The following is a 144,179-nucleotide window of genomic DNA, read 5'->3' as shown; positions in this document are numbered from 1 at the left end:
TACCTCAATGCAGAGAGCTTTCAACAGTTTGCCCCCACCACAGGGATGCAGGGAGTCCCCAGTGACAAGATCATGAGTGAATAGAAATTGGGTAATTGTATAAACATTTAGAATGGGAATTAAAATTGCAAGTATTAACATGGATTAACATGTATGTCATGGTTGTGGCCAGGTTGGGATGGCCTGAATGTTGTTTGGGAGTCCATTGGGGATGACCTGGCTGCATAGGCAGGTGCTCAGAAAGAAGATGTGGCCATAGTACTGGGTTTGTTTAAGTGTATGGTCGAAGAGTTCCAGGGCAGAGGAGATTACCAAAGGGTTGCAGTGGGAGACAGATCCACTGAGGTCTTTTGGGAGGGAGGAGGACAACTTCTTTAAGGTAGGCATCCTTGGAATGGGCTTCGCAGTGGGGTTTAAAATCACTCAGAGATAGTAAGAACTGCAGATGCTGGAGTCAGAGTCAACACAGTGTGGAGCTGGAGGAACTCAGCAGGCCACGCAGCATCAGAGGAGCAAGAACGGTGCTGTTTCAGGTCAGACCCTTCTTCAGTGTTAGTGCTAATGTTCAGTGTTCAATCTACTACGCGATGTGTTTCCATTTTGGCTTACCTGGTCAATGTCAAAACAGACCTCCTGTTTCTGTAGGAGTGTGGGATACCATATCTCAGCAAGCCTCAGGAGATGGTCAAACTTATGAGCCCACGAGTCTTCAATTTGCTCAGGGGGAAACAACAGCTATTGCCCCAGCCTGGGTATTCTGCTGCGAGGAGACAACTTCACCATCACTGATAATTAGCTTTTATTAATAGAGGGATCGAGTTCCGGAACCAAGAGGTTATGGTGAAGCTGTACAAGACTCTGGTGCGGCCACATTTGGAGTATTGTGTACAGTTCTGGTCACCGCATTATAAGAAGGACGTGGAAACTTTGGAAAGGGTGCGGAGGAGATTTACTAGGATGTTGCCTGGTCTGGAGGGAAGGTCTTACGAGGAAAGGCTGAGGGACTTGAGGCTGTTTTTGTGAGAGAGAAGAAGGTTGAGAGGTGACTTAATTGAAACATATAAAATAATCAGAGGGTTAGATAGGGTGGAGAGGAAGATCCTTTTTCCTAGGATGGTGACGGCGAGCACGAAGGGGCATAGCTTTAAATTGAGGGGTGAAAGATATAGGACAGATGTCAGAGGTAGTTTCTTTACTCAGAGAGTAGTAAGGGAATGGAATGCTTTGCCTGCAACGGTAGTAGATTCGCCAACTTTAGGTACATTTAAGTCGTCATTGGATAAGCATATGGACGTACGTGGAATAGTGTAGGTTAGATGGGCTTGAGATCGGTATGACAGGTCAGCACATCGAGGGCCGAAGGGCCTGTACTGTAATGTTCTATGACGTTAAAGAGGTGGTGGGCGGCACCTCCTTGTAGCAGAAGTTATGTACGGAAAAGCTATCCTGACACTAATTAATGTGTATGCCCCAGTGGTACAGAGTGAGCGGCTGGCTGTCCTGTAGCAGCTTCCACTGCTGCTGGCGACATCCAAGCTGGTCATTTTGGCTGGACACTTCAACTGCATCATCGATGCAGATGGATTCCACATCCAGATTCCTGATAGAAACAGTTAAAGTCACCAAGCTGCATGACGTCTTCAGCATCTCTGCATATGAACTGCAGCATAGGTGCATTTGAGCATGGTCAGATGGGTCTATCTGTTCACTGACAGATTTCCTGTTTGTGTCCCTCACGTTCTCAGTCAGATCCACCGGTCAAGTAGTGTTCATCTCTGACTCCTGCCTCCTACTGGCTGACTGTCACATAGAGGGTGACCAGCATCTGGCAAGGGAACATGGAAGCTAAACATTAAATTGTTGATTCCAGAAAACATTGAGGAGGTCAAAAGGGATTATATAGGTTGGAGAGCTGTGAAGCTCCTCTTTGAGCCTCCAGCAGACTGGTGGGAAATTGTCAAGGGGAACATCAGGTTCTTTATCTTGAAAGGTGTTCAGAATGCGAGAAAGGGGCAGGGAAAACTGTCCAAACTGTCTCTCTCCCACACACGCACATTCTCTCTTTCTCCCACACATATGCGAGCACATATACACACTCTCCGCCCTTGCATTCACACACAAACTCTTTCTCTCCTTCCCCTCACATACACAGCCTCTCTCCAAACCCCCTCACACTTTCTCTACCTCCCACACAACACACACACACACTCTCACCCACCCTTCACATACACATACTCTCTCCTCTCACCTCACACACATGCAAAGTCTCTCTTCTGCCCGCCATTCACACACACTCTGTCCCCTCACTCTCTCTTTCTCTCTCTCACACACATACACACATGAATGTAATGGATGGATTTGTATTTGCAGATATATTTTATTTTGTTCAAAAGGCACACAATTTATAGACAATCAGTTAATACGGCATTTTATAAATTCCTACTTTACAAATAAAACCAGTCTGACTCCAAACTAAAACACAGATTCTAAACAAGGTCTCACACCAACATGCATTGTCTGACCTAAAATGACACCTCTTTTTTACACTGATAAAACGTTTAGTTCTCTCAGGACCATGACTTGAAAGGAATTTGGAGATTCAGATATACATATTAATCAATTAAAATCTTTTAACTGATTAAAGATTTAACAGCACCTTAGGTTTGTTTAGTACATCCATTGACCCTTTGATCAATTACTTATGTTCTGTGTCTGATACTACCTCTCTTGCTAACACCTGAAAAAGGACTGAGGCTCTGAAAGCTTGTGTTTTCAAATAAACCTGTTGGACTGCAACCTGGTGTCATGTGATTTCTGACCTTGTCCACCTCAGTCCAACACTGGCGCCTTCACATCATACCTCTACGAAGTATATGCTAATTTGTCTCAGGAGCATTTCTGTACGTAGCATCAGCTGTGGGGAGATTTCTGCCTCCCAGCTCCTTAATTTCAGATTGTGAATTTCCCTTCTTGCAGTGAAATTTCCAGATGGGAGCAACAGCAAACATTTCTTTTTAATTTCAAGAATGTATTTTATTCATAAAGTATCTTTATATACATACTTGATCACGAAAGCAACTTGGTTCTGTAGAGTAGCACTTGAAGAAACAAACAAATATTGGAGTTTGACTCTACCCGGCAAACAAACCCAAGGCATTTCTTACTTTAACAAGAACTATATTTATGTGTATTTGAGGTAACAGGAGGGGCCGATAATTGAAATTGCCCCTGGCCTGCTTTTTTGATTTCAAAAATATACTTTATTCCTTAAACAAAAATCTTTGTCACAAATGCAGTTTGGGCCTGTTCAATTGCATATCAAGTAAACAAACAAAACATTGGACTTTGAGTCTATCCAAAAGCCAAAAACCCCTCGTATACATACAATACTAATATTTACATATATTTGAGATACTGGAAGGGACGGATATCTAAACAGAGCCCCATCTACCTTCATCACAAAGACCTTAGACAACGGTCTTTCCCCAGGGTCCCAGCTGCTACCCCCCCAGGCTTTTGTGCATCCCTTAGCACCAAGTCCTGGACTTGGAATGCATCAGTCTGCAACACTCGGTTGGTTCAAATACTTGTTCTGGAAGACAAACAGGGTTTGGGCAGAACAAAGAGCATCTTTCACCCGATTTGTTGGTCCTCCAGATGCAATTGATGTTTGTCACAGCGTGCGTCTCGGGGAACAGGCCGGATAGCAGAGTCCCTTGTCACGGAGATGCTCGGGACAAACCTTGACAAAACCCACAGCATCTTCCTCCGGACTTTCTTTGCAAAGGCCATTCTAGAAGAGACGTGTAACAGTCTCAATTTCACAGCAGCTACTTCAAGGGCAGGGTGTGGTGACACATATAAAACATGCGAAGATGTTTTCTTCTCACCAATAGTCAAGTGATGTCTTGGTGCTTGTTGGAAAGTTCTGGTGATGACGCATTCTGCCAAATGACTTTGACAGTCTGCTCAGGGAACCACTGACGGGATCCACCCTCTCCTTTCCCCACAGTATCTTAAGGATACTACGTGCTGACCATTGTTTGATGGACTTGTGGTCAAAGGTGTTTTATTTGCAAATTTCTCCTCAAAGACCCATTGATACAGAATGGTCCAACTATTTGGAGCGTTCCAAGGCAGCAAGGCCAGTCCCATCCTTCGCGACACCGGGGTTAGGTAGAATCTCAGCATGTAGTGACTCTTGGTATTTGTGTACTGAGAGACTACGCACAGCTTGATGCAGCTGCACACAAATGTGGCCATCAGGATGACGGCAATTTGGGTACATTCTTCCCCCACTTATCCAGAGTTTTGTACTTGCGAGTCCCTGCAGACCCGGTCTATCTTAGGCTACCAGATGAAACAGAAGATGGCTCAGATGACTGAAATATCACAGTGGAAATGGGCCGGAGCTGTACTAAGTACAACAGAGAGCCTTACAGCTGATGACCTGGTTTTTACCTGCAATGGAGAGGGAGTGGTGCTCCCAAAAGAACCAGTTTCTGCTTCAATTTGGCAATGCGCTCCACCCAAGATTTTGTGCATGCCCCAGTCCCCCAGAACCATATTCCCAGCACCTTCAGGTAGTCTGACCTGATGGTGAAGGGAATGAAGGATCGGTCAGCCCAATTCCCAAAGAACGTGGTCTTGCTGTTGCCTCGATTTACCTTGACTCCCGAGGCGATGTTCGAACTGGTTGCATATGCTCATGAGTCTGTGCATTGACAGCGAACCCGAGCAGAAAATGGTGACATCATCCATCTACAGGGGGGCTTCAACCGCCACTGTCTAGAATAGCCAAGTCTCTTGGGCTCATGTGCTCCTTGATGAACTCAGCATAGGGCTCAACACAACACACAAACTAGGCAGGAAAGAGTGGGCAGTCCTGCTTGACTCGGGTTTGATCGGGAAGCTTTCTGATTCCCACCCATTAATTGAGACTGCACTAACGATGTTGTTGTAGAGCAGTCAGATCCAATTACAGGTTCCCTCCCCAAAGTCCATTTTGGAGAGCATGTCCTACATATATGAGTGCAATATCCTGTTGAAGGCCTTCTGGTTCAAGCTGATGAGGCAGGTGTCCACCTCCCTGTCCTGCACGTAGGCAATCATATCCTTGAGGAACGTGAGTCTCTCAGAAATCGTCCTGCCTGGTACAATACAGGTTTGGTCAGGGCAAATCACTGATCCCAGAGCAGACCTGACCCAATTGCCAATGACCTTGGACAGGATTTTATCGTCTGCATTCAGCAATGATATTGGCTGCCACTTTCTAATTTCCTCCCCCACCCGCTTCTGCTTGTAGATGAGGGTGATTAGATTAGATTAGATACCCTACAGTGTGGAAACAGGCCCTTCGGCCCAACAAGACCACACCACCCCTTGGAACATCCCACCCAGACCCATCACCCCCATAATCCACACATCCCTGAACACTATGGTCAATTTAGCATCAAGCTGATCCATCTAGCCTGCACATCTTTGGACTGATGATGCCTTTCCTGATGGATTCACTCATGCCAGAAGCATACTGTCATGCATCTTCATCAGGTCCTGGCCAATCAAATCCCACAGAGCTGAATACAAGTCAGCCAATAAGTGGAGACTTCTGGGAGTTTTATTGTTTTCTGAGGACCTGAGGGTCTTGGTCAGCTCATCCTGAGATAACAACTGGTCCAGCCTGTCCTGCGAGCTGTAGACTAAGATTTCTGTGATAGAGAACAGGAACAACTGGGAGGCAATGCTTTCTGTGGGCGTCATGTTATATAGTCTGGCATAAAAGGGTTTGCTGGTCCTCAGAATGTCAAACTGAGATGACGTTACCAAACCATCTTGTCCTTTCAGGCTGCTGAGCACAGAGCTCTCCTTGTGCACCTTCCGGAAGAAGAAATGCCAGCACGTCTCATCCTGCTCCACAGCATGGATCCTGGACCAGCAGATTATCTTGTAGGGAAAGGCTCTTCACCTCCTTGAGATTGTCAGTGACATCGACCCCATCGTCCACAGCTGGAGTAGGTTCTGCATGGTTTCCTAGAGACTTTGCATGTGTGTGAGGTGGGGGGTGGGGGGGGGAGAGTGTGTATGTGTGAGGGGAGGGAGACAGCATGTGTGTGTGAAGGGAGGGTGAGAGTGTGTGTGTGTGTGTGTGTGCTGTGGGGAGGTAGAAAGAAAGTATGTGAGGAGGATTGGAGACAGACTGTGTATGTGAGGGTAAGGAGAGAAAGAGTTTGTGTGTGTATGTGAGGGGAGAGAGTGTGTATATGTTCTTGCATATGTGTGGGAGACAGAGAGAGTGTGTGTGTGTGTGTTTGGGTATAGTGTGGTGGGGTCACCTGTAGTGCGACATGAACCTAAGATTCCAGTTGAGGCTGTCCTCATGGGGTGAATCTGTATTTGCAGATACATTTTATTTTGTTCAAAAAGCACACAATTTATAGACGGTCAGTTAATATGGCATTTTACAAATTCCTACTTCAGAAATAAAACCAGTCTGACTCCAAACTAAAACACAGATTCTAAACAAGGTCTCACATCTAATATGCATTGTCTAACCTAAAATGACACTTCTTTAAACTGATAAAACCTTTACTTCTATGGGCCATGACTTGAAAGGAATTCAGGGATTTACATATACATATTAATCAAATACAACCTTCTAACTAATTAAAGATTTATTAGCATCTTGGATTTGTTTAGTGCATCCTCATCAATGGTGTGAACATTTGATCTTTTACTTATAGATTCTGTGTCTGATATTACCTCACTCACTAACACCTGAAGAAGGATTGAGGTTCTGAAAGCTTGTTTGACTATAGCCTGGTGTTGTGTGATTTCTGCCCTGGAGGTAAACAGTGAGCCTTTAGCCGTCTTTCAGCAACTCTCATTATTTCTGGCAGTGTCCATGTCTGTTGTTCCAGCTGGTGACTTAAACTGAGCCTCAATGTGGGTGGACAATCTGGAAGGGCTGACACGACGTCTGGATTTCTGATGGAAATGGTAATAGATACCAAGCTGCACAATATGCTCAGCACCTCTGCACCTGTTATCTGCATCTGTTGGGACTATCCACTTGAGGATACATTTCCTGTTTGTGTTCTGAGTATTCTCGCTCAGGTGCACAAATGTTAAGCCAGTAAATAAAAACCAAAAGAACTGCGGATGCTGTAAATCAGGAACAAACACAAAGTTTCTGGAAAAGCTCAGCAGGTCTGGCAGCATCTGTGGAGGAGAAAACAGAGTTAACATTTTGGGTCTGGTGACCCTTCCTCACAAATGTTAAGCCAGTATTCTTTTTTGACATCTGTCTCCTGCTGGTCAACTGTCACCCACAGGGCGACCATAGTAGCAGCAAGCGAGGCTGACTGTGAAACTGTTGACCCCATAACAAATTGAGGAACTCGAAAGGGGTTACACATGTCAGAGAACCATGAAACCCCTCTCTGAATCTCCAGCAGGCTGGTGGGAAACAGTCAAAGGGAACATCAAGAGATTCTTCAACCTCAAAAGTATTTGGAAGGCAAGAGGAAGACTGGTAAAATTGTCTCAACTCCAGAAAAGTGTGCAGAACCTACTCATGCTGCAGACAGTGGGGTTGATGTTAAGGAGGATCTCCACAAGGTGAACAGCCAACAAGCCTTGCTCTTCACCTCAAAGGCCTCCAAGATAACTTTCTGGTCCAGTGTCTGCTCCTTTGAGCAGGATGAGTTGTTGTCACATTTCTTCTCTCGAACCGCACAGAGGGTGAACACTGTGATCAACAGCCTGAAGGAAAAGAAGAGCTCAGTAACATCTCTCAATATGACACTTTGAGAACCAGCATATCTTTTAATGCCAGATTGTATGATGCATAGGACAAGAACAGCATGGTCTCCCAGTCTTTCAATTACAGAGGTCTTAGACCACAGCATGCATGAAACTGGCCAGCTGGCATCTCTGGATGAGCTGACCAAGAACCTTGCATCAGAATCATTTAGCACAGATACGGTTCAACTTGTCTGCACCAACTAGACATCCCAATCCGACTAGTTCTATTTGACAGCATTTGGCCCTCCAACCCTTCCTATTCATTTACCCATCCAGACGCCTTTTAAATGTTGTAACTGTAGCACTTCCTCTGGCAGCTCGTTCCAAACAGGCACCACCCTCTGCATGTAAAGGTTAGCCCTCAGGTCCTTTTAAACTTTTTCCCATCTCACCTTAAACCTATGCGCTCTAGTTTAAGACTCCCCCATCCTAGGAAAAATGCCTTGACTATTCACCCAATCCATGCCTCTCATGATCTTATAAACCTCTAAAAGGTCATCCCCTCAGCGTCTGACGCTCCAGGAAACAAAGCCCCAGCATATTCAGCCTCGGCCTACAGTTCAAACCCTCCAGTCCCAGCAACATCCTTGTAATCTTTTCTGCCCCCTTTTAAGTTTAGCAACATCTTCCTTTGAAGAGCAACAAGAATTGAGTCATTTCAGAAAGTTAAAGATTCTGGAAGCAATGGCTTATTGGTTGAGTTGTATCAGCTCTGTGGGACTTTACAGGCTGGATCCTATTAGAAATGTACAAGAGTATGCTTCTGGCTGGTAGCATGTTTGAGTTCACGAGGAAAGACATCATCACCGTCATTTACAAGTGAAGGGGGGGGGGAGGAAATTAGAAACGGGCTACTGATCTGACTGCTGAATGTGGATTACAGAATACCGTGCAAGGTCATCGCTAACCAGGTCAGGTCTGTTCTGGGATTGCTGTTTCACTCTGACCAAACATGTGCTTTACTAAACAGAAAGATCTCTGCGATTCTTATGTTCCTCAAGGATACAATTGCCTATGTACAGGACAGGGGCTGCACACCTTACTCATCATGCTGGATGGGGAAAAGACCTGTGACAGGATACTGCACAGCTACATGAAGGATGTACTCTCCAAAATATGGCTGGTGAGGTATTCTGCAATTGGATCCAACTAGCCAAAACCAAAATCAGTAGTGCAGTCTCAATCAATGGAGTGGTGGGGAGCATGGGGGAATCAGAAACCTTCCCCATTAGATCTGGAGTCAGGCAGGGCTAATTCTTCTCTCTGGCCTCGTCTGTGTGTTGTACAGAAAATTAGGGGTAACTATTCAAGGGAGCAGAGGTCTGCAGGTTAAACCTCCCTGTAAATGGAATATGTTGCTGTTTTCTGCTTGGATCTGCTGTCAATGCACAAACTCATGAATATCTGTGGCCAATTTGAATTGGCCTAGGGAACGAAGGTAATTTGAGGCAAGAGCACAGCCATTTTTTTGGCAACTGGGCTGACCAATTATAGCATCATACAGCATGGAAACAGCCCCTTCGGTCCAATTCTTTCATGCTAACCAGGCTTCCAAAACGAGTCCTATTTGCCCGCTGTTTTGTCCAGAACCCTCTAAATCTTTCCTACTCATGAACCTGTCCAAATGTCTTTTAAATTTTGTAACTGTGCCTGCATCTACCACTTGCTCTGGCAGTTCATACCATGAGTGCACCACGCTCTGTGTGAAAACGTTGCCCTTCAGGTCTCTTCTAAATCTTTCACCTCTCACCTTAAAACCATACCGCCTAGTTCTAAGCTCCATAATGGGCTGCGCACTAAAATAAGGTGGTCTGATCATGGAAATTAGGGATAATATAAGATACAATAAGTAACAAGCCTCAGTTGTTTAGCATTCAGCAAAGAAGGCCTATGGGATTTAGTAAGGAGTACAAGAGTAAGATTGCAGGTCGCATACAAACTGACTGTAAAGCTTCGATATGTATGCGGTGAAAAAATCAGTGTTGACAAATCCAAATCTCTTACAGTCAGAAACAGGGCAAGTTTAAATGGCAAAGCAGGCCAACTAAAAACATGTTCTGTGTTCACAAAGGAGGACACAAATAACCCCATAACTTAAACAAGAAGGTGGAGAGATAACAGAGAATTGTAGGCAGTTGGCCTGATATCGGAAAGAGGGAAAATGTTACTGTACACAGCAAAGCACTTAGAAGGCAGTGATAGAGTCAACATGGATTTACAAAAGAGAAATCATGCTTAATAAATCTACCAGAATTTTTTGACGAAGTGACGAGTAGAGTTGATGAAGGGGAACCAGTGGACGTGCATTATTTGAACTTTCAGAAGGCTTTCCATAATGTTCCACATAAAAAATTAGAATGTTGAAATAAAATCCATAGATTTGGGAGAAGTGTATCAACATGGATAGAGATAACAAAGTGTGGAGCTGGATGAACACAGCAGGCCAAGTAGTATCTTAGGAGCACAAAAGCTGATGTTTCGGGCCGAGACCCTTCAGAGAACTGGTTGGCAGACAAGAATCAAAGATAGGAATAAACGGTCTTTTTCCAAATGACAAGCAGTGCCTGGTGGGGTACCACAGGGATCAGCGCTTGGATCCCAGATACACTTGATATGCATTACTGATTTACATGAGGGAACTGAATATAACATTTCCAGATGACACATAGCTGGGTGGAAAGGTGAGGAGACACAGTGATGCTTCAGTGTGATTTGGACAAGGTGAGTGAGTGTGCAAATGCATGGGCAGATGAAGTATAATGTGGATAAATGCGAGGTTAGCCACTTTGGTAGCAAAACCAGGAAGGCAGTTTATTATCTGAATGACAAAAGATTGGGAAAGGGGGAGGTGCAATGAAATATGAATGTCCTTGTGCAACAGTCATTCAAAGTAAGCATGCAGGTACAGCAGGCTAAGAAGAAGGTCTTCATAGCCAGAGAGTTCAATTAGAGGAGCAGGGATGTCTGGCTAAAGAGGAAATGCAATAAAGATATACAAACTGATTCCTGGCAGGACTGACTTTTGAAGACAGGCTGGATCACTTAGGAATTTATTTACTGGAGTTTAATTTACTGGGGGAGTCTTGTAGAAACCTACAAAATTTTGACAGGACTAGACAGGTGGGTGCAGAAAGGATGTCTCCGATGTCCAGGGAGAATTCTCTATCACAGAACTTGGTTTAGCCTAAAACATTGAATGCTTTCAAGGAGTCAGATATAGGGATCTAAAGAGATCAAAAAGTCGAGGTAGGAAGCAGGAACAGGATATTGATTTGGATGATCAGTCATGATCAAACTGAATGGCTAAGGAGGCTGAAAGTGAAAATGGCCTACTTCTGTTGGCTACGTTCATCCCAAATTTCCGTTGAGAAGCTGTTGGCTCCTGTCTTAATGCATTGCAGAATGTGTGGTCTGAGGATAACAATAGTTTTGGGACAGAGTTCCAGAATTTTGGCCCAGTAATGATGAAGAAATAGATAAAGTCACTTCCAAGGAATGACAGTATGGGATTTAGAGGGAAACCTCCAGTAATGGTATTCCCAGGTGCCTCCTTCCTTTGTGCTTCTATATGATTGAGATCCTGGATTTGGAAGGAGCTCACTGTTCATGTTCTAGATGGTACACACTGTAAACATGCACTATCTCTGGTGGAGGCAATGAATGTTTAAGACAGAGTACCCTAAACTGTCTTCTAATGTGGCCCCATTTTCATACTTGAAAACTAATTTCGATGCATATGCCAGCAAAAACAGAACACAGGTAAATCAGCCTAATAAAATGTACTACAGAGTTATTAACATTCATGGATTATAGATCAGCATGTATCATACAGATATTGAAATTTTTGTCTTTAAGGAATCTTGCCAAAAATGTTACTCTATGTACTCCTGAGTCCAATATTTCATTTGAACCATTCCAATTTGTGGACCTCGGCCAGAGGCAGTGGGTATTTCCGACTTTCGTATTTGCTTTTAGCATTCTTGAGCAATAACAACATCACACCATGGTTCATTACAGGCCAGCCCGACATGACTGATTTTAAAGTGGAATGGGTCAAATTTTCTACTTGGGGTTTCAAATGACAAAATGAAATAAATAGGGCTGAGCCTTACCAGAAATCAGTGAAGTATTTTTCTTTGGTTTCATAGGAAGATTTCTCTCCATGAGGCCTAGTGAGTTTTCTAATGCTACTGTTCCAAACTTGCCTCATTAATGATGTACTATGTATCTACGGTCTCTTACTTGTCCGGTGCTAGCCTAATTCTCCCACCTGCTATTAGAAGAAGGTCTTGCCACTGCCAGCACTTCCCAGGATTCCTGGCATAGTGCCATATTTAAAAAAGAGTTCTGTATCTGATCAAGTGTTGGAATTATATTTGCACAGTTTGTGAGAAAGCAGATAAGGGGAAACAGGTGGGCCACTTTATGGAAAGGGACTTAGAGGTCCTGGCGGATGAGCTGGCGCAGAGTGGGACTGTCCTCATCCCCAAGACTGGCAGCGGAGACCATGAAACCAGACCAAGCCAGGCTCGTTCCAGGCTGACATGTGGGTCAGTGGGATCTGCACAGGAGTAATATCCAGCAATACCATAGACAGGTCAATGTATTTCTCTGGTGTGCCAGAGTACATGCCACCATCTTCGCTCTGCAGTCACACAATCATTCTGTCTCTGCTACTGTCTCCAATCCCACCAAGGCTCAGATTCTACCTTTTTCTCCATTGCATATAAAATCTTCCCTCACTTGCTCTCCTTCTGGACTACAAAAACCTGCTTGGCCTCTGCAGCACCTACTCACTCGCTAGATACACCTCACCATCTATCCCTGACTTGTATCAGTACTAATGACTGTGCCAATCACTTTCATTTTACTTAATCCCTCCCTTTGACTGATTTCAGAAAAGAATGTCCCATAATAGGGCAGAAATAGCTAAAATGTGGTGGAATGCCCAAAAGTTGGATTATCAACCCCCGCATGGAGAGGATCCACACAAATTTCATCCTAACTCCATCTACAAGTTCGCTGACAAAACCACTACTGTAGGCTGGAAGTCAAACAATGAAGAAACAGAATATAGAAAGAAATAGGGGCTTTTTGGTGATTGAAAAAGATAACAACCTCTCCCTCAAAGTTAGCAAAACGAGCTGGACATTGACTTCATGAAGTAGAGTGGAGGGCACACCACTATCTATATCATTGGTGCTGAAGTGGCGATGGTCAAGAGAGTCAAGTTCCTAGAAATGATGATCACCAGCAATCTGTCCTGGTCCACGACAGTGAAGAAAGCATAACAATGCCTCTACATTCTCAAAAGGGTAAGGAAATTTGGCATGTCTGCAAAGACTCTTACCAATTTTTATAGGTGCACCTTAGAAAGTACTCTATCCAATTGCATCATGGCTTGGTATGGCAACTGCTTGGCCCAGCACTATATTTAACTATAGAGAGTTATGAACACAGCTCAGTTCGTCATGCAAGCTAACCTTCCATCCATTGATTTCATCTGTACTTCTCACTGCCTTCGAAAGGCAGCCAACATCATCAAAGACCGCTCTATCCTGGTTATAATCTCTTCCCACCTTTTCTGTCAAGCAGAAGATACAAAAGCTTGAACACATAACAGATTCAAGAACAGCTTCTTCTCTGTTATTAGACTTCTAAATAGACAGCTCAAACTTTTAATGTTGATCTCACCCTTTGTGCACTCTCTGCAGCTGTAACATTGCATTCCTCGCTCTGTTCTAATATCCTCATGCATTTTTATGGCATGATCTGCCTGTAATGCATATAAAACAATCCTTTTCACTGGCCTAAGTACATGTGACAGTAATAAATTGCATCAAAAAAATGTCCAACTGACTATACCCAAGTCTCTGGACTGATATTGGTGTCTGCCTTTAGTGTACTGTGATCTCATGACTGATGGCAGCCTTCTTGGACTTTGAGAACTACTTGTCATAGACTTTAAAGCAGTGAAAAGTGGCCAGTGGAGAAGTATGACAGCAATGACAGCCCAATTCTAGTGTGGCCACTTCTAAATGATCTTGAAATGAAAAAAAAAAGCAATCCTGAGAAATGCGCAGGGTAGTGCTGGATATCCCCAGAGCCTTGGAGCTGGTGTGGTCTGCCTTCAAGAAGGAAGATACTCTCATAGCGTCCTTTGATCTTTCTTCCACAGGGGTCTACTGATTAAAAGGTGTTTTATGCAGGTTACTTTCTGCTGCATGGTACTGAGCTTCTTAAGTATTTTTGGAGTTGCATTCATTCAGCAACTGAACAATATCCCACCCCATTCTTGAACTGTGGCTTGTAGATAGTGGAAAAGACACTGGGAAGCCAGGAAGTGAGTTAATCAGAATTCCTAGCCTCTGACCAGCTCTTGCTGTCATGGTATATCACCACCTGGTACAAATAAGTTTCTGTTCAAGTGTGACTCCCCAGGAAGGGTTTCTTTCCTTTCCTTTATGCAATGTGAAAATCACTGGGCAAAGCTTGCACTTTGTTGCCCATCTCTAGTTGAACTGTGTGATCTCCAGGCTATTTCAGAACAGCATTAAAAATCAACCACATTAACGCGGATTTAGAATCACACGTCAGCAAGACCAGGCAGGTTGGCAGAACTACTTCCTTAAAAGGCATGTGTGTGCTAGAAGGTGTGGAGCTGGAGGAACACAACAGGCCAGACAGCTCAGAGAAGCAGTTACGTTGATGTTTTGGATCGGGACCCATCTTCAGAAATGGGGAAGGGGAAAGGAGCTGGGGAATAAATAGAGAGAGGAGGGGCCAGCCCCACCCATCAATTTATTCCCCATTTCCGTTGCCCCTCTCCATTTCTGAAGATGGGTCCCGACCTGAAACATCAACTTTCCAGCTTCTCTGATGCTGCCTGGCCTGCTGTGTTCCTCCAGCTCCACACTGTTGTCTCTGACTCCAGCATCTGCAGTTCTTGCTATCTGTGAGCTAGATGGGTTATTTTACAACAGCTACCATGGTAATCACTGATTACTGACTCGTTTAATTCCTGTTTTTAAGATTTGAATTTAAATTCCACTGGCTGTAATCATGAGATTTGAATCTATGACTCTACAGCATCAGATTTTGCCCTCTGGACTACTAGTCCGGTGGTATTATCATGATACCATCTCCCCAAGCTAAGGTATTCAGTGAAAGTATGCAATATCATGCAGACGTGATAAAATTCTCTCTTGTTGTAAATGGTCATTACTTGGCACTTGTGTGATACAAATATTACCTGTCACTTAATAGATCAAGTTTGAATGTTGTCCAAGTCTTGCAGCAAATGGATACAGATTGTTTCAGTCTCTCATGAATGGTGAATCTGAAGAGAACTGAACAGAGTGCAATCATCAGCAAACAAGTCACTCTGACCTTAAGATGACTGGCCTCCAATTTTACAACTTCTGTGCTAAATGCATCTCCAAACAAGGATGGCTTTTCTTCTTCTAAAGATCATTTAAAGGTGGTCACATTAGAATTGGGCTGTCAGTGCAGTTGTACTTTTGCCTCATGGACTTTAAATGCTTGACTTGAATCTGGAAGTAGCTGTTTGGAAGATTTCTCACCAGCTGGCCACAGATGTCCAATTTACCAGCACAGTGATGGGCCCCTAGTTTTCCTACCAGTTCAGCAGCCTGCTTCTCAAATGCATGAGCATCCTAAAGTATGTTATGCTGCACTTGCTGGTTGTGCAAGTCCTTGGCCCACAGAAGGGCTAAGGCATTAAGAGATATTAGCATGGGCACATGAACATTTTATTGGAATTGATAGAACCAGATAGAGCTGTGAATTCCCAGAGCTGAGATTATTCATGCAAATGTTGCCTAGGGACAACGTGCATGGGAGTTTTTGAGCATGAAGGTTCTGAATCAAAGGTGTCGAGCATAGTAAAAAGGCTGGAGACAATGAAAATCAATCAGGCTTTAGGTGAGTGCCTGATGTTATTGTGAATTGCTCAGCCCTAAGTCAGACTTTGTAGTATTGCCCTTGGTGAGAAACTGTCATGTGTAGGTTCTCCAAGTTATCATGAAAGGTCAGTGAACTATTGGTGTATAAGGTCAGAAATCACATGAAACCAGGTTATAGTCCAATTGGTTTATTTGAAAACATAAGTTTTTGGGGCCTCAGTCCTCGTTTAGGTGTTAGTGCCAATTCCACCTGTTCGACTATAACCTGGTGTCGTATGATTTCTGACCTTATCCACCCCAGCCCTACACTGACACCTCCACATTATAGCGGTACATGAGCTGCTGAATGTTATAGCTCCTTTTCTGTTTGAAATGTAAATCTGATAGATGGAAGAGAGCTTTGGCTCTGTGGTGTTAGTAGTATGAGTACGTGCAACAAAGTGATTTTGATTTCACATGATTGGGGTATGAGGTATGCAATCTTCTTTGTGAAGTTTCTATGCAGTGGCAAGCTTACAATACTAACTCAAACTCATAGATACATGAGGCACTGAGTAGACAGTGGCACACATCATGGCAGTACGCAACAGTTCATTTGCTCTCTTGTCAGCATGCATCTGGTCAAGCCTCTGGGTGCCATGCCATGGGTACTGAGCACCATAGCATTCTCCACTCAGGCTACCCTGGTAGCGAGTTGTCTGATGTTCCCGTCCCTAGAAAAGAGAGTCTCCTCTCATTCATGAGCTCCCTTTGGCAGTACCTCTATGGAGACATCACTGAACCATACTGTTTCTTTTTGCTGGCTTTGTCACGTGCCAAGGAATGGCTGGGGCTGATGAGCAAAAATGGTTTGTGATTCTGGCTTTTTGAAAGTACTGTCTGGATGCCTTTTAAAACAGGTGCCCAAAAATTGAAACTCAGAAGATGTCAGGGGCAGTCCTTACAGCTGGTGAGCTGTCTCATGCAAGTCTCCGCAACTGGCTTGAAAATTGCTGGAAAAGTTAAGCAGGTCTGGCAGCATCTGTGGAGAGAAATCAGAGTTAATGTTTCGGGTCAAGTGACCCTTCCTCAGAATTAGCCTCATTATACACCACATCTCATGCTATCATGTTCTTAGCAAAGGCCGGACTATTCGCCACTTCCTGGAGCTTCTGGGATTCCTTGCATCAATGAGTGAACAGACCCTGATGAATACATGTGCAGCTTCCATACTAACTTACCATGGATTCCCAGACTGGCTGCACTGGATTTGCATGGGAAGTTGGGATGGACTGGGGTGGCTTTCAACAGCCATTCCTACAATCCCAGCCCTGTCTCTAATTACCTTCATTCTGAGGTCACTGGTGAGCCTCACCAACCCATCATGCAGATCAGCCTAGTTACCCAGTTAAGAAATCAGCCACCTTTCTCATCCACTGACTTAAGGGCCCTAGTTGGTGGCACGTCAAGAAAGTCCATGAATAATCCTGCCCAGAACTTAATTGGTGAGGTAGCAAGACGAAAAGTGTAACGGGAACAACTTGCTCAATTATTTCCCTTTCGCTCCACTTGTCTTGCCAGTTGTTGTCTATCTAGGACTCTTGTGTAATTGCAAAGAGAGAAATGGTTGCCCAGGACAGGTTTGACAAGGGGAATGCAATCAACAGTGGAAAACATGAAATAAAAGCTGCAGAGTTCTTCCTCTGCCATGGTGTTCGCAAACTGCCCTCTCTGGAAGTTGGTTGAAAGCTCACAATTTCATCCCTGTCAGCAGCATGCTTGCCGGTTTCCTTGTACTCCAGGCCTTAGTTGATTTTGGAACTGTCCAAGGAATCCAAGCTTTGTGGCATTCACACACTCTATTTGATCCCATCTTGGTCACATGGCAGCTCACACTTCAGCAGCATATCCGAAAATGCCATGTAGTCAGGTAATCATGGAATGGCAAACTACACAGGCTCTCCCCACTTACTGCCAGAAACAGTTAAAGACTTTTCCCTTTCTATTGCCACATTCAGAAGTTTTGTGTTACTTCATTGTGGAATGCATGTTTGCATTGTGGACATCTTTAACCAACCTGTTCAGAAATGTTGTTACACTCTTCTAAGGGAGGTCAATTTTGAACTCTAGGAGTCTGGATTTTTGCATTGTGTTCCTTTCAAAATTTTTAAAGCATAGTGTGTTTCAAACATAATTCTGAAGATGTGGGGGTTGGGGGAGAAAAATTAAAACCGTAGAATTCCAAGATCCTGGAATCAAAATTTTGCTAAATGGCAGAAATTTTTCATTCTTGATTACCCCTTCACACCACTGGTTTTGTAAAATTTTTGCTGTAAACCCTATTTATCTTTCTATAGATGCTGCCTAACTTTCTGAATATCTTCTGCATTTTCTGTTACAATATCAGATTTTCAACAGTCCAGTATTTTGCTTCTGCAGTAGTATCAATTATGATTTGCAATTTTCCCACAAATGTTCTGCTTTACTTCCTTTTTGATGTGGTTCATGTTTTTCCTTTATTCATCCACTCGTGCAAATCATCATCCATGCATACCTGTTTCAGAGATAGTAGGAACTGCTGATGCTGGAGAATCTGAGATAATAAGGTGTAGAGCTGGATGAATACAGCAGGGCAAGCAGCATCAGAGCAGCAGAAAGGCTGACGTTTCAGGCCTATTTCTGAAGAAGGGTCTAGACCCGAAACGTCAGCCTTCCTGCTCCTCTGATGCTGCTTGCCCTGCTATGTTCATCCAGCTCTACACCTTGTTATCCATGCATACCCGGACTATTTTTACCATTCTGAATGCCTTATCAATCCTTCTGCCGTCTTAATTCAAGAAGTTTGGGTTGTTGTTGCTCTTCTTTACAAGTGTAATCTCCTCACTTTTCATACTGTGCTGTATTCATGATTTTCTGTAGTCTACAAACAACTACAGGCATTACTCTCCATTACAGACAATTGATTATATAGTTTGAGAGGTGTAACTCCACATGAAGCAAGAAGGCTGACTTCCAGGAAACAGTGAAGTCCGTACAGGATCATACCCATGTCGCTGGTGTCATTTTATACTACACTTGAACCATCTAGCTATCTTATTAACTATCACTCACCTCCCTTTCGAGAACAATATTAATATCTACTGTTAACAAGTAACTTGTATCCTACATATGAGTTAACCACCAATTAATTAAGAAAAATCTTGTTGTCACAAACCTCAATAATTCATTCCCTTTTACTTTTGTTGAAAAAGAAGTCTACTCATTTTGGAGAATTTAGCTGTCTACGCCTAGAACACATTTCTTCAACTTCTGAACTGTACTTCCATTCCTGAGTTTTGGTCACAAAATTTAATCTAGGACATTTTTCGGCATTAAGTTCTACCAATTACATATCTATAAATATATCTGTTCAGGAAGTCACATCACAAATGATTTGCTCCAAAGACAATGCACATGACTCAGTTAAACACAGGAAATTTTAACCATAATAGTGAACTGTTTTATTTACAATGGGACTTACATAGACAAGGCTACTTTAAAACAATACAATCATTTTTGAGCTGTTAGTCATGTCTATAACTTGTAAGCCTTACATTTTGCTGCACCATAACAAAATATTCTACTGGTCAAGTTTTTTTATACTTTAACAAATTGTTGTCTTACTCTAATACTTGAATACTATAAAGCTACACTTTGGCTATAGTTCAGTACCAAACAAAACTCAAATCCGCATCACATCAATAACGTGTCAATCCTCATTCAGAATTTACTTATCAAAAATCTGGTTATGTTAGAACCATTAAACCATACTACAATACCAATTTTGCAAAATCCTTGGCCAGACTTAGTTTTTACAGATATGTGACTTTAAATTATTCACATAGCAGTCATGTGGACATAATTTTTTTAGTTTTGCATGAGAATGACAAAAGTTGTATACAGTAGTACAATAAGGATATATGATAATAACAATTTTCCTTGCAGTTGTTCTAAATTAAACACAATGACTAAAACTTAAAAAATGTTGTGTAAAATCTGTCACCTCATTCTACTATTTCCACGTAAAATGTTCTCTATTGTTAAAGAGATATATATGGCAATGAGAATACAATCAGTAAACAGTGAATTGAAAGATGCTGGTTGTGATGCGCTGAACTGAGTTTAGTTTGTTCACAATTAGTCAGTTTCATATGTAATATTTGTAGCAAGTTACCTTCTAGAACAATGTACATCTTCAGAAGTTACACTTTATTTGTGCTTAATGCTTTTAGTGAACAGGAAACTCTGCAAATGCATGCATTTCATCACTAATAATTTTAATATGCCATTATGGGACAGTTTTAATGCTGCATTTTGAGCAGTATGGTACTTCTTAACAATTAACCAACATAGAATTTATCAGGCGGCAGACAAAAAAATTAAGTTTTCTTTTCTTTTAAACTATAATGTAACAGGAAGTCACACTATCGAAGTTCCAAGATCTGAAATCCCCAACTGCTTGGTTCTGTTTTGGAAGATACTTTTAATCAATTGTTGCTGGAAAATCGAAAAGACAACACGATCCTTTGAATGGATGAAATAAAAGCTGAAAATGCTGGAAGCATTCAACAGATCTGGCCGAGCTTTTGACAAAACATCATCGGCGGAAATATTAACTCTTGTTCCTCTCTCCATTGATGTAGCCTGATCTGCAGAGTATTACAGGACCAACATTTTCAATTTTTATTTCATATTTCTGATATTTTCTGTGCAAGAATGTCTCTTTGAAAACTTTGTATATTGTAATACACACACACACACAATCTTGTTTCAAACAAAAAGATTTTAGGTATGATGAAGGCAGCTGTGTCCCCAAACGTGTGCCTAGTATTTGACTTGCAAGGTTGTTAACTTTATACTAGCATTCTGTATCGTTATTTAGTTTTATAATGAATTTAATTAATCTATTAGTGCTTCATTCTTAACAGTATGTCTGAAATTCTATATTTTCATCCGTTAATAATCTTAAACGTGGAGATTAAAGAGGAACTTGACTTTAAAATTGCAAGGTTTATTGTTTGATTCAGCTCACCTGAATGACTTGGTGGTTTCATTATATTGTGCCTTTCACTTCTTCAGGATGTCCCAAAGTACTTCACCTTTTGATATGTCGTTATTGTTGTTTTGAGAGAAAACAGTACTGTAACGGCTGTTACTAATGCCTAGGCTAACAATCCAGAGGACATGTTTAAATTACTCTAAGGCAGTTTTAGAATTTAATGGCCTGCTTACAATTTAAATCTCCTGTGCAAAATATTGGATCTCACACCATGTAGGACCAGGACTATTGAGGATGTTCATTGTACTTTTCAGTAGGTGCCAATCTTGCTTTCTCATTTGTGCATTCTTTTATCTCCAAATACAACAGTAATTTTAGCTATTAAATGTTTTGGTTTGAGTTGAATTGTAATATATTTTCTACCCCACAACTAAACATGTAGATTGTACATTGCATGAAATATTTTAGATGATGCAGCCTATGTGAGGAATAATAGTACAAGGCATGGCAAATATTGAGTTGCGACCCAGCAGGGGAGCAATACCAATGATTTTGGGGTTACAGGCATCAAAAGCAGCAATTTGGACCAACTTATGGCAGCAATAAGGTCACTTTAGAAATTCAATTTTTTTTGTCAGTTGGTGTTGTTTATTAGACTCTGATATCCAATTGCAGTCACTCCAAAAAAACTTTGAATTATCCCCCAAAGGGAAATGGGGTAAGGAAGTAATGGTGACAATGGTTGGGGGGGTGGGTGGGGTGGAATGGGGTATTTGCTGAAGGAGTGGAGAAGAAAAACTACAGCTTTCTCCTCCGGTCAACAAATCTCCCAAAATTTCAATCCAGGGTCACACAACATTGAAAACATTGAACTGAGGGTCACAGCAGAAAAAAATATTGGCAAGTGCCAGTGTACAATTTCCTGGGCACGAGAAGCAAAATTACTCACAGAATTATCATGTATCCAAAGCGTAAAATTGTACTTCTAAACTCCAAATTATTATAAACTATGAATTTTAAGGATAATACACCAAAAAATTAACTTGTTAGTTTATAGAAAATAAAATGTTACTTACATTTGGATACTTGCTCAGAACTCAGTAACCACATAGTATTGTTGCAGTTAAGTGACAAATCTGACATTTTGACTGTGAAGTGTTAGGAAAATAATCTAGAGGGCTAGGATTAGGCTTCTGGTAGTTTTTTTGGGTTGGAACAGTTCAATAGCCGAAACTATGTGGGGAAACCTGGCAAACAAACTTTCACAATTTCTTATTAACAAATATGCTATTGTTAAATTTGATAATTTCAAAGCTACAACCTACTTATGCACATCATAATTATCATCTGTTACTCTGAAAGATGTAAGAACAAAATTGTTTTATAAAACCACAGTTCTTGCTATGTAATACAAACACACAGGGAATCATTTTAAGGCATAACAGTACATAGCACTGGCTCAGGTTCAGGTAAGAAAGAAACCTTCAAAGTTCTCAACATTTTGTACCGTCATGGTTAGTGTGAATACTATCATTAGAAAATGATTTACAAACCAAAAGCTAGATTTGACACATGTATATGACAACTTACTCCTGCTATATGAGTAATGATAAATTTACAAACAACTTTAGTCCACAGAAACTACGGCTTAAGGACTGCACATTTCTGAACATGGGCACAACTGAGGAGTTGCTGGTTGGCTACTGTATATAGATGGCCTTTAATACTATTTCAGTAAAAGTATGATGAAGTGTTATGACATCACAAACGATATCTGATTTTTGTACATGTTAATATATATATTTAAATATTGAAAATTAGTGATTGTTCATTTAACATTGATATTATTTAAATAGAAAATGCAATTCTAAATTATTGTATATATTAGTTGTGATTATTAAAATAATGGATTTTGATGTCATTTTTAACATACTGGCTTAGAATTTATCAGCTCACGACAGGAGAGGTAACAGGATGTAACTAGAGTTAGCAAAACAAGAGACAGGTGGCAAAGCACACTGTCTGGATAGCAGTAGTAGATAAAGTATAGAGGAGGAGAGGCCATAACAGAGAGTAACAAAAGGGAATATTCTGACTTGCAATTAATCTATTAAATGTAAGCTATTGCTTTTTGTATATTTTTCTCTACATTTCTTATAATATGCTTCTTCTTCATCATTTTCCAATTTGTCTTTCTCCTTCTCCTATTTTAAGGATTTTTGGATACAGTACATAAGCGGCAGGTGCCATCTGGTAACTCACCCACTGGTCATTTTTCATGTTTGAACACTGAAACAGATTGCTGATAGGTTTTTAATTGTGAAAGATATCAGAATTGAACCCAATGCTGAATTTATCTAATAGCCACATATTTACCACTCAGAATTGATTGCTATGGGAGTAATTTTGGCTGACATTTTAGTTCCCTAATCCAAGCACTGCAACCACTACTTTCCCACTGATGGATTAGCTAACACAAAACCAACAGAGAAATAAACCTGAGACTTTCCTCTCCTCCTTTCTGCCTAGGTGCCAACTAGGTAAGGTGCAGAAAAAGTATGCTCCACTTGACAAAACCTCCTGTATTTCTAAGTTCAGTTTATTAGTATAGCCTGATCTGGCCAGACACAGGCTCAGCCTATATCAAAGTCTGTGCCTAGAATTAAATGCCACAAATCAAGAAATTGCTACAGGATTTCAATGCCTACAAGCACAGTTGGATTTTCCCAACTCATTTTCATTGGTTTACATTTCTTAGGGTTCTAAGATGCACATGCTGGGTTGGAAAGGAATCTGTGGAAAGGAGCACTGGAAATCTTGCAACAGTTGGGTTGGGGTAGCGGAAGTGGGGAAAGAGGAAGGTGAGAATAGGATCGTGCCCGGTGTTACAGGTTTTGTCCTTTTGCCTCTGCTTGGCTATCCATGTTCTTTGTGAAAAAGGAGAAGACCAATCTCACTGTTCAATTGTTAGGGTGGCCAACTGCAATGGCAACAGCACATCTCTTTCTATAGCTAGCTTCAAATGTGCTTGGTTACCTAACATCAGAAATAGTCTCAACCAGTCATTTGTAACAAAAGCCAGTGAATTACTCTGAATGGGCTTCACTGCTGGGTGTGTATGAAAAGTTTAAATTCATTCACATACAGCAAGAAAGCCATCCAGAGGACAGCAAGATACCATAGCCAGCCATCTGTATGTATAAATCAATCTACTGTAGCATCCAGAATGCAGCCAAGACCTGAATTAGAACGTTCCTCCCTCTTAAATGTCTGGGTGAAAGAATTAAAACTTCTAAATACAAGAACCACCAAGTCAGATAAAGATAATTTAAAATTTCCCAAAGTACAAGTAAAATGTTGAGAATGTAGATGATGAAAGAGAAGAAAACAACAAAGACTTGTCCAATGCAAGATGAACTGTGTAAGTTGAAGAAATCAGATAATGATAAAAAGGTGAAGTAGGGAACTGATTTTCTGAAGATCAGAATTTCTTATGATGGTGAAAGTGAAATACTTCAGAATACAGAACAGGCCACTTTTGTTGCAGTGGGAAAATAACTAATTTAGTGGAAAGTCAAATTTGATCAGATACCGTGGGCAAGTACACTTACCACTAAAAGAGATAAAAAGGTGAGACTAACCAAATGTTCATTTCCAGAATAATTGAACTGGGGAGGTGGACATTATTTTTGTATGAACTAGGCTTACCTTAAAAGGAAATATCATTTTTTAAAATCAGATAATGAACATACATGTTCCAAAAGATATTTGGTATGCAAAAAGGTTAATTTGCTCTGCTTCTTTTCGGTGATAAATGCCAGTGGCAAACACCTACTTAACGGCTTTTTAAAATTGCAGTTCATTGCTGTTATGACTAGCTTACTTCAAACAGTATTGTAGGAGAAGTAGCTACAAGCTCCTTTCCAGCTACAAAGTTTCCAGATATCAGTATTACAGAGCTTCCATCCTTCTGAAAGGTACTTATGCAACAGCACAAAAGGAAACATGTGATATTAGAAATTGAATATCTAAAGTACTGAATAAAACTGGAACACAACTAATATTATTTGTGAAGAATGAACTGCAATGCTAACTTACGAAGTTGTAATGAGTTCTCTGGTGAAATGCAGCCAATATTAATTCAAAACTACAGGTATTACTTCTAAAATACAGATTCCTTTGTGATGTGAACTTATCAACTTTCATCTGTGGATGCAAAATTATTCACAGTATTTACCACTGGGAAATAAGCTGCAGTACGCAGAATGTGATTTACAAAATCTCTTACACAACAAGATTGGGATCAGGCAGTGATGATCATGTTGGGCAGGAAATGTATATCAGTGACAGCTGTGAAATTTACAGCTTACTCAATTTTCTTCTTCATCAATTTGAATGAGCAAGGAAAACAGGGTGGTGTGTGAATTGGGCAAACGAAAACACTGTTATTTCTTGCTTAGTGGAAACAGTTAAATTGCCCCATTGTTTCAGAATTAACACTGAAAAGTCCTGCTTGTGCCATTTTTAAAAAAAAGTCTGATATAAACATTCATACTATATTGAGCAAGTGGAACTGAAACTTATTTTAATAGAACACATGCACTCACAGATACTGCTGTCTTATGGCAAAACAATAAATGCACTTAAATGTTACGATGCCAGCTGAGTATTCAGGATGCACCAATCTGCCTTACATCTAGAACGCTATTAATTAGTTAACTATACCTAAGCTACAACTAACAAACTAAACTACACATAAACAGTAATACTTTAACATTATACTATATTAATTGTTTATCCTACTTATGTAAAAACAGGTCATTTTAGAAAGATATGTATAAAGAGGCAACACAATAAAAAGATACTGTGTGCAAAAATAAGTGGTCCAAACATTAGGGCTTTTACTCAAGCCTTACACACTAAGTAACCCAACATATCAAGTGAGAAAGGGTAAAAAGAACCCCATCTAAATTAATTTACTATAATATTACAAAACATATAAATAAAAGATACACAAATGATAGAAAATTTACGTGTATGAATCTATGTGGAAAATACAAATAATAAAAAGGAAAAGATGTAAAAACATGTAAACATTAAAGTTTTTAAAAATCAGAGGTGCGATAGTCAAGCTCAAAGCTGAGGCTTGCTTCCTTCTTCCTGTTAAATAAATTTCCATTTTTAACCTCCTGCTATTTCTCAAAATCAGCATAACTATTGCTCTGTATTCAACAGCCACATATTATGCCTGGTCTGGATTATTTGCAACTTCTAAGAATTCACATTGTTGCCATGATTCTTAAAAATACTCTCGTTCTAACTTACACTGCAAGATCTCTTCAGTTTGAAGTATAAAATGCAGACATGCTCAGACATATTAACTGTGGCATGTTTGATAACAATAACAATTTTCCAATTTACAAACCAAGATGCCTTAGTTATATACTTAAGCTTATGACACTATTTAACCAATTAAATTTGTAAATCTTTAAGAATTACTTCTTACATGTACTTTCAAAGATTAAGACTTATCAATAATGTCTCCTTTCATACATACGTGTTTCAATATAACAATGGTATTACAATTCTTTTACTTAACAGATTCAGTTGAAGAAGGTGGAGTAAGAATAGAATCTTCTGCTCTATACTCCTTCCTTAAATGATAATGTGGACTGCGTGTGTAACGAGGTTTTATCCCGACTGGTGGAGGTTGGGAAAAGTTTCTTCTGACAGGATGCAATCTAGATTCCTGGAGGCAAAACATATAATACGGATCAATGTTTATTATCACTTTCAGTAAAGCTGACATTATTAAACTAAACTGATTATAACACCAAACCAAATTAAACTTTATTCTCAAAATAAGGACTTGCGCAATCAAACATGGCAATGCTTTCATTTCTAAAATTGTTAAAATGATCTCTGAATGAATTTAAATGAAATGACATAAAAACAAAACTAATCAATAATCACTTTCAGCGTAAATTGTGAGTAATTCCAAAACGATTTTATAGCATTTTAGCTTCCATATTTTCCTTATGCTTACAAAACTTTCCTCAAGCTTACAACACTCAAAACCTATAAAAGTCACCACCACAACAAGTTATTTAAAGTACAGATTATGAAATGGGATTTCAGCACATATTATGGAAAAGTTGACAAATTCAGAATTTTTGTTTATACATTATATTCAGCTGAATTTCTTATTTTCTTACCTCAAGCGAAGTTACTTACAGTATTGCAAACGCATTCAGCAACAAAACCTGCTTAAAATATTTACATATCAGAGATAATGGGAACTGCAGATGCTGGAGAATCCAAGATAATAAAGTGTGAAGCTGGATGAACACAGCAGGCCAAGCAGCTGACCCGAAACGTCAGCTTTTGTGCTCCTAAGATGCTGCTTGGCCTGCTGTGTTCATCCAGCTTCACACTTTATTATCTAAAGTATTTACATATTGTGGCTATGTATTGGATGGACTCAGCAACTGGTCTTGGGTGCAGAGCAATGAACTGTATGTGCTGCTGCAAACCTTTCAGTTGTAAACATTTTTTAGCTGCATCATTTAAAAATGTTTCTCTTCTGAAAGTTGTTTGTCTGGCTGCAGTAGTGGATTTAAAAAAAGCCTCTATTTTGATGTAAGATGCCATTGGAAGGTTGTTGCAGGAGTTGCAGCTCAGGAGGCGGACTTTGTTTTCCCACAGTTGGGAACAGGATGTCCAAAAACAAAGGGGCAAAAAAATCATAACCAGGGTGGGGATTAGTAGTTCAGTGCACATTCACCATATATGGAGCTCTACCTGCATTGCCAGAGCGTTCCAACATGCTTAACAATAGGGATTTTTAAAAAACTTATGCATGAACACTTTTAATCAAACTTTTATTTCATGATGCTGTATAATGAACTTTCCAGCCGTCATTTGTCTTGATTTAGCACTTTTATTATAACGACAAAACGAGAACACAGTGGCAAAGTGGTAATGTCACTGGACTAATAACGCAGTCTGGGTTAATGCTCTGGAGGTTCAAGTTCAACTAGCACATGGATGGAATTTAAAATTCAATACATAAAAGCCAGTCTCAGTGATGACCATGAAACTATCATAGAACCATGGGAAGCAAAACTGCCACCCACATCTTGTCTGTCTTACATGTGATTCCAGGCCCACAACTATATAGTGTATTCTTAACTCTCTGAAATGGCTGATGAAGCCCACTCAGTTTAAAGGTAATAGACATAGTTAACAAATATTGTTTGGCCTATCCAATAAGGCTTACATCCTTTGGAAGACTAAAAAAAATTTGCTTGACGCATGTTTCCGTCTTAACGATACACAAGTTTTAACGCATTATCAAGATTGCGGATACACAGGAATTCACTTCAGTATGATGGTTATATATCACTGGGATAATGATTCAGAAGAGCAGCCAAAGCTCTGGGCATGCAGATTCAAATGCCTTCATGGCAACTGGTGAACTTTAGATTCAATTAATTTACAATAATAAAGATTGTCTCAGTAACGGTGATGAAGAAAATTATCACTAATTGTTGCAGAAGCTCCTCTAGTTCACTAATATTGGTTAATGTTAGAAACTTTTAATTGGTCTGATCCACATATAACTCAGGACCTACAGCAATGTGGTTGATACCTAACTGACCTCCCAAATGGACTAGCAAATCATGCAGATCAAAACACTTTGGGATGGTTAACATATGGAGCTTTGCTAGTGGTGCTCACGTCTCAGGAAAAACTGACGGAATTAGTACTGTGAACACATATGAGGAAAAACTGAAACAAACACAGAGAAAATGTGATCAGAGATAATGGGAACTGCAGATGCTGGAGAATCCAAGATAACAAAGTGTGAAGCTGGATGAACACAGCAGGCCAAGCAGCACCTAGACCCTTATGTGCGCAAACTTTCTCAATGTTTGTTTCATATCACCAGCATCTGCAGTACACATGGGCCAGCTCAAGAATGTCCAATTAACAAACACTCACATTTACAAATGCGATCCCAAACATGGTTATAAGTTTAAAGACCCACCATACAAACATTTTCTGCACTGAGGAACAGTTGCTTCCCACTGTCCTACTTTGTGTTCTGACTTGCAAGCTGACTCTAGAACTAGAGATAATAGGAACTGCAGATGCTGAAGAATCCGAGATAACGAAGTGTAGAGCTAGACGAACACAGCAGGCCAAGCAGCATCTTAGGAGCACAAAAGCTGACATTTCAGGCCTTGACTCACATCATTTCTGATGAAGGGTCTAGGCCCAAAACGTCAGCTTTTGAGCTCCTAAGGAGCCGCTTGGCCTGCTGTGATCATCCAACTCTACACTTTGTTGACGCTGGAACCAAACTTGTTTGTAACCTGGGACTACTTGTACTTTGCTTTTGTATGGAAAAAGACTACTGGACACTTGGTGTTGGAATGCAAAGAGGTAGACATGTAATGTTGCACTCTTTAAATATATCCAGTAAAAGAACTGCCATCTGCTTTCTTGTTTGCAGTGATTGGCAGATCAGCAGAGAATAGCTGCCTAAATACAAAGACTGGAAACTGAAGGCAGATGTTTGCCTAAAAATGGCTAAGTGCCCATTTTGGGGGATTCACTGGCCTACACATGTCATGCTACGTCCATGGACATGGTAGCAACTGCAATGGAGACCCAGGTTCAGCATACTCAGTGTCAACCCGAAAGCAAAGAACTACCAAAAGATTAATAAGGAGGGAAAAATCAGAGACAAAATTAGTCATAAATATATAAAAACAGATGAAAGCAGTTTCTTCAATTATTAAAAAGAGTTAACAAAGTAAGTGTTGGACCTGTAGAAAATGCATCCTGGGAATTAGTAGAGGAAGATAAAGAGATGGTAAACAAGCCGAACAGATATTTTGTATTGGAGTCGGTAGAAAAGGTACAGGTAGCATCGTGGAAGTAGCTGTAAATCAGGAATTCAAGAGAAGGAGCAATTCAAGAAAATTAAAAATACCAAGGGTATAGTAGTACCAAAGAAGTACAGCAAAACCTACTTTTGACCAGCACCTCATGAATCAGCACTCTTGATAAATCGACAGAAGTTATGTACCTAAAATAGCGCAAGTTTGTTGTACTATTGTGATGTTGATGCAGTCAGTTCAGGATGTGAATAAGAAGGCTCTCTGCCAATAATTTTTATTTAAGGTAAAGTTGCATTTTTATTTAAGTGATTTACGCTGTAAGTGTAACAGTGATGTGTATACCCCTTACATTATGTTTCTATTACTTAGTGTGTGTTATTACATTGATTACGTGGACCTTTCGATCAATCAGTACACTCCTGGACCCATAGGTGATGGTTAATAAACGTTTGGTGTTGTTTGCGAGATGGTTGCTGTGATGGTTTGAATTTTCCAAAACTCATTAGATTCGGGGAAAGCCCCCTTTGGATTGGAAAATAGCTAATGTAACTCCTTTGTTTAAAAAGGGAGGGAGACAGACAGCAACAAAACAAACACCAGTTAACTTAATGTTAGTCATAGGAAAATGTTAGCAGCTATCATTAAAGACATTATAATAAGACACTTAGAAATAATGGGAACGGCAGATGCTGGAGAATCTGAGATAACAAAATGTGGAGCTAGATGAACACAGCAGGCCAAGCAGCATCTTAGGAGCACAAAAGCTGACGTTTCGGGCCTAGACCCTTCATCAGAAAAAAATGATGTTTCTTATAATAAGACACTTAGATATGCACAAGGTGATCAGGCAGAGCCAGCAGGGTTTGTAATGGAGAATCGAGTTTGACTAACTTATTAGAGTTCTTTGAGGAATAACTTGTACTGTAGACAAAGGAGAACTAGTGGACGCACTAAACTTAGGCTTTCAGAAGGTATCTGATAAGGTGCCACATGAAAGATTACTGTGGAAAATAAAAGCTCATGGTATAGGAGGTAACATATTGGCACAGGCACAAGATTAACAGGCTGACGGGAAGCAGAGACTAGGTTTTTTTTTCAGACTGCTGTAATATCAGGAATGGTGTGTCAAAGGATTCAATACTGGGACTGCAACACTTTATAATTGGTATAAATGATTTGGATGAAGGGGCTAACTTCGCTGATAATACAAGGTTAGTTAGGAAAGGGATCTGTAAGAAAACATTAAGTGCCTACAAAGGAATATTGACAAGTTGATGACTGGGAAAAGATCTGACAAATGGAGTACAATTTGGGGAAGTGTGAAATTGTCCACTTTGGCAGAAAGAATAAAAAAAGCGAATTATTGAAACATAGAAAGTAAGAGCAAGGCTAGACCATTTGGCCTTTCAAGTCTGCTCTGCCTTTTATGATGATCATGGCTAATCAACCAACTTAATTGCCTGTTCTAAGTTTCCCCCGTAGCCTTTGATCCCTTAAGTCCCGAATTCTATATTCTTGAAATCATGTAATACTTTGGCCTTAACTTCTTACTGAGGGAGCACATCCTGCCAACGAGTTTTCTATCCATCTCACCACACTACCCATTTGCTTTAATTTTACACACTAATCTCTTATGTGGGACATTGTCAAAAGCTTTCTGAAAACTCAAATAAACCACATCCATTGCCTTGCTTTGTGGGAGAATCTAGAATTAGTTTAGAACTAAAGGGTGGTCCACTTAAGATAGAGATGAGGAATTTTTTTTCTCTCTCAGCGGGTTATGAATCTTTGGAATTCTCTTCCTCAAAAGGCAGAATCTTTAAATATTTTTGAGGCAAAGGTAGATTGATTCCTGATTAGCACACAGGTCAAAAGGTCTATTTTTGTTCCCTATTCGTACAACTGCACTCTATCATTCCTTCCACAGGTGTGCAGCATGAATGGTAAAGTGATGGAGGGATGACAGACTCTGAACTCACTCCATGTGCCTGCTCTTCATAAAAAGAGTGTAGTGCAGGAGGCACTCAGCTGGAGAAGGAGCCCGTGTACAAGTCCCTCAGAAGTCTTGTCTCAGTACACTTAAAAGGCGTCCAGCTCCGCTACCTCCACTGTTCATGCATGCACAATCCTGTGGGAGTTCAAACAGAGGAGGGTGAACTTGCATCCAGATAAGACACACACAGTATGTCTGGGTCCTCTAGCCACAAACGTCCCTAGGGTTAATTGCCCATGCTCCAACGCCAAAAGGTTCTTTCCACCCCAGCTGCAAATCCTGGAACAGCACTTTTACTTGAGCAGGAGGAAAAGGAAAACCAAACCATCTGATGGTACACAGAAGGCATGGGAGAAAATTACTTGTAAACATGGTATATTTTAAAATATACATTTACTTCTCATTATAAGCTCTATGAGTGACAGTCATAGTAGCCATAGCTACAAGAATGAAGGTTGAGAGGGTCAGTGCCATATGATGTTCTAATGTTGTACAAACGACAGCTAAGCTTTCCATTGTGCCCATACTAGCATGAAACTTAGTCATAATTGAATGAGTGGACATCAAATGTTATGAAGGCTTCCACCAGTTTGTTACTTTACCTTTTATTAAACAGGAAAAAAATAAAAACATGAACTGGTAGGTTGCATTTACACTCAGTTTTCACGGATGCTAGCCTCTACAGTATCAAAACATCAATAGGTGACCTCATGTAACTTAATTCCATTGAAATTAGGTTCATAGAGTAATCCTGCCTGCACTGCTTCAACTGATGCTGCAATGCTTGAGGATGCTGCAAATGCTGCTCCTTTTGAAGAATGTCTTAATTTTCTTACTCTGTGCATAGGAGTAGTGCTGACAGGTCTCATTACACACCACATAGTCTCAATGCATCCTCTATTTGTCTGACGCAAAGAATCTCCTGTCTCTTTGCTGTAACTCTGAACATTGTTTCTATTCATTTAATGCCCTTGTAATTTTCATGAGTAAACCTACCTCCGCTACACTTCCAGGCAGTGCCTTCCAGACTCGGTGTCTGTAAAAGTTTTTGGAAGTCCCATTTTAATCTGTGACCTCTTGTTCTCAAACGTTTTAAGAGTGGGGAATGTTTCTCCATTTCTGCTCTGATCAGACCTTTCATCATTTGAAACGGTTTATCAAATATCCTCCTAGCATTTTCCTCCAACTTCTCTAGTTTATCTTCATAACTGAGGTTCTCGTTCCTGGAACCATTCTTTCAAATTTCAACCATACTCTGTCCAATTTGTTCACATATTCCAAAAGTGTGGCACCCAGAACTGTAAAGAATATTCCAATTGAGTTCTAACAAGTGTCCATTACAAGTTCAACATAACCTTATACATATATTAGGAGCAAGAATGTAGCTGGGGAAAGAGTAGGCCCACTCAGGAATAGAGGAGGGAGGCTCTGTGTGGAGCCAGAGTAAAGGGGTGAGATCCTTGATGAGTATTGTACATTGTTATCTACCAAAGAGAGAGGTTAGGGATATTGAGGTTAGGGAAAGGTGTGTGAATACTTTCGAGGGTGTCTTGAAATATATTAAGGCAAGTTCCCAGAGCAAGGTGGGATCTATCACAGAATACTGTGGAAGGAAAGGGAGGAAATAGCTGGGGCCTTAACAGATATCTTTGCATTCTCTTTAGCCTCAGGCAAGGTTCCAGAAGACTGGAGAATGGTCGATGTTGCTCCTTTGTTTAAAAAGGGAAACAGATAATGCAGGTAATTACAGGCCATTAAGTCTGAGGTCAGTGGTGGAGAAGCTGTTGGAGAAGATATGGAGAGATAGGATTTATTCACATGTGGAAGTGAAGGGACCTGTAGGTATTAGGCAGCATGGGTTTGTGCAGGGAAGGTCACGTCTCACCAATATGATTGAGTTTTTTGAAGAGGTGACAAGAACGATTAGTGAAGGAAGGGCAAAAGATATTGTCTACATGGACTTTAGTAAGGCATTTGATAAGGTACTCATGGCAGACTGGTATGAAAGGTAGAGTGTCATGGGACCTGGGGTATGCTGGCTGAATGGATAAAGAACTGGCTTGGCCGTAGAATACAGAGAGCAGTGGTAGAAGGGTACTTTGTGGAATGGAGGTCAGTAAATAGTGGTGAGACTGGGACCACTGTTGTTTGTAATATATATAAATGATCTGGAGGAAAATGTAGGTGATCTGATTAGTAAGTTTGTGGATGACACCAAAATTGGGGGAGCTGTAGACAGTGAGGAGGATAGTCAAAGGGTACAGTGGGATACAGATAGACTGCAGATCTGGGCTGTGAAATGGCAGATGGAGTTTAACACGGACAAATATGAGGTGATGCATTTGGCAGATCAAATTTGAGTGTGAATTGTACAGTAAAGGGCAGATCTCTTAGGAGTATTGATATACAGAGAGATCTGGGCATAGAGGTCCGTAAATTCCTGAAAGCGGCAACACATGTGGATAAGGTGGTCAAGAAGGCAAACAACGTGCTTGCTTTCATGAGTCAGGGCTGAATAAGGAAGTTGGCAAATGATGTTACAGCTGTATAAAACTTTAGTTAGGCCACATTTGGAATTTTATGTGCAGTTCTGGTTGCCGGGCTACCAGGAGGACATGGATGCTTTGAAGGGTGCAGAAAAGGTTTACCAGAATGTTGCCTGGTCTGGAGGATTTATTTATGAGGTTAGGTTGGATAAACTCAGGTAGTTTTCACAGTAAAGACAGAGGCCAAGAGGCGACCTGATAGAGGTTTACAAAATTATGAGAGGCGTGGATAGGGTAGATAGTCTGAGAGGGGCAAAGTTTAAGGCAGAAATGTGGGGCAAATTTTTCTCACAGAGGGTGGTAGGTGCCTGGAATGCACTGCCAGTGAAGGTAGTGGAAGCAGGAACATTAGCAGCATTCAAGGTGCATCTTGATTGGCACAAGAATTGGAGGGAAACAGAGAAGCACGTATGGGCAATAAGTAGGAGGTCTAAATAAGAACTAGAAATCGGTGCAGGTTTGGTGGGCCTAAGAGCCTGTTGCTGCGCTGTTTTGTATTTATTGTATTCTTGCTCTTGTACGTTATGTCTGTACTAATAAATCCTAGAATACTGTATGCTTCATTGACTTTCCAACTCATTTGCCATGTTTTAATGATTTTGGCAATTACATCCAGATCTTTCTGCTCTTGAACACCACTTAAAGGAGTACTCTTTATTTTGGGATAGTAGGAGCTGCCGATGCTGAAGATTCTGAGATAACAAGGTAAAGAGCTGGGTGAACACAGCAGGCCAAGCAGCATCAGTGGAGCAGGAAGGCTGACGTTTCAGGTCTGGACCCTCCATCAGAAATGGGGAGGGGAAGGGAATTCTGAAATGAAAAGAAAGAGGGGGGGAGGCAGATAGAAGATGGATAAAGGAGCAGATAGATGGAGAGGAGACAGGCAGGTCAAGGAGGCGGGGATGGAGCCAGTAAAGATGAGTGTAGATGGGGAGTTAGGATGGGGGTTGGTCAGTCAAGGGTAGGCCGACAGGTCAAGGAGGCGGGGATCAGGCTGGTAGGTAGGAAGTTGGGGTTGCAGTGGGAGGAGCAGATAGGTGGGAGAAAAGATGGACAGGTTAGGGAGACAGGGATGAGCTGGGCTGGCTTTGGGATGCAGTCAGGATGGGCGGGGAGATACTGAAACTTGTGAAGTCCACGTTGATACCATTGGGCTACAGGGTTCCCAAACGAAGTATGTGGTGATGTTCCTGCAACCTTCGGGTAGCACTGTTGTGGCACCGGAGGAGGCCCAGGATAGACATGTCCTCCAAGGAGTGGGAGGGGGAGCTGAAGTGGTTTGCGACTGGGAGGTGCAGTTGTTTGTCGCAAACTGAGCGTTCATGTTCCACAAAGCAGTCTCCAAGCCTCCACTTGGTTTTCCTAATGTAGAGGAGGCCACATCGGGAACAGCAGATACAGTATACTACATTAGCAGATCTGCAGGTGAACATCTGATTAACGTGCAAGGTTTTCGTGAGGCCTGAGCTGGGGGGTGAGGTGCAGGGGCAGGTGAAGCACTTCCTGCGGTTTCAGGGAAAAGTGCCAGGGGTGGTGGGTCTATTGGGCAGGTAAGGGAGTCACGGAGAGAGCAGTACCTCCAGAAGGCAAATAAGAGTGGGGAAGGAAACATGTCTCTGGTAGTGGGATCAGATTGCAGGTGGCGGAAGATGATGCGTTGGATCCGGAGGTTGGTGGGGTGGTTCATGAGGATAAGGGGGATTCTGTTTTTGCTGTTACTGCAGGGAGTGGGTGTGAGGGATGAGCTGCGGGAAACGCAATAGATGCAGTCGAGGACGTTTTCAAGCACTGTGGAGGGGAAGTTGTGGTCCTTGATAAACGAGGACAGTAGGGATGTCAGGGAGCAGAATGTCTCATTTCGGGAGCAGATGCAGTGGAGGTAATGGAATTGGGAATAGGGGATGGCATTTTTGCAGGTGGGTGAGAGGCGGTGTATTAGATTCCCTACAGTGTGGAAACAGGCCCTTCGGCCCAACAAGTCCACACTGCTCCTTGGAACATCCCACTCAGACCCATCCTCCTGTAACCCACATGACCCTGAACACTACAGGCAATTTAGCATAGCCAATCATCCTAGCCTGCACATCTTTGGACTGTGGGAGGAAACCGGAGCACCCGGAGGAAACCCATGCAGACACTAGATAGCTGTGGGAGTCGTTAGGCTTGAAATGGATATTGGTTTCCAGGTGGTTGCCAGACATGGAAACAGAGAGGTCCAGGAAGGAGAGATAGTTATCGGAGATGGTCCAGATGAACTTAAGGTTGGCGTGGAAGGTGTTAGTGAAGTCGATGAGTTGTTCGAGCTCCCCGTGGGAGCATGAGGTGGTGCCGATAGAGTCATCAATATGATGGAGGAAGAAATGGGGCATACGGCCAGTGTAGTTTCAGAAGAGGATTGTTCCACGTATCCTACAAAGAGGCAGGTAGAGTTTGGGCCGATGCGGGTACCCATGGCCACCCCTTTTTTCTGTAGGAAGTGGGGAGGAATTGAAGGAGAAGTTAAGGGTAAGGATGACTTCAGCTAAGCGGACAAGGGTGTCAGTGGAGGGGGACTGGTTGGGTCTCTGCTTCTTCCTGTCCCTGCCTCCTTGATCTGTCCGTCTTCCCTTGACTAACCTAATTCTCCACCCACACCCACCTTTACTGGCTCCATCCCCACCTCCCTGATCCGTCCGTCTTTCCTTGGACCTCAACCACCACCGCGTTCTCATGCCTACCAGCCTCATTTTCGCCTCCTTGACATGTCCGCCTTCCCGTGAGTGACCAACCCCCATCCTAACTACCCACCTCCACTGGCTTCATCTCCGCCTCCTTGACCTGTCTGTCTCCTCTCCACCTATCTACTCCTTGTCCATCTTCCATCCGCCTTCCCCCTCTCTATTTATTTCAGAATCCCCTCCCCCATTTCTGAAGGGTCCAGACCCGAAACATCAGAATTCCTGCTGCTCTGACGCTGCTTGGACTGCTGTTGTTCATCCAGCTCTGCACCTTAATTCCCCTTTATTTTGTACTGTATCTCATGTTCCTTATACTGAAATATCTCACTTCACATTTTCTTGGACGTACCATCAACTTGTCAATGTCAGTTTGACCACTGGTCTCCTCACAATTTACAATTAGTTTTCTATCATCCACAAACTTTGAAACTGTCCTCTGTACAGCAATTTCTACATTATTTGTATCAGGAAAAGCAAGAATTCAGCTACTGACTCCTTAGAAACTCTACATCAGATTTTTCCCTAGCCAAAAAAAAAAATCGATGAACCATTACTCTCTGTTTTCTGCCCCTCAGTTCATTTCTTTTGTGTGTGTGTGCATACGTAGAAAGGCAATGGCTTAGTGGTCCTGGCTATTCCTGCAGGAAAACTCTGAGAACTGTGTCCTAGGTCCAAATACCTACAGCTGTTTCATCAACAACCCTCCCTCCATCATAAGATGGGGCCGTATGATGATTGTACAATGTTCACTGTCACTTGCGACTCCTCAAACAGGGAAGCAGTCTCTGTCCAATGTTCAGGCCTGGGCTGAAAAGTTGCAAGTAACATCTGCGCCACACAAATGCCAGGCAATGACCATTTCCTATAAGAGACAATCTAACCATTGCCCATTACATTCAATGCTGTTACTATCACTGAAACTCCCAATATCAACATTTTGGGGCTTACCATTAACCATAAATTGAACTGAACTCACCTCCTGACTCCCCAGTGCTTGTCCATCATCTACAAGGCACAATACCTGCCGCCTGCCTGGATGTGCGTAGTTCTAACAACACTCAAAGGGCCTGACTTCACCCAGGGCAAAGAAGTCTGCTTGATTGGCACCACATCTACAAGCATCAACTCTCTCCATCATTGATGCTCAACTGCAGGGTGTACCATTTACAAGAAATTGCAGAAATTCACCAAACATCCTCAGACGGCACCTTCTAATCCCACAACCACTACCATCTGGAAAGACAATAACAGCAGATAAATGGGGACACCACTACCTATAAGTTCTCTCCAAGCTACTCACCGTTCTGACATGGAAACATATTGCTGGACCTTCAGTTTCTCAGGGTCAAAATCCTAGAACTTCTTCCCAACTGAACTGTGGGTCTATCTATGGCATATGAATTGTGGTAGTTCAAGAAGGCAGTTCACCACCATGTTCTCAAGAGCAACTAGAGATATGTCAGTCTTGCTCATGTTCCTTGAGTGAATAAAACAATATGTATACAACATCAACAGCATTACCCTCATCAACCTCCTCTGTTAATTATTCAAAGAATTCGAGCACGTTAGATAAACATTATTTTCCCTTGAGAAATCCAGCTGGTTCTCTTTAATTAATGCAAATTTATCCATGCGATTATTAATTCTACGCCAAATTATTGTGCCTAGAGGTTTCTCCACTCCTGAAGCTAAATGACTAATTTGTAATTTCTGGGCTTATGCATATACCCATTTTCTTTGAACAAGAGCACAATGTTTCCAATTCTCCAGTTCTCTGGCAGAATCTTTGACAAGACTAAGAAATTATGGGCTTCAGCATTCTTGGAAGCATCTGATACAGTCCCAGTATTTGTCAATATTTAAGTGCTGACAGCTTATCCAATGCCTCCTCTTTCAATTTTGAACCCTTCTAGTGACTGAATTTCCTCCCCAATCTAGCTAACTTCTGCTCCCTTGGTAAAGACAGATGCCAAATGTTAATATCATACTCATCCATATTCTCCGCTTTCATATAAATCTCCTTATGGTCTTTAACAAATTCAGTTCCTCATTTTTACCACGCTGTTACTATTTTTGTGTCCCGAGAAGATTTTGGGATTCTGTTTTAGCTACCAAGTTCTTTTTATAGCACTTTTATTTTCTCTTATTTGCTTTTTCATCCCCCATTTGAACCTTCGCTATTCAACCTGCACTTCGAATGTCATTTCTTTCTTCTTTAACCTAATTTTTTAATCTCCTTTTTCATCCAGGAGCTCTGGATTCATTTGCCATACCTTTTCTTTTTGATGGAATATACTTTTGACTGTTCCAAACCACTTCTTCTTTGAAAATAGCTCATTGTTCAGCTATAGATTTGTCTACCAATCTTCTGGCTATCCAGCCCAGCTCCATTCTGTCCACAGTAAAGTCAGATCTCTGCCTGTTCACTGTTTTTCTTGACCAATAGCTGAAACATTTTGAGTCAAAGATCTCTGTCCCTCAATGATCCCCCACTGACACTGATCTACTTGGCCAACCTCATTCACATAAACCAAGTCTGGCATTGCCTCCTGCTTTCATTGAGACTAGGCATGTAAAGATGCAGAAAATTCTCCTGGAGCACAATCTAGGAATGTTTGCCCTCTCTGCCCTTTACTCCATCACTATCCCATGTTTACATTCAGTTAATTAACGCTCCTCATTATAATAACTATTTTTTTTCTCTGTATGTAATTTCCTGGAAGATTTATTCCCCTGTAACGTTCCTACTAATTGGTACTACTAATACAGCTGTAAGTAAATCAGTTCTCTACTTAAGCCCTCCAGAACATTTCCTTTCTTCAATAATAAAATGCTCTTCAATTAAAACCACCAGCCCATCTCCTTTAAAAACCCAAAGAATTGTGGATGCTTCATATCAGAGACAAAAACAGAAATTTCTGGAAAAACACAGGTCTGGCAGCATCTGTGGAGGGAAATCAGAGTAAACGTTTTGAGTGCAGTGACCCTTCCACAGAACTGGACCCAAAATATTAACTCTGATTTCTCTTCACAGATGCTGTCACACCTGCTGAGCTTTTCCAGCAACTTGTGTTTTTGTTTAACTATTCCTGTCCTTCCTTTCTAGCTTTCCTGGGCACCTTGTATCCGGAACTATTTACACCCAGTCTTACTTTTCTTTGAACAAGATATCTGATGCAGTCATAACATAATTCCACACGGTAATCTGCACCTATAACTCATCAATCTCGTTCACAATACTTCTTCATAAAACTCTTCAGAATTGAGGAAGAGCCACTGGACCTGAAATGATAACTCTGATTTCTCTCCACAGATGCTGCCAAATCTGCCAAGCTTTTCTAGCAATTTCTGTTTTTGTTCACAATACTACTGTGTATTCACAGACAGATACTGTAACACTAGTTTGCAATATTTCAACTTCTCCCTTACTCCACCTCTAACAATTAATTTACTATTCTTTATTCAAGAGATATTTTTAAGTGCGATTTTGTGCACCCTGATATATTTTCTCCTAGTTCTCACTCTCCTGATGATTTAGTTTAAACGTTCTTCAACAGCACAGGCGAAACACTTCATTGGAGGGAGCTCAGTCCTACTCTGGTCAGATGCAGCCCAATTGGCTTTTACATGTATCAACTCCTGCAGAGCCTGTCCTAATGTCACAGGAATCCAAAGCCCTTCTTCATGCAACAGCTTTTTACTAAGGAACTCAGCTGTCCCATGGTCCTATTTCTGTACTCACATCCACATTTTTAAGGTCCAGTTCTGAGGAAGGGTCACTGCTCCTGAAACATTAACTCTGATTTTTTTTTCAGAGATGCTGCCAGACCTACTCAGCTTTCCCAGCAACTTCTATTTTTGCTGCTAATTTTCTACCTTACTGTCTAACCTCTGACTGTGCCATCTACTGGATGGTGACCAAATATAGTAAGAAAAAGTACCATCCTTCTTACTGTATGATTAATCCAGTAAAACATGCCTTCTGGCTGATCATCCTTCCCCAGATGAATGTTTTGATGCTGCTTTGTGATATCTTAGTCTTGGTACAGGGAGGCAAATGCAATCCTGGAGTTGTCTACAATTCAAAGAAATTCCAGTCTGTTCCTCTAACTAATGAATCCCCGACCAGTTTTGCTCTTTTGCACTTCTTCCTTTCCTCCTGTGTAGCTTAGCCAGTTACAGTGTCAGGGGATTGGCTCTTGTGGTACTCTAATGAGAAAGTGAATAGCAAACATTGTACTATCTGCGTGTTTCTATGGATTGCCTAGTGTTCACTCATTCCCCACTTGTCTGTATGTTCCTACTGGTGGTGCTACCACCTTCCTAAATATGCTATCCACTTAGCCATCTGCCGAGCAGATGCACCACAGTGACTCCAACACTTGAGTTCGAAAACTCAGAGCTCAAGATTCTGCAGACAGTGACACTAGCTGCACATGTGCTCATCTTGGTTATGTTAAGTGTCCAGCACTCCCACATGATAGGATGGGCACTCTGCACTGGTGAGTTTTCCTGCATTACCTTAAGTTTACTATAGGACTATTGGAGACCAAAACGTGTCACTGTTTGCCTATTACTTTTTTTCCGTATTTAAGGGCAAGTTAGAACCAGTTCCTATAAAGTGAAACAGTTTAAGTAAAAGGCAAAGGAGCACCTCCTCATCTAAACCCCTCAACTCAAACTCCCAGCACTTTGCTCAATCAATACAATATTGAGTATTAAATTACCAAACTGACACTGTCCTTATTGCTAGAACATTTAAAATTGAGATGCAGACAATGTTCAGGGGATACACATTCAAACACTGGTTTGCCCTCAACTGGGTTAGCTTTATGGTGCCACACTTTAGAAAGGAAATGGAGGTATTAAAGGACCTGTAGAAAACGGAGTGGCTTCTGGGATGAAGGACTCTCCTTTTGTTGACAGATTGGAGAAGCTCGGGCTATTATTGTTGTGGAGATGGTTGAGAGGAGATTTGATACAGACAGTCTTCTGTGCAGTAACCATACAATTCTAGTTACCATTCTACATGCTAGAGTTGGCCTCATTAGGGGCATTTAGCGGCCATTAGATAGGCATATAGATGATAGTATAAGGTAATGGTGGAGGTTAGAAAGACCTTTCGGTTTCGGGTAAAAGTTCGGCACATCGTGGGGCGAAGGGCCTGTACTGTGCCGTACTGTTCTATGTATTTAGCTCATGTTTTGATAGGGAGCATGTTTTGATTTTCTGAAGAAGGGTCTCGACCTGAAACATCAACTTCCCTGCTCCTCTGATGCTGCTTGGCCTGCTGTGTTCATCCAGCTTCACACCGTGTTATCCCTGGCTTATTACCCGGGTCTCTAGATTAATGGTCTAGTGATAATACCACTAGGTATTTGCTACCATTGCCTTCCACTTCTACATAAAAACGTATAAAGGTTCATTGTTACAGTCGCCCTCACAGCTACTGGCAATGTGGTTCTTGACCCGATCTGACATTTCAGTTGTGGCTAAATTAGTCTGAGACTGGATGCATTTACTAAATCAGAGCACATCAGATCTTGTTCTTTCCCAGTTCATGTGAGATAGCTAGGCAGCAAGAAAAGATTAGTAAAGGTGTTTGTCTTAACTGGCATTAGTTCACATACTTTCTTGGTGGTATCAAAATTCTCTACTTTCAGTCACAACTTAATCAAGGGAAAGTGTAAATACATGCACAGCTAAAAAACCTTTCTCATGTTTCACAGAATTGCACGACTAGGAAGTTCACTCCAATTAGGTCATGAAAGCTTTCTTCACAGTGTAGCAATTCTTGGGGATTTTGAAAGTTGGTTCGACTGTTTGAGCTACTTCCCTCCATAAGCTCTGAATCACTCTCTTAATTGACTTCATCTTCTTAGTAGCAAATAGTTAGTTCTTTTTTGTGCTTGTTTCAGCCATCCATATCTCTGCAGATGTGTCTAAGAGTTCTTCCTGCTGAAGCTGGCCGAAGCTAATACTCTTCTTTGAATTATTAAACTCATACTTCATGCTGCTCAAAATATCAGAACCTTAAAAAAAAAGCCACAAAAATTTTAAGTAAGAAATGTTTCTTCTTTACCTGGGTGGTAGGCATTCATCCATAGAGGATTGGCAATACTGCTCCTAAACAATGAACAGTGAGATCCTCAGGCGGAAAATACAGTAGTTTGGGAGTAAAAGTCGAGTTGCGCTAACATGATTAGGTTGAACAGCACTCAGAATTTCTTTAACTACCAAATCAAATGTTTATCCTAATTGTTCGATAGCAAAAAATGAAGTTGTGTAGTTGGAAGTGAAAACTCTCACCAGTCCACCTGATCTTGGGGAATATCACTTGAGTTCTGTCAACTGCATTGCCTCACTCAGGAAATATCATGAGAGGGATAGCTCTACGTCAACGCACAGCAAACCCCAAAACAAAGTCAAGCATCGGCCAAATAGTTACAATTTCAGGATCCTGTCCTTTAAGACCGCGCAATTGTTGCTGATGTGCAGATTTGGGACAGCATCAGTCTGATTTTGAAGCTCAATGTGTCAGCTCACCTTTGTGGGGAATTTAATTAAACAGTAAATTGCTTTTGCAGGGGGATAAATATCAATCCCTTGGATAGAGGGTTTGTAAGTAAAGCTAGACTTCATGAAGCCTGACATGAGCCACACCTACTTGCAATCGTGTTGTGACCAGGATTCTCAGAAGTATTTTACAATTAATACCCATAAAGGCTTGTACCATTATATGAGACTGCCATTTGGGTTATCATCAGCCTGTTCAGTTTTTCAGCAGATGATGGAGAATATTCTGCTAGGTCTACTTCAGGTCGCAATTTACCTAGATGATGTCCTGAACAGGGAAAACTAATAAGGAACACTTAAGAAATCTTGGGTATAGTCCTAAAATGATCTTCCAAGGCAGGTGAATGCCTACTAAGGGAAGAAAATGTGTGTTCCAGGCCACCCAAGTGACCTACTCAGGCTACAGAATCAACAAAGCTGGGTTACACCTGTTGGAAGACAAAGCAAGGGTGATCAAAGGTGCCCGAGCTCCCGCGAGTCCATAAGCTTAAGTCATTTCTTGGTCTGGTAAATTATTATGTAAAGTTTATATACAACCGAGTTGGAAGAACCTGTCCTGGTGTTAAAACACTCAGGAGGCTCTGAACAAATTCAGACCGCTCTGTGTATATGGACTCAGAGAGGGAGGAATGTAGTTATTGTAATGAGGTCAGCCAGCTGAACGCCAAGAATGAGTTCCCCAACTGGGGCTGTTAAACTGGTCCAATCAGGGAGATCTGGCTGATACAACAGGGTGATTGGCAGGATTATTGGGTCCCTGAATGCCTGACTCAGGAACAGCAGTGCTTTTGTCAAGGGCTATGTATTTGTGAATAAAGCCCTGAGGAGTTATTCAGAATAAGCAGCAGGATTAGCTGGATCTATTTTACTCTCTTTAGGTCTGAGTAGAATTTAATGCAGCAGAGAACAGTACTCATTGCATCAAAAGGTTACACATGCTCTTTTACAAATCCCCATTAATATTATCTTCTTGGGAAAGTACTCTCTTGGAAAAGATAATGATTCTCCTCTTCACTGGACCTCATGGAGATTTGTATATATAACTTCAGGAAATGAGCCAACCTTCCAAGCACATTTCACGAAGAAGGAAGCCACTGGATGGCTTACAATGACACTGTGAGAAGGGGGAGTTAAAAAAATACCTGAGTAATAAGATTATTTCTTGGTGAACTCTGTATGCGCATTATTTAGTAAATTATGGAATACTTATTGTAGGTACATGATAGCATTTAAATGGCAGCCTTGAGAGAGATCCACAAAACAGTTGATAACTGGCAATCACACTAAAAAATTAGACGGATAGTGCTTAAAATTGTTCTATGACAGCATTTTCATTAGCCATCTCATCAATTTTCTGCTTTCATCTGGATCAACTGATCATTTAATTACTGCAACATGACAGATCAGTGAGCATCTAACTCTCGAAATCCAAAGACCAGGTCTGCCACATCTTGCAAATCTTGTACTTTGGAATAGAATTTTAGCAACCCTTTTTCCAGGGAGCCACAGTGAATTAAGTAAAATACCATAATGAAAGTCAGAGCAGTTATCTGGCAGCTTGCCATTTGCTATCTTCTGCCTTCCATTCAAATTTGTCTTTATCATAACATCCCTGTAAACTCCACAGACATTGACCTCCACCACTAGTCCATACAAATTGGCATTGACAAATCACAGCAGTGCCTGCTCTTGGACCAACTTACACAAAATCTTGGATCTTTATTTGGATTTAAATTTGGAGCTCAGGGAAAATTCTGATTGCATGGTTCTGTCAGGTGGCTGTGCACAGCAGCACACACACATCTCATTCATCTACACAGGATGTATCTTACGAGTATTAGGTTTGTTTCTGGTGATAAATAACTTGCTCTTATTTGGAGCTGTTAGCCACCAGGTTTTGCATTGCTTTTTCATGCACAGGTATAGATAGGTAGTTTAAAGTAATGCACAGTCAACACAGAGGACATTTTGCTGTACAACATAGCCCTATATGAATGTCATCTCTACAGCATGTGCAGCTGCTTATTCAGGAAACATGTGTCTTCATTTAACCAAACAGCCATTTCTGTAAGTGAAAGGGAAACATATACAAGGGAGGCAATGGCCTTGTGGTTTTACCACTAGGCTGTTAATCCAGAGACCCAGATAATGTTCTAGGGATCTGGGTTTGAATCCTGCCACAGCACATGGTGGAATTTGAATTCAATAAATATCTGGAATTGGGAGTCTAATGATGACCATGAATCTAGTGTCGATTGTTGGAAAAGCCCATCTGTTTCACTAATGCCCTTTAGGGAAGTAAACTGTCATCCTTACCTGGTCTGGCCTATATGTGACTCCAGAGCCACAACAACGTGCTTGACTGTTAACTGCCCTCTAGGCAATGAAGGATGGGCAATAAATGCTCCCTCGTCAGCGACGCCCTCATCCCATGAATGAATTATAGAAAATATATTTATTGAATTCAACTTCCACCATGTGCCATGGCAGGATTTGAACCGAGGCCCTCAGAACATAATCAACGGGGAGTTAGTGGGTACTGCCACAGTAAGTTAAGGGGGTTGTGTCACTGCATTGTTGAGAGTTGGCCAGTCAGTCAGGCGTTTGGGTGTGTGTCTTTGCAGTCTGAGGATTGGGTCACAGTGAGTTCTCAACCTTTCACAAAGGCCCGTTTGAAAGTACCTTCCAAACTCACAACCACTATCATCTAGATTGACAAAGAGAATGTGCAACCAGCAACAGCATGGCACTGCACAAATCCATGGGCTCTGAAGTTAAGTTGGGGGTCATTAACGGTTATTATTGGAAACAGAGGGAAGTTGAAAGGTTATTCGCAACAGTGGGACAGCAACACAAAAAAATGAAAATGAAGGATGTGGGTTAATTGTGCGTCTAAGGGGAAGCCTACAAGGCAGTCAAGGACATGAAGTTGAAATCACGCCATCTTCAATCCAAAGTTATCTGCTTAACAAGATTCAAAATGGTTGCCACAAATTTCAGATTGGGTAGTGTAAGTTACTTTCAGATGTGATCGAAGGTCGAGTGGACTTTAGTGTGAATGGCTTACTCCTGATCTTAACTAGAATATTCACTGTGTTCCATTGGGAACACCAGCATGGATTCATGAAGAGTAGGTCATGTTTAACTAATTTGGTGGAATTCTGTGAGGACGTTACTTGCATGGTGGACAATGGGGAACCTGTGGATGTGGTGTACCTGGATTTCCAGAAGGCATTTGACAAGGTGCCACATCAAAGGTTGCTACGTAAGATAAAGTTGCACAGTAATACAGGTAATGAGTTCAGTGAAACAGGGAACTAACAATTAATGATAGTGAGGTTATGCAGTTTGTGAGGCTTCAGTCAGCATGGGATGTTCCAATGCAAGTCTCTCATGAAAGACAACAAGTTAAGACGAATCCTGATACACCTCCTTTTCATTCTTCTATCATTGGTTGGTTTTCAACATTTTAGAGTTTGTGTTGGGACAGCATTTAACCTGAGAAAGGGAGTGTTTTGCCAAGGTTCTCTGGCAAAACACTGTCCTATAAAATGAACATGTGAGCTACTCACTGCACACCTCCCAGCTTTAATAAACAAAATGAACTTTTGCCTTCCACAATGTGTGGATTCATTATTGTTTCCAAATCCCCTCAAAGTGTGGAAGATGTATGCAGGCCTAAATCTGATGCAATTTCAATATATTGCCACAGTGCTGTCCATATTGAAGTGCTGTGCATTAGCTGCAGTTATTAACATTGAGGTTCAAAGATCCATGATGCCTGATGCTTTCTTCAAACAAAAATTTGCTTAGTGAGAAGTGAACAATGCTTGGTTATCCTCTGAACAGGCTGCTCATCTCTCATTTGGGTGTGGATTAACCAGGTCTAACAGTGATAAAGATACTATTTTATACATTTTAAGAGAGCAAGTGTGCATACATTTACGGAAGTGTAACATTATTTACAATGAAATGTCATCCATGCCATCTATGTAACCACAATCAGTCTACGTCACAACATCTGCAAATGGCATGCAGGAAGCTACACTGTGGTTGGTCCTCTGGCTTGGAAGACAGACAGTCATCCCCCAGATTGCATTTGCACGTAGATGGGCCCAAGCCTGCTGAGAATGTCCTGCCCAGATGTGGCTCACCCTTATTTACTTGCATCTTCTGCAGGCTTTTGTATCACAGACAGGAAGAGGTGGAGGGGTTTGATACATCAGGAGTGCTCCAAGATATACTTTTTGGGAGTCTTACGTGTCGCTCTGACTCACTATTGGTACTTGCTGTCACCCGTCCTCCTAAGAGCAAGGGGAATCTGGAATAAGGTTGAGGTTGGTTTCTGGTCTCCCTCTTGCCTTTTAGCTTCGGCCAGTTAGCTTAACTTTGGTAGTGGGGAAAATGCTGAGCAAGACATCTGGATATAAATTGTCCCATTGGGAACACCCAGCATGGATTCATGAAAGGTAGGTCATGCTTAACTAATTTGGTGGAATTCTGTGACGACATTACTTGCATGGTGGACAATGGGGAACCTGTGGATGTGGTGTACCTGGATTTCCAGAAGGCATTTGACAAGGTGTCACATCAAAGGCTGCTACATAAGATAAAGTTGCACGGTAATACAGGTAATGTATCAGCGTGGGCAGAAGATTAATTGGTCAGTAGAAAGCAAAGAGTATGGGTAAATGGGTGTTTTTCTGGTTAGCGGTCAGTGGCTAGTGGTGTGCCTCAGGGATCAGTGTTGGAACCGCAACTGTTTACGATTTACATAGACGGTTTGGAGTTGGGGACTAAGGTCAAAATTTGCAGATGACACTAAGGTGAGTGGTAGAGCAAAGTGTTTGGAAGACACTGAAAGTCTGCAGAGGGATACAGATAGTCTGAGTGAGTGGGCAAAGGTCTGGCAGATGGAGTTCAATGTTGATAAGTGTGAGGTCATCCATTTTGGTAGGAATAACAGCAAAATGGACTATGTTTTAAATGGTAAAAAAGTGCAGCACACTGTGTGCAGAGAGACTTGGGTGTCCTTGTGCATGAATCGCTAAAAATAGGATTGTAGGTGCAGCGGGTAATTAAAAAGGCAAATGGAATTTTGACTGCCATTTCTAGAGGGATGGAGTTTAAAAACTAATGCTGCAGCTGTATAGGGTCCTGGTGAGGCCACATCTGGAGACCGTGTGCAGTTTTGGTCTCCTTACTTGAGAAGAGATATACTAGCACTGGAAGGGGTGCAGAGGAGATGCACTCGGTTGACTCCAGAGTTGAGAGGGTTGGATAATGAGGAGAGACTGAGTAGACTGGGATTATATTCATTGGAATTCAGAAGAATGAAGGGAGATCGTACAGAAACATATAAGATTATGAAGGGAATACATAAGTGAAGGTAGTAAGGTTGTTTCCGCTAGCAGGTAAAACTAGGACTGGAGGGCAGCCCCTCAAAATAAAGGGAAGCAGATGTAGGACTGAGGTCATGAGGGACTTCTTCACCCAAAGGGTTGTGAATCTGTGGAATTCCCTGCCCAGTGAGGCAGTTGAAGCTAACTCACTGAATGTTTTTAAGGCAAGGCTAGATAAATTTTTGAACAGTAAAATAATTAGGGGCTATGGTGAGTGGGCAGGTAAGTGGAGCTGAGTCTCAAAGCGATCTTATTAAATGGCGGGGCAGGCTTCAGGGGCCAGCTGGCTTACTCCTGTTCCTAGTTCTTACTAACTTATGCTGAACCTCTATGGTGACGACATTAGAATGCGATGTTTCATCAAGCTCTTCACGGAGAGGCAAAAGACACATTGCCAGAACTACCATGGTACTAATAATGTCAGTCGACTTCTTTGTTCCAGTTTACTGAATGCCTCTGGCAGGCCTGCCTGCTGTATCAGTCTGTGCACTTTGGCTAAATCAACAAATGTCAAAACAATAGGATTGTATTCTGCCAAGACATGAGCAGGTGTCTGGTCACTAGCCATCCTCTTGAGTGTCAGTGACTTGAGACATTTCTTTCTCAACCTGCTGCAGAGATGTCTGGTGATGTGCTCACCAGATTGTGCTCCCAATTCTAATCTAGAAACAGTACATAACAGATTGGAAGTGTCTGAGCTGGTCTGGTGCTAGAGTTTTTGGGCTTGAGGTTTGCTGGGTGCTGTTAATGCCTGCACATTTCCACGTGTTTCAGAGGTCTGCAGTCTCACTTCATTTAGATAACATGCTCCTTTTATATATTACCTGCCAAATTAGACTAGTGGAACATTATTCCACATTATGCACCAACTTGAATTTCTACCCATTATTTGCTTAACATTTGCAGACATTTTATGCCTTTTTGGTAACTTGCTTTCCTCTCTTTCTGTGTATCATCATCAAATTTAGCAACCATATATTCATATTTTCATCCAAGCCATTTACACTGATTTTAAATAATTGAGGCCTCATGTTTGGTGGTGGAACGGCAATACACAAAGCAGTCAATAAGCCATCTGGAATACTTAAGTTTCAGAAACAGAAAATTGGCATACAAGGCCAGCAAGTTATGCTAAATCTACATACAACACTATTTAGAGTTTTGTGTACAATTCGCACATACAAAGCAATAAGAGAGAAATGTAAAATTAAAGCATATGGGATTGGGCAGAGTGCGCTTACATGGATAGGGAACTGATTAGCAGACAGGAAACAAAGTAGGATCAAACAAGTTTTTTGTCTGAGTGGCACCAGTGACTAGTAGGGTACTGCAACTCTTCACATTATATCTGTAATTATTATCAAATATATTTTCTTCAAGTTTTTACAGAACGCAACGCTATTAGGTAGAGATGCTTCAGTGTGACTTGGACAAGCTGAATGGACAAATGCATGGCAAATGAAGTATAATGTGGATAATGTGAAGTTATCCACTTATCTGAATGGTGATAGATTGGATAGGGGGTGGTGTAATGGGACCTGGGGGTCCTTGTCCACTAGTTGCTAAAAGTAAGCATGCATCTATAGCACATTGTGAAGAGGGCAAAAGGCATGTTGGCCTTCGTAGCAAAAGGATTAAAATACAGCAGTGTGGATGCCTGTACAGTGTCTTAAAACCATACCTGGAATATTCTGTGCAGATTTAGTTTCCCAATGTAAGGAAGGATGTTCTGGCCATTAAGGAAATGCAAAATTAAGGTTTACCAGGCTCCTGAGGACTGATGAGGTGTTTAAAAGAATGAGGCAGCTCTCACACATATCTGTAAAATTCTAACCATGCTAGACAGGGTAAACGAAGGAAGGATGTTCCTGATGACCAGAGAATCTTGAACCAGTGCCTCAATCTAAGGGTACATGACAAGCCAATTAAGATTGTGATCAGGAAAAGTTTCTCCATCCAGAGAGTGGTGAGTCGTTGGAACTCTCTGCTACAAAATGCAGTTGAGGCCAAAACACAATGTTTTCAAAAGCCAACTTGATCTAGTTCTTAAGGCTAAAGGAATCAAAGGGTATTGGGGAAAGAAAGAGAGCAAGAATAGGGTACTGAGTGGATGATCAGTCATGATCACACTGAATGGTGGAGCAGGCTTTAAGGGTCAAATGGCCTTCTCCTGCTACTTTTTTCTGTTCTTAATGTTTAATTCTAGACATGACAGCTTTGGCAAGGACACAGAGGAGGTTTACAAGAGTGGATTCAGGAAGCAGTGAGTACAATCATATGAACAGACTTGAGTAGTTGAGGTTGTAGAAATGCTCGCTGAGCTGGTGGGTTTGGTTGCAAATGCTTCGTCACCCTGCTAGGTAACATTATCAGTGCGCCTCTGGTGAAGTGTCGGTATTCTGTCCCGCTTGTTACTTATATGCCTCGGTCTGCTGGGGTGGTTGCTATTACTTCTGGTTTTGTTTCTCAGTGGTTTGTACACAGGGTCTAATTCAATGTGTTTGTTCATGGAGTTCTGATTGGAATACCAGGCCTCCAGGAATTCCCTGTCATGTCTCTGTTTGGCTTGTGCAATTACGGACATGTTGTCCCAGTCGAATTGTGCTCCTCATTGTCTGTTAGTAGCAAGACAAGTGAGAACTGATTGTCTCTCTTGGTGGCTAGTTGGTGTTCATGCTCTGTATAGTCAATTTTCTTCCAGTTTGGCCTTTGTAGTGTTTCTCACAGTCCTTGCATGGTTTTTTTTATATTACCCCAGTTTTGCTGGTAATTGGTATGGCATCCTTTACGTTCATCAGTAGCTGTTGCAGGATGGTTGTCAGTTTGTGGACTACTCCAATACTTACAGGTCTGAGTAATCTTGTGGTCATCTCTAAAAGGTCGTTGATGTATGAAAGGATGACTAGTGAGTCTGGTTGAGTTGTGTCTGCCTGTTGTGGTTTGTTCCGGAGGTAACGGCAGATTGTGCATTTTGGGTATCCATTTCATTTGAAGACTCCGTCTCAGTGCTCTTGTTCTGCTTTGCACAGTTCTGGGTTGAGCAACATGTTGTGGCTCATTTAAATAATTTAAATTGCAGCAAGTCACAAACTTTAAAAATGACAAGCTGTCAAAAAAATATTTTATATGGAATGGAGTTAACACAAAAAGATTGATAGTTGTGATTACCTTTGTTATGCTTTTGGCACATTAGAATGCTTGATAGGATGGTGGACACGGGTGACAGTGATGGTAATGCTATTGAATATCACTGGAAGATGTTGAGATTGCCACTTGTTAAAGACAAGCATCGTCAGGCACTTGTGTGGCATGACTGCAATTTACCAGTGAAGTTCAGTTCTGAAGTAAGTTCATAGGACCCCAAATATTAACTCTACTTTCTCTCCACAAGTACTGCCAGACTTGCTGGGTTTCGCTAACAATTTCTGTTTTTGCTCCACTGACTGTTTTCAGCTGGATGAGATAACCTGACATAAGTTTTGTGAATACATGCAAAAGACAGTACAAGCAGTCAATATCATTCTAATCCAAGAGTCGAACCTGGCAGATTGGTCTCTCAAAACTACTGAAGCAATATTTCAACTGACACTCAACAAGTAATTACATCATTGGTTAAGTGCCAGGGTGCTGTCTGAATTATTACAAGAATTTCCAGCTCTCAAACTGCTTCTTATCCTATTTACCCTCAATAAGCTATACCAGCTTATCATTTGTGGTGTTACTGTCTGTGGCATTAGGATGGAGGATAAGAAAGAGCACAGCCACCTCAACAATCAGCATGATCAGCTGCTGGACCTAACAGAAGATAACAGGTGAGAGCTTATGATCCATGTGAAAGGATTCAGGAAGTTGGCACAATTTTTTTTAATCTTGTGATAACCAATGCTCTTATAATATTTGACCATATGACATATTGATTGCTGTTTACTAGTAAAGATGGTACTCACGTTTATTCCAGCTAAACAGTTTCAATATTTTATATGGAATGGAGCTAAGAATAATAGGTCAGTAGTTGTGATTACCTTTATTATGCTTTTTGAAAGTGGCACATTAGCCTTGCTTAAAAAAATTACTTGGAAAAATGATACTTACTGTCCAGCATCAGGACTCCCTACAGTGTCTCATTTTTAGGACATCATCAAAATGGACACAAAACTGTGAAATACACGTGTTATTTTCCCCTTTTCACCAATTTCAGTAAAAGAAAACAAGTATAAAACAGTCAAAGAGTCATAGCAAACTTGAAGTGTAAACTTTATTTTTCTCTCTATAGATGTTGCCGGACCTGTGGAGTTTCTCCAGCACTTTAGATTTTATGTAAACATTAAACAATGTTACCCACAGTTAATTACCCATAACGAATTCCAATAAAGCAGGAGATAAATAATTAGCGAAGTAAAAGATCTCATAATTGAGTGCTGACAATCAATAAGATTACAAAAGCAAACCCATGTTGGCATTACATCAGACAGAGCGTGCTGAAATATAATGACATTTTCAGGACATGTTGTTACTAATGTACAGCCTGCCCAACAAGTCCACTTCCAGCAAGTTATGACAAAAACTTTTCCCACATTGAAAAGTGATAATAAGATCTAACCAATAGTGCACACCTCAAGAGTTCTCTCCACAGCAAGAACTGACTGTCATTATTGCAAATTCTTGATGTGTGAAGGAAGAAGAAATAGCCCAAATATAACCTTTTTTTTCTCATGTTCACTGGCAGTTTCATGGGGGAAAACAGAATACCCAAGACCTACAAAAAAAAGCTCCTACCTTTACTTGTTCTTGCTGCATCACAGGGGCTGCCACTGCCATTGGACTTTGGGCGTAAACCTGATGATAGGGTGCTTGAACACTGTGATCTGCATAGGGCTAGGAAGCAATAAGATTTTTTCACTATACACTAGTAATGACTCGACAAAAAAGTGTGTTTGCTCATAAAACTCCTTATTTCCTCTAACTAAATTAAGTACATTTTCAAAAGCCATCACTCAAAACAGGATGAAAATTGTAAATGTGATTTTAAATGTTACTGTCTAAAAATGTAATAAAATAACATTACCACCCCAGAATCCCAAGACCATATTATTTTTGGTCATCAAATATTTGGAGCTCTAAATTTCACTTCAGAAACCCAGAAAATGGCACAAGACCATAAATTGAAAGAAAAGTTTATGAGATAGTATTGAGTAGTACACAAATACCACCTCAGTTCAACTCTACATGAACTCTGCAACCTCTAGTGAACTCTAGAGAATTAGTCTTAACTCAGTGATGGCATACTTCTTGAGTCAGAGGGTGGAGAAGTCCAGAGCTTTGGTGGTCCAAACTTGGCAATCAACCAACAAAAAATAAGAGCTCAGAATTAGTGCTTGGTGTCTAATGTAAAGAGTTAATATTAATTCATATTTGGATAGTCTACAATGACAGAAAATCATGTGACCACCAGAACAACTGGTGGCCAATTCTACGTAGAAGGTTTGTCTAAAGTCTTGCCTTTCATATCATTAGAATATGATGTTAAATGAAAGGTAATGTCTACTGACACCCCAGGCTACTTGCAGTTCGTCAACCCCAATCCTGGATGTAACTAAACATGAGTCACAGGCAGTGATAACAGACAGTGGCAGCACATATAAGATAGCACAAGTAACAGAAACATAAAAGATCTATCAGGATAAGAAAAAAATGAGAAGTATGTCTACAATAAAATGAACCAATGGGGAACACCTTGCTCTCACTGGAATGCTTTGAAAGCAAAGCAGCGCTAAATGAGGCTGAAAAGCTGCTGAACTATTGTTCACAAGGTTTACAATATGCCTAACTAAGCTGAGACTTACAATAAAGCTTAAAAAAGAACAGGTCAGTACCCTTCTGTATGCCATTGACAGTAGATAGAAAACATCCTTGTCCATAAGACCCTAAGGCATAGAGTGGAAGTAAGGCCGTTCGGCCCATCAAGTCCACTCCGCCATTTAAATCATGGCAGATGGGCATTTCAACTCCACTTCCCTGCACTCTCCCCGTAGCCCTTGATTCCTTGTGAGATCAAGAATTTGTCGATCTCTGCCTTGAAGGCATCCAACGTCACGGCCTCCACTGCACTCCGTGGCAATGAATTCCACAAGCCCACCACTCTCTGGCTGAAGAAATGTCATCTCATTTCAGTTTTAAATTTACCCCCTCTAATTTTAAGGCTGCGCCCACAGGTCCTAGTCTCCCCGCCTAACGGAAACAACTTCCTAGCGTCCACCCCTTCTAAACCATACATTATCTTGTAAGTTTCTTTAAGATCTCCCCTCAACCTTCTAAACCCTAATGAGTACAATCCCAGGATCCTTAGCCGTTCATCATACATTAAACCTACCATTCCAGGGATCATCCGTGTGAATCTCCGCTGGACACGCTCCAGGGCTAGTATGTCCTTCCTGAGGTGTGGGGCCCAAAATTGGACACAGTATTCTAAATGGGGCCTAACTAGAGCTTTATAAAGCCTCAGAAGCACATCGCTGCTTTTATATTCCAACCCTCTTGAGATAAACGACAACATTACATTCGCTTTCTTAATCACGGACTCTACCTGCAAGTTAACCTTTAGAGAATACTGGACCAACACTCCCAGATCCCTTTGTATTTCTGCTTTGCGAATTTTCTCACCATTTAGAAAATAGTTCATGCCTGTATTCTTTTTTACAAAATGCAAAACCTCACATTTACTCACATTGAATTTCATCAGCCATTTCCTGGACCACTCTCCTAAACTGTCTAAATCTTTCTGCTGCTTCCCCACCTCCTCAGGGAAAGGATCAATAATGAAAGTTTCATCAGACAGGATTAATGAAGATATATTTTCATGTGAAGAACTCACGAAGCATTTCATGCACATTTCAGCCGTAGGAAGAACACCACTATAGAGTGGGCAAAGTTAGAAGCTGCATCCAGCGAATGGAAGTGAACAGATTCCTGTATTAGAAGTTAATATTAGTTAGCGGAGACGTGCAACCACGGAGACCCAGAATAGAAGTTAATTCTAGGCTGAACTGTCGAGGAGACACTCTCAGAAATATAAAGTTTACACTTCAACTTTGCTATGACTCTGGCTGTCAGTTGAGGATGGATTTCATGTTATTGAAGTTTGTATGGTTAACCAGGAAAGTAGTGAACAAAATGATGCATTTATTCAAGGCAATGATGAGACTTTGTGGAGAAATACGACTTGAACCGTACAGTTTATAGTGCACTAAAGTGGAAGCACTTCTACAGGGAATGCAAGAAGTGGGTACGGTAGCTATGGCAGAAAATCAGAGCATCAGCACAAAGACTGGTCTACTAAAAATGCAGAGGTCTGTAATTGTGAGCATGATTCAAATTGAAGTCCCATTTCCAGATGAGATATATGCACACCACATAACCCAAGGGCACATAAATGCTGGCATGGTACATGATAGATTGGAAACCCAGCTCCAATTTTTATACTTCACGACCCTCTCCCACCTGTCAAAGTGGGGTTAATCTCTCAGCTGAAATCCACAAGTGAATTAATACATCAGGGAAAACAAGAAAGATGCATTTTCACATAAGGCATGGAATTGGAGTCAGTGAAGCTGGCTGACGAAGTCAAAGCATTATTGACAATGAAGCTAAGTGCCTCACTTTTCCTTTTATTGGGTCATTTTCATGGGCTGGGAAAACTTAAGGTCCAAACTTATGCCTGAGCATGGGTCTAAAAATGAGGGAGGAAATTAAAGATTGGAGCGACTGGGCTTGTATACACTTGAGTTTAGAAGGATGAGAGGGGATCTGATTGAGGCGTTTAAGATTATTAAGGGATTGGACACTCTGGAGGCAGAAAGCATGTTTCTGCTGATGGGTGAGTCCAGAACTAGAGGACACAGTTTCAAAATAAGGGGTAGGCCATTTAGAAGAGAGTTGAGGAAAAACTTCTTCACCCAGAGAGTGGTGGATATATGGAATGCTCTGCCCCAGAAGGCAGTGGAGGCCAACTCTCTGGAAAGAGATAGATAGAGCTCTTAACGATAGTGGAATCAAGGGTTATGGGGATAAGGCAGGAACAGGATACTGATTGTGGATGATCAGCCATGATCATAATGAATGGTGGTGCTGGCTCGAAGGGCCGAAGGGCCTACTCCAGCACCTATTGTCTATATTGAAATGAAAATACATGTGCATCAAACCTGAAATTGCACTTGAAACAAGACTTCTTGGATACTGCAATAAATTATCTGGGGGCAGCATTTAAATAAGAAAGATTCATTTAGTAAATCTTCAACAGGTTGAAATGTGTAGACCTTCTGGTCTATATGGATGTAATTAGTCTGTGAGCTGAAGAACTTCAGCGCTCTTGGCACTAAGAGGGTCAATAATCAAATATGAAAAGGTAGGACAATTTATTACATTCCCAATACCAAGCTTGAGTCTATGCTGGCACAAGCTCAAGTCACTTACAATGCAAGCTCCAGTAAACTGTAATGCAGTATAATGTGGGCACAGGGTTAATATGACAAAACCCAACTATTTCATTCTCCTTCATGGAATGGAGAACATCTGATTCTCTGGTCGTAACTAAGAAAAAACCCTACTGACAAATGTGGAAGATAAGAAAATAAAAGAACATAGACAGAAAAAAAACAAAGCTGGAAGCCAAAACAAAGAACAATACAAAGGCATCAGTGTTAAGTTCTATTTGATCATGAGCAGTTTACTTACAGTTACAGAGAAAATAGCAAGAAGAAAGCTATACTGAATCAATTGTTAATAAGATAAAAACAAATAATGTAATGAGATTTCCTTTGGTGAACCAATTCATTGATTTTACCTCTGGCATTGAGGCTTCCATCATTGGAAGTGGAGGAGGTGCACACCCACCATCTTGAGGCATTTCCACTGGTTGATATATTATCTCAGATGGTTGGAGGTACAACACAGAAGCTGTAGATGCTGGTGACTGATGAAACAAATAATATAAATAACACACAAAAAAATTACGAAGTTACACATCATTCTACATGCTTGGAAAAGTTTTAAGAAATTGTTTGTATGTGCGTATAAGGCAATGTGACACAAGAATCAATCCTTTTCTATCACTAAAATAATAAAGCACAGCTGACAAAAGGAATAGTTTGAACTTTGAACTAACGAATATACATTTATGGAAGTACACAGTCCTTATGTTTTTCAAATGTCAAAACACATTATCAATTAGGTCTTTAAATCCTTCATTTGCATCTAACACATTCTGTTGTGACTCTGATCACAGTATTGCGCTGAAAATCAAGCCCAACTTCACCAGCTATATCAAATATAATCGTCAAAATGGTAAATTTATTTCTCTTCATTACTGTTATCTAGAACAAAATAAGTGGCAAAATCGGTTATCAACTAAGCTTCTGTGCTACAGAATTAAATGATACTGCCTTAATCGTAACACATGCATTCATATAGAGACAGGGCAACATAGAGCACTGCAGAGGTATAATTGATGCGGAGGGAGAAAAACAGCCTTGTGGTTCAAAAGTCTAAATTAGGAGGGGAGAATGGGTGACTTCTTCTAGTTCTGTCAGTTTCCTGTTGATGAGATCATATTGCTGTCAGCTGAACAGTGATGGAAGACCTGAGATAACAAGGTGTGGAGCTGGGCGGACACAGCAGGCCAAGCAGCATTGGAGGAGCAGGAAGGCTGGTGTTTTGGGCCAAGACCCTTGTGAAGAAGGGTCTAGGCACAAAACGTCAACCTTCTTGCTCCTCTAATGCTGCTTGGCCTGTTGTGTTCGTCCGGTTCTACACGTTGTTATCTCAGAATCTGCAGCATTTGCAGTTCCTACTATCGATGGAAGACTTAGTTCAGATGAAAGGTCAATTAAGGCTTCAGTCTTTAGATTGAGTTAACAGTTCAGGTTTCAGAATTCATGAGCTCAGAGATACTGATTCCTGGAACTTTCTCAGATTTCCACAAAATACCTTGATCATTTTGTTATCGTTTATGGGACATTTTATCAGACAGAGGCAGAGCGAGAAAGAGGAGAAACAGACAGACAATGACAGAAAAGATGTTGTTCCTCTCACCTATCCCCTCTTCCCACCTCAAGCCGCACCTCCATTTCCTCCCTACTAACCTCATCCCTCCCCCTTGACCTGTCCGTCCTCCCCGGGCTGACCTATCCCCTCCCTACCTCCCCACCCATACTCTCCTCTCCACCTATCTTCTCCTCTTTCCATCTTCGGTCTGCCTCCCCCTCTCTCCCTATTTATTTCAGAATCCTCTCCCCATTCTCCTTTTCTGATGAAGGGTCCAGGCCCGAAAAGTCAGCTTTTGTGCTCCTAAGATGCTGCTTGGCCTGCTGTGTTCATCCAGCGCCACACTTTGTTATCTCCATTCCGCCAATTTTCTTTCACCTGCCAGCAGCTCCCACTTGTGTCAAAACACAAACAAGAAGTCTAGAGGATATCAACATGGACCCTAGGGTTTTTCTTCAAGTTTCTTTGTCAAGCCAATAAGTCCATAAACAGAGTTAGTGTCATACAGAACAGAAACAGACCTTTCGGTCCAACTCGTCCATGCCAACTGAACTTCCCAGCTAGTCCCATTTGCCTGCATTTGGCCTGAAACCCACTAAATCTTTCCTATGCATGCACCTGTCGAAAGGTCTTTTAAATGTTATAACTATACCTGCATCTACCATTTCATCTGGGCAGTTCATTCCATAAATGCACCACTTTCGGTGTGAAAGAGTGCCCCTTAGGTCCCTTTTAAACTTCCATGTCTCAACTTAAACCTAGGTCCCCTAGGTTTGAACTCCACAATGAACTCTGCATTGTCTTCCTTTTTCAAAATGATTTGCTTTTTTAGTAAGCAGGGAATAACTCAACAGTTGTTCCTGATTCGACATTTTCCAAGAAATCACTTGATAAATGTGACATTAACCAACCCAATACCATCCAAGCAGTTCGATTTTCCAATTCTTACAATCCCCAAAAAATATACTTCTAATATGGGATAGTGTAGGTGGAGGAGCTTAGATTAGTTCACAGGTCGGCGCAACATCGAGGGCCGAAGGGCCTTTTCTGCGCTGTATTGTTCTATGTTCTAATATGCCTCCACATTTGGGAAAATGAAATATCATTTCAACTATGATTCATTACAATGTAAACATTGCACAAATAACAAAACACAAATAAAATTACATTTATTCATTCTCATTCACTCTTTACATAGGTTTATATAACTCCTTGCCACCTTTTGTAAATCTCGATACCATCCTGGCATCATTAATTCTTGATTGTACACCAGCAGTTCTATCAACTTATCCAATGATATGAAGAATTCACCTACCATAAGGTCAAATTAACAAACTCTAACAAAATAATCTCTCATAATAATATTAAACAAAAAAACTGCGAATGTTGGAAAACTGAAATGGAAATAGAAACTGCTGGAGAAATTCAGTAGGTTTGACATCATCGGTGGAGAGAAAGCAGAGTTAAAATTTTGGATCCAATGACCCTTCTTCAGAACTGAAATTCTGAAAAAGGTTCACTGAACCTGAAATGTGAACTGGGCTTTCTTTCCACGGATACCGTGATAACAGTTTACCACTTTTAGTTTTAAAATTCTCTACAAAAGTTAAATGATTTGGTTCATTATAAAGTAACGTTTCTTTATGATGGACATAAACTTCAAGTTGGCCAAGAGCCAGCAACAATCTCAAAAAATTCCTTTTCCATTGCAGAATATTTCTCTTGATGCTGCTCAATTTATTAGAAAAGTATCCTTCTGGATTCTCTTTGATTCATCATTTTGCAACAAGATAACCCCCACCTCCAAGTCATTAGTATCAGCTGCTATTTGAATAGAATCCACAGAATCCCTAGTGTGGAGGCAGTTCATTTGACCCAGAGGGTCCACGTCGACCCTCTGAACAGCATCCCATCCAGACCCAACCCCCTACCCTACCCCTGTAACCATGCATTTCCCATGGCTAATCTACATAGCCTGCACATCCCTAGGCACTACGGGCAACTCAGCCCAATTCTTTTACTGATTAAAATTCCCTGTATTCACAGTCTTGAATACAGTTACTGACCCAGCCACTACAGCACTGCAGTAATGAATTCCACAGATTAACCACCCTCAGAGAAGACATTCCTCCTCATCTCTGTCCTAATCGGATGACCTCTTATCTGGGATTATGCCCCCTCGCCCTACTCTCTGCCACGAGGCAGTACAACCTCTCTGCATATAATTTTTCAACTCTCATAAGAATCTTGCATGATTCAAGAATGTCACCTCTCATACTTCTAAATTCCAATGAGTACAAGCCCAAAACTACCCAACCTCTTTTCATAAGACACTGCCTCCAAACAATGGATCAATGCATGAACCTTCGCTGGACTGTCTCCTAGTGTATCTTTCTTTAGATAAGGAGATGAAAACTCCAGCCGTGGTTTAACAAGTTCCTTGTACAGTTTTCTCAAAGTCTCCCCATTTTTATACTTATTTCCTTTAAAATGAAGGTCAACATTCCATTTACCTTCCCTATTACCTGATGAATATGTATATTAGCCATTTCCAACTTAGGAACATCGGAATTAGGAGTGAGAGGAGCTAATTCAGCCCTTCAAGCCTGCTCTGCCATTTTGCATGATCATGGATGATCTTATTCTGGTCTCAATTCCACTTTCCTGCTTGCTCCCCCCAGCACTTTATCCTGCTCTTTTTAAAATCTTAAATATATCTATTTGTTTCTTGAATCTGTTGATTGATTCTGCCACTACTGCACTCAGGGCAGTGAGTGCCACAGATTCACAATCATCTGACAGAAGGCCTGGTCTTGGGGCAGCTCTCAGGCTGGTCTTTCAGCAGTAGGTCCAGCACCTCATGGCAGTACCTTGGCTTGGCATGCGAGTGGATCCTGCCCAGGCATGTTCCCGATGCTTATAGGGAGATCAGAGGGGTGGCAGTTTCAGCTATGGCAGTGGCAACAAGAACAGACAGCTGGGGTCTCCTGGACAGCGAGATGTGCGAAAGACTCAAGGGCTGTTAAACTTTTAACTTATTCTTTTATTTTCCTAGTTGAAACTACAAAAGATTTTAGTGTTAACTATTACCTTATTTATTTTTCTACTTACTCTATGAAGTAATACTTTACTTTTTCATTCTTGTTTCTCTTAAGTTTTTCTGTACCTAGGTAACTTAGTACATAAAAAGGCGCCATGTGTAGCGACGTTGTACACTTTTCACTGTACTCCTATACTTCTGTACTTGAGTACACTTCACAATAAAAGCTAAATCTAATCCAATCTAAGTAGTTTCTGCTCATCTTAGTTCTGAACCTACCTCCTCTCACTCTCTATCTATGACCTTTAGTTCCAGACCGTCCCACAAGCAGGTACATCTGTTTAACGTCCATATTATCAAACCGCTTTAGCATTTTAGCACACCTCAATCAGACATCTGCATTCTTCTGAACTCCAGTGATTACTGGCTTGTTTAGAGGATTTGCTGACTGACAGAAAGCATTAGGAAACATGGGTCCTTATCTGGATGGTGAACTATAACTCGGGGGGTGTCACAGGCTTCAGTTCTTGGACCTCAATTATGTACAATTCAAATAAATGATCTTCAAACAGGGACAGAGTGTAACTTGGCAAAACTCGTGAATGGACAAACAGCGGCTCAACAATGCGCTATCTTCAAAAAGGACAGGGTTTGGGCACAGTAAAGGTACATACCCACAAGAGGGAAAGATTGGACTAACAAATCAGAGCTTCCTGGAAGACAAATATGTAAGAAATTCAGCTAAAGAAGGAAATGTGTGGTCATATAACCAAGCTGAATATAGCAGGTTCAGAAAAAAGCTGAAAAGGTAAATAAGCAATGAGGCATTATGAAACAGGGTTCAGGAGCTAACATAAATTAAAATCTCAATGTCTTCTACAAGTACATCAATAGTATAAGTGTGGCAAAAGAAAAAGCAGGTCCAATTGGAAACCAAAAGTAAGACTAACATTTAAGAGGTAAGGCACATGGCTGAGATGTTAAATCCATACTTTGCACCTGTCTTTACCTGCAAGGCAGATGCCTCCTCTGCCACTGTGAGTGTGGAAGAAAATCAAGTTACTAGATGGATTTAAGATTGATATGAAGTATTGGATATGCCATTTGTACTTAGTTGAATAGGTACGAGGAGAGGATACAATACATCTAAGGATATTGAAGGAAATTACTGCAGAAATTGCAGAGACATTGTTAATTATCTTTCAATTTTCCTGGATGTAAGGTTGATGGAAGAATTGCAAACTTATTCCTTTGTTCAAAAAATGTTGTGAAGATCACCCCAGTAATTACAGATCAGTTTAACTTCTGTGAAAACTTATGAGTTATTCAGGACAGAATTAATTGTAATTTAGAAAAACATGGAGTCAGCAATGATTTGTTACAGGAAAATGGTGTGGAACTATCTTGCTGGCATTTATTGAATAGGTATTGGAGAAGGTTGAGGTGGGAAAGGCTGCTGTTGCAGCGGATTGTATACATGGCAGATGAACTTCAATGCATAGGGCATCATGTGGATAGAATATAGGCAGATAGTACAAACTAAAGGTTGTTATTTGAAAGGATGCGCAGGAACAGGGAACCCGTGCTCAAGTAATTAAAGCACGCAGGATAGGTGGAGGAAGCTGTTAATAAAGCATGCAGTACTCTAGGCCTCAGTATTCATATATCGTGGCACAAAATACAAGAGTTGGGAGGTTATGATGAACACATATACTGATCAGATAGTATTGGCACTGAATATAGGAAAGATATGAATGCACAACAGAATGTGCATAAGATAATTTACATGAACAGTTCAAAGAATAAGACACTTCAGAACAGAGGAAAGATTGGAAAAGTTGGGACTGTACTCGGTCAGAAGGCAAAGAGGAAATTTGTTAGAAGTTTACAAAATCCTCAAGTATTTATTTATTATTGTTCCGTATACCAAGGTACAGTGAAAGGTTTTGTTTTGCATGCAGTACAGGCAGATCACACCAAGCAAAGTTCAGAGGGTAAAACAACAGAACGAAGAATACAATGTTACAGTTGCAGCAAAGGTGCATAGACAGTGAGATCAACACTAAATTCAAAATTTGAGAGGTCCATTCAGAAGTCTAGGGAAGAAACTGTTCGGACGTGCATGCAAACATTTATATCTTCTGCCCAACAGAAGGGGGTGAAGAGAGTATAATCTGGGTGGGAGGAGTCTTTGATTATGTTGGCTGCTTTCCCGAGGCAGCAGTAAGTACAGACGAAGTCAATGGATGGAAGGCTGGTATGCATGATGAACAGGTCTAAGTTCACAATATTCTATAATTTCTTGCAGTCTTGGGAACAGCAGTCCCAAGCCACACTGTGATGCATTCAGATAGAATGCTTTCTGTGGTAAATGTATAAAAATTGGTAAAAGTCTCTGTAGACACACCAAATTTCCTTAGCTGCCTGAGGAAGTAGAGAGTTGTTGTGTTTTTTTCACCATTGCGTCAACGTGGGTGGACCAGGGCAGATTGTTGTCGATCATCACACCCAGGAACTTGATGCTCTTGACCATCTCTACCTCAGCACTACTGATGGAAAAGGGGGCATGCCGTGCATCCCACTTCCTAAAGTCAATGACCAGCTCTTTCAGTTTGCTGACACTGATGGAAGAGATTGTTGCCTTTACACTATGCTGCTAATCACACAACTTCTTTCCTGTATTTTGTCTCTTATAACAGTGGTGAATCGTCAGCAAACTTGTAAATGCAGCTGGAGTGGAACGTGGCCACACAGTCAAGAGTGTATGAGCAGTACAGTAAGAGGCCAAGTATACAGCTTTGTGGGGCACCAGTGAGGATTATGATGTAGGAGGTGTTGTCGCCTGTTCTTACTGTTTTCGATCTATGGATCAGAGAGTCAAGGATCCAGTTACAGACTGGGGAGCTGAGACCTAGGTCTTGGAGTTTACAGATGAGTTTGTTTGGAATTATGGTGGTGAAGGTGGAGCTGTAGTCAACAAGCAGGAGCCTGATGTAGTTAATCTCGTTATCCAGATATTCCAGTTTCGACTGTATGTCCAACAAGACGGTGTGTAGTGTGGATCTGTTGCTCCAGTACACAAATTGCAAAAGATCAAGGTAATTTGGTAGGCTGGAGTTGATCTGAGTCATGACTAGTCTCTTAAAGCATGTCATAATTATGGAGGTCAGAGCCACTGGGCTAATCATTGAGGCACGCTGCATGATTTTTCTTTGGCACCAGAATGGTGATGGCCTTCTTGAAGCAGGTGGGGACTTCAGATCGTAGTAAGATCGGTTATGGACAGAGTGGTTAGTAAGAAACTGTTTTAACATGTAAACATATCGCGAACCAAAGCACACAGTTTTAAACTGTCTTACAAAAGAAGCAAATGCCAGGAGAGAAAGAAAACTCTCACACAGCAAGAAATTATAGTATGGAATGCCCCGTCTGGAAGAGCAGTGGAAGTACATTCAACTGATGCATTCAAGTGGACATTTGATGATTATTAAAAGCAAATAATGTACAAGGTTCTGGGCAAACTGAAGCGCTTTAATTCTTTGAAGAGGTAACAAGTATGTTAGACCAGGGAAACCCAGTAGATGTTATCTTTCTAGACTTCCAAAAGGCCTTTGATACGGTGCCTCATGGGAGGCTGCTGAGCAAGGTGAGGGCCCATGGTGTTTGAGGTGAGCTACTGGCATGGATTGAGGATTGGCTGTCTGGCAGAAGGCAGAGAGTTGGGATAAAAGGCTCTTTTTCGGAATGGCAACCGGTGACAAGTGGTGTCCCGCAGGGTTCAGTGTTGAGGCCGCAGCTGTTCACATTATACATTAATGATCTGGATGAAGGGACTGGGGGCATTCTGGCGAAGTTTGCCGATGATACAAAAGTAGGTGGTCAGGCAGGTAGTACTGAAGAGGTAGGGAAGCTGCAGAAAGATTTAGACAGTTTAGGAGAGTGGTCCAGGAAATGGCTGATGAAATTCAATGAGAGTAAATGTGAGGTTTTGCACTTTGGAAAAAAGAATACAGGCATGGATTATTTTCTAAATGGTGAGAAAATTCGCAAAGCAGAAGTACAAAGGGATCTGGGAGTGTTGGTCCAGGATTCTCCAAAGGTTAACTTGCAGGTAGAGTCCGTGATTAAGAAAGCAAATGTAATGTCGTTTATCTCAAGAGGGTTGGAATATAAAAGCAGCGATGTGCTTCTGAGGCTTTATAAAGCTCTAGTTAGGCCCCATTTAGAATACTGTGTCCAATTTTGGGCCCCACACCTCAGGAAGGACATACTAGCCCTGGAGCGTGTCCAGCGGAGATTCACACGGATGATCCCTGGAATGGTAGGTTTAACGTATGATGAACGGCTAAGGATCCTGGGATTGTACTCATTAGGGTTTAGAAGGTTGAGGGGAGATCTAAAAGAAACTTACAAGATAATGTATGGTTTAGAAGGGGTGGACGCTAGGAAGTTGTTTCCATTAGGCGGGGAGACTAGGACCTGTGGGCACAGCCTTAAAATTAGAGGGGGTAAATTTAAAACTGAAATGAGATGACGTTTCTTCAGCCAGAGTGGTGGGCTTGTGGAATTCATTGCCACGAAGTGCAGTGGAGGCCGGGACGATGGATGCCTTCAAGGCAGAAATCGACAAATTCTTGATCTCAGAAGGAATCAAGGGCTACGGGGAGAGTGCAGGGAAGTGGAGTTGAAATGCCCATCAGCCATGATTTAAATGACGGAGTGGACTTGATGGGCCGAACGGCCTTACTTCCACTCCTATGTCTTATAGTCTTATGATGCATTCAAGAGGACACTTCATTATTTAAATGTAAATAATGTGCAGGGGTTTGAGCAAAAGGCACAAAACTGGTAGCAAGTCAAAATGTTCAGAGATCTAGTAAGGATAAAATGGGGCAAATAGCCCCTTTGTCCATCACTAAAAATCTGTGATTCATAAGCAGTCAGTCAGTCTTACTTCTATGGTGGGCAAATTATTGGAGAGGATTCTGAGAGACAGTATTTATGATTATTTGGAAAAACACAGTTTGATTAGAGATAGTCAGCATTGTTTTGTGAGGGGCAGGTCATGCCTCACAAGCCTTACTGAATTCTTTGAGCATGTGACAAAACACACTGATGAAGGTCAAGCAGTGGACGTGGCGTTTATGGATTTTAGCAAGGCGTTTGATAAGGTTCTGCATGGTAGACTCATTCAGAAATTAAGGAGGCATGGGATTCAGGGAAATTTGGCTGTCTGGATACAAAATTGGCTGTCCAACAGATGACATACAGTGGTAGTAGATGTAAAGTATTCAGCCTGGAGCTTAATGTCCAGCGGTGTTCCGCAGGAATTTGCCCTGGACCTCTGCTCTTTGTGATCTTTATAAATGACTTGGATGAGGAAGTGGAAGGGTGGGCTAGTGAATTTGCTGATGACAAGAAAGTTGGTGGAGTTGTGGATAGTGTGGAGGGCTGTTGTAGGTTGCAACAGGATACTGACAGGATGCAGAGATGGGCAAACAAGCGGCAGATAGAATTCAACCTGGAAAAGTGTGAAGTGATTCCTTTTGGAAGGTCAAATTTGAATGCAGAATACAGGGTTAATGGCAGGATTCTCAGCAGTTTGGAGGAACAGAGCCATCTTGGGGTCACGTCAATAAAGCACTTGAAGTTGCCACCTTAATTGATCGGGTTATTAAGAAGGCGTATAGTGTCTTGTCTTTCATTGGCAGGGAGAATCAGTTTAAGAGCCAGGAGGTTATGCTGCAGCTCTATAAATCTTTGGTTAGACCACACTTAGAATATCGTGTTCCGTTCTGGTCGCCTCATTATAGGAAGGATGTGGAAGCTTTAGACAGGATGCAGAGGATATTTACCAGGATGCTGAGTGGACTGGACGGCAGGTCATATGAGGAAAGGCTGAAGGAGCTAGGGCTTTTCTAATTGGAGCAAAGAGGGATGAGAGGTGACTTGATAGAGTTGTACCAGATGATAAAAGACACAGGTAAAGTGGACAGCGAGAGGCTTTTTCCCTGGGTGGAAATGGTTATTGTGAGGGGGCATAATTTTAAGTCGATTGGAGAAGGTGCAGGGGAGATGTCAGAGGTAGGTTCTTTACACAGAGGGTGGTGGGTGCATGGAATGCACTGTCAGCGGTAGTAGCAGAGTCAGGTACATTAGGGACATTTAAGCAACTCTTGGATAGGCACATGGATGATAGTAAAATGAAGGGTAGGCAGATTAGTTTGATCTTAGAGTAGTATAACATGTTGGACAACATGATGGGCCGAAGGGCATGTATTGTGCTGCTCTATGTTCTAGTATCAAAAGTGTAAATGTCTTTTATAATTTCCAAAATGGTCAATTTGTTTCTTTTTATTACTAATATGAACAAAAAGGGGGACTTTTGCTTGATTATTCAACAAAATCAAACACATTCTTTATACAAATGGCAAAACTGGTTATCAACTAAGCTATTATGTAGAATTAAACTATGTCCTCGTTAATCCTAAAACACATGCATGCAGGCATTCATCACAGACTGGATAACAAACACACAGCTCTGCAAAGATATTATGCATGAATATAATTAGAAAATACACTTGTGGATCTACAGTCCAAACTGAAAAGGCAGAATGAGTTGATTTCCTTTTCTTTCCTGTAAGAGATCATGTTGCTGACACCTAAGGAGCAATAGAAGACCGTCTGTTTGGACAGTGAGTGAGGGAACATGAGAGATGGTGCAAGAGAAAGTGAGAGACATTTTCACTCCTGTCAGCTTTTCTCCAACAGCTAACAACTCCCAAGGCTGTGATAAAGCAGAAACCAAGTTGCGAGGCGATGATAGCATAGATCTGAGGAATTCTTTGAAGTTTGTCTGTAAAGACATTAAGGTCATAAAAGCAACATTTCTTTTTAAAAGCTCTCATTGTCTCCTTTTCCATAATTATTTGCTTTTCCAGTCAACAGCAAGTAGCCTATTTTTCTCCATGACTCTTAACTTTCTTCCAAGGAATCACACGATAAATTCCTCTTCCAACCAGTGATGTCCAAATTGTTCCATTTTCCAATTCTAATGATCATAAATATCTGTTTCTAACACTGTGTACACACAGTTAACTTTGATATCATCAGACAAATGTAAAAATTGCATGCATTAATAATTGCAAACATATCCATTTGGAAGATTATTCCTGCCTGGATATGAAATGATGGTTTGGCGTTGTAGGGTGCTTTATCTTCATTCATTTGCAAGATCAAGTAGTAGCAGAAGGCAGGAAATATGAATGTAAAGAGGTGAAACTTCACTCGTCAGTTTTTCAAACATGGGTAAAACTAGAAACAATCCATCAGAACTCATGAGAAGACTCTGTGCCCTTTGAAGTCAGGTACAGTACTATGAAAGGCTACCTGACAATTTTAAATCCCATTTGGTCTTATTTCACATGATTGCTGCCAAGCTGGCATGTGAGAGCTATATAGCTCAATAGTACCTCAAAAACTAGACGGGCTTCAAACATTTTTTGAGGGAACTACACTTTTACAAACTTCATTAACTACAACTAAGAAGCTAAACAGACTCAGACATTTACAGCAGAAGGAGGGCCATTCTATTCATTTTGACTGCGGTCAAGAGAGATGTCAATACACTAATCCCATGGTCCAGCTCTTAATCTTTAGTGCTGAAGGATATGGCTAAGTGAATATGTAAATGCTACTTAAAGATTATGAAAAGTTTCTGATTCAACCACCCTTTCAAGCAGTGACTTCGAGACTGTCAAAGCCCTCTGTTTGAAAATACATTCTCGTCTTGGCTTTCCATCTTATACATTAAATATATGCCCTCTGGTTATTGGCTGCTCTACTAATGGAAGAAATGCCTACCAGTCTATTTATGCCACTCATAATCCCGTACACCTCTATAGGGTGCCCTTTCAACATTCTTGGCTCCAAGGAAAATAACCCCAGCTATCCAATCTTTTTTCATAACTCAGACCCTCTAGCTCAGGCAGCATCCTGGTACATCTAATTGGCACCCTCTCGGGTGCAATCACATTTTTCATATGATGTGGAGACCAGAACAGTACTCTATACGCCAGCTATGGCCTAACCAGTGTTTTCTACAGTTCCATCATAACCTTTCTGCACTTGTTATCTATGTCTGGCTAATATACTCTTGCAGTTTAGGGCTATCCTCCTTACTATTTACTGCCCTATCATTTCCCATGTCATCGGCTAACTTCTAGATCACGCCCCACATTTAAATCCAAATTATTAACGTACACTTCAAATATCAAGGGGTCCAGCATCAAGGCTTGTAAAACACCTTTGGAAACTGACTTCCAGTCACACAGACTTCTCTCTATCATCATCCTTTACTTCCTGCCTTTTGGCCAATTTTGAATTCAATGTGGCATTTTGCAAATCTAGTTTACTTCGAGAATATGTTGGAAAATTTGTATGGTCAACAACTTTATTTATAATCCTGCACTGAACAGAAATTTTAAAAATCCATTATAGCAGAGAGGAACTGAATTTGAAATATCAGCTATTAAAAGATTGGAGTGCAGCCTTTTTTTTGGTTGTATTCATTTCAACCACAACAATAGTTTACAAATCACACAAAAGCTAACAATTGTAAATTTTACCTGAGGCAATCCCCACTGCCACTGACCTGCGAGACAATGAGCTGGTGCCTGCAAGTAAAAACAATAGGTAATGATATACATGTTTTTTCTTGCAATAACAGAGTAACAAAATGTAAAACTTTCTTTAAGAAAATAAAGGAGTTCTGCAGCAGCCTCCTCAGATATCTTTTTCAGTTCAATAATGGACATTGGAAATGATTTGTCGCCCATTCCTTAATGCACTTGAACTGAATGACTTGATAGGCCTTTCCAGCGTCAGTGTCAATCACATAGCTATGGGTCTGGAATACTTCTGTTAAGGACATTAGTAGATCAGACGGAATTTTACGAGTGGTTACTGTTAAGACCAGTTTTCAAACCCAATTTATTAAGTGAATCCAAATTTCAACATGTGCCATGGTGGGATTCAAGCTGATGTCCCCAGAACATTAGTCTGCGACACTGGATTACAATGGCTGAAATTTGTCAAATGGCTGGGCTTTATCTAAAACCGTTTAACTTTACTATTACATAGTAAAAGGAACACAATCTAACGACAACTTGAATTTTGTGGGTTTATTATCACCAGCAAGGCATAATTCTATGAATGCTCTCTCCCTCTGTCATGACAGACCTGATGATGTAGTTTTCTAGTGTTCCTCTTCAAGTGACCAATAACATCATGCATGTGGCCACTTACAGAAAAACAAGCATTTCTAAAAAGTTCTATTTTCTCTTCTGTCAGTAGAAAAACTGAGCTCTTCTTGAGAACGAATTGCTTCAAGAATTCAAACTATTCTTCTTTATGTCTCCCAGTCTTCTCCTTGTGTTTTTACTTGGGTATTTGCCTGCCTCCTTCGCTGTAGTTTTTCTCTGACTCTTTTTCCTTTGATCATATGGCTACTTTCTTATTTACCTTCATGTTGGTACTGATTCCAGGTCAAGTATCACCTAGTCACAGGAACCAATATTTCTTATTACTCATGAAAATTTCAATTGATTCCTTCACAATTGATACAAATTTGATTTCGTTCCAAATGACCAAGCTTGAAAACATATACATACTTCACAGATCTTTTTCAAGAAATTACATGTTTACTTTACTCCACCTTACAAGGACAGCATTGTACATTACTGTACTGCATCCAGGACTAAGGTTATCAAAAAGAGACTTCTACCGACATGCTTATCTAAGCATACTGGCAACTTGAAAAATGAATGATCATGCGAGAATATATGTGCTTTGACGCCAACGTTGCTAATTATGAATGCCACATTCTAGCCAGCTATACTGACACTGCACAGGTGAACACAATATTAAACAAATTGCAGCATTTCTTCCAACACTGCTATTTAAATGTATGATAAACTACTTACAGGTTAGTTGCTGAATTATTTATTCTGCCTGCTGATGCGACTGTGCATGTTTCTGGAGCTTTCATTCGCTTATAGAAGGTTTTGAACACTCCATAAAATGTGTCTGACAAAATATCACCATCTGAAATGAAGAATTTGTTTCTTCCATTTTCGTCTGAGTATTTTTTAAATTTCAGATTTCCAGTGTTAGTATTGCTTTTTGTTTACTAACATTAATACCCACACCTGTCAAGATGATTGTAACTGTTAATATTTGTCCACTAGCCTCCTTCCAAACGGCTGCTTTGGGTACAAGTGTTTGCAGTTTAAATCGTTCAAATAACAAGTCACTGAAGCTTTTAAAGAACAGCAGAGAACTTCTATCTTACTCCTAATGCCAGAGACAGTTCATAGTTTTATATGGGCTTTCCAGTCTTCCAAAGTGCTACTGATTGTATCTATATTGCCTTTTATGCAATTCCTTTAAATTCTTCCCCTTTTATAAATGAAGAAGGTTCCACTTCCTTACTGTGCAGCTGTGTCCACCCATAGCAGCACATTAAGCTACCTGATACTCATTATCCTGGAAGCAATCACAATTACATCAATCTGTGGCATTCTTTTATGTCATCTTTATTTAAACATCATGTCAAGCACAAGTCCGGCCCCTGGGTGACCCTGGTCACTCAATCACAACTCATAACTCCAATCTAGAACAAAAACACATTAGTGGAACAGACTTAAGGATCAAGTGGAAAGAAGCAGACGATGATTAAATGCAACATTTATAGAAACAAAAACTACAACAACAATGATCCCTTTAGGTTCCACCTCATCAAATTATTCATGTGCACTATCTCCAATCAAAGGACTTTTCCAAGTGCTGACAGTCCCATGCTCCGTAACTTTCTGTGAATGCTCAGTGACTCATTGCCTTCTTTCCGATAACATGAAAATGCATATTCTAACACATTTCAGAAATTAGTTACACAATGCATAGAAGACTAAAGTGATCACCTGTAAAGTGCCCAACTTCCATGTGCTATAGGCTACTTTAGAGCACCTCTGAGTTTCTTCCTCAGCAGCTTTAGAATAAGTGGAGAAACAGCAGCGATCTCCAATTAAGGAAACTGCAGATAGCCTTGCCAAATGACTTTGTTGTAGCCTAGGCCAAGATGAATACTCTAAAGTCATGCTTTCTGGTCTAAAACTACTCAGTTTTGGTTGAGGTAATGGGAACTGCAGATGCTGGAGAATCCAAGATAATAAAATGTGAGGCTGGATGAACACAGCAGGCCAAGCAGCATCTCAGGAGCACAAAAGCTGACGTTTCGGGCCTAGACCCTTCATCAGAGAGGGGGATGGGGTGAGGGTTCTGGAATAAATAGGGATAGAGGGGGAGGCGGACCAAAGATGGAGAGAAGAGAAGATAGGTGGAGAGAGTATAGGTGGGGAGGCAGGGAGGGGATAGGTCAGTCCAGGGAAGACGGACAGGTCAAGGAGGTGGGATGAGGTTAGTAGGCAGGAGATGGGGGTGCGGCTTGGGGTGGGAAGAAGGGATGGGTGAGAGGAAGAACAGGTTAAGGAGGCAGAGACAGGTTGGACTGGTTTTGGGATGCAGTGGGTGGAGAGGAAGAGCTGGGCTGGTTGTGTGGTGCAGTGGGGGGAGGGGACGAACTGGGCTGGTTTAGGGATGCAGTTGGGGAAGGGGAGATTTTGAAGCTGGTGAAGTCCACATTGATACCATTAGGCTGCAGGGTTCCCAAGCGGAATATGAATTGCTGTTCCTGCAACCTTCGGGTGGCATCATTGTAGCACTGCAAGAGGCCCATGATGGACATGTCATCTAAAGAATGGGAGGGGGAGCGGAAATGGTTTGTGACTGGGAGGTGCAGTTGTTTGTTGCAAACCGAGCAGAGGTGTTTTGGTTGAGCTGGTCAGAGAAGTTTCACGATTATTGAGCATACAGTAGAAATGTTACCACTTGGAGAAGATGCAGAATTATTTATCATTGTGCCAATGACTCTGTCTAGTATAGCAACCCAACAATCCGATATCTTTAGAAGAATTTTCAGGGAGTCTATTTCAAAGGCAGTTGCCAAAGACACATTCTTTAGATGCTTCATCATGGTGGGTTTCAGAGGTAAGCAATGCACGTAACCATTTGTTGAATGTTGGCAAGGATAACCTCCAAGCTCTATCCAAAGCACTTGGCCAAATTAATGCTGGGCTCCTTATTCTCCTCAAAATGCACTACAAAGCCTGTACACAAAATATTTGTTTTGTTTACAACTATCACTTGTTGTCTGTGGTCTAACCTAAGTTTTAATCTTACTCCACTGCAACAGAGATGATGTGTGAACTCAACTCCCAGTGAGCTGGCAGGAATGTTGTATTTTCTCTCCACCCTGGCTCATGCATGTTTTGCTTAGCACCTTAACATTTGCAGATAATCCCTCTCAGCTGGCCTTTAAAATACATGCAGTGACTGTCTTTGAACTGGTGTTTGCAGAGTAAGATTTAAGTGATAACAGTTCATTTTCAGCATTTTCTTCCTGATTGAATAAGAGCCAATATTTGGATGTCTAAAATCAGAAACGAACAAGAGTTGGGTTCTGGTGAGGGGAGAAGATCACCCACAGCTCAAAAGTCCAAAGGCACTGTGAGAGGAATGGACATGCAGATACAAACAGCATCAATCCCTTGAGTCCCACCAATGGTGATTGCCTCTTTTCATGAGCCAGCATGATCTCCTACATGGGGTTAAAACTGTAGGTGTTCTCATCCTCCTCCAGATCTATCCTACTGCCTTCAGTTATGCAGTGCCTTCTCCTGCAGTAAAGAGTATAAAATTATGTATTAGTGATTGTTCTGTAATATGTATCATGTGGTTATCAAACCCGAATAGCAGCCAGTGTGACAGAGTTGTAGGAATGACTTCTCTGATGTTTTGAAATTGTGCAAAATGTGAGGGTAAATATGATAAGTTCAGGGGTCCAGACATTGTGCTAAACAATGATAGATGGGTGGTTGGGATAAAGGTGAATTAAGTAATGGTTGAGGTTTGTGGAGCATTTGGTAATGTCATTTGAAGAGCAAATTTAAGACTGTGCAAATTTGTCTGACCTTCACGGCTCATTAGGTCATTAAACTTCTTCCTGACCTGCATCCAAGTCTATGGAACTACACTCCTGGCACTGATCTTTGCCTTTGTTCTTTTCCTACTTGCCATCTTAGCATGTATCATCCATCTCAGTGGATGAAGTTCAATCTTCCTTCCATATAAGTTACCAGTGCAATGTAAGAAAACTTGGTGCATATTCCTTTGCATAGCCAGCCACTACTCCAAATACCAAAATACTGATTCGCTTTATAAAGAACTTCCATTAACTGTTAAAGCAGTAGCGCATCTCCATTTTAAAAATGCAGATTAGGTGAGTAGCACTCATCACTTGCAATATTAAGACATCTGAAGTGTGCAGCCAATGAATAGCATGGGAAGGTTAGCTGCATGCAGAAGGTGAGAGTGGCTGAGGACAAAAAATTTCCAATTTTTTTCTGACAGACTGTCTAATTATAGCAGCCTTTAGGCTTCAAGGGTAGAAACATTAGTATCCCTTTTGCTTACTTCTTATTACCATCATGCCTGTGGACTAATGAATTTTGTATTAAATCACCAAAGTAGCCTTAGCATTTCAGCATTCAATGCACATAATGGATATTAATCCAGGATGAAATTCACATGAAGAAGAACATGGCCTTGCTGGAATATGTACAATAAAGTGAAACAAAGGACAGTGGCAGTGCTTCACATATGCGTTTTCAATGTGACCCAATTTTAACTCACCACCATCTTCTCAAGGGCAGTTAGGGATGAATAAAAGGGGTGTCTTCATTTCTAATGCTCACATCCTCTGAACACATATCTTTCTAAAAACAAATCTTGAAAATTGTAATGCCAGTGAAATGAAACAGTCATAAAAAAAACTAACATTTGGTATATTAAAGCTTACACTCGGTAGAACATACAGGCAGCCCCCAGTTTGCGAGTGCTCCATTCCCCAGCCCATGCAGATGTCATTTTGTATGCAATACAGGACAACATAAAGTAAATTCATAAATACAGGAAACGTTTGTATGTTGAATACTTAAAATTGCACCCCAGTATGTATTTGCATTGTAAGTATGAGTGATGATAAATCGATGTTTGTAGATTGAGGACCCAATTTAATACATATTATTTAAACATGATATTTAATGGTAATACAAAAGTACCTGTTTTGATGAGCTTGAAGACTTTTTAAAATTTTATCTACTCATGTAGATTTTAGCCCAGTCTATCATACAAGAAGCCTCACACCATTTTATTTTATTTCTTCTCTCTTTCAAAATAGACTATTGTATGGTCTCCCCATAACATTCTTTTTGTGAAGTCCAATTTTTGATTGATTCATAATAAACTATCCACTGTATAGGGTTAAAACAAAAGTGATAGTTTATTCAAGCACTCAATGTGAGAACCACTTGCAACACACACATAGACAACAAAGATGAAGAACAAAAAAGGAAAAGTTACAAATAAAAATTATTTTAAAAAAGATACTGGCACTGATTCACATGAATTAGAATCTAAGCAAGTCCCAATGCCCAGTGAATTTTTACAATTGTCCGGTCTGGCAGAATTCTTTTTCTCAGCAGCTTGAAAGCAGATGGATTGCATTTGAAGATGCACTAACATAACTCTTTGTAGGCAGGGAAATTAGTTCATTCCTTGTGAAATATAGGATTCTTTCCAGAAATGAGACTTCAAACGATGTCAGGAATAGAGGCAGGTTTTGCTGTTGACTGCACCAAGTTTTTTAAAAAATGCTACATAATTAAAGTTGTTCAAAAACCAGCAGCTTCGGTCATGTGACTTAAGAATCCCAACTTATTAATGAGAAAACTCTGAAAGATCTGGTCAAAAATCATTGTGCTTTAGCAGAAACAAATGTGGAGGCCATTAATGCCATCTCATGCATAATGGTGCTTCATTATTTTCTTTTGTTCTGAACTGACTTAGCAAAGACATCTTGACATCAGCTCCTTTTTGGTGATTTGACTGGAATGTTTATATAGTAAGAGGATGGTATATGGTTTTGACCCTGGTCACAACTGAACAAAACTGTCCAGAATTTTTGGTTAACTAGCACAATACAATTAGCAGCAGCCAGGATATCAAGCCAGAAAAACATTCATTTAAAAAAGATAAAATAATCAAATGTAGTCAAGAGAAACAAAATTTATGATCTTTCTTCACAAGCTTCTAGGTCTGGTTTTGCACTTAGATCCTCTTCACCCACTCCACATAGACTGCTGTCCCAACCTACCTCTCACTCATTCATTTAGTAGCCCCTCTTCCCAAACTCCCATCCTTGCTCAACCCCTCCCTTCCCACCCACTCTGAGTCAAGCAACCTTTTCCTCCCTCTCAGACCAAAAGAGAGAAAAAATAAAAACAGAACTGCAGATGCTAGAAATCTAAAACAATCGCAGATGATGTTGGAAATACACAGCAAGTCTGGTAACATCTGTAAAAAGGAAAGAGCTAATGTCCTGAGTCCAGTGACTCTTCAACAAACTAATAAAATATTGCTTCTGTCAATTGATGGAAAAGCCTGTGTTAAGGATACATCATACATCATAAGCAAAAATGCAGAATAACCAACCAAAATGTTCTCTTCAAACCTTTTCCTTTGCCACTTTACTTCAAAGTCTGTAAACCATTGTACTTTTCTTTTTGCACCATGCAGAAGAAACTTGGATGTACCTCAACATGTACAATTAAAATCCAAAGGAAAGTGTGTGCTGTTAGTACCCTTGCTGATTTTCTGTTATTCTTACTTTACTCGTGTATAAATTTTGGTTTGGAGCTGTCACCTGTGAGCTGAAGATGGCCTTTGGGCTGTGGGAAGCACCTTGTATTAACAAGGTGTTGTTTGTTTGCGGCCAAGCTTGGAAGTTAATTGCAGGCTGGTTTTTGATTAATGAGTTCCATTGTCTCCAAAACCAGGGAAAGAAGCATGCCTAACCAAATAGATATCTGGTGTTAACAAGGTCAGTACCTTGGAAATGTCGTCAATAAGTCAAGGGGAGAACATGATGGTCAAACAGAGGGAGGGGTTGTAGAGTTTGAACTGTTTTTGTTTAGATTGTGTTTCTCAGAGAAGGAGTTTGGCTGTTGATGCTGAAGTATGAAGATTTGAAAGCTTCTTGCCGAACCTCCTATTTGTCAGCCACTGAAAGTTCAGAGAGTACAAACTAAGTTTACAAGTCTTTCTGAAACTTCCTTGGAGTGAAATGTAAAGGTAGCCCTGATTGACGTTTTCAGAAAAATCAACCAAGCAACAATTATAGATGGCTTTGGAACAACACAGCTTGAATGTTTCAATATCCTGGCCAGTTTTGTTATTTCCTTTCAGTTATCCCTTAACTATGTTTGTTTGCCTGTCTGCCTTCTCCGTTAATGGGGCTGTAAACAAAACGTCACCAGGTTTAAATTACTGACATAATTTACTCAATTGTTTAATTTAGTTCTGCTAAATCCATTGCACTACTCACAAATACTTAAGTCTTTTACTTATGGTACAAACCTGCTGTCTGGAATTGTTTATTCACAGTCTTGGTTTTGTTATTCAACATGTCTGGTTTGGAACCAGTGAGGTCAATTTTGAAGGTCTTTGAATGTTTTCATTTTACTGTGTTGCAAATACAGAGGCAGGAAGGCTGATGTGATTCAGCTGTCTGTTTCCATGTCCTAACAGTGTTACCTTTAAATTATCTCTTCAATTATAATCATTACCTATATCAAAATGGATTAATACTTTAAAGCTACACCAAGGAGCCCACATATTCTTCTTTCTGTCTCCAAAGCATACTCAAGGGGATTCTATGAAGTTTACTGGTGGGTAAGCATATTTTGATCTGACTCCAAGCCATAAAGATCCCAACTGATCTTATCACGAGGTAGGCAGTGCCATAAAAGTGGGGTAAGAACTCACCATTGGTTGCCATTCAGTATCTTGAAGACAGAAATCTCATCCATTAGCAAATTAGAACACTTACAAACAAACTCATACTTTTTATGAAATAAAAAAAATTCAACATATCTAGGAAGTACATTTTTTGCACATTCACCAGTATTCTGTCACCTTAATATTCAAAAGTGTGTTTTATGAATTTAGGACCAACAGGATTTCCAATTCATTGAAAAGAGAAGTCTCTAAGATTGCCATATATCTAATGGGCATTCGTGGATCAAGAAGCCCCTTTGCCAGGAACATACTTTTATAAAATCTGATACCTCCCCGGAACATTATAACTTCATCTTCTGCTTCACAAGAAGTAGACTATCATCTGAATAACCCATGTTCTTACCTGATAATGGTATGCTGGTTGCTGATAAATTGGCTGAGCTTGATGAGCTACCATTACCGGTGAGCTTGAAATAGAGCGAGACTGATGGAAAACAGTAATAGTAAATAGTACTTTAAAAGATGACACACAAAGAATACAAAATACAGGCTTGATACCATCAGACTCCCAACAGAGGGTGTCTTTCACTTCCCAGCAGGGAATGAATTGAGGATTGAGGATTAAAAACAGATGATCTGACTCATTCCATTCATCCCATAACTTGTCAAAAAGTTTCTCATGGTCAGTTTCACAATTCCACTATTTCTCATATTGTATGTAATATTCCACTTTTCTAGAAGTTATATAATTCTCTTCCAAACAAATTTACAGTTTAATTGTAAACACTGTGTCATATTCCCTAACCTCCCATTTAAATGACTTCTTGATTATTTAAACTTTATGTTCTTTTGTAATTGTCTCACTGACTGGTGTTGTCAAATTACCAATATTCTAGGTTGATATTTTGTGATACTGTTCAGAAGAACATGAAACATACAGAGACAAGTGGACATCTGAACCGTCACTGCTGGTTTGCCATTCTGGACTGATCTTCTGCCTCAGCTACACCTTTGCACACTTATCTCCATGTTGCTTGATTTCTTCATTATTCATAAACCTTTCCAACTATAAACTGAATTTACTCAAAGACTAAAAATCTACATAGAGAATTCCAATAATTCACAAAACACTGAGCAAGATTTTTCATTTAATCCTACATAACTCAATTCTTAATCCAATACTTGACCCCAAGTCAAGTGAAAATATTCTCTCAGCATGTAACCTTTCAAGCTCTTAAGAATGTTATACTTTAACTAGATCACTTAATCTTTCTCACAAAATAATCTGACAATCCAGGAATGTTTGCAGCTCTTCCTCAAAGCCAAATACATCCCTCCCTAGCCAAATTGACAGGTGACACAGTGGCTCAGTGGTTAGGGTTGCTGCCAGAGGTAGGAACCTGGGTTCAATTTTACCCTTGGGCAACTGCCTGTGTGGAGCTTGCACATTCTCTCTTGGGTGCTCTGGCTTCCTCCCAAAGTCCAAAGATGCTCATGTTAGGTGGATTGGACATGCTAAATTGCCCATAGTGCCCAGGGATGTGCAGGGTAGTAGGATTACCCATGGGAAATGCAGGACTAGAAGGATAAGGGTAGGGGTGGATCTGGGTAAGGTGCTCTTCAAACGGATTCCACACTGTAGGGATTTATAAGACCTTGTCTAAAAGGCCCTACACAATTACAATAAAATTGGCTCATATTTAATCCCTTGGTAATGTAGGTTTATATCGTATTTGCTTTGCTATTTACTACAGTTCCATGTTAACACCATGTGGATCGTGCAGAGGACTCCTATTTCCCTCTTTCCATTTTAAAAAAAATTCTATTTTTTCTACAAAAGTGCATTCTTTCTTCCAAAACAAATAATTTTACATTTCTACATATTACATTCCACCTAAAATATTCTTATCCACTGACGACTTGTCTAAATCCTTTAGAAGCCCCTTTGCGCATTCTCGTTCATTTTCCTAGTAGCTTTGTTTTGTCACTACACCGGATATTGCACTTGACGATCATTCATATAGATTCTAAGTAGTTGTGACCCATTAGTTGATTCTTGTAGTTTGTGAAAATTTATAGCCGATCAATCTACAACTGATCCATTTATTCCTACTTTCTGTTTGCTACATGATAACTAAACCTCAATCAATTCTAATCTACCTCTTGTGCGTCCTTGATCAAAATTTCTGACAACCCAATACACTACATTCATCATTTCCTTACAATCTACATTACTAGTTAATCACTAAAGTGTATAAGATATCAAATAGGATTTCTGCATCACCTGTGTCCAAAAGTCTGTTCATTTAGGTTTCCTATTATCATATTCTTAAGAATGGAATCTAGTACTTTCCCTACTACTTATGTCATGTTGGCTGGTTTAGAATTGCTTGTTTGTTCTTTCCCTTTTTTCTAGAATAGCAGGGTTAGGTGCACTACCTCCCTATCACTGGGATTCATTCTTGGGTATTCAGAAAAATGAAAATGAATGAATTCACTGGATCAGTGTAGACAAGCAAGTTCCATTAATTTGTCCAGTGCTATCTCTTTACCAGTACTAATGCCATTTAAGTTCTTCATTTTGATTAGTTCCTTGGTTCTCCAATACTTCCAGAGTGTTTTTATGTATTTCAACATCAAGACAGGTAAGGGCTCCTGGGTTGGGAACAGAATTTGGAATTGAGCCTCACTTCAAATTTCCAACTTGCTTTCACCTTCAGCTGGTTCATCTGATTCCTCCCTTTCCTTGCTCACCATCTCCATTTCTACTTCTGAGGATAGATGGAGACCAACATCATTACAACCCCTTCAACACCCACAGTTACCTGGATTATACATGCTTCACACCGTGCTTCCTGTGAATACACAATCTTATTGTCACAGTTTTTCCATCTCAGTCGTATCTATTCTAATGCTGCCATTTCCCACAGGGTGCCTCAGAAATGTCCACCCTTTTCCTAAACCAAGGATTCCCCACTACAGTGATTGACAGGAACGTCAGCAGTGTCTGACCTGCACTTCGGTCCCCACCCCACCTACACTCCGGTCCTGCCATGATATGGGTTGCTTTCAGCACAGCCAACCCATTCTCTTCTACTTTTGGCTCTCATGGCCAGTTATTCAGCTTCTCTTCCATCCTGGCCCACTATCAGTTATCCCCTCGAGTGCCCACCCATTACATATCTTTCGCTCTCTTTTGGGCTCTGTCTCCAACTATCCGTTTACCTACTCTCCACCCCCCCGAGTCTTCAGTATAAATATCACTTTCTCTAAGCTGCTATGAATTCTGAGGAGGCACTGGACTTGAAATATTAACCCTGCTTTCTGACCAAAGACGCTGCCAACCTTACTGAGTTTTGCCAGCAATGTGTTTTTGTTTCAGATTCCCAGCATCCAGAATTCTTTGTTTTTATTGACCTCTAATTCATGTTTATCCGAAATGAAAGAAGTGCCAATGAACAGAGATTCTTTCAAACATTATCAGGGAGGAGAAGAGCATTCAGATTAAATACTCTGTCTGATCATTCTTGCCATTAATAGGTAACATTAGCGGTAAACCTGGACCCACCCAGAGTTCTGTATTACTGCAGTGAACAAATCATAGTAAAAAATATGCATAACTGTATAGTTCCAAAAATAATTGTAGCTAATTACCAGATTAAAAAAACAAAATATTCAAATTCATATTTACTCACAGGCCAAGGCTGTGGAACAGAAGTGATTTCTGGACTATGGAAGTAAGCCACTCCATTATGGTATGTATAAGGATATCCTGTTGAAGTGGTCAAATACATTGTCCCAGCTGCTGGCATTAAACTTGTTCCTATTTAGCAGACAGAAAAGTGTCTCAGACTAAAAACGAACATTAAGTTACTGCAAGAAATATATATCAGTCCTGTGACAAAACAGTATCCAGAAAATGAAGTTTCTAAAAGACATAATTCAAACAAATTTTGAAAGAACAAAGTGTGAAGCTGGATGAACACAGCAGGCCATGCAGCACCTCAGGAGCACAAAAGCTGACGTTTCGGTCCTAAACCGTTCATCAGAGAGGGGGATGGGGAGAGGGTTCTGAAATAAATAGGGAGAGAGGGGGAGGCGGACCGAAAATGGGTAGAGTAGAAGATAGGTGGAGAGGAGAGTATAGGTGGGGAGGGGATAGGTCAGTCCAGGGAGGACGGACAGGTCAAGGAGGTGGGATGAGGTTGGTAGGTGGGAAATGGAGGGGCGACTTGAGGTGGGAGGAGGGGATAGGTGAGAGGAAGAGTAGGTTAGGGAGGCGGGGACGAGCTGGGCTGGTTTTGGGATGCAGTGGGGAGGGGGAGACTTTGAAGCTTGTGAAGTCCACATTGATACCATTGGGCTGCAGGGTTCCCAAGCAGAATATGAGTTTCTGTTCCTGCAAGCTTCGGGTGGCATCATTATGGCACTGCAGGAGGCCCATGATGGACATGTCGTCTAAGGAATGGGAGGGGGAGTTAAAATGGTTTGTGACTGGGAGGTGCAGTTGTTTATTGCAAACCCCATTTATTTTCTAAATGCTGAGAAAATTTGTAAAGCAGAAGTACAAAGGGATCTGGGAGTGTTGGTCCAGTATTCTCTAAAGGTTAACTTGCAGGTAGAGTCCGTGATTAAGAAAGCGAATGTAATGTTGTCGTTTATCTCAAGAGGGTTGGAATATAAAAGCAGCGATGTGCTTCTGAGGCTTTATAAAACTCTAGTTAGGCCCCGTTTAGAATATTGTGTCCAATTCTGGCCCCCACACCTCAGGAAGGACGTACTAGCCCTGGAGCATGTCCAGCGGAGATTCACACGGATGATCCCTGGAACGGTAGGTTTAACGTATGATGAACGGATAAGGATCCTGGGATTGCACTCATTAGGGTTTAGAAGGTTGAGGGGAGATCTAATAGAAACTTACAAGATAATGTATGGCTTAGAAGGGGTGGACGCTAGGAAGTTGTTTCCGTTAGGCGGGGAGACTAGGACCCGTGAGCACAGCCTTAAAATTAGAGGGGGTAAATTTAAAACTGAAATGAGGCGACATTTCTTCAGCCAGAGAATGGTGGGCTTGTGGAATTCATTGCCAAGGAGTGCAGAGGAGGCCGAGACGTTGGATGCCTTCAAGGCAGAGATCGCCAAATTCTTGATCTCACAAGGAATCAAGGGCTACGGGGAGAGTGTAGGGAAGTGGAGTTGAAATGTCCATCAGCCATGATTTAAATGGCGGCGTGGACTTGATGGGCCGAATGGCCTTACTTCCACTCCTATGTCTTATGGTCAGCTTTTTTGCTCCTGAGATGCTGCTCGGCCTGCTGTGTTCATCCAGGTTCACACTCTGTTATCTCGGATTCGCCAGCATCTGCTGTTCCCATTATCTCTGATCAAAATTTTGAAAGAACTTTTTTTTAAAGCAAATTCAAGTAAAAGTTATTCTGACCAATCAAAGCCATCTTGAAGTGGTAGTATTATCAATATGATTCCATTAGGAATCTTGGTGGCAATCGCAATTACATTTTAATCTGAATCAGGAATCACAACTGCATTTTCGTCTGGAAGAACCCAATGAAACAAACTAGCAGAATGTTAAAAGAACATTGCAGATACTGGATACCTGAAACAAGAATAGAGAAAAATAAAAATATATAGCAGGTTAATCAGCTTCAGGCTGAATTTTTCTCGCAGGTGTCAGGGCAGAAAGGAGGTCTGAAACCTGAAAATACCAGCAATAATAAGCCCACCGACTCCCACAGCTACCTAGAATACACCTCCTCCCACCCACCCTCCTGCAAAAATTCCATCCCGTATTCCCAATTCCTCCGCCTTCGCCGCATCTGCTCCCACGATAAGACATTCCACTCCCGCACATCCCAAATGTCCAAGTTCTTCAAGGACCGCAACTTTCCCCCCACAGTGATCGAGAACGCCCTTGACCGCGTCTCCCGTATTTCCCGCAACACATCCCTCACACCCCACCCCCGCCACAACCGCCCAAAGAGGATCCCCTTCGTTCTCACACACCACCCTACCAATCTCCGGATACAACGCATCATCCTCCGACACTTCTGCCATTTGCAATCCGACCCCACCACCCAAGACACTTTTCCATCCCCACCCCTGTCTGCTTTCCGGAGAGACCACTCTCTCCGTGACTCCCTTGTTCGCTCCACACGGCCCGCCAACCCCACCACACCCGGCACCTTCCCCTGCAACCGCAGGAAATGCTACACTTGCCCCCACACCTCCTCCCTCACCCCTATCCCAGGCCCCAAGATGACATTCCACATTAAGCAGAGGTTCACCTGCACATCTGCCAATGTGGTATACTGCATCCACTGTACCCGGTGTGGCTTCCTCTACATTGGGGAAACCAAGCGGAGGCTTGGAGACCGCTTTGCAGAACACCTCCGCTCAGTTCACCCGAAGGTTGCAGGAACAGCAACTCATATTCCGCCTGGGAACCCTGCAGCCTAATGGTATCAATGTGGACTTCACCAGTTTCAAAATCTCCCCTTCCCCAACTGCATCCCTAAACCAGCCCAGTTCGTCCCCTCCCCCCACTGCACCACACAACCAGCCCAGCTCTTCCCCCCCACCCACTGCATCCCAAAACCAGTCCAACCTGTCTCTGCCTCCCTAACCGGTTCTTCCTCTCACCCATCCCTTCCACCCACCCCAAGCCGCACCCCCATCTACCTACTAACCTCATCCCACCTCCTTGACCTGTCCGTCTTCCCTGGACTGACCTATCCCCTCCCTACCTCCCCACCTATACTCTCTCCACCTATCTTCTTTACTCTCCATCTTCGGTCCGCCTCCCCCTCTCTCCCTATTTATTCCAGTTCCCTCTCTCCATCCCCCTCTCTGATGAAGGGTCTAGGCCCGAAACGTCAGCTTTTGTGCTCCTGAGATGCTGCTTGGCCTGCTGTGTTCATCCAGCCCCACATTTTATTATCTTGGAATTCTCCAGCATCTGCAGTTCCCATTATCTCTAATACCAGCAGTGACACTGATTCAACAATCTTCTGGAAAGCAGACCCCGAACCTACTCGCAATGCTGTAAGTATTTCAGGATACTGTGGCAACCTCTCAAGAACTGAACAAATAACTGTAAACAGACTATGGCCACAGCTGCCATGCCATCACTGCAAAGAGGAAACTTCTTCGCAGGAAAGCCTGCTGTTACAGTGTAATCCTTACAAAGCCATGGATTCCTGCTGAACAAAACAGAAGTTGCTGGAAAAGTTCTGCAGATTTGGTACAATAAAAATCAGTTAACATTTTGGGTCTGGTGACTCTTCCTCAGAACTGTTCTGAGGAAAGGTGCCCAGTCCTGAAACATTAACTCTGATTTTTTTCTTCACAGATGCTGCCAGATCTGCTGAGCTTTTCCAGCAACTTCTGTTTTTATTCCTGATTCACAGCATCTATAGTTTTTTCAGTTTTTTTATGGGTTCATACTGGATTGCCTTGTAGGAGGCACTTCTACGGCCCACAGAATTTGGTCTTTGCCCCAAATCAATATTCTATCTCCACCCACCTGGCTAATACCAGTTTTTTAGATATAGGCTGTAGCTAGATCTAGATGGCCTGCTGGCCATTTGGAAAATCTGAACAGTTTGTGAAGAGTGTCCTCAGGTAGTGGTTCAATTAGTTTAATTGATTAACCATTCACTAGATCAGAAACGGAACAGGGAAGCACAGTGGCACCCTAACCGCTAGCAATAAATTGCTTCTTTTCCTGTTACCACATCAAGAATTAGCCAATATTTCAGATACTGATCGCCTACTTCAGGATTTAAGGATATGTCGTGCTGTGTCAGAATTTTCCATTCCAATGTCCAGCTTGTTTCAAGTTCACAACCTGCCCCGGGTTTTCCAAATCTCCTATTTTCTAGAAATCTCTTGCTTAAGCAATAAAACACTTGCAATTACATCTATGTTTTAATTAATCTGTCCATTATGTACCTGAGACAATGCCACATTATTTTACTGATACTAGTTCTGCGCTTATATATTGAAAATTGTGGTAATGGTGACCAACAGCATTTGCCATTAATTGGTTAAAAAGTCAAGGAATTTGTAAAATAAACCAAGATAGTAAATGAGTTTTGATTCTCTGCAAATTCCCAGGACAACATTCAGTGGTCTGCTTCGTCTAATGGACTTGAGATGTTATTGCAAGTTAGTCACAGCTGTTTCGGATTCATAATTACAAAATGTGAGGATCAAGGGCACGAGACATGGTTCTAACAAAATACAATGTTTCCTTTTTCTGCTAGCCCGTTGCTTCTTCACATTTGTTATATTTAACTAAAATTCACAATGTTGCCTTCTCAAAGGGATTCACAACTTCCCACCAATTACTAGCCAACCTCCCATGAAAATACAGAAGAGAAGTGAAGACCAAGGATATTGATCAGACCTGGCAGTTTCAAGGACGGTAGGACATTTAAGCCAAGGATAGATGAAAAGAGGAGTCCGATCAGAGTGGAAGAATGGAGAGAAGGCAGATCTAAAGGACATTTTGAGAATGCAAGACAGAGAGAGACAGGAAAGTAGTGAAAAGCGAGAGGAGGTGAAGAAACCTAGTGGAGGCAACAGTGATAACGGTAGAGAAAATGAAGGGGCAGTAGAAGAAAAGGGATGTAGAGAACACAACTGGTTGGGAACAAAATTGGATTTTCAGAGTAATCATCCCTTTGTTGTATCACTGGGCTAAGAGGGTCTGTTGGGTGATGGCACGTGTCCAATCAAAAGAGAAACATGTTATAAACATTCAGATCTGGCAGCATTTGTGAGAAACAGGAACAGCATAACACTACAAGTTATCATTCTCCCATCAGAACTGAGAAGATTAGAAATGTGTAATTTTTCCCAACTTTGATAGGGCAAGAATGGAGCTTGGCTGAATAGACTGGAACCAGTGGCTTGCAGCATAAATAATAGTTGAACACTGGCTACCTTCAAAGAGGAGATGATCAGATGTAGTCAAGACATATTTGTTCTAAAGGTGTTAAAGTTTGGGGGTTCAGAACTTTTAAAGATGAATCATTGGAACTCAAAACGGTAACGTTTTATTTTTCTCTCTCCACAGATGCTGCCAGGCCTTCTGAGTTTCGCCGGCATTCTCTGTTTGGTGTTAGGAATGTGATAGGTGATGGAAGAAAAGGGGCAGTAGCAAGATGGATACAATTGGTTCAGTGATAGGAAACAGTAAGTAATTGTTAACAGGTACTTTTCCGGCTGGAAGAAGGTTTGTGGAGGAATACCCAGGGTTTGATATTGGACCATTACTTTTCCTGATATATAAATGACAAAGCTCTTAGTGTGCCGGGGAAAATTTCAAAGTTTACAGCTAACATAAAAATATGGACAAATCATAAACTCTAAGGAAGACAATATAGAGCTTGAAAAAGACATTGACAAGTTGATTTTGAATACACTGCGGCATTTAAGAGACAGAATGGTTAAGGTGCAAAAAGCTCTTTATTTGAAGCCAAATTATGCTCTGTAAAACAAATTTTTTGTTGTAAAGCAGCACATCCTCCTCAAGTAGTGCTACAGGGACTTTTGTTAAATTCCTATCAGCTTTCCTATGATTTCTGGTCTAAATGACCAGTCTTTCTGATTTTGCTCATATGCACATGGTCATCGATGTGTGGAACTACACGAGATGGGTGAGAGAACAAATGAATATTTCGCACCAATATTTATTGTGGGGAAGCACACGGCAGCTAGGGTACTTGGGGAAATACACAGTGCTATCTTGAAAAGAGTACATATTACAGATGAGGTGGTGCGGAAGGTCTTAAAACATATAAAGGTAGATAAATCCCCAGGACCTGATCAGGTGTTTCTCAGAACTTTGTGGGACGATACGCAAGAGATTGCTGGGCATCTTGCTGAGATATTTATATCACTGACAGCCGTGGGGGAGGTTCTGGAAGATTGAAGGTTTGCTAATTAGGAAGTGTATTTAAGAAAAGCTGTAAGGCAAAAACAGCGAACAGTGCACCAGTCTGCCTTATGACAGTGATGGATAAGTTGTCGAAGGGGATTAGGAGGGACAGGAATTACATGCATTTGGAAAGGCAAGGACTGATCAGGGATGGTCAACATGGCTTTATGAATAGGAAATCATGTCCCACTAATGTGATTGAGTTTTTTGAAGAGGTGACAAAGAAGACTGACACAAGCAGAGTGGCAGGTGTTATCTATATGGACTTCAGCAAAGCATTTGACAAGATTCCACATGTAGACCAGTTAGTAAGGTTGGATCACATAGAACCCATGGGGAGCTAGCCACCTGGATACAAAATTGCTTCAAGGCAGGAGACTGAGGGCGGGGGGCAGAGTGTTGCCTTTCGGACTGGAGGCCTGTGACAAATGGTGGGTCCACATGCATCGGTGCTGGGTCTAGTGCTTTTTGTCATTTATATAAATGATTCAGATGTGAATATAGGAGGTATCATTAATAAATTTGCAGATGACACCAAAATAGGTGGTGTACTGGACAGTAAAACAGATTATTTCAGAGTCCAATGTGACCTTGATAAGATGGACCAATGGGATGGCAGATGGAGTTTAATTTAGATAAATGTGAGTTGTGGCATTTTGGTAGGGCAAACCAGGGCAGGACCTATATAGCTAATGAGAGGGCCTAAGGAATATTGCCGAACAGAGACCAAGGGGTGCAAGTGCATAGTTTCTTCAAAGTGGAATCGCAGGTAGACAGGGTGGTAAAGTCTAAAACTAGAGGGCGCAGGTTTAAGGTGGGTGGGGGGCAAGATTTAAAAAGGACCTGAGGGGTAACAATTTCATGCAGCAGGTAGTGCATGTACGGAACAAGCTGCCAGATGAAGTGGTTGAGGCGAGCACAATTGCAACATTTAAAAGGCATCTGGATGAGTATACGAATAGGAATGGTTTAGAAGGATGTGGGTCAAATGCCAGCAAATGGGTCTACGTCAGATTGAGATGTTTGGTCAGTGCGGATGAGGTGGACCGAAGAGTCTTTTTCTATACTGTAAACTCTACAGAGTTAAGGAAAGAAGGTGAAAAAAGAACAAAAAGGGCAACCTTGTAATAGGGTTCAGAGGAGCAGCGATCCAATCACCAAAGTGTTTATTGGGATACAAAGACAGAGAGTGATAAGAGAACTAAAAAAGCATACATACATCTAGAGCAGATGTAAATGGTACATTCCTGAATATGAACCATCTGAAAATAAATAAGACACAAACAAGAGAGATCAAAAAACAGCAAAGGATGGAGGAAACAAATGGGATAGTTGAAATCTAAAATACATGAACTTAATACTGAGCCCAGAAGCTGTAAAATGTTGAAAGTTAAAGAGCAGTTCCTTGAGTTAGTATTCGGTTACAGTGGTCTATGGCAGGAAATGGAAGACCAATAGATCAGGAAGGAAAATACGTACAGAAGCAAAATAACAGGTGTCTGATAGCTCAAGGTCATGCTTGAGAACTGAATGGTAGTGTTCTGATAAGTGATCAATAAATCCATATAGTTATTTTTCTTTATTTATTCATGGAATGAGGGCATTGTTGGTTAGGCAGCATTTACTGCCCATCCCTAATTGCCTCGACAGCAGTTAAAAGTCAACTACATTGTTGTTGGTCTGGAGTCACATATAGGCCTGAAAGACATTAGTGAACCAGATGGGTTTTTCTAACAATCAACAATGGATTTAAGGTCATCATTAGACTCTTAATTCCAGATATTTATTGAATTCAAATTCCACCATCTGCCATGGTAGGATTCAAACCCAAGTTCCCAGAGCATTATCTGGGTGTCTGGATTAACAGTCCAGTGATAATACCACTCGGCCATCACCTCCCCTAATATTTAGTATGCCAAAGTAGACGAGACCACAGAGCAGTAAATACAGTGGAATAGACTGAATATAGTATAGTCAATCACTGTTTCACCAGGAAGGAGTGTCTAATTCCTTGGATGGTTGGATGAGTGGAAGTGAAAGGGTAGGTGTGAACTGTGTACTTGCACAATACCATAGCAATGAGAAAGAAGGCTGTGGCCTTCTGGGGCCAGAGTGGAGTAGGGCAGTGGTTCCCAACTTTTCAGTGCCAAGGCATATTTTAATGAGATGTAATTCCACCGCACACTCACTATTTTGTAGCTGAATTGATTGTTCATAATCATTTACCAATAGTTACCATGGTTATGACCTTATTATAGAAGATTACAACATAGTGCTTACAACAAGCCAAAGCAGGATTAAAAGTATTGATATTCAAGTCCATCAAAAAAAAACACGATCTTCAACTGTGAGCACAGAAACAGTTGTAAAAACTGCTCAACTCAACTATTCCCAATTATACATGACCAACAGATCAGAGCAAAATATAAAGTACGTAACCCAAAATCTACTGGGTTGGGGAAACCTGGGTCTGGCGGCATGCAAATGGAGAAGAATTATTGAGGACCACCTGCAAATCTTACTCCACTCATAAGTACTGTTTCCTGTTGTTTTTCATGTATGCCAATTGAAAATGCTAACTCCCAGAGGTCTGTTGTCGCAAACAGTAATAGTATGGTCAGTGGCCTTCGGATATTCATACACCACATTCAGCAAAGAACATTCATTGTGTGGGCCATCTGAAGCTCTGTGTATTCCTCGTTTTAACAAAAACGTTTGTGATGAATTAAAACATATTGAACCGAAAGGATCACCTATTCAGTCACAGAGTCAGAGATATACAGCTTTGAAATGGATCCTTCAATTGTACCAACCTCTACCACTTTCTCTGGAAACTCATTCAATACATGCACAACCCTCTGTGTGAAGAAGGTGCCCCTTAGATCCCTTTTAAATCTTTCCCCTCTCATTTTAAACCTCTAGTTCTGGACTCACCCTCCACGTGAAAAGACCTTGTCTGTTTACCTTACCCATGTTCCTCATGATCTTATACACCTCTATAAGGTCACCCCTCAGTCATTGTCTTCCACATTTGTTAAGGGAAAGCAGAATTCAAACTTCTCTTGCAATACTTTCAGGTATTTGAATATGATGCCTTGCATCTCGCTGGCTGCGACTGCTGCTGATGATGCTAGTGGAAACATCCCAAGTGAACCCCTTTCACTGTCTCTTACCAAGGTCAACTTTTGACCTGAAACCCTGACGTTTAACTTTGATTGTTAGGGTGGGATCATTTGTTTCCTGCATTTTAGTAATCAGCTCATTCAGATATTGGAAAATGTCTGCAGGACATGCTAGTTTAGTTTACCAGTAGTCAGTAGATTGTAAGCTCTCTATAAGGCAGTTTATGTATGGTTGAAAACTCTCTCAGCTCTCCCCAGAGGTCATGAACACGGGAGAGAACCTTCCCTTGCAACAATAAGTGAATTTTGGTGTGTAACAATAAACTCTGATGCTTAGCCCCCATCTCAGCCCACAAAGTAGGGAACAAACATGATTTTAGATGTGATTTCCAGCAGAGGGTGACACGGCTTCCTTCCAGATATAAATGGTATCCTAGGAGTTATAAGAAACCAAGAAATTAAGGATATTAATACCAGAGAAAAAGTCTTGCAGGAACTCAAGGGATTAAAATTGGGAAAATCCCTTGAGCCTGACAGCTTCCAGTTTATGATTTTAAAACAGGTAAGTACAGAGATAGTGGATGTTCTAAGTATGAATTTCTGAACTTCTTTAAACTCCGGAACGGCCCCATTAGGTTGAAAGTTGCCAAATGTTACACTACTTTTCATGAAAGAAAGAGAGAGCAAACAAGAAACTACATGTTAAACAAATATCAATTGCTGGGAAAATCTATTACTAAGCCTTAAAAATGCATTTCAAAACACTAGTATGATCTCAACAAGTCATGGAATCATAGAGATGTACAGCATGGAAACAGGCCCTTTGGTCAACCTTGTCCATGCCAACCAGATATCCTATATAAATCTAGTCCCATTTGCCAGCATTTGGCCCATATCCTTTGAAACCCTTTCTATTCATAAATCCATCCAGATATCTTGTAAATGCTGTAATTGCACCAGCCTCCACCACCTCCTCTGACGGCTCATTCAATACATGCACCACCCTCTGCATGAAAAAGTTGCCCCTTAGGTCCCTTTTAAATCTTTCCCCAGTTTTGGACTCCCCCACCCTGGGGAATAGACATTGTCTATTTACCCTATCTATACCCCACGACTTCCACCTGATGAAGGAGCAGTGATTTGAAAGCTTGTAATTTCAAATAAACCAGTTGGATGTAGTAAGTCATGTGACTTTTGATGCTGTCCACCCCAGTCCAACACCGGCACCTCCACATCATGATTTTATAAATAAAATCATGCTTCGCAAGCTCCAGGGAAAATAGCCCCTGCCTAATCAGCTTGTCCCAAAAGCTCAAACCTTCTGACCCTGGCAACATTCCTGTAAATCCTTTCTGAATCCTGTCAAGTTTACAACATCTTTCCGCTAGCCGGGAGATCAGAATTAAATGCGATATTCCAAAAGTGGCCGAACCATTTTCCTGTACAGTTGCAACATGACATTCCAACTCCTATGCTCAATGCACTGGCCAATAAAGGAAAGCATATCAAACACTTTCTTCACTGTCCTATCTACCTGCGGCTCCACTTTCAAGGAACTATGAACTTGCACTCCGAGGTCTCTTTGTTCAGCAACACTCCCCAGGAACTTACCATTAAGTATGTAAGTCCTGCCCTGATCTGCCCTGATTTGCCTTTCTAAAACACAGCACCTCACATTGACTTAACTTAAACTCCATCTGCCACTCCTCGGCTCATTGATTCATCTGATTAAGATCCCACTGTACTCTGAGGTAACCTTCACTATCCAGTACACTTCCAATTTTGGTGTCATCTGCAAAATTTAGTAACCATACCATCCACATTCACATTTCAGGTCATTTATATAAATGACGAAAAGCAGCAGACCCAGCGTGGTTCTTTAAGGCGCAATGCTGGTCTGAAAAACTACCCTCCACCGCTACCCTCGAGTCAGTTCTGTATCCAATTGGACCATTTTCCTGTACTCCATGTGATGCAACCTTGCTAACCAGTCTATCATGAAGAACCTTCTTGAATGCCTTACTAAGTCCTTATAGATCAGATCTACCAGTCTGCTATCATCAACCCTCTTCATTACTTCTTTAAAAAACTCAATTAAGTTAACGAGACACGATTTCCCATGCACAAAGACATATTGACTATCCCTAACCAGTTCTTGCCTTTCCAAATACATGTAAATCCAGTCCCTCAGGATTCCCTCCAACAACTTATCCACTACCAATGTCAGGCTCACCGGTCTATAGTTCTCTGGCATTTCCTTACTGCCTTTCCTAGATAATGGCACCACATTAGCAAGCCTTGTACTCTGGCACCTCATTTGTGGCTACTGATATAACTATCTCAGCAAAGGACCCAGTAATCACTTCCTTAGCTTCCCACAAAGTTCGAGGGTACACCTGATCAGATCCCAGGGATTTATCCCCCTTTATGCATTTTAACATGTCTAGCACTTCCTCCTCTGTAATATGGATATTTTTCAAAGTGTGGCTATGTATTGCCCCACGTTCTATATCTTCCATTTCCTTCTCCACAGTAAACACTGATGCAAAATACTTGTTTAGTATCTCCACTCTTTCCTGTGGGTTCTACACATAGGCAGCCTTACTGATCTTTAAGAGGCTCTGTTCTCTCCCTAGTTACTCTTTTGTCCTTAATGTATTTGTAGAATCTCTTTGGATTCTTCTCAAACCTATTTGCCAAAGCTAGCTCATGCCTGATTTTTGTCCTCCTGATTTCCCCTTAAGTGTACTCCTACTGCCTATATATTCGTCCACAGATTCACTCCATCTCTGTAGTCTGTACGTGACATATGCTTCCTTCTTATTCAAGAGTAAAGTCTCAGAATGATCTCTTTCCTTGCTATTTCCCTGGGTCCAACTACCACCCCCCCCAACTAATTTAAATCCTCCTGAGCAGCTGTAGCAACTCCCCCTCCCAGTATATTAGTTCCCTTCCAATTCAGGTTTTTTCCCCCCTTTATTCATTAATAGGATGAGGATGTTGTTGGCTAGGCAGCATTTATTGTCCATCCCTAATTGCCCAGAGGACCGTTAAGAGTCAACCACATCGCTGTGGGTCTGGAGTCGCAGATAAGGATGGCAGTTTCCATCCCTAAAGGACATCAGTGAACCACGCAGGTTTTTTTTGACAATTGGCAATGGATTCATGGTCATCATTAGATTCTTAATTCTAGATATTTTGTTGAATTCAAATTCCATCATCTGCTGTGGTGGTAGTTGAACCCAGGTCCCCAGAATGTTAACTGGGTATTTGGATTAACAGTCCATTGATAAAACCACTGGGCCTTTGCGTCCCCAATCTGTCCTTCTTACATAGGTCACTTCTAACCCAGAAAGGGTTCCAATGATCCAAAAATGTGAATCTTTCTCCCCTAATCAGCTCCTTAGCCACACATTTGTTGCTCTACCCTCCATAAAGTTTTACTAAGAGAAATCCTATTTGACAAATTTATTGGGAGTTTTCATTTAATTAGTAGGATGAATAAGAGATCCAGTAGAACTAAAATGTCTGTATTTCCAAAAGGCATTCTTGTAGATGATGCACAGGAAAGATAAGAGCTCATGGAGTTGGGAATAATTATTACCCAGGATAGAAGACTGGTTAAGAGATGGGAAGTGGAGAGAAGATATAAAACAAGTAATTTTCAAAAAGAGAGGCAGTGAACAGAGGAGTGACACGAGGGTCAGTGGTGAGGCCTCAATTATTTACAATGTACATTAGTAACGGTAAAGTCATCATAGCTGTAGCAGACTGTGTGGCTGCTCTCCCATTCAAGAGAGACAACAGCAACCCGTGGTTGTTTAACCGGAGGGCACGACGCCTCAGGTGAACAGACAGGTTGAGAAGGAGAGTCCTTCGGGGCAATCTCAGTCAGTGCAGGAACTGAACCCACATTGTGGCATCACACTGCATGACAAAACAGCCATCCAGCCTGCTGAACTAATCAACTGCCTAGATTAATAATGCTGATGCAGAGACAGAACATAGCATATTTAGTTTGCTGATAATGTCAGGCTGGGTGATAAGGTGTGGTAAGGAAACAAAGCGGTTGCAGGGAGACATTTAGTGGTTGCAAAAATATATAGGTTAATTATGCAGGCAACAAGGTGGCAGATGGATTATAATGTTGGGAAGTGTGAAGTTATTTACTTTGATTACAAGAATGGAAAAGACAGAATACTTTTTACAGTAAGTAAAACTTTTTTATGTTAAAGTGCAAAGAGAGTTGAATATACACATGCAAGGAATGCGGGGAGTTAGTATGAAGCTACACCAAACATTTCAAAAAGCAAATAGCTTGCAGGCTGTTATTGCAACGGAATTGGAGTATTGTTACAAATTAGTGTTGTTATCATTATACTGAGTTCTGTTGAGATCACATGTGGACGGCTGTGTGCTTTTTTGTCTCCACATTTAAAGGAAAGATGTACTTGCTTGGGGCTCAGTAAAGGTCCACTAATCCTAAGGACAACTCATGTTGGGAGCAAATTAGATCTATACTCTCTGAAATTCAGAATATTGAGAGGTGGCCTGACTGGAACGTCAGCAGCACAGTTTGGGGTGACAGTCAGTATGGATTCCCTCCACCAATTCTGAATCGTTCAACCAGAAAGGAAGTGTCGTTGAAACAACAGACTCTCGGGAGGAGAGTGAGAGCCAGACAGAGAGAGGACCAGGAGGCTGCCGAGTAGGTAGCATTTTTCCCTCCCACTTTAAAAAGCTTACATCGAGCGGGAGCGGTCTTCATTTTCGGGAGGAGAGCGAGAGCCAGACAGAGAGAGCACCAGGAGGCTGCCGGGAAGGTAACTTTTTTTCCCCCACTTTAAAAAGCTTACCTTGAGCGGGAGCGGTCTTCATTTTCGGGAGGAGAGCAAGAGCCAGACAGCGAGAGCACCAGGAGGCTGCCGGGAAGGTAAGATTTTCTCCCCCGCCACTTTAAAAAGCTTACCTCGAGCGGGAGCGGTCTTCATTTATTTGGGCAGCGGCTGAACCCGAGACACGACACGTGTAGTGTCTCCCACCCGCCCTCTTCCTCTAACCAAAAAAAGAGACTCGGTGGTGTGTAGATAAGGTGAGGCTTTTTCTATTTCACGTTTCTTTATATATATCGTGTGACTGCCAAAAACTTTTTGGTTCCTTTTTCATTTATCTAAGTTAAGTTTAATAATGTCAGGAGATCTCACACCCGTGTCGTGCTCCTCTTGCTCCATGTGGGAGCTCAGGGACAGGGCTGATGTCCCTGATTCCTTTGCGTGTAGAAAGTGTGTCCAGCTGCAGCTCTTGTTAGACCGCATGACTGTGCTGGAGCTGCGGATGGATTCACTCTGAAGCATACGCGATGCTGAAGGTGTCGTGGATAGCATCTTTAGCAAGTTGGTCACACCGCAGATTAGGATTGGTGAGGGAGATAGCGAATGGGTGACCAAAAAATACCAAACAGGTACTCCGTTTTGGATACTGTTGGGGGAGATGGCTCACCAGGGGAAGGCAGCAGTGGCCAGATTCATGGCACTGTGGCTGGCTCTGCTGTACAGAAGGGCGGGAAAAAGAGTGGAAGGGTGATAGTCATTGGGGATTCAATGGTAAGGGGAGCAGATAGGCAGTTCTGCAGTCGAAAATGGGACTCCCGAATGTTATGTTGCCTCCCAGGTGCACGGGTCAGGGATATCTCCAATCGGCTAATGAACATTCTGAAGGGGGAGGATGAACAGCCAGTTTTCGTGGTGCATATAGGCACCAACGATATAGGCAGAAAACGGGATGAGGTCCTACAAGCAGAATTTAGGGAGTTAGGAGCCAAGTTAAAAAGTAGGACCTCAAAGGTAGTAATCTCAGGATTGTTACCAGTGCCACGTGCTTGTCAGTGCAGAGATGAAAGAATAGCCAGGATGAATGCGTGGCTTGAGAGATGATGTAGGAGGGAGGGGTTCAGATTTCTGGGACATTGGAACCAGTTCTGAGGAAGGTGGGACTACTACAAATTGGATGGTCTACACCTGAGCCGGACTGGAACCAATGTCCTTGGGGGTGCTTTTGTTAATGCTGTGGGGGAGGGTTTAAACTAATGTGGCAGGGGGATGGGAACCAAATATTGGACAGAAAAGAGGTAGTAACGAAAGCCTGTAGGGAACTAGATAATGGAGTCAGTGTGACTAAAGGGAATAGTAGTCAGGGAGCAGATGTTGAACACAAAGGGACAGGTGGTCTGAGGTGCACTTGTTTTAATGCGAGAAGTGTAGTAGATAAGGCAGATGAGCTTAGGGCTTGGATCGGTACCTGGAAGTATGATGCTATTGCTATTACTGAGACTTGGTTGAGGGAAGGGCATGATTGGCAACTAGTTGTCCCAGGATATCGATGCTTCAGGCAGGATAGAGAGGGAGGTAAAAGGGGTGGAGGAGTTGCAACACTGGTCAAAGACGATATCACAGCCATACTGAAGGAGAGCCCCATGGAGGACGCAAGCAGTGAGGCAATATGGGTAGAACTCAGAAATAGGAAGGATGCAGTAACAATGTTGGGGCTGTACTAGAGGCCTCCCAACAGCGAGCGTGAGATAGAGGTACAAATATGTAAACAGATAATGGAAAGGTTTAGGAGAAACAGGGTGGTGGTGATGGGAGATTTTAATTTTCCCAACATTGACTGGGATTCACTCAGTGTTAGGGGTCAAGACGGAGCACAATTTGTAAGGTGTGTCCAGGGGGGTGTCCTAGAGCAGTATGTATGTAGTCCAACTCGGGAAGGGGCCATACTGGACCTGGTGTTGGGGAATGAACCCGGCCAGGTGGTTGATATTACAGTAGGGGACTACTTTGGAAATAGTGACCACAATTCCGTAAGTTTTACAATACTCATGGACAAGGATGGGAGAGGTCCTAAAGGAAGAGTACTAAACTGGTGGAAGGCCGACTATACCAAGATTTGGCAGGATCTGAGGAATGTAGATTGGGAGAAACTGTTTGAAGGTAAATCCACATTTGATATGTGGGAGGCTTTTAAGGAGAGTTTGATTAGCGTGCACGAGAGACATGTTCCTGTGAAAATGAGGAATCGAAAAGGCAAGATTAGGGAACCATGGATGACAGGTGAAATTGTGAGACTAGCCAAGAGAAAAAAGGAAGCGTACACGAGGTCTAGGAAACTGAAGACAGACGAAGCTTTGCAAGAATATCGGGAATGTAGAGCGAATTTGAAACGAGGGATTAAGAGGGCTAAGAGAGGACATGAGATATTGCTGGCAAACATAGTTAAGGAAAATCCCAAAGCCTTTTATTCATATATATAGAGCAAGAGGGTAACTAGAGAAAGGATTGGCCCACTTAAGGACAAAGAAGGAAAGTTATGCGCTAGTCAGAGAAAATGGGTGACATTCTTAACGAGTACTTTGCATCAGTATTCACCAAGGAGAGGGACATGACAGATGTTGAGATTAGGGATAGATGTTTGCTTACTCTAGGTCAAGTTGACATAAGGAAGGAGGAAGTGTTGGGTATCCTAAAAGACATTAAGGTGAACAAGTCCCCAAGTCCGGGTGGGATCTATCCCAGGTTAGTGAGGGAAGTGAGAGAGGAAATAGCCGGGGCCTTAACAGATATATTTTCAGCATCCTTAGACACTGGTGAGGTCCCGGAAGACTGGAGACTTGCTAATGTTGTCCCCTTGTTTAAGAAGGGCAGCAAGGATAATCCAGGTAATTATCGACCGGTGAGCCTGACGTCAGTGGTAGGGAAGCTACTGGAGAAGATACTGAGGAATAGGATTTATTCCCATTTGGAAGAAAATAGGCTTATCAGTGATAGGCAACATGGTTTTGTGCAGGGAAGGTCATGTCTTACCAACTTAATAGAATTCTTTGAGGACGTGACAAAATTGATTGAAGAGGGAAAGGCTGTAGATGTCATATATATGGACTTCAGTAAGGCGTTTGATAAAGTTCCCCATGGCAGGCTGATGGAGAAACTGAAGTCACATGGGGTCCAGGGTGTGCTAGCTAGATGGATAAAAAACTGTCTAGGCAACAGGAGACAGAGAGTGGTAGTAGAAGGGAGTTTCTCAAATTGGAGACCTGTGACCAGTGGTGTTCCACAGGGATCTGTGCTGGGATCACTGTTGTTTGTGATATATGTAAATGATTTGGAAGAAGGTGTAGGTGGCCTGATCAGCAAGTTTGCAGATGACACTAAGATTGGTGGAGTAGCAGATAGTGAAGGGGACTGTCAGAGATTACAGCAGAATATAGACAGACTGGAGAGTTGGGCAGATAAATGGCAGATGGGGTTCAATCCGGGCAAATGCAAGGTGATGCATTTTGGAAGATCAAATTCAAGGGCGCACTATACAGTAAATGGAAAAGTCCCAGGGAAAGTTGATGAACAGAGAGATCTGGGTGTTCAGGTCCATTGTTCCCTGAAGGTGACAACGCAGGTCAATAGGGTGGTCAAGGAGGCATATGGCATGCTTTCCTTCATTGGGCGGAGTATTGAGTACAAGAGTTGGCAGGTCATGTTGCAGTTGTATAGGACTTTGGTTTCGGCCACATTTGGAGTACTGTGTGCAGTTCTGGTTGCCTCATTACCAAAAGGACGTGGATGCTTTGGAGAGGGTGCAGAGGAGGTTCACCAGGATGTTGCCTGGTATGGACGGTGCTAGCTATGAAGAGAGGTTGAGTAGATTTGGATTATTTTCATTAGAAAGATGGAGATTGAGGGGGGACCTGACTGAGGTCTACAAAATCATGAGGGGTATGGACAGGGTGGATAGCAAAAAGCTTTTTCCCAGAGTGGGGGACTCAATTACTCAGGGTCATGAGTTCAAAGTGAGAGGAGGAAAGTTTAAGGGAGATCAGCGTGGAAAGTTTTTTTACACAGAGGGTAGTGGGTGCCTGGAACGCGTTGCCAGCGGAGGTGGGAGACGCAGACATGTTAGCGTCTTTTAAGAAATATTTGGACAGGTACACGGATGGGCAGGGAGCAAATGGACACAGACCCTTAGAAAATAGATGACAGGTTAGACAGAGGATCTTGATCGGTGCAGGCTTGGAGGGCCGAAGGGCCTGTTCCTGTGCTGTAGGTTTCTTTGTTCTCCCAGGAGCCAGCAAGTAAACCTGACTCAAGTTTTCTTGTGATCACCACAAGACCAGTCCACTGCCCACCACCAGGGTGGTATTAGTAACTACAGGATGAGTTTCTTAAGTGGAATTAGTGGCTTAAATTGGTGGTGAATTTAATTAGGGTAGATGTGGGAAGGTGGCAGTAATCGCCCAGCTACAAGATCCATGCCGCACTGACCCCCAACCTCTCCCTCATTCACTCAATCCCCACAAGAGAGGGCGTCAGATTCCACTCTTCTCACCAGTAACAGCCGTTGGCCTATGCAGGAATGAGTCCAGTAATTTTACTGAAAACATTTCGCTGTGACTATGCAAAAACATTTTTAAAAGTTCTACATTCAAATAATAGGAAAAAAAAGCCTTAAGATGGGCAAAATTTTAAATTAAGGAATGTTTATTCTAAACAGAAATGTTTTTTAAAAATCAATATCAAAAACTCATAAAACACATGAAGCAACCACATGGCTTTGGTCTTTGAGAATGTTGATTTCATTCGTAAATTACTCATTTTGCACGGAATTACTGTGAAACTTAGCACTGACTGTATTATTCCTAAAAGCAGCAGCAACTGTGGTAAATTTTCCATTCCCATCTACCTGAAAAACCAATGTAACTTCACAGGAAGATCCTTCCTGCTCTCTTGCCCATTTTCTCAGCAAAGTTTGAGCAAATAAGAATTCTCATGACTGGTACTGTGAAACACTATTCTTTTTCTGTGTAATCACCAATAATTAGGTAAATTAGTATGTACATACGTGGAATCCCCACTTGTTGCTTTCTTATTGCTGGGCCAATATTCAGTTTTTTATCTTTGTAATTCAACTTCTCTGCCTGAAATGGATAAGACGTGGAAGCACAACATATTATATCAGTCATGTCTATAAGAAATAACACCAAGTTTACAGTTCAAAATTGCTGTATGAAAGGGTGATTTAAAAGCAAAGACATAAGTTTCATTTGTTGGTTGTTAATATAGCTCAAACACTGATGAATGGATTTCAATGAAACTTGTGCAGAGAAAGGCTATGGCCCAAGAGAGAATGGAGTAGTTATTAGTGAAGACGTAAATTGGGATTCTGGATTCATTTCAAATTATCTATCCAGTCACATAGAGAGCAGGACAAATTGACTTTCTTGTCAAAATGTTGTAGGCTGCTTGCTTAGAATGTTGTGGATTGTTTCATCCGTTGTGGTGGAATTTGTTACAGCCACCATAATATGAGAAAAGATTTCTCATATGTGGATTGGCCTGAATCGTCATTTGTTAGATAGATGGTCTGAATGAAAATATTTACTATATCAACTTTGCAATTACAATGCATCAATCATTAGGGAAAAGCCTCTTCTGATAATATTGAGTTAAGAGTGTATGGCCAAGGTATCAACTCTACTGATTGCTGTCTTCAATTGTACTGATTCTGTATTAATTTCTTGCAGATGTTCTGCAGTGAAATATAATAATTAGTTGAAAGATATATAACAATGCTATAATTGTTGTAACAACTAAACTAATCGATTTAAAGGAGGCCTGAATCAAAGGATCAAAGTCCTTATTCCACAAATGAAGCCTTCCTGAATGTTAACAATCTGTGGTAATATTATCGTCTCAAAATTGATATGGATTTTAGAACATTCTTACACAAGACTCCTTTCAATGACTCAAAATGGCTTGAATTTTTCTCCCCATACAAAATGTATTATATTCTACTTACGATACACATACTTTTACACAATCTGAGAAGATTCTTGAATGGTGTACATCAAATGTGGCAAATTTCAGTAGGAAAATAACTAACATTAAACTAGTGCATAATCTGCCTTTCACTTTAATTACTTATTCCACACACAATCTTGAGAGTAGAATGTTTTTGAATAAAATTAAATTTAAATGATTCGGACAATAGCTGTAATGAGATTTAACATCTTCCTTAAGAATTCATTTTAAACATACATTTTAACTCCAAACCATCATCAAGTTCACTGATAGAAAATCTATTATCGAATGAAGTATTCTACTTTGAGCCAAATATACATGTTCTCTTAAGCAATTCGTATAAGCAAGTAACCACTGGTTGACCACAGTATACTTAAGAATGTATTTTAGCTTTCTGTGGTAACTCCACTATTTATTAGAGGTGGAATTTGAATCATGCCTTTGGAAACAAAGCATTAACCTGGGCCTACAGATTATTGGCCCAGTGATATTACCACAACACCACAATTCTCCAATAATTCAATCATAATAACCTACAACAGCTTCATCGTCACCCTCACTAAGACTGACTTTCAATGGGTATTGAACTACTGTGGTTAGATATGAACTGCTGACCCCACCCAAGCTTTCATTCTGGCTTACCTGCCAAATGATGTTTTCAAATGCACCATTAGTCTATCGATACTTTTACTCAACCAGTTAGGCCATTTTATGACACACATTCTGAGCAGATGTGACTTGAACTGGGCATCCTGGATCAGAGGCAGGGATATTACTACTGTGCCTCAAGCAGCCATCACCCATGGAGATATTTTATAATCAACCTGTTCAGAGTTGTACTACAAACCCTTGGAGCAGGTGGGATTTGAAGCCAGGACTTCTGGTTCAGAGGCAGGGGCACTGCCACTTTGCCACAAGTTCACAATAAGGTGCCCATTAATTGTTAAATTATTCCTAACAAGTTTCCTGAAATACACATTAACCCCCAACTCGTAAATAGTAAAATAAGCCATAGCTCACATTTCGTGCCTTTATACACCAAAACCCAGCACCAATACTTCGCATTTTCAAACCCCTAATGATAGCTCCCTTTTAGCCACAGGTGGCTTTCCTTCCCACTGACACATATTGGAACAACTCCATGCAAAGAGAAAGATAAAACCTTGCTATTCCCTCCTAGTGTGAGTACCAAGATACAAAACCCTTGATCCCTACTCCAGAACCTCAGAAGAGATCATTTCTGCGGATGTCAGAAGGCACTTTGTTTAACCTAAGAATGACTGGGAGACAATAACATGACACTAATAATTAAGCACAGGCCAAAGATTTTTGTAGGAATGGACAGAGAGAATATCAAAATCTAACGTTCCCTTATGTTTGCTGTCCATTTTGAGGTAAACTGTTCCAGGACAGTGAAGAATATATTTGAAAGGCCTGACATGCCTGTTCCTAGTCTGTCAAAAAAACTTCTACCAGGACGTTATTTGGGATGGAATGTCTCAATAACGAGGAGAGACTTGGATTTACCATAAGACACAGGAGTGGAAGTAAGGCCATTCGGCCCATCAAGTCCACTCCGCCATTTAAATCATGGCGAATGGGCATTTCAACTCCACTTCCCTGCACTCTCCCCGTAGCTTTGATTCCTTCTGAGATCAAAAATTTGTCGATCTCTGCCTTGAAGGCATCCATCGTCCCGGCCTCCACTGCACTCTGTGGCAATGAATTCCACAAGCCCGCCACTCTCTGGCTGAAGGAATGTCGTCTCATTTCAGTTTTAAATTTACCCCCTCTAATTTTAAGGCTGTGCCCACAGGTCCTAGTCTCCCCGCCTAATGGAAACAACTTCCCAGTGTCCACCCCTTCTAAACCATACATTATCTTGTAAGTTTCTATCAGATCTCCCCTCAACTTTCTAAACTCTAATGAGTACAATCCCAGGATCCTTAGCCATTCATCATATGTTAAACCTACCTTTCCAGGGATCATCTGTATGAATCTCTGCTGGACATGCTCCAGGGCTAGTATGTCCTTCTTGAGCTGAGGGGCCCAAAATTGGACACAGTATTCTAAATGGGGCCTAACTAGAGCTTTATAAAGCCTCAGAAGCACATCGCTGCTTTTATATTCCAACCCTCTTGAGATAAACAACAACATTACATTCGCTTTCTTAATTACAGACTCTACCTGCAAGTTAACCTTTAGAGAATCCTGGACCAACACTCCCAGATCCCTTTGTACTTCTGCTTTGCGAATTTTCTCATCATTTAGAAAATAGTACATGCCTGTATTCTTTTTGCCAAAGTGCAAAACCTCACATTGAATTTCATCAGCCATTTCCTGGACCACTCTCCTAAACTGTCTAAATCTTTCTGCAGCTTCCCCATCTCCTCAGTACTACCTGTCCGTCCACCTATCTTTGTATCATCGGCAAGCTTCGCCAGAATGCCCCCTGTCCCTTCATCCAAGTCATTAATGTATCATGTGAACAGCTGCGGCCTCAACACTGAACCCTAGGGGACACCACTTGTCACCGGTTGCCATTCCGAAAAAGAGCCTTTTATCCCAACTCTCTGCCTTCTGTCAGACAGCCAATCCTCAATCCAAGCCAGTAGCTCACCTCGAACACCATGGGCCCTCACCTTGCACAGCAGCCTCCCGTGAGGCACCATATCAAAGGCCTTTTGGAAGTCTAGACAGATAACATCTACTGGGTTTCCCTGGTCTAACATACTTGTTACCTCTTCAAAGAATTCTAACAGGTTTGTCAGGCACGACATCCCCTTACTAAATCCATGCTGACTTGTTCTAATCTGACCCTGCACTTCCAGGAATTTAGAAATCTCATCCTTGACAATGGATTCCAGAATTTTACCAACTACCGAGGTTAGGCTAATTGGCCTATAATTTTCCATCTTTTGCCTTGATCCTTTCTTAAACAAGGGGGCTACAACAGCAATTTTCCAACCATCTGGGACTTTCCTTGACTCCAGTGACTTTTGAAAGATCACGACCAAAGCCTCTGCTATTTCTTCAGCCACCTCCCTCAGAACTCTAGGATGTAGCCCATCGGGGCCAGGAGATTTATCAATTTTTAGACCTTTTAGCTTTTCTAGCACTTTCTCTTTTGTAATGCTTACCGTACTCAACTTTGCCCCCTGGCTCTCTCTAATTGTTGGCATACTACTCATGTCTTCCACTGTGAAGACTGACGCAAAGTACTTATTAAGTTCTTCAGCTATTTCCTTATCTCCCATCACTAGCCTTCCAGCGTCAATTTGGAGCAGCCCAATATCTACTTTTGCCTCTCGTTTGTTTCTTATGTTTTGAAAGAAGCTTTTACTATCATTTCTAATATTACTAGCTAGCCTACCTTCATATTTGATCCTCTCCTTCCTTATTGCTCTCTTTGTTATCCTCTGTTTGTTTTCGTAGCCTTCCCAATCTTCTGATTTCCCAATGCTCTTGGCCACTTTATAGGCTGTCTCTTTTTCTTTGATATATTTCCTGACTTCCTTTGTCAGCCATGGCTGTCTAATCCCACCCCGGATAATCTTTCTTTTCTTTGGGATGAGCCTCTGTACTATGTCCTCAACTGTACCCAGAAACTCCTGCCATTGTTGGTCTACTGTCTTCCCCGGTAGGCTCTGTTTCCAGTCGATTTCCGTCAATTCCTCTCTCATGTCCCTGTAATTACCTTTATTTAACTGTAATACCATTACATCCGATTTTGCCTTCTCTCTTTCAAAGTGCAGACTGAACTCTACCATATTATGATACTGCCTCCTAAGTGTTCCCTTACTTTAAGGTCTTTTATAAAGGATTTATTTTCCTTGTAGTAGAGGAGGAGGGAGTTTCTGATTGAGGTATATAAAAGTATGAGGCATTGACAAGCTATGTTGAGAACAATGGCAGAGGCATCTAAGACCAGAGGGCAAATGTTTAGAAAGTTAGGAGTAAATAATCTAGAGGATATCTGAAGAAAACTGTTCTTCACCCAGAGGGAGATTGAAATATATAACGCACTGCCTGAAAGGTGGTGGAGGCAGATACTCACATAGCATTTAAGAAGCATCTTGTGAGTACTTAAAATCACAGCACACAGTTGGCTATGGACCAAGTGCAGGTGAATGAGACAAATATAGTTTAGTACAGAAACAGAAATTGCTGGAAAAACTCAGCGGGTCTAGCAACATTTCTGGAGAGAAAACAGAATTTACATTTCAGGTCCAGTGACCCGTTTTAAGAATGGGTTTGAAGGTTAATTTGAATAATGCATCATGAAGTATCTCAACTACCTCCTCGTTCACATGAATTTGTCACCTTCTGCTTTGGTAAATATGAATGCTGCCTGTGTTCATCCAGCTCTATGCCTTGTTATCTCAGATTCCAGCATTGGCAGTTTCTACTATCCCTGAGTTCGTTTGTTGACATAGAACATAGAAAAGTACAGCACAGTACAGGCCCTTTGGCCCACGATGTTGTGCTGTGGATTAATCCTAATCCAAAAATAAAATAACCTAACCTACATTCCCCTCAATTCACGGCTGTCCATGTGCATGTCCAGCAGTCGCTTAAATGTCGCTAATGACTCTGCTTCCACGTCTACCACTGGCAAAGTATTCCATGTGCTCACAACTCTCTGGGTGAAGAACCTCCCTCTGATGTCTCCTCTATACCTTCCTCTGAACACCTTAAAACTATGACCCCTTGTGGCAGTCAATCCTGCCCTGGGGAAAAGTCTCTGGCTATCGAAAGATGACTTGAAGATATTTGTAAAGAGAGACTCCCATTCTGCGTAGTGAATTTTTGTTTGGATGGAACTGGAATTTGTGGACAACAACTAAACAAAGACATCAATCTTAATGTAAGAGATTTTGTAAAATGAAAATTTTGGCTCTTACCTCCTGTAAGATCTTTTGAGCATCTTCCTGGGTCTCAAAGGTAATAAACCCATACCTAAAACAAAGTATGGGCAGAAAAGTTAACACATTTGGAGAAATACACATAGATATAAACAAATATCGATGTGACAATGATACAAAACATTTCAAATACTTAATGAGTGAAAATTGCAGCCCAAATCCTCCAATCAGAATCAGATATCTTATTTCCAGTTGTTAACTGACAAGAAAGTACCCACAACTTTGTAGGAACTCTACAGAGGCTATGAGACACTGCCAGTTGAAGCAGTCTAGTCCAGGCCAAAAAATCCATGCAGCCAGCAGCAGAGTAGATCAATGTGAAAACTGCACCCCTTTCCTTGACATCAGCTGCCATATTCCAAGATTTAGATGTCCTGACGTCATAGACAATTGCTGAGCAATGGTGAAGTGTATGAAGTAGAAGGGGGCAGAGCACCACGTAGGTATTAGAGTCACACGGATGATGTTGAGCTGCAGATGAGCAGATGAGTGCTTAGGGTAGGCTGGTGGCTGGACGAAGAATCTGGGTTGAGTATCAAGTCAAGTTACTCTTTGGGGAGTTGGGAGAGATCTGGTCGAGTCCAAAGCAGATGTGTTGGTGGCTGTGGGATTTATTAGCAAGAGTGATGAGGGTTGGGGGGCGGTGGTCAATGAGCAATTGCAGGGTTAATTTTATAGTTAGTAAACGAGTTAACAGCAGATTTCAATGCCTCTGAATTCTCTTAGCTAATTATTCAGTAAGTCAGAATCCTCCAAAGTGTCCCACTCAGATTCAAGAACTGCAGACATTTTCAGAGGATTCCAGTCACTGGATAATAGTTCACTGGAAGTTTCAACTTCTTGAGTAATTCACAAATATTCAGTATGTCCCAATGTCCCAAGCAGTGGAAAATACAGGCCTTTGATAACAATTGAATAGATAGCAAAAGGCAGTTACTAAAATAAAGTATTGGTTTAAAAAGGCTTTAAAAATAAAGATGCTATGAATCATTACACCAGGTTTCTAAATTTTAATTCCCGGAATTTACAATGTTAACTTCGAGATAAGCACGGTCTTCATTAATTATGTAATTTGAAATAATCCTGCCCAATATTCTGCCCTGAAGCAATGAAAAAGCACTTGCGACTGCCAATTAAAATGCTGTCACAATCATACAGTCATACAGCATGGAAACCACATTCCCAAATTACATAAGTCCCACCTGCCTGTGCTTGCCTCATATACCTCCAAACCTTTCCTCTTCACGTACTTATCCAAATATCTTTTAAATGTTGTAACTGTACCTGCATGCACCATTTTCTGTGGCAGTTCATTCCACATACGAACTGCACTCTTTGAAAAAAGGTGCCCTCATATCCTTTTTAAAATCTTACTCCTCTCACCTTAAAAATATGACCCCTGCTTTTGAACTCCCCAACCCTCGGGAAAAGACCCTTGTCATTCACCTTTTCTCTGGCCCTCATGATTTTATAAGCCTCAGTAAGGTCACCCTCAACGTCCTATGCTTCAGAGAAAGAAGTCCCAGTATTTCCAGTCTTTTTTTATTTCTCAAACCCTCCATTCCTGGTTATATTCTGGTAAATCTTTTCTGAATGCTCTCCAGCTTAATAATAGCCTTCCTGTAACAGGGCGACCAGAACAGTACACAGTACGCTGGAAGAGGCCTCACCAACATCATGTACAACCTCAACATGACATCCCAATTCTATCAGTGGCTTGTTTTGAATCACACCTAAATGTTTTGACAATTCTTTGGTTACAGCCTTGATTATTCAATGGTCACCAAACTAAAGTATATGCCATGATTTTACTACAGGGCAGTGCAATGAAGCAAGCCCAAAGGTGATTTTAATCTCACTGGTGATTTCGTGCCATGCTGTTGGCATTCTTTTGAATTACACAATAGCTGCCTTACTAACTAAATGATTCTTCCTTAATTTATGACGATAAACAAAATTTAAAAGCAAGCAAACAAGCTCAAACAAATACAAAAGTGAGTTTTGCATTTACTTTAAGCGCTATAAAAACTGATGTAAAATTATTGAGTAAGGCTGCAACACAGCGGAGTCTGACAAAATCTCTTTTCACTTTGAGTGTTTTAAATGCAACATAAATCAAAGTGTCCTCATACCAAGATCACACCCCCTCCAAAAAAATACTATTAACTCTGCATGTCTGCACTTCCTACTCACTCATTTGGAACACATCACCATTTTATCTCCCCCAGTGCTAACCACTGTGCTAGCCAGTTCAATCCCTCGCTTTGTCATATTCCAAAAGAAACTATCCTAAAATAAGTTGGAGACAGCCAAGACAGCTGAGTGAAGACATTTATATATTCACTCCCCTCAAGGAGAGAATCCTTTTTCTAGTGGCAGAGGACTTTGATCACTCATGTGATGATGCAGAGGCTTTCACGTCCTAGCAATTAAGTAAGATCAATTGTCATCCATTACTGTGAACGTATTCTCAAAATGCTCAAGCTTCTAACCCATTTTGCAACACTTTTTCATGGGAACAGAAGGCACTGGTGCCTGCAGCATGCTGGCCACCATGAAATGACCAGCCCCTTAGCATATCATCTCCTCCTCCATTGCTTGAGGAAGAAGCCACAAATCTTTCAGAGGAAGCACCAACAAGGTTGCCACCTTCAACCTTCACCAACTCATACTGACACCTCAGCTGAAGTGGGTAACACCTACTGGTGAGCATATCACTGCCACATCTCCGAAACTGCCCAAGGATGAAACACCCCTGATTCCTGGCACACAGAAGGACGCTGGAGATCAGGTATCTGCTCAGCTTCAGGTAGGAGAGGATCCCACTGTGTTTTCCATTAATTAACACATTAAAATACACAAACAAACAAGAACAACAGGCAGGTTTGTGGGAAACTGAACTGAACTTTGGAAAAGTCAACCAATATAGAACATAGAACAGTACAGCACAGAACAGGCCCTTCAGCCCACAATGTTGTGCCGACCATTGATCCTCATGTATGCACCCTCAAATTTCTGTGACCATATACATGTCCAGCAGTCTCTTAAATGACCCCAATGACCTTGCTTCCACAACTGCTGCTGGCAACGCATTCCATGCTCTCACAACTCTCTGCGTAAAGAACCTGCCTCTGACATCCCCTCTATACTTTCCACCAACCAGCTTAAAACTATGACCCCTCGTGCTAGCCATTTCTGCCCTGGGAAATAGTCTCTGGCTATCAACTCTATCTATGCCTCTCATTATCTTGTATACCTCAATTAGGTCCCCTCTCCTCCTCCTTTTCTCCAATGAAAAGAGACCGAGCTCAGTCAACCTCTCTTCATAAGATAAGCCCTCCAGTCCAGGCAGCATCCTGGTAAACCTCCTCTGAACCCTCTCCAAAGCATCCACATCTTTCCTATAATAGGGCGCCCACAACTGGACGCAGTATTCCAAGTGCGGTCTAACCAAAGTTTTATAGAGCTGCAACAAGATCTCACGACTCTTAAACTCAATCCCTCTGTTAATGAAAGCCAAAACACCATATGCTTTCTTAACAACCCTGTCCACTTGGGTGGCCATTTTAAGGGATCTATGTATCTGCACACCAAGATCCCTCTGTTCCTCCACGCTGCCAAGAATCCTATCCTTAATCCTGTACTCAGCTTTCAAATTCGACCTTCCAAAATGCATCACCTCGCATTTATCCAGGTTGAACTCCATCTGCCACCTCTCAGCCCATCTCTGCATCCTGTCAATGTCCCGCTGCAGCCTACAACAGCCCTCTACACTGTCAACGACACCTCCGACCTTTGTGTCGTCTGCAAACTTGCTGACCCATCATTTCCAGTATCACCTACAGCCTGTAAGCCTCTGAGTAAATCTAATAGATAGGTTAAAAACCAAAAGAACTGTGGATGCTGTAAATCAGGAACAAAAACAAAGTTGCTGGAAAAGCTCAGTAGATCTGGCAGCAGCTGTGGAGGAGAAAACAGAGTTAACGTTTCGGGTACAGCGACACTTCCTCTACAGAAAGGTTACCTGCAACCTTGGAGATCCAGGTCCAGCACACTCCATCTTCACCAGATATATATATACACAATTCAGCACTACATCACAACAGTCACCAGCACTCAGTACCAACAGCTAAGGAACAAGAGAACAAGGGAACTTTACCCTACTCCAAGTCCCCTTCCTCACAATGAGAAAGGTTGGTGCCAGGCAGCAGCAAACAGAGGAGGAACCACTTACAAGACCTCAAAGCCATTCCAGAGCTGCACTGCCCTCCAACTCGACCCTGCACATAATCCCAAACCCTGCTAGAGTTCAAGCTGAGGAACGTAAACTTGCATCTATGCAAGTGCCCTCAACAACTCAAGGCCCTTAATCCCAAAAGACCCTGGGGTTGCCTGTCCAAAAACTCAAAGCCAAATGGGCTCCATGCACCACAGACTCCACCAGTACAGCTAAATGTAGTGGGAGGGAGGTGGAAGACCTTCTGAGGGAAAATTGGTGGCATGGGGAAATTATCACTACATTTGTAATTATATGTTCATTTTATCGTCAGCTCTAATGAATGATTGTCATTTTAGTTGCATCTTTAAAGAATGGACATGGAGAAGTGCGTCATCTTTAGCACCATATGATATTCTAACCCTGTCCAAATGACAGCTTTCCTTTTCATCACCTTTGTACCATCATGAAACTTTGTCATGGCTGAGTGAGGGAATGTAAGATGTTGTGAAGGCTTCCATCAGTTTGTAACGTTAGCTTTTATTGAATACCTATAATAGCATACAAAGATCAAAGCAGTAAAGATACACATTAAGATTCTTGCCTCGTCAGCCTCAAAATATTTACAGTAAAAAAAAAATTTCATGCAACTCTGTTCCAATAAAAGCGATTCACTGAGAAATCCTGCTGTGTGGCTTTTGCTGACATTGCTTCAACTGTAGAATGCTGAAGGTGCTGTTGCTTCAGAAGAATGTCCTCATCGTTTTATTATAATGCTGAAGCTGTCAGAATCTCATTGACCATCACGTAAGTTTGTTGCTTTTTCCAACTGTCTGGAGCAAAGAATTCTAGGATTATGCATCTTTCATCTGAAAGATATTGCAACAGACTCCCAGGCATGACCTGCACGGGATCCCGATGCAGAGGAGACATCTAGTGGTCCACAGCCTTATTGGAAGGAGTTGCACTGCAGATATGATAGACATCATGACATGATCCGTTGACCACCAATCCTAAACAGAATATACTGACACCATCTGTCTCTCAGCTGCTTGTCATTCCATGGAAAGCAACTGACTGTGCCACCGAAGCATCTTCACCAAATCATGAGAGCACCTAAGACTGGGAACTTTAGGAAGGCACTTCACATCCAATGGAGGTTGATGATAGCCCTGAGCTTCCAGGCAGTAGTTTCATGTACGCTTTTGTGGGCATTCTTAGTGCAGCAACCACAGAGACAACCACCGCTTCTGTGCCTGGATCCATTCGAGACAGTTCCAATGAGCCTAGTGGGCAATACCAAAAACAAAGCAGCTCCTCAGTTACATATCATTCAGCTGTTGCAGCACACACAAATAACATTTGAACAATGTCCTGGGAATATTGGATCATGCAGGCCTCCGATAAGGAGGATGAAGAAATGCTTCCATATGGATGCTGCGTATCGGTGAAGTGAATCAGATGTATGTACTCAAACGTTCTGACAGAAGCACTGTAAGGATTATATGTGCAGCAGCAATAATGAAAACATCTTCCACCATCCTGAATTAAACCACTATCCAAGAAAGGCAGCAATCCATAAAAGGATATTTTAAAGTACAATGTACCTTGTGCAGGGTATGGAGCCATGGGAAGTCCTTGCAACTTTTGCAACCAATATAAATCCTTACAGCTCGCTTGACATTACTTATGCTGCACAGTCATCAGTAGATTAATGAGTAATTTTGAACAACATGGTCAAGAATACTTGTGGCCAGGATTTTTAGTCAACGCAGTATGTCCATGAATGCGGTTCACATACAGAATTATGTGATAACAGATGCCTTTCACCTAAACTTGAGTGTGCCTGTTTAATGCTATTCCACTTGAAAGGGTCTCAGCACACAAAAATAGAACCCTCTCTCTCAGGGAGAAAAGAAAGACTACTCCACTCACCCTGTGGAGCCATTTGTCATTTTGATCGCACACATCTGTTATGAGGATGAAGGAAATACAGACAACACATCACAAACTGTAGGTTCAGCCCCTCAATCTAAGCGGCCCTCAAGACTTCCCATTTCTTTGTCCCTTGCCCTTCCTGTCAACTCTGGTCTTTCCCAAGATCCCAGTGAGTCTTATTTAACTGGTCATTTCCCCAAGTTACCATGAGCCCCAACACACAGCTTTCGTTATGCCAAACACAGACATACACTGTCACCCTATCAGAGAATGTAATGGTGAGTGATGAATCTCCTTATGCAGTACAATTGCCCTCCCATGCTCCATTATCTATCTTTATGTGTTAAATTGCCTTTCACCATTATCATACCCTCTGCATCCCAAATGATGCACCCATTTCCCACAGTTGACTTTCTCAGTGTCCCCACCATATAACTTGCCCCTTAGTTTCCTCCCTAGACTTTCAAAAAACAGACCCCGTGGCCCTGTGGACTGATTGTGACCTATCCTACTGACAAGCAAAGGCAACAGTGATCAATGCAGCTCCTTGCTTACTTCTAATCTCCGGGCTGGTTGCATTGGACCTGCAGAATGGACTATAGTACACTTCGCAGTTTATATTAGTAGGGACCACCTGACTGTGTCAGCCTGAGTGCCTGAATGATTGTACTCAAGACTGGACTGACAGTGGGTGGTGCCTTTGACTTACTGCATCACTGCCCCCTAAATAAAGCAGTCATCCTTTACTATCGACTACTCCCCTTCAGCTTTCAGATACAGCCATTTGGCTTTAGTACATTGTATGTTATCATATACGGTGCTGCGACATGCTCTATGACATGACATTTTCTTACAACAATGTGTTCACTCCCTGGGCTGATTACTGCCAACAGCCATGATAAGCTGTCTGGCTTTATGTGCAAAAAGCAAGGCAAAGATGCTGTGAGGATCCAAGGTAGCACCAACAAGAAAGGCACTATCAGTGAGCAAGGAACTCCGAAGTGTATCCCATTCCAATCTATGAGATGCGTGCTTTTCCTGAGCACAAAGTGTTCGCTCAAAACTATTAAAATCCAAGGAGCCACGTTCTCCGAAGGCCAGTAAAGAAGTGGAGAATATATTTTAACTGGATCAGAGATGTTACATGGTGATATGGTGATGTTTGTACAGGCAGTCACTGACCATGGAGCACTCCCTGAAATGTTGGTGTCTGTTGGCCAAGATGCAGGCATGTATAAGCTAAAGGTGAGCTACAGGCATCAGGTGCTTGCTCTGACTTCCACGTTCAAGAATTGCCATGGTCTAGTGTCTCTCCTCTGTGTGCAACAATAGCAAATTGCATACAAATGAAGCAAAATATGTTACTGATAAGATGCTAATGCTTGCAAATAGACCCCTCACTACTCACTAGCAAGATTCTTGTCTAACTGTTCAAACCTTCGGCAGAAAATTAGACTTTTTTCCTTTCAATTTTCCCGATCTCACCATATTTGCCCAACTGACCTAACATTACTGACACCTTTCAGAAGCTGCCCTCAGTTCTTGGCCAATCATCTTCAGTTGCTTCATCAATGACCTTCCCTTAGTCATAACGTCAGCATCCAGATGATTGCACAAACATTGTGATTCCACAAATATCGGAGCAGTCCATGTCCATTTGCAGCAAAAGACTGCACAACATCCACTGAGCTGCTAAGTGGCAAGTGCTCACTTCACACAAGTGTCAGACAACAACCACCTCCAAAAAGAGGGAATCTGGCCATCAGGCAATGATATTAAATAGCACTGTATTCTTGGGGTTACTGGTGAACTAAAACTGCATTGACAGGCCATACAAATACCATGGCTACAATAAAAAACTAAGGCAAAGCAGTCTACTCTGGGTAACTCACTTCCTGTCCAGGCTTGGGCTGAAAATTGATAAGTAACATTTGTGCTGCGCAATGACCACCTCTGATAAGAGACAATCTTACCATTGCCCCCTGACATTCAAAGGTGTTACCATCACTGTTTACCATTATCAACATCGTGAGGGCTTACCACTGACCATACATTAGCTGGACTATCCATACAAATACAGTGGTTACAAAAGCAGGTCAGAGACTAGGAATACTGTGGCGTGTAACTCACCCTCTGTCTCCCCAAAAGCCTACTTTGTACAAGTCTAGTGTCAGAAGTGTAATTGAATACTTTGCATTTACCTTGATGAGGGGACGACGTGTTCAAAAAAAATCTAAAGAGAGAGCTCAGAAGAGCCAGGAGGACACATGAGAAATTGTTGGCGGACAGGATCAGGGTAAACCCTAAGGGGTTCTATAGGTATTTAAAGAATAAAAGAATGACGAAAGTAAGATTAGGCCCAATCAAGGATAGTAGTGGTAAGTTGTGTGTGGAGTCAGAGGAGATAGGGGAAGCGCTAAATGAATATTTTTCAACAGTATTCACTCTAGAAAATGACAATGTTGTCAAGGAGAATACTGAGACACAGGCTACTAGACTAGGTGGGATTCAGGTTCACAAAGAAGAGGTATTAGAAATCCTTCAGAAGGTGAAGATAGATAAGTCCCCTGGGCCGGATGGGATTTATCCTCGGATCCTCTGGGAAGTGAGGGAGGAGATTGCCGAGCCTTTGGCATTGATCTTTAAATCGTCATTGTCTACAGGAACAGTGCCAGATGACTGGAGGATAACAAATGTGGTTCTCCTGTTCAAGAAGGGGAGTAGAGACAACCCTGGTAATTATAGACCAGTGAGCCTTACCTCAGTTGTTGGTAAAGTGTTGGAAAAGGTTATAAGGGATAGGATTTATAATCATCTAGAAAAGAATAAATTGATTAGGGATAGTCAGCACAGTTTTGTGAAGGGAAGGTCGTGCCTCACAAACCTTATTGAGTTCTTTGAGAAGGTGACCAAACAGGTAGATGAGAGGAAACCGGTCGATGTGGTGTATATGGATTTCAGCAAGGTGTTCGATAAGGCTCCCCACAGTAGGCTATTGTACAAAATGCGGAAGAATGGAATTGTGGGAGATATAACAGTTTGGATTGGAAATTGGCTTACTGAAAGAAGACAGAGGGTGGTAGTTGATGGGAAATGTTCATCCTGGAGACCAGTTACTAGTGGTGTACTGCAAGGGTCGGTGTTGGATCCACTGCTGTTTGTCATTTTTATAAATGACCTGGATGAGGGCGTAGAAGGATGGGTTAGTAAATTTGCAGACGACACTAACGTTGGTGGAGTTGTGGATAGTGATGAAGGATGCTATAGGTTGCAAAGAGACATAGATAAGCTGCAGAGCTGGGCTGAGAGGTAGCAAATGGAGTTTAATGCAGACAAGTGTGAGGTGATGCACTTCGGTAGGAGTAACCGGAAGGCAAAGTAAAGGGCTAATGGTAAGTTTCTTAGTAGTGTAGATGAGCAGAGAGATCTCAGTGTCCTTGTACACAGATCCTTGAAAGGTGCCACCCAGGTTGACAGGGCTGTTAAGAAGGCATACAGTGTTTTAGCTTTTATTAATAGAGGGATCGAGTTCCAGAACCAAGAGGTTACGGTGAAGCTGTAAAAAGCTCTGGAGCAGCCGCACTTGGAGTATTGCGTACAGTTCTGGTCACCGCATTATAAGAAGGATGTGGAAGCTTTGGAAAGGGTGCTGAGGAGATTTACTAGGATGTTGCCTGGTATGGAGGGAAGGTCTTACGAGGAAACGCTGAGGGACTTGAGGCTGTTTTCGTTAGAGAGAAGAAGGTTGAGAAATGACTTAATTGAAACATATAAAATAATCAGGGGGTTAGATAGTGTGGATAGGAAGAGCCTTTTTCCTTGGATGGTGACGGCGAGCACGAGGGGGCATAGCTTTAAATTGAGGGGCGAAAGATATAGGACAGATGTCAGAGGTAGTTTCCTTACTCAGAGAGTAGTAAGGGAATGGAACGCTTTGCCTGCAATGGTAGTAGATTAGCCAACTTCAGGTACATTTAAGTCGTCATTGGACAAGTATATGGATGTACATGGAATAGTGTAGGTTAGACAGACTTGAGATCGGTATGACAGGTCGGCACAACATCGAGGGCCAAAGGGCCTGTACTGTGCTGTAATGTTCTATGTCTATGTTCTAAAATAACACTAAAGAAGGCTGACACGATCCGGGACAAAGCAACCCACTTGATAGCATCCTATCCACCACATTCAACATTTGCTGCCTTCATCACTGATGCACAGTGGCAGCAGTGTATGCTGTCTAAAAGATGTACTGCTGTAATACACCTAGGGTACTCTGACAGCACCTTCAAAACTCATGGCCTCTGCCATTAGAAGCACAACAACAATCTTTACATGGGAACATCACCACCTACAAGTTGCCCACCAAGCTACACACAATGCTGACTTGGAACCTCATCACTGTTCCTTCACTGTTTAAAATCCTGGAACTCCCTTTCTAACAGCATTGTAGGTATATCTACATGCCAAAGATTGCAGTAGTCAAGAAGGTAACTCATCATCACCTGATGCAGGGCAATGGGATGGATAATAAACACTGGCCTTGCAATACCCATATCCCATGAGCAAATAATAAAAAAAAATACACAGCAATTCATTAACCTGTGACTCATTGACAGGAAGATCTAGAAGATCTAGACAGCCAATCGTCTAAATTACAAATCATAATGAAACAGCAATTTCTGAGCTTTCTACACAATGCATAAGTACAATGCATAAAGGCAATAAGGCCTTTTTCACAGAATTCATAGAAACCCTACAATGTGAAAACAGGTCATTTGGCCAACAAGCCCCACCGCCTTTTGATGTTCTCCCATCCCTGTAACCCTACATTTTCCATGGCTAATCCATCTAGCCTACACATCCCTGGACACTATGGGCAATACAGCGTGGCCAATCCACCTAACCTGCACACCTTTGGACTGTGGGAAGAAACCAGAACACCCAGAGGTAACCCATGCAGACACGGGGAGAATGTGAAAACTCAATCCAAAGTTACCCAAGGCTGGACTGGAAATTGACTGATACTTCTTGATGATATAATGGAATGGAAGTACTTTCTATGAGCTGTAGAAAATGTGGATGTTTCTAGGCCCCTTCAAATCCGTGAAATTATGAGACTTCCAAGTGCAAACCCAAATGACTTCAGGCAAAGGAGCAGTGCTCAAAAAGGTTGTGATTTCAAATAAACCTGTTGGACTATAACTTGGTTTCTTATGACATCTGACCTTGTCCATCCAGTTCAACACCAGCACCTCCGCATCCAAGGAAGACAAAGACAACAGATACATGAGTTCCATCCAAGCCGCACACACCACCCTGATTTGGAGGGCCATCACTATTCCTTCATTGTCATTCGGTCAAAATCCTGGACTCCCTCTCGAACAGCATGGTTTGGGGCAGTTCACTACAACCATCTTCAGGGCAACTGAGGATGATCAATAAATGTAGGTCACACCCACATTTGATGACTGTAAAATAACTTTTAAAACTCGTAGCAATTCAATAAATCATTTGGTTTTCCTTCAACTTACAGAATTACAGAATCCCTATAGTGTGGAAGCAGACTATGTGGTCCATCAAGTCCACACCTGTCCTCAGAAGAGCATCCCACACAGATCCACTTCCCCAACCCTATAACCCTGCATTTCCGGTGGCTAATCTACCTAGCCTCCAAATCGCTGGACACTATGGGCAATTTACCATGGCCAATGTTCCTAATTTGCACATCTCTAGACTGTGGGAGGAAACTGTAGCACCCAGAGGAAACCCTGGCAGAAAAGGGGAGAACGTTTTGTAAACTTGATTTCGTCTCAGAAAATAAGTAGGTAGCCTCGTGGCATTCAGACTATGGGCAAGCACATGTGTATCAAATCACTAAGTGATTTTTGCATTTCGAGCTTTCATTGCATACAGTGCGTATAAATTCAGATTGAAGTCCATTCTAACAAGAGAACATGACATTGCTGAAGTACGTACATGCAAAGTGAAGCTGAGGGCTATATTAAAGCTTGACAAACTATATTCTAGTGCAACCTAATTTTCAATCACCACCAGCTACTTAAGGACAATTAGGGATAGGTAACTAAGTTACAGAAACAAAAAACAACAAGGCAAGGCAGATGAAACAGTAGCAAACTGGGCTACAGTACAAAACAAAGCAAAATGTTAAAAATACCTAGCTAAAGGTCTTGAAAAGAAAGCTGAAAATCTGAATTTTAATTAAGATGCATGAATTCAAAACACAAATAGTTGTAAATAGGTACGATATGATTTTGATAGCAGCGACATGACTGCAGGGTGACCAGAATTGGAGAACTGAATATGCAAACAGTATCCTATATTTAGGAAAGGCAGGTAAACAGGAAAATGTAGCTGGGATTGCATCCTTAGCTAAGAGTCAAGTTAATGCAATTGTGAGAAAGGATGTTGACTCAGAAAATCAAGATGTGAGAGGCAGTGAGTGGAGCGTTCCTACGTAGCTGTCATTTACAGGACTTCAAACAGTAGTGGCTGAACAGAAAATTAAAGATCAATGCAACAAGACTGTAATCATGGTTGACTTTAATCTACACTTGGACTACAGAAATCATGTGCATAATATAGTGGTGGATGAATTCCTGGAATATGTACAAGATTATTTTTCAGACCAATACTTTGAGGAAACAACTTGGGAATAGGCTAGGCTAGATTTAGCATCGTGCAATGGGAAATTGCAGAATCAGACAAGTTTTATGGTGCAGGAGGCCAATCAGCCCATCATGTCTGCAACCAGCTTATTAAATAGCATGGCTACCAAGAGCCATCCTCCTGCTTGTTCTCCATATTGTTTGCACATTATTTTTATCAAAATCATCCAATGCCCTCTTGAATACCCCAACTGCACATGCCTCCACCAAATTTATAGGCATGGTACGGCATTTACTAACTATTTGCTGAAAGTTTTGTCTCCCTTCACCCATGCTTCTAAAGTGCTGACTACTTTAAATTGCTTTTCCTTGTATGAGCGGTAACACTTTCTCCCTATTTAGTCTATCAAGACCACACATGGTTTTGAAAATCTCCCTCAGATATTCTCTTAGCCTCTTCTCTCCAAGGAGAACAGTGACAACCACTTAAATCTCTCCTCATTCCTAGAACGAATTTTGTAAACTGCTTCTGCACTGTCTCGAATGCATTCACATCCTTCCTATAATGTGGCACTCAGAGATGTACACAATATTCCAGCTGAGGTTTAATAAGTGTCTTATACAAGATCAACATCACCTCTTTGCTCTTGTGCTCTACATCCCTGTTAAAATATCCAAGGATACAGAATGCTTCACGTAATGCTCTTTCTGTCCTGCCACTTTCAATGATCTGTACATATATATACTCTGGTCCCTCTGCTCTCACTGTTGGAAATTGGGGTCCCTTAAAAACTGAATGCAAGTACTACTTAACGTGTAGCATGAGATTTCATTTAACAGACATTACAGCAGTAATTAACCTTCCAAAATTCTAGAAGGGGAAAAAAAAGGAAGAATTCCTAGAAACACAAAGGTCACAAATATGCACTGAACTAGAGTCAACAATTTTCCTGCTGCTAAATGTACTTTATCATTAGTGTACTGCTTTTGAAAATTATTCGTATTTGTTCTTCCAAACTGTAAACTAACCCTCAGAGAGAGGACAAAAGGACAACTGGTCATCTCATTAGATAGGTAGGTGCTGCATGGCAATTTGGCCAAGCGTTCAGACAACTGAACACTACAGAAAATAACCTGCCCCTAAAAATTACACAACAGTAAGTCCTTAGAGGCAGAGGCAAGCTCTCATCAGACAGCCCTCAGACAGCTCTCTTCTCCAGACGAAAGATGGAGTAGAACAGGAGGAGGAAGACCCAGGGAAGAGTTCCCCGACAGCTCGGTTAGAGAGCAGGATGCTATGCCCCCAACTTTAATGAAGGTAATCCGTACTAACTGCCTGTGTGACTTCTAGAATAAGTGAACCATCCCCAACTGTCATGGCTGTATACTTTCTTTAATTAGTTAACACATGCTGCTCTAAACTGCTACTCCTTAACAAGCTCAATACACTTGCATAACACTGCAACAAATCGATGACAAAGTGTGAAGCTGGATGAACATAGCAGGGCAAGCAGCATCTCAGGAGCACAAAAGCTGACGTTGTGGGCCTAGACCATTCATCAGAGGCTGCTGGTTTCAGGTAATTTGACTGTGACACCCTCCAAAAATCAACAGCACGTCCTTCAGAACTGCACCTGCAATTTTATACTGCCTTTCAGTGTCCTTCCAAGCAAAATGCATTGCTTCTATGTTGAACCTCATCTGCCAGCTATCTGCCTGGTCCATCAATGTGTCCATGTCCTTTTGGAGTTTTACACTGTCACAGTTTACAATTCTTGCAAGCTTTATGTCATTTACAAACTTTGAAAATGCCGTCTGCACACCAAGATTTGGATCATTAATATAGGAGGAAAAGCAAGGGTCCCAATAACAACTCCTCAGGAACTCCGTGCATATCTTCCTCAAGTTCAAGAAATATACATTGACCATTACTGTTTCCTCTCAGACAAGAATTTTGTATCCATGTTGCTATTGACTCTCTAGTTGCCAACTAACGACTCTGCTCAGATGTCTGTTGTGTGGCACTGTATCAAACACAGTCTGAAAAACCATATGAGCCAGATCAACAGCATTACTCTCATCAAGCCTTTCATTCCCTCTCTGAAAAATCCAGCAGGTTAAATGTTATTTCCTCTTTAGAAATAAATCAATGCTGATTTTTCATTATCAGCTCAAAATTTTTCATGTAACTATGAATTCTATCTTGACTCATTATCACTGGAAGTTTCCCACCACTGAAGTTAAACAAACTGGTCTGTGACTGGTGGGCTTATCCTTACAGCCTTTCTTGAACAAAGCTGAAATATTTGCAACTTTTCAGTCTTCTGGCATCACCGCTGAATCTAGGGGAACTGAAAGACTGCACTTTCCATTCTCCCTTCCTTCGAAATCCTTGGATGCATCTCATCCGGTCCCAGGAGCTAATCAAACTTAAGTACAATCAGGAACAAAAACAAAGTTGCTAGAAAAGCTCAGCAGGTCTGGCAGCATCTGTGCAGGAAAAAACAGAGTTAATGTTTTGAGCCCAGTGACCCTCAGAACTCAGAACACACCCAGTTCTGAGGAAGGGCCACCGGAGTGGAAACATTAACTCTGCTTTCCTCGGTCCTCAACACCTCATCTTTGCCACGGACATCCCTATACACCTGCACTCCTCATATAGAGGGCCTAAAGGCCCTCTGCTTCTTCCTGACCTGCAGGCCCGACCAGTCCCCCTCAACTGACACCCTCATCCGCTTAGCCGAACTCGTCCTCACCCTCAACAACTTCTCTTTCATTTCCTCCCACGTCCTACAGACAAAGGGAGTGGCCATGGGCACCTGCATGGGCAAACTATGCCTGCCTCTTTGTGGAACAATCACTCTTCCATACCTACATTGGCCCTAAACCCCACCCCTTTCTCTGCTACACTGATGACTGTGTCGGCGCCTCCTTATGCTCCCACGAGGAGCTTGAACAGTTCATCCGTTTTACCAACACCTTTCACTCCAACTTTAAGTTCACCTGGGCCATCTCCAATATCTCTCTCCTTCCTGGACCTCTCTGTCTCCATCTCTGGCAGCCACCTAGAAACCGATATCCATTTCAAGCCAATCGACTCCCACAGCTACCTGGAATACACCTCCTCCCACCCACCTTCCTGCAAAAATGCCATCCCTTATTCCCAATTCCTTCACCTCCGCTGCATTTGCTCCCAGGATGAGGCATTCCATTGCTGTACATTTCAGATGTCGTCATTTTTCAAGGACCCCAACATGCCCCCCTCAGTAGTTGAGAATCTCCTTGATCGTGTCTCCCCTATTTCCCGCAACTCATCCCTCACAGCCCCTCCGTGCAATAATTAAAATAAAAACAAAACAGAATACCCCTCGTCCTCACACACCACCCCACCAACCTTTGGATCCAACGCATCATACTCCGACACTTCCGCCATCTGCAATCTGACGCCACCAAAGACATTTTCCCCTCCCCATCCGTATCTGTCTTCCGGAGGGGCCACTCTCTCCGTGGCTCCCTTGTCTGCTCCATACTCCCCTTCAGCACCAGCACACCTGGCACTTTTCCCTAAAACCGCAGGAAGTGCTACACCTGCCCCCACACCTCCCCCCTCACCCCCATCTCAGGCCCCAAGCAGACTTTCCGCATCAAGTGATGTTCACCTCACATCTGCCAATGTGGTATACTGCATCCACTGTTCCCATTGTGGTCTCCTCTACATCGGGGATAACAAGCAGAGGCTTGGGGACCACTTTGCGGAACACCTACATTCGGTTCGCAATGAACAACTGCACCTCCCAATCGTGAACCATTTCAACTCCTCCTCCCATTCTTCAGATGACAAGTCCATCCTGGGCCTCCTGCAGTGCCACAACGATGCCACCTGAAGGTTGCAGGAACAGCAACTCATATTCCGCTTGGGAACCTTGCAGTCCAATGGCATCAATGTGGACTTCACAAGCTTCAAAATCTCCCCTCCACCACTGCATCCCAAAACTAGCCCAGCTCGTCCCTGCCTCCCTTACCTATCCTTTCACCTATCCCCTCCTCCCACCTCAAGCCCCACCCCCATCTCCTACCCACTAACCTCATCCTGCCCCCTTGATCTGTCCATCCTCCCTGGACTGACCTATCTCCTCCCTACCTCCCCATCTACACTCACCTCTACTGGGTCCATTCCCTCCTCTTTGACCTGTTTGTCCCCTCTCCACCTATCTTCTCCTCTATCCATCTTCTATCCGCCTCCCCCTCTCTCCCTATTTATTTCAGAACCTCCTCGCCCTCTCCCATTTCTGAAGAAGGGTCTAGGCCCGAAATGTCAGCTTTCCTGCTCCTATGATGCTGCTTGGCCTGCTGTTTTCATCCAGCTCTACATCTTGTTATCTCAGATTCTCCAGCATTTGCAGTTCCTACTATCTCTGGCTCTACTGTCACCAAAGTTTGGGTAGCATCTCTCTTTGGCAAAGTTTTCATTTAGCATCTCACCAGCTCCTGCCTCCAAGTGTAAGTCCTTTTTTGGTCGTTCATCAGCACTATTTCTCCTTTTAACACCTTTTTACTACTTAGGTGGCCATTGAAGACTTGGAACACCTCTTTATAACAGCAGCCAGCCACTTCTCATAATTCATCTTTGCTTCCCTTAATTTGCTTCTTCACTTCTCCTCTGAAAATCCTCTCGGATCTCAGTTTTATCTTCTGATACTTGTCGTAAGCAAACTTCTTCTTTCTCTTAGTTTCCATCTCCTTTGTCGTCCAGAGAGCTCTGGAATTTTTTGTTCGACTTTTCCTAATTGAGGAAATATCCTTGATTACACCCAACCTATTTCCTCTTTGAAGGTAGCCATTGTTCAGTTACTGTATTTCCTGTCAACCCCTCGTTCCAGTCAATCCTGCCCAGCTCTGTTTAATGCTCCATTGGTTTTTCTCACTCCACATTGTTGCATGTCATTTTCCACTATTATCCTGAACCTTATTAAAGAATAATTACTGTCTCCTGAATGATCCCCAACTGGAAGATTTTCTGACCCATACAAAATTATGAGTGACCCAAATAAGAGTGAGTAGGAAGGACCTAATTCGCTCAGTACAGTGAATAATCAGAGTGCATGGATTTAATTTGTGAAGGATTAGAGGGAATCGAGAAATGTTTTCACTCAGAAAAAGTGGTGTGGGTCAGAAAACTCCTTCCTTAAAGCATAGAAGAGGAAGAACGCCTTAGTCCATGAAAAAAAGTTTGGATAATGTACTGAATCCTTCAACTGTAAGTTATGGACCAGTAGCTGGATATTGGGATAGGTCTTTTTCATTTGGCATAGACACATTATGCTGAATGAGTTCCTTCTAAGTCATAGATTACCTGTTTCTAAACTGGATGATTGACTGGCTGCAGCGGTGAGGAATGGATGATGTACCATAGACACAAAGGAACAAACTGAAATTGTAGAGAAACTCATTAGGTCTGGCAGCAGCTGCGGAGAGTAGGCGGAATCAACATTTTGGGTCTAGTGATTCTTCTTCAGAACCGATAGTGTAGGGGGAGGGGCTTAGATTAGTTCACAGGTCGGCGCAACATCAAGGGCCGAAGGGCCTGTTCTGCACTGTATTGTTCTATGTTCTATACCACTTGATTCACTTGACCCACCTCATTTCTAAGAGCAACGTTCAACAGTGCATCCTTATTGGACTGAAAACATAGTGTTATAGGAAGTTCTCTTGCATGCAGTGCAGGAACACTTGCACTTTGCTGCCACAGACACTACATGCCACCCAGTTATGTTTTTGGTAACTGAAGTCTTTGATTACAACTACACTATTATACTGGCACCTCTAATTCTATTCTCTGCAAATTTATTGTTCTCCTTCCTTTCCACGAGCTGGTGCTCCATAAGCTACACCTAACAATTTAATAATACCCCTTTTTGTTCCTTACTTCTAGCCAAATTGATTCTGCATTCCTTTCAGGCATCCTATCTTTTTCAGCGCTGTCTCCTTAAATAATACTACTATTCCTCCTTCTTTCTTTTCTATCTTTTCTGAATACTTCGTACCTGAGAATATTTAACACCATCCAATCTTGCCATTTCTTGTTATCACCACAATCAAATTCCACATGGTAATCTGCACTTGTAACTCTTTTGTATACATCATGCATTCACATACGCACACAGTATCCTGATTTTAGACCTGAGTTTTTCTTTGCTACTCTGGCTTCACCTACTAAGCGTTATTATCTGTCCTCGTGCCAGTTATATCTCTAAGTATTCTGTGAGCCCTTTTCCTCTCCTCTGCTATTCTCCTGTGGCTCCAATATCCTTGTCAAGTTATTTTAAAGTCCTACGAACAGCACAAGCGAAATATTCTGCAAAGTACTCAGTCCCAGCCCTGCTCAGATGCAATCCATCCAGCTTGAAAAGGTGCAATCCTCCCCAAAACCAGTCCCAATATCCCAGAATCTAAAGCCCTCCATCATGCACCATCTTTCCAGCGATGCATGCATCTGTCTTATCTTCCTGTTTCAATATCTACTAGCGTGTGGCATTGGGAATGATCAGAGGTTATTACACTGGACGTCCTGGTAGCTAAACTTTCTAGCTAACTCTCTATATTGTGACTGCAGGACCAGATCCCTCTCCTACCTACATCAGTGGCACCAACATGGACTACGACCTCTGGATACTCACTCTCTTCTAGAAGGATGTCCTGCAGCCACTGTCAGCACATACTGGACCCTGGCAGCAGGAAGATAATATACCATTCCAGACTCACATTGACTGTCACAGAAACAGCTGTTTCCCCAACTAATAAATCCTCTATTGCTCCTTTCTTCTTCGACCTTTCCTCCTGTGCAGCTGAGCTGACTGCAGCGTTATAAACATGGCTCTGAATGCACTACCTCAAGATACAGCACCCTCATCAGCTTCCAAAATGGAAAACCCATCTGTAAACAGAATGCCAAGGGGTTCCGACGATACCTGTCCATTTCTCTTGCAGTGACTTACGATCACCCATTCCCTTCTTTCTCCAAGCTGTTGAGTTGAGGTGTGACCACCTCTCTGAACATGCTATCCACTTAACTTCCAGCCTTACGAATGTGGCACAGTATCTCCAGTCATCTTTCAAATTCTAAAGCTCAAGTTTCTGCAGCTGGAAGCAGTTCCTGTGCATATAGTCATCTAGGACCCTGAGACAGTCCTTAACTTCCCACATTTTACAGGCAATACATTCCATTTGAATAATCTGTGCTGCCATGTCTTAACCTTACTTAGTTTTAAGCTTACTTCCCTCATTCCACTTTGCCTACTTGTACTCTTTATTACACTGACACTGACCTTGAATTATTTCTGTTGCTCCCCAGTTAATCCCTTCTTCCAAAAAATACACTTTTTAAAAATCATGAACCAATTAACCCACCAATCCCCTGTGCTGTCACTGTTTGCATTTTTCTCCCCCCAATCAGCATGCCCTGAAATTGCAGCTGTTAAACTATGTCACATCTCTCACTGCTGTGTTGAAGCTGAAGTGCTGGGTCCCTGGTTCTAGGCTTCAATTTATCTACTTACTGACTGCGGCGTTGAAGCTCTCCAGGGAACTATGACCATACATTATAAAATTCTTCATTGTAATAGAAAGTGAAATTATCCAATCCAAAACTAGGATCCTAAACCTAAATTATGTAGGCTTGAGGCCCAGGTTGTTGTGGTAGGTTGGGTAACTTCATTAAAAGGCATAAGGCACGACAAGTCCATCCTGGGCCTCCTGCAGTGCCACAACGATGCCAACCGAAGGTTGCAGGAACAGTAATTCATATTCCGCTTGGGAACCCTGCAGTCCAATGCTATCAGTATGGATTTCACAAGCTTCAAAATCTCTCCTCCCCCGACTGTATCTCGAAACCAGACCAGCTCGTCCCCCTCTCCCTAACCTGTTCTTCTCACCTATCCCCTCCTCCCACCTCAAGGCGCACCCCCATTTCCTACCTACTAACCTCATCCCGCCCCCTTGGCCTGTCTGTCCTCCCTGGACTAACCTAGCCCCTCCCCACCTGCCCATCTATACTCACCTCTACTGGGTCCATCCACGCCTCTTTAACTTATCTGTCTCCTCTCCACCTATCTTCTCCTCTATCCATCTTCAATCCGCCTCCCCCTCTCTCCCTATTAATTTCAGAGCCCTTTCCCCCTCCCCGTTTTCTGATGAAGGGTCTTGGCCCAAAACATCAGCTTTCCTGCTCCTAAGAAGCTGCTTGGCCTGCTGTGTTCATCCAGCTCCACACTTTGTTGTCCCAATACCAATGCCTGTCAAAAAACGTTTTCAACTTGACTCCAATCTAAGAAATTCCCATCCAAAGCTACCCTGTTTCCTATCTTTTAGCCAACTTTTAAGCCAAGGATCCATCAAGCCCAAGTATTTCTAATTTGCTAACCAACCTGCCACGTGTCGCTTGATCAAATGATTTCTGGAAGTTAAAATAGAGAACATCCACCTTCATCAACCAGTTGTGTCATCTCATCAAAGAATTCAATTAAATTTGTCAAACATGACCTGCTCTTGAGACAGCAATATTGGCGGTCTAGTATTAACTTATTTTTCTCTAAGTGTACATTTGCCTTATCCAATGTTATGGCACTCATCAGTTTTTCCACTTGTAATGTCAAGCTGATACGTCTGTCGTTTTCTGTGTTATCCTTTGTCCCTTTCTTATCCCATTGGATTCTGCAAAGGCTATGGGCCTTTTGGCAACATTCTGGCAATACTGCTGAATACTTATTTTTCAGAACTGGCTGCACCCCGAGACAAGCTGCTTACGTCAGCTGCAACCTTCTACCTGTCAATGTGGAAAACTGTGTAGAAAAAGGAGGATAAATCCAACCAACTTACCACCTCCCAGTCTACTCTCCATCATCAGCACAATGATGGAAGGGTTATTGATATTAAGCAACACTTGCAAATGATGTTCAGTTCAATTGCTGCCAGGGTCACTCAGCTCCTGACCTGACTACAGTCTTGGTCCACATATGGACAAAAGTTCTGAATTTCAAAGCTGAGGTGAGTTACTGTCCTTGATATCAAGGCAGCATTCAAGTGAATATAACATTAAGGAGCCAGAGCAAAACTGGAATCAGTAGGAATCAGGGAAAAGCTTTCCAACAGTTGGATTTACACTAAGCACTAAGAATGATGAATATGATTGATACAGGTTAATAATTTTGGTACCAGGACACACTGCAGAAGTTCTTCAAGGCAATGTCTTCGCCCATGGAACCATGTTCAGCCGCTTCAATGACCTTTCCTTCGTCATAAGGCCAGACATGGAGATGGTCACTGATGTTTGCACAGTGACTCCTCAGAGACTGAAGCAGTTAAACTTAAACAATAGGCAAGCTTTGGTTAATAAGTGGTAATAATATTGGCACTATACTATTCCAGACACTGACTGACTATCTCCAACAGTAGAGAATCCACCCCCATCAACATCCTGGGGATTACCACTGACCAGAAACTGAACTAGACTAGCTATTTAAATAATCTGGCCACAAGAGTATATCAGAAGCTAGAAATTCTGCCAAAGCCAGTCCATCATCTACAGTTCATTATCGGGAATGTGATGAAACACTTCTCCATCTGCCTGGATGTGTGCAGCTTTAACAACACTCATGAAGCTTGTTAGCATCCAGGACAAGGCAGCCTGCTGACTGGTACCCCATCCACTACATTTACTCATTTCACCACAACGGTGGCAGTGTGTACCACCTACAAAATGCTCAGGAGCAACTTACCAAGGCTCCTTTGGCAGCACCTTATAACCTAGAACGGCATCAGAAGTATAGGAGTACCTTTACCTGCAAGTTTCCTCCAAAGGCACACACCATCCTAACTTGGAAGTATATTAGCATTCTTTCCTTGTTACTGGGTTAAATGGCAGGAACTTCCTTGTTACTAGAACTGTGTAAGCCATTCAAGAAAGCGGCTCATCACCATATCCAAGGTAATTACAGATGAGCAACAAATGCTGGCTGAACCACTGATGCCCAGATTCCTTTGAGTGAACAATAAAAAAGCTTTCAAACTGAAAACAAGCAGATTGAGTAAGTCCAACTTTGCACACTTGTTCACTTCAGCACAAAATTAGCCACATTTTTTTGCTTCATCTTGATCCAATTTAATCTGTTCTTCTAGATGACATACATAGATTATTTCCTATCTCCATGCAGAAATATCCCACAGTGAAGGGTGTGCAGGAATAAGCAACAGACAAGTGCTAGGCAATGATCATCGCCAACAAAAGAGAAACTAACCATCCCTCCTTACGTTCAAAGAGATAATCAAAACTGAATTCCCCACTATTAACATCCTGGGAGTGACCGTTGACCAGAAACTGAACTGGACTAGCCATAGGAACACTGTCTACCACAGCAGGTCAGAGGTTAAGAATCCTGCAGCGAGTACCTGACTCCCCAAAGCACATCTACCATCAACATGCCACAAGTCGGGAATCTGATGGAATATTCCCACTTGACTGGATGAGTGCAGCTCCAATGACACTCAAGAAGCTCAACACCATCCAAGCCAAAGTGGCCTGCTTGATTGGCACCACATCCAAATATTCACTCCCTCCAATATGTTGCTCAGTGTGTTATAATATGTTATACAGCAGTGTGTACCATCTATAAGGTTAACTGCAGAAATTCTCAGACAACATCTTTCAAACCCACAACCACTAACATCTAGGAACACATGGCCAGAAAATACGTGGAAATACAACCACCTGCAAGTCCCCCTCCAAACCATTCATCATCCTGATTTAGAAATAGATTAATGCGCCTTCAGTGTCACTGGGCAAAATCCTGGAATTGCCTCCCTAATGGCATTTTGGATATGCTGACAACAAAGGGAAAACAGCAATTCAAAGTAGCAGTTCACAAGCACTTTCTCAAGACCAATAAATGGTGATCTAGTCAGAGCTACCCACATCCCATGAGTGAATTACATTTTTCTTCTAATTACAGAGCTCAATTCTGCTGCCAGCTCTTACCCAATACAGGTATTAATCAGAGTAAACATGCCCAAAGTTCACACTGCTTGACATTCTTTGGTGTTTTAACTACCAGTACAAAACTGTTCAGGTTACAGGCTCTCCTCAACGTAGTCCTTCTGTCAGATTTGGAAGCAGAGGTCTAGCCATACATATAATTCTAACGGACATACAAAGTGCTTTCCTTCATCTCAATTCAAAAGATATACATTCTGAAAATTGACAGGGCATATGTAATTTACCTTTCTGTGTCCTCCATGATCTATCTATCCCTTTTAGATCACACAATTAACACTGCCCTGTACCAAAGATTAGGTCATCATTCATTTGAGCATTTAAAATCAGCATGTTTGTAGGGAATATGGTGGAAAGTGCCATTAAATTCCTCCAATCTTATGTGCAAACTCAACACTGTTATGTTCAACTTGAAATACTAAACATTTCATGTCATTTTTTCCACTTTGAACTCAGAAACAGCGTTCAGAGTGCTGGCTGAAGAAAATCAAAACGATTAAACTCGCTGTTCTAGCAAAGACTTCCAGTATCTAATTTTCTAAATATTTGCAGCACTCTATTAACTTCAATTCCTCTACTCTGTCAAAGTTTCTAAATCCAAGTGTAAATACACTTTTCCAATGTTGTAGATTACTAGTGCTAACTGGTAACTATACCCTTTCTTTTCTGTAAAAAGAAAGTGCACCTTTGATAATTCTCAAACCATTTTTTTTTCAATTTTTTTTGCAGCATCTTCAAGCACAGATCCTTGAGACTGTGAATGCAATATCTCAACTGGAATTTTTGTCAGAATAATTCAAAAGGCAAATATTTTCCTGAAAAATACTCATTTACTCAGGTTGTTGAGACTGAGGCCTGAAAAGTCAGCCTTCCTGCTCCTCTGATGCTGCTTGGCCTGCTGTGTTCATCCAGCTCTACGCCTTGTTATCTCAGACTCCTGGAAGATCTGTTTGTGTATTTTTGTTACAGTGTTCAGCTCTTTCATGGAAATCATACAACAGGTCCAGCTGATTCAAGAGCAGCAATGTCTAGTGACATAACATCATCTGTATTCAATTTGTCTTCAACTGTAATGGGAACTAATAACTTTACAACAACAGCGGCCAGTAAGAGCAACTACACTGTCCTTCAAGCTGACATACTTCTACTACACTACACTACACTTGAGAAGTGAAAATAGCTTTAACTGTTCATCAGAAAGTTAACTGTCGGCATGCTGACGGATGCACCAGATATCAGTGACCTGACCCACAAGAATGAGATGGCTAATAATGATACATGCAGTGAACTACAAACAGCAAACGAAACAGATCTAGGTTTTCACACCTGTTGAAAGGCCTACAAGTACCAGTAGTCATATTACAAGATGTGTGAATGCATGTGCTCTGCTGTAACTGAGTCAAATGGAAATGACATTGAATTGAGCCCTACTGTCAAAATTACAGCAATCCTACAGCAAACAGAGATCTCCGTGAAAATATCTTCAACTGCCAAAGACACCACATGTGAGATCACAGCTGAATCAACTGGTGTGTCTCCTACAACATCTGCTGGACAGAAGGAATCAAAAGATGCAACCAGCAAGGGGCCAACTGGACAATCCCCAGAATCTACAACTCTGCCAATGCAACCAACTTTCAAGACCATGTTGACTTAAGTGGCATCCAGTGGCTCTGGAGTGACATCCACTGTCATCATCCCCCTTCCACCAGCCACACAAGACCCACCATCACCACCAATGACAGCAGTCACAAGAAACACAACAATCAACAAAGCAACCACTTCATTTTCTGTGCAGCACATCAAAGGTAATTTAGTCAGTCAATACCAAAAGTAATAAATGGGAAGCCAGTGTCTAATCAAAATGAAACTAGAATTGACCCTCTTGTTATAGGACTGATCACAGCTTTTTTAAAATAATTATTGGAATTGTCTCAATGTTTGATTTCTGAAGGACTGTCAACGAAACAGCCAGAGTTCTGGCATCTTCATGAGCTCCCAATGGATGACATGATGGAACAAGATACTACTTTGTCCTTCTACGGCTACTGGAAGTCTGCTGCTTCCCACAAACTCATAACTTGCACAGTGTTGCAACTGCTGTGTTTTGAAGTGTTGTTAGCTGCCATGCTAAAGATTTTGTTTTTACAGTTTTTCTTTTATGAGAGCCAAATTTGCATTTAAACGTGTCTTTGCCGTGTTTCACTTTAAAACCCCATTTGAGGAATGGCTAGAATTGAACATTTGGTCAAAATTGAGATTTATTCCCTGCTCAAAATATTTCCCTTTTATATCCATTGCTTTTAACTACACCTATTTATTCAACCAAACTTGTAAGTGTGCAAATTTTTTAAACCATTAGGAGACCAAATACGATTTTTCCTCCAGGTCTAAAATTTTGATGTTACAGTTGTACAACCAGATGGCAAAGGAACAAGGGTCTAGGATTTGCATTATCAAATATCAGGGTGGTCCTGAACATTTACTATAAATGCTTTGGATCTGTTCTAGTCAACTTAATACATCATATTATTAAATTGTATCCTATGGGTAGCACGTTTGAGTTGATTTGAACTCTTATTCTACCAAAATCTTTCTATCATTTAGCAGGGCAGGTTCAGTGAGCCAGATGGCCTACTCCTGCCCCTATTTCTTATGTAACCTTCCTGTTGATTTTCAAAAAAGGTTAATGAATCAAATGCTTTGTTGACTGCTAGAATCACACAAGGATAACATCACTTCCCAGATTTCTATCACAAGTTCAGCCAAAATGCAATGCTACTGGCTTGGGAAGCAAAATAGCTAGATCATAATGCAACTTCCTAATTCAGGTTAAAGCTCTTTCCATTGTTTCTAATGTAACAACTTCATGACATAATCTGCAATGGCCAAGTGACACAGAGACAAGAAACATTTTGCATGCTTCCCCATAGGTCTGAAAAAAAAGGCATTATATATAAAGTTAGAATGTGAGGTACTGGGTCTGGCAGCTTTATTCAAACATAATTTATATGAACATATGTAGTAAGAGCAAAAGTAGGCCATTTGGCTCCTCTAGCCTGCTCCATCTTCAACAAGATCAAGGCTGTTATGACTGCGGCCTCAATTCCACATTCCTGCCTACCCTGAGAACCATCAACTCCCATTGAAAATTGAAATAATTAAAATTGTTTTTCATGCAAAGTCCACATCACAGATTGTAAGAAATAAACGACTTCCAACTTTCTGGAAATGTTACAGTTTCTTTTGAAATATCAATCACTAACACAGTTCCCCTTCCAAACATGATTCCAGTCCTTTTACTTTAAATTAGCCTGTATAAGTTTCAACATTCTTCAATTGTTTGAACCTACTGTTCTGAATTTCTACATAAAATATGACTTAATGCCTCCTTTATATAGAAAATTTCTGATCGTTGGCTGTTGGAAATAGTTTCCTATTTATACCAACAAAATATTTCATCAGTGAGATTTTTATTAATAATTCTCCTGTTCCAATTATAAAATTGCTTGGTACATCTCAAAAAACCTAAATATTTCCCCATTCCTTTTCCTCCTCCTTGAAACCACTCTTTTCAGTTTGAAATTTACCTTTCAGTACACCTACTCAAAGAATACCTGGTGTTTTACTTCTCGACAAGGAACTTCAGGGATTTTCTACTTCTATACAATCATGACACATAAACATGCCTCATTTGACCAGACTACAACCTCAAACATAAACGACATTAGGCAAAGAGAGAAGGGATTTATGTTATCTATGAAAACTCGGATAAAAGCTGGAAACACTAAGAAAAACTAATAATTTCAGCTTTTTACACTGTATAGAAAATGGCAGTTTATTTATTCCCTAATTATGCAGAATCCTGAAAATAACTGATGACATTCCTGAAAACCTGAATGAATAGTTTCAATCTCATGCATTTCTGATTTAATTTATACAATGAAGCTCCCTCTGTTCGCCATTCCTGACACTGTTTTTGGAGGTGATTAACAAGTTTTCAATTCAAAATTATTTTGTACTCACCCTTTTGAAACACCAGCTCTGTCATTTACAATTTTGACTTCTTTAACTGTTCCATACTGGGCAAAGAATTTTCTTAGGTCATTTTCATTTGTCTGTAGGGTGAAAAACAGCCACCTTGAAACACAAATATTCTTGTACTTACAAAATTCTATTTAGTTGTAATTATTTTTACTAATGAATTAGAATATACAAAAAAACCAACTTTAAAATCGATCCCTCCTACAAAAATCCGATTGGGAATGACTGTTCCAAATCTTGGGGCACTGGTTGGATTGTTATTGTTCAGCGGCACTGGAGAAACTGGGTTTGGTGATGGAGATGAAGAATCCATCTGTGGCAGATTAGAACTTTGCTGCTGTGAAAGAAAAAGGATTCCTTTATAAGCCCATAAACAAATCAGAACTATAATAAACGCCATTACTGACAAAATCAGATACTAGTACAATGTACTGCAAATCTGTAGTCACATTCCAGGCTTTAGTTTCATTAGTGTTACAATGGCTGTTTGGGTGGAATCAACCAAAGCTGTTTTCAAATCCAAATTTTAAATGCTGTTTCAAAAGCCATCGTCAAATGATGTTGCATTTCATATTTTATTTTGAGATTGTGAAATCCTATTCTCTTTCTTCCATACAGGTCTCACCAAATCACATGCCTTCTCCCAAGTTGGCAAATAATCCAAAGTCAGTTTGTTTTCCTTTGTGATCTACTAATAGATTCATGTTTGTAACATGTTGTGTCTGAAATCTCCCACCAAGCCAAAGCACAAAGGTCCCACGAGACACTTTCTCATGATGACGAATGTAAATTCAGGAAGCCATGAAACTGAACATTTCCAAATTAATTTATTATAAAACCTGCAGCAAAAATGAAGTTAGTTTCTTGGCTTCAACTTTCAATTCCACCTTTTAAGAACACAAGAAATATAATGAAGAAAAGATTATGAGTTTCACCATTGGTCATCTTCTGGTAGCCTATTCTTTCATCTTACCACTGAATAGTATTTTGAAGAAGCCACAGCTGCTTCCTGGTCTCTACTTATCTAGTCAACAGGCGGTTCTAAGTAGCAAAAAAGTAACTTTGGTATTAAATACACTTTTCATAATTTATACCATCAGTTCTACTTTCTGAGATTACACTGCAACAATCCCTAATTTTTGAGGAAGAATTTTTTAAAAAGTTCTATTAGGTATTTTACAAGGTCACTATGAATCTTCCTATAAAACTACCAATGTCACATTCAATAATCACATGCATCGGAACTACAAGTAAAGGAGATAAATATTTTGGCTATTCTATAATATGCATTTTGTTCTATGAACTTCAGCCAATTAATCGAACTTCATAAAGAAAAAAAATTACAACTTTAAAGGATGATAAACTGAGAAATTATTTTTCAACTGCTGTGAAAATTTTACAAAATCAATAGTTTACTTACAATTGTACATATAACTACATGAAAATAAACACATCCATAAGGCATCTGATCCTCCATGTCAGTACATAACTCTAAACAAAATAAATAAGCTATAGCACCATTAATCAACTACTTTGCCACATCTACGTTTGCACAAATCTACTACTCTGACCCCACCACATTTTTTTCAAAGTATCCCGATTCCAATCTGTGAAGTCCTGTTACAATTGCCAAAATAATAGCAATGGATTAGAATGGACTCTTGATTCAGAGCCTCCAACATTGTTCTCTTTTGCTGGCTGTTGGGAGGAGAAAGTGCACATCTAGGCTTCACTGCACTGATTTCCCTTTACAATTTAGTTAACATTTCTCTCTTGCTCTCAGTAGGTATCTCTGTGATTCAAATTTGAATATTATGAATGATAAAGAATTATAGCTGTGGAAGTATAAAGAATGGTCACTGCAACTTTTAGGGTCATTTCACTTGGAGGTGTTGGAGAAGCATGAAGTGTGCTGCTATCTACTTCTGCAGTACTGAAATGCAGAAATTTACTTATTAGTGTCGTGTTTACAAAACCCATGGTAAATTTTCAGAGTGAAAATTAATTTCATTGCACAGATAACACAATTGGCTGATTATTGCAACTGACTTTTTTCTTTAAAACTTGATTTGCTAATGAAATACATCCCTTTTATATAGCCAATGTGAATCACACAATGCTCTTGAATCAATAAGAGATAATGGGAACTGCAGATGCTGGAGAATCCAAGACAACAAAATGTGAGGCTGGATGAACACAGCAGGCCAAGCAGCATCTCAGGAGCATAAAAGCTGACGTTTCGGGCCTAGACCCTTCATCAGAGAATCAATAAGAATTGTTTTTGCACTTTTGCAGAATAGCCAGTTGTTCTGTCACCAACCAGAGATCCTGCTGATGCACATGCAATAAAGGAGCGACTGCTTACTTCAGGTGGATGGAGAAGAAGGAACAGCAAAGGCTCTAACCATGTCAAAAAGCATAGCTTTGCTAATATCGGGACAGCAGTACAATTCTGTAGGTATAATAACCCAATGAAGGTAAATAAAGTAGCCAGTAACTCTCCATTACTGCTGAATGCATTGCATATGCATATCAATTTAGCTCACGTGTCCCTGAGATACAAAAAGCTCACAATGTGCAGCCGATGCCTTCTTTTTTGCCAAAAATCACATGACACCAGGTTACAGCCCAACAGGTTTATTCGATAACACAAGCTTTCAGAGTTAGGTGTTAGTGACAGAGGTACTATCAGACACAGAATTTAAAAGTAAAAGATCAATGGGTCAAAGCACTGATTGAGGGTGTGTCAAACAAGCCCAAGATGCTGTTAAATCTTCAATCAGTTAGAAGGTTTTAACTGATTAATATGCATATGTAAATCTCCAAATGCCTTTGAAGTCACTGTCCTGACAGAACTAAAGATTTAAATCAGTGTAAAGAAGAGGTGACATTTTAGATCAGACAATGCATGTGAGGCCTTGTTTGGAATCTTTATGTGTTTTGGTTTGGAGTCAGACTGGTTTTATTCCTAAAGTAGGAATTTATAAAATGCCACATTGACTATCTATAAATTGTGTGCTTTTTAAACAAAATAGAATGTATCTGCAAATTCACCCCACAGATTAACATTTGCTTGTGTGTGAGGGAGAGTTAGACAGCACGTGTGTGCGCCTGTATGTGGGGTACAGAGAGTGTATGTGTGTGAAAGAGACAGTGTGTACATGAAAGACCATCTGTGTGAGACTGTGTGTGTGTGTGTGTGTTTGTGTATGTGTGTGTGTGCGTGTATGCGCATGAGGATCTGTGTGAATGTGTGCATGTGTGACAGTGTGTTTGTGTAAGTGAATGCGTGTACGTATGTAATCGGGTGTGTGTGCACATGTGAGAGAGAAAGAGAGCATGTGTGGGGTAGAGCAAGAAAGTGTGAGTGGGGGAGACAGTCTGTGTCGGGGGGGGGGGGAGAGAGAGTGTGTGTGTGGGACAGATAGAGAGACAGACAGTGTGTCTGAGAGAGGATCTGTGACAGTGCGTGTGTGTGTGTGTATGCAGGTGCATGTATGTGACAGAGACAGTGTGTGTGTGTATGGGGGAGTGAGAGAGAGAGAGAGAGAGATATGTGCTTGAGAGACAGTGTATGTCACGAAAGAGGATCTGTGAGTGGGTGTGTGTGTCTGAGAGTGTATAGTGTGTGTGTGTGGCGGGGGGGGGGGGGGGGGGGTCACTTGTGGTGTGACATGAGCCCAAGATCCTGGCTCAGGCTGTCCTCATGGGTATCGAACTTGGCTATCAACCTCTGCTCGGTATCTTTGCCTTGTTCTGAATCCCGAAGTCTGCTTTGGAGGATGTTTACCCGAAGATCCGAGGCTGAATGTCCTTGACCGTTGAAGTGTTCCCCCACTGGGAGTGAACATTCCTATCTGAAGTTTGTTGCATGGTGACTATTCATTCACTGCCATAGCCTCTACATGGTTTTGCCAATATACCATGCCTTGGCGCAATCTTGCTTGCAGCATGAGATAGACAATGTTGGCTGTGTCACATGAGTATCTGCCGTGCACACAGTGAGTGATGTTCCCAGGTATGATGGTAACGTCCATGTTGACAATCTGACACATCGTCAGAGTTGCCATGACAGGGTTGCATAGTGTTGTGGTCGATGTTGTCCTGACAGCTGGATAGTTTCCTGCAAACAATGGTCTGCTTAAGGTTTGGCAGTTGTTTGAAGGTGAGAAGTGGAGGTGTGGGGAACATCTTGGCGAGCTGCTCATCATCGTCGATAATATGCTGAAGGCTGCTTCAAACATGGCGTAGTTTCTCTGCTCCCCGGAAGTACTAGACAATGAAGAGTACTCATTTGGACATATCCTCTGTCTGTCTTCTCAGGAGGTCATTACAGTTTTTTGCTGTGGCACATCAGAACTGGCGATTGATGAGTTGAGCATCGTATTCTGCTCCTTTGAGGGCATCCTTCAAGTGTCTGACTCATTCCTCCGTATCCAAACAGATCCTGTGTATGCGTAGGGCTTGTCTGTAGCAGATGGCTGTTTTAAAATATTTATGATGGAAGCAAGAGAAGCATCGTGAGGTTATCTGTGGGCTTTCAGTACAGTGAGGTACAGAGGTGTCCATCCTTGATACAGACACATGTCCAAGAATGAGACTGATTCTAAAGAGTAGTCCATGGTAAGTCTGATGGTGGGATGAAACTTTCAATATTGCTACGTAGTTGCTTCAGTGATTCTTCACCATGAGTCCAAAGGAAGAAAATGTTGTCAATGTATCTGCGCTGTAGCGTGGGTTGAAGATTCTGGTCAGCAAAGAAGTCTTAGCATATTGGGGAGCAAATTTGGTGCCCACAGCTGTTCTGTGCGTCTGGATGAAGAACTGGTTGTCGAAGGTGAAAATGTTGTGGATGAGTTGTGGGATGGCAACTAGAAATTGGCAGTTGGTGGTATTGAGTACTGAGGCTGCTGGGAGAACTGGCTGACGGATATAAAAAGGACATTCAGAATGTCTCCTTCGTCCAGGGACTGTCTTTGAGCTGGCAGGTCACAGGCCATGTGCAGTGTACATTTTAATGAAGAATGACTAAGTGAAAGGATACTGGCCTCTGTGCAGTTATTTCAGCATGAAAGCATGAAATGTCATTAGAAATATAGACCGTATGCTGCTTCAGTGCTTCTCACATGACAAGATTGCAATAAATGACCAAAAGTCTTCACCAAGTACAACGTGGCATGCCGCAAGAACTGGGTAGTGAAACTCATGGAAGCAGCATTACGTTTTAGGGACAGAAAAATAATCACAGTGCCACAGCCAACTGAAGGCAATTCCTAAATTTAAATTTTGTTCCTTCTTTAGGATTTCTCTGCCAATGACACATCAAATCTCCATTCCTCCTCCAGAGATACCACAAAAGCAAAGAAAGATGTGCCAGAACTCAACTTATAGAATCCCTACAGTGTGGAGGCAGGCTATTTGATTCATTGGAGCCACAATAACCCTCCGAAGAGCATCCCACACAGACCCACCCACCTTATCCTATCTGTACAAACCCTGCATTTCCCATCGCTAATCCACCTAGCCTGCACATCCTTGGACACTATGGGCAATTTAGCATGGCCAATCCACCTAAAAAGCTGGAGGAAACCCAGACATAAGGAGAATATTTCATAAATTTGGTGATACTGTTTATTTGCCTTCTCTCTCTTTCCATCAACTCCAAAGATTTAGCCTCAGAAAATAAACAGGTGTCTTACGGTTATCGCAACAGATGGCGCACCGAGGTAAGAAGTGAGGAGTTTCTGAGCCTTATTGAAAGTTCAAGGTTCCACAATGAACAAGTCAAGCCCCTGTGCCATTTCTAATGGGTCACAGGGGCTGCTTCATTGCCTTTCCCTACAGTTAATGTGCCTAAAAGCTTTACAAGCAGTTGTTTCACCCTAATGAAAAGATGTCTATGCCATTGGTGGATTAATAGTAATTAACAATTAATTAAAAATACAAAAGAATTTTACAAACCCAGTGTCACACTGGTGCAGTAAGCAATATGAAAGGTGACAAGTGAAAATTAAAGTTTATGATAGACTATCATGTCGAAATGGGGAAAATAATCATGCTGCAGCGTTAGCATTTAATTTCAATTCTTTCAATTTAATTTGATTACAACGTACACCAAGAAAAATACAGCTTTACCACTTTTGTACAACCTGTTTCATACAACAATTTTTACATTCAATATTTTAAATATCTAAATTTACATATTTTATGTTTTCCCTAACTCGACTGTTTGTTTTGCTCTAGCATTCACCTAATGTCCCATGTCAACCAATTTAGAAAACCAGCTGAACTTTTCCTTAACCACGAGAAGCTCTTACCTGCACTCCCAAGAACCACGCATAGTTCAATTCCAAAGTTTCAAATAGTGAATCCATGATTTTCCGTTTTACAACAAAGTTAAGCATGTCAAATTTTGAACTATCCAGTAACTATTTAGTTAAAGAAAAAAACTCGGTTTAAAAAAATTCCATCCGCTCCATTAGTAACAACGCAATTGGTAATGCTGCCTGAACTGGTCAAACTATCCACACAAAAACATCTACAAACTTGCTTGTGTGTTTTGTTACCCAGGAGGGTGAAACTTATTCAAACAATAATCCCCGTCTGGGTGCCCCCGCCCCCCATTGCGGCGCAAGCGCCAGTCCGGCAGCCGTTACCCCGTGCACGCGGCTGCCACCAGCTTCTTTCCCCACCGCTAAGGGCAACGACGCTTGGGTGAAGCTACAGCGACTATAGTTTTTTTTCAAAGTAATAAGTCACAAGAAAACAACATAAGCAACCAAAATAAATGTGTTATTTCCAATTATGAATTTGGGGCTCCGAACAGAAAGCGGCGCAGCGGATTTCGTTTGAGCCATCCTATTCTATTAAAAAGTCGCTCACCCCTTTTTTTGTAAATGAAATAATTTATTCAATACCGGTTTATTATACATGTAGTCCGGCCACGCCAATTTACAGCCCGTGGCAACTGGCTTAATCTCCGTGGGGATCGGACCAAACTGGTGAGAACTGGAACCAGTGCGCCCGCGCAACGGCTTTTGGCGGGAATCTGCGGAATAGGCGACGCTCACAAACTCCCACATGAACAAATAAACCAACAAAAAAAATCCCCAAACACCATGGAGATGCCAATGTCGGACCTACTTAGTACGGCCTTTACAAATTAAAACCTACCATAAACATCGCCGGCAATGTAAGTTATCAAATTATACCGTACCATTCCTTCTTCCCCACCCCTCCCCGCGCCATCATCAAATAAATCACCAAACAACTGAGACTGTGGAAAAGAACGGAATCTATTCAAAAACAGATCCGTTCAAATTGTCACGCACTTCAATCTTGTTTACAAATGTGTTCGTACTCAGACCGCGTGAACGCTGGCTAAATTTCGCACCTCCGTTCCCGCAAATTAAGACCGGGAGCACGTGATCTAGTCAAATAACACCAAATTCAAAAAGAAACACACCGAAAGTGAAATCCTCGCCTAAAATCTCGGTCGCCGTGATGGCTCCGTTCACACTGGCGTCGTGATTATGCGGCGGCGTGGCCATGTTTTGCCAGCACACCTTCCAAGCTTCGCCCACCTCCCAGAACAACAAGTTGCAACTGTTGAGGTCTCTGTCTCTCCCAGATGTATTGATAATTTACATAAAAATATCTGTGAGTGAAGGAATCAGCCGGCGCTGTAGCTGCGATCGCAATCCCATTAGAATCGGACTGGTGGTTGTGGCAGACAACCCCTCTTCCCCAAGTGTGAGGAAAGCAACTTCACGGCGACCCTTGCTTCCCCCCCCGCCCCACCGCCCGTCCAGCTTCATTCCAGCTGTGGCGACGCTGCCCAGGCCACTCACCGCTCCTTCGGTGTCCATCTACACGAAAAAACGTTGGTTTCGGGGGGGGGGGCGTAATCACAAAATTTTACTCAACCCTCAAAATAAAAGCCCGTTGGTTCTGTACTTGGGTTTGTGGGCAACTGGCAGCACCTTAAATTACCGGGTCATACCACATCGAGTCAGTGACCGGGGCGGCCAAACCCCCACTGGCTCCACTCACAAATCAAGCCAATCAAATCCCAGGGCCACCGCGTCCGCCTCAAATACCATTAAATATTCAGTGCAAGGGACCGCTTATTTGTTTCCCAAGTAACGAGACCTTGCATTCAAGCAAGAATAAAAATATGTGATTTGTAATTTTCATTTTAGACAGCTTTACTTTCCTGAAGACACCACGCAACTGTTGTTGTTGTCAATCATCTTTCAGTTACTTCTGTGCCCGTACAGTTAGCGAGGTCAATCATGGACTTTAATTTGCGCTAGTAAATTGGATTTGGGTTTTTGTCATAACGGTCGTGTTGAGAAACAATGCGCACAACGACCCGAAACTACTAACTGCGGCATGCCTGGAGGGCTCGGTAGTAGGCAAAGGGGGCGGGGGTTGCAATTCGCCCATAGGAAAGGGTGTGAGGCCGAACTTTTGCTCCCACACCACCATTCGTGCGGCTTTGACCTCCCTTGCCC

The 144,179-nt window shown here is 41.6% G+C and overlaps 1 protein-coding gene across 1 annotated transcript; it reads right to left on the bottom strand.

Annotated features, from left to right (window-relative positions):
* Positions 1–26,335: 26,335 nt before the first annotated feature.
* Positions 26,336–143,622, bottom strand: LOC125453976 (protein boule-like). Its single transcript, XM_048534176.2, has 11 exons — positions 143,514–143,622; positions 135,848–136,000; positions 135,646–135,737; positions 107,775–107,829; positions 101,912–101,987; positions 82,636–82,763; positions 79,344–79,424; positions 70,594–70,641; positions 57,728–57,856; positions 53,665–53,763; positions 26,336–26,494 (listed from the first exon to the last, which is right to left on the bottom strand). The coding sequence occupies exons 1-11, from the start codon at positions 143,529–143,531 to the stop codon at positions 26,336–26,338; spliced, it is 1,038 nt and encodes a 345-aa protein (XP_048390133.2). The 5' UTR covers positions 143,532–143,622.
* Between the last annotated feature and the right edge of the window lie 557 nt (positions 143,623–144,179).

This window comes from Stegostoma tigrinum, chromosome 7, assembly GCF_030684315.1.
Source record: "Stegostoma tigrinum isolate sSteTig4 chromosome 7, sSteTig4.hap1, whole genome shotgun sequence".
NCBI lineage: Eukaryota > Metazoa > Chordata > Chondrichthyes > Orectolobiformes > Stegostomatidae > Stegostoma > Stegostoma tigrinum.
The sequence above is the reverse complement of the archived record's forward strand: the minus strand, read 5'-3'. Positions and strand labels throughout refer to the sequence as shown.

Coding starts and splice junctions, on each gene's coding strand:
- LOC125453976 (XM_048534176.2), bottom strand. Junction 53,764..57,727: donor TGGAAGCCTCAATGCCAGAG/GTAAAATCAATG, acceptor ATTGCTTCCTAG/CCCTATGCAGATCACAGTGT. Junction 26,495..53,664: donor TGCAGCAAGAACAAGTAAAG/GTAGGAGCTTTT, acceptor TTTTGCCTCCAG/GAATCTAGATTGCATCCTGT.